This window comes from Nannobrachium achirus (genome assembly GCF_963921795.1).
Source record: "Nannobrachium achirus genome assembly, chromosome: 19".
Lineage (NCBI taxonomy): Eukaryota > Metazoa > Chordata > Actinopteri > Myctophiformes > Myctophidae > Nannobrachium > Nannobrachium achirus.
This window is the reverse complement of record NC_137826.1, coordinates 38,426,792-38,570,970: the sequence shown is the minus strand read 5'-3', so window position 1 is coordinate 38,570,970 and position 144,179 is coordinate 38,426,792. Positions and strand designations below refer to the sequence as shown.

The 144,179-nt window shown below is 42.4% G+C and overlaps 2 protein-coding genes across 2 annotated transcripts; one reads left to right on the top strand and one right to left on the bottom strand.

Moving 5' to 3' along the window:
• Positions 1-63,871: 63,871 nt before the first annotated feature.
• Positions 63,872-127,984, bottom strand: LOC308305142 (beta-1,3-glucosyltransferase-like). Its single transcript, XM_080749842.1, has 16 exons — positions 127,910-127,984; positions 126,885-126,934; positions 124,826-124,859; positions 121,328-121,437; positions 105,247-105,323; positions 103,443-103,554; positions 102,879-103,015; positions 100,611-100,674; positions 100,141-100,260; positions 87,299-87,368; positions 81,701-81,814; positions 71,006-71,105; positions 70,121-70,240; positions 69,368-69,512; positions 68,181-68,321; positions 63,872-63,985 (listed from the first exon to the last, which is right to left on the bottom strand). The coding sequence occupies exons 1-15, from the start codon at positions 127,974-127,976 to the stop codon at positions 68,184-68,186; spliced, it is 1,458 nt and encodes a 485-aa protein (XP_080605968.1). The 5' UTR covers positions 127,977-127,984; the 3' UTR covers positions 63,872-63,985; positions 68,181-68,183.
• A 10,808-nt stretch (positions 127,985-138,792) lies between these two features.
• LOC308304811 (cysteine-rich and transmembrane domain-containing protein 1-like) lies at positions 138,793-140,255 on the top strand (the record flags this gene model as incomplete). Its single annotated transcript, XM_080749440.1, has 3 exons — positions 138,793-138,847; positions 139,821-140,006; positions 140,137-140,255. The coding sequence occupies 3 exons, from the start codon at positions 138,793-138,795 to the stop codon at positions 140,253-140,255; spliced, it is 360 nt and encodes a 119-aa protein (XP_080605566.1).
• Between the last annotated feature and the right edge of the window lie 3,924 nt (positions 140,256-144,179).

Genomic DNA, 144,179 nt, shown 5'->3' with positions numbered 1-144,179 from the left:
CAGCTCCTGTGTGAGCACGCTATGTTGAATTAACAGTTTTTGGAAAAATATCCAGGCACTTCAAAAGAGACTAATAAAATACTGGAGCTTTCGACTGCGTCTGCACATTTTATTAATTTGCAGGGGGTTGACTGACATTTCGCTTCCTCATCGTTTTAACTCTGAGGAAGACGCAAGTAAAAATGTGATCCAGTTTTTTAAGGTAGTCTCTTTTGAAGTGCCCTTTGTTCAGTCTACTCTAAACCCACTGACAGCTCCATCCCAAAGGTGTGGGTGTGGCATAGGTTGAATCTGTTGACAGTGTTGCTACCCAAGAGTGGAACGACCACAGATAAAGGCGTTGAAACTGCTGACATGCAGTGTTGCCAAGGGCGGAACAAACACAGGCAGAGCAAGTTCAAATGCAGTGAATGTATTTAAGTTTAACAAAAGACATGGCTTACAGGGAGTTGAAGCAGGTAAAAGCATAGACGGGCAACCGGTCAAACAAATAAGAATTTGAAGAACAGAATTATGACGAAGAAAACTAACAGCAACAGAAGGTTAGGGAGCCATGACATACTGTACTCAATACTCAAGAAGGAGTGCCCTTTTCAAGTAGGCCTACTGCAACTGTGATGCTGGTTGCAGGGCAGGTTTTTCAACTGCTTTGTTATGATTTGATATGACCTGATTAGTCAGGCAGATGGATTTATTGCCTAGGAGCACACAAGAAATGTCAAAACTCACCAGAAAGAGCACAAGAATCCTCTTTATCAGTATCCATTATTTGTTTTTCTTAAGAAGAACATTGATGTTAATATATTTTTTTAGGCCACTGAATCAGCTGAATTTATTATTAAATGTAATTTGTGAACTGATCAATTCGACCGTACACAATTTTGTCTAAAATTGACATAGTCTACACTTTCCATACAGGATAGACAGAATTATAAACAAAGAAATGCCCCTCATTTTCTCACCCACATATTTCATTGATACTGATAGTTTCTTAGTCTCCTAAGAAAGCTCTTAGTTTTCGAGATATCCCTACCCAAATCAGAAATCTGAAAAAAAAAAAAAAAAAAAAAAATCAGGCCAAGGAGAGAGAGAGGAGAGTAAGAATGCAGTGACCCATTGGCAACAGCTGGAAAATCAAAAAAATTACGATTGACATAAAGCTTGATTTTTATTTTATTTTTGTGCGCCGAAATTCTCAGGAGTCTGCAAGGACCTTTAATGCATCATATTAGGAGGCAAAAAAGGTTGAGAACCACAGTTGACAGGTAAAACATTAGAATCATGGCCTGATGTTAACATTCATTTAAATGATAGACTCTAACAAAATATCATGCACCAAATTTAGCTTTTATCCACAAAGCAATGGTAATTTAACTAAGCCACCTGACTAAACTCGGTTATGGATTTCTCAAAAACGAATGTGTTTATTGAAAAATATCAATAACAATGAAATATGTGGAGGATAAACCCCCCTCCATACAATTTCCCCCCTTTCTGTTTATAATTCTGTCTATGCTGTGTAGAATCCATCTGCCTGACTAACAGACCTATGAATCTGCACTCAGCATCACAGTCACAGTACTAGAGAAAGGCAAGAAGCGTGTAGTTGGCTTGTAGTTTTCTTTTCGTGAGCCAACTCTTCAACATAAGTCAAACGAACACATCAGACAAAATACTCCAGCCGGCACAGCCAATACTCCTGGTTTTGGAATGGGACATTGAATTGAATACCACAAGGTATATTTAAAGATCAGTCACATATAGTGATTTTCTGACAGCTTTGTCAGGTTTTGCCACCAGCTTGCCTCCCAGCCCTGACAAATCTGACATCTGGAATTATCAGACCAAGAAAGTGATCATTTCAGTCCTCTCCTTCTTTACATATACTTGGCTCCTCTATCCTCACTTGAACTGTAAATTCAAGTCCGTTTGCCATCCTGACAGTCATGCAAGGTCTCTGCAGTGGCACCAAGGAGCTAGAGGGGCAAGGATTAGGAGGCATGTCTGTGGAGCTAGAAGCTTCACGAGCGCATATTCACGAGTGCATCCTCCCTAGAATACTTTAAAACAAGCTGAATTAGATGATGTTAATGACTCCGCCCCAGATGGCAACGTTATTGCGACCGAAGGTCGCATTATACCCTGAAAAACCTTGTCGCTTGTCTGTCTGTCTGTCTGTCTGTCTGACTGTCTGTCTGTCTGTCTGTCTGGCTGGCTGGCTGTACAGGAAGTGATGTCAGTGTGATGTCAGTGAGTCACAGTGATGTGGTACAGAATGACTCATATGGGCATAAAAAGGATGTCACGTGACATCACTTCCTGTACTGACAGTCAGACAAGCTACGAGATTCCTCAGGGTATAAAAGTCCATATATGGTCATTCCCAGAAAAAGAAAAAAACCTTTTATGCGTGACATCACTTCCTGTACTGACAGTCAGACAAGCTATGAGATTTCTCAGGGTATAAAAGTCCATATATGGTCATTCCCAGAAAAAGAAAAAAAACTTTTATGCCCATACATGGAGATTTCTGATGTCATAAATCCCAGGCCGAAAATGAGAATGTTAGGGTACCCCATTATGCCCATATATGGAGATCCACAGGCATCAAACCAAGGCCCTAACTCACCAAGGCCCTGCTTGGCATTACTAATTAACGTACGTGTTATGCCCATATATGGAGATTCCTATATTGTCAATATTAAGGACATTATTAAGGATATTATGTTATCAATAAGGACATATATGGGAATGCCCATATTTGGTAATGTCCATATATGGGCATGTTTTGACATAACATAACTATCATGAAGGGGTCTCCATATTATGAATAACTGGTCCCATATACATCACTGGCCAGATGGCCAAGAATTGGCACGACCTCATGTCACCCTGAGGTCGCAAGTCACCCTGAGGTGTCTTACTAGTATTAGATGTGTGTATGTGGGTGTATGTCAATGTGCAACTGTAGCAATTAAACTGTCACTGTGGCATAACTATTCCTTTTGTTTTTGTATGTTTCTATCAAATCTTCTTCAAATCATGTTATCCATAAAATGTTGAACCTTCCTAACCTCAAATCACATCTTTTCCTATTATGCTTGAGTATTAAAATGTATTACTAACAGACGCAAAACCCTTACTTTAAATAGATACTCTATATAGTAATGTCTGTTTTTTGGTTTTAACCTTTACTCAGTACAAACACTCTCATCTATATCTAATCCAGTGCAGAATGTTTTCAAGACAGAGAGACAGACAGACAGACAGACAGACAGACAGACAGACAGACAGACAGACAGACAGACAGACAGACAGACAGTTGACATTATACATTTACCTACAGGATTAACAGGAAAACTTAATTACAGTGGCCCGCAACAGAGACAGTGGATTGACAGTACACACAGCAATGGCTAAATGGTAGCAGTGATGCCATTACTCAAGCATTTACTGAATGTTGAACTGAAATGTCTCTGTGTGCATGGAACTGTGTGCATACATGGCTCTAAACTAAATTCAATGTTCTATGGCTTTAATATTAAAATGCATTCAAGTATGCATGACTCAAGTTATTCTGATTAAATGATTCGCTATGGGCCCGCTCTTGTATACTGTACTTGTGGGGGGTTTAGCATGATAGCATTGCCTGATTTTGCTTTGATTGATTGAAGTATTTATTAGTTTAGTTTGCATAGGGAAAGGTACAGTTTCATGAAAGTACACTTCACTGGTACAGCTAGGGTCAACTAAAAGGAAACTCATGTAAGCTTTGGCTTATTTCCATTGAGATCCTTTTCTTTAACTCATATAGCATTTAACGACAGACAGAAGTTCACAGAACAGTGCTATGCAGTAGATATAAATAAAAAAATAACAGTTTTAAACAAAACAAAAATGCAAAAAAAGTAGCCTATTTTCAAAGAAGAGTCGGGGGGGTCAGGGGAGGGTACGGTTAGGCTGGGTTTAAAGTTACCAGTTTCGAGTGGCAGCAGCCTGTAAGTGGTTTTTCAGAGCAGAAGTTAGGGATTTACACTCCTTTAAGGCCTTCAGTAGGGCATTCCACATTTTAGTGGTATAGCAGTAGAACTGACTGACTGACTGACTGACTAATAGATAAATAATGGGGATAACATACAGTATACGTGTGCTCGCTTTCTGCGAGCCAACAATAATTAAAAAATAAAATGTAGGACAATTAAGGGACACCACAATGGGTCCCGACTCAGTGCTTGAGAACCACTGCACTACAGTAATGACTGGGGGAGGGAGGTCATTTCACAGCATGGGAGCCATTAGGGAGAAGAGAATCTTGGGCATACAATGTGGCAGCAAGTTCAAAGTGTCTGGGCTTGACTGATGCTGAGTGTATGCTTTTAAGATGAACTGATGACCGACACTGTTATTAATGTTGCGTAATATGAAAGCATTGTCTGACACAGACGTTTTATTATGATCCGACTAAAGCTGGAGGTTTACAGGGTAAACACAGCACACTTGACCCATATAAGCCTATTTAGTACACATAGTTTTTTGCCTGTTTAAGCTTTCATAATGTTAGAAATCAAAACACAAATATTCAAAACACATCAAGCCAGAAATCCACGCGTTGATTAAGCAAAGGCTTGTGACATGGACTGATTGTGTTTTATTAATTCTTATCTGATTTAACTTTTCAACAATGTACAGACACTATACTATACTATACTATACTATACTGTAGATATTATCTTTAACATTCCTATACTTATACTAACATACTTATACTATATTATATACTATCTTACACTATTGTATTTACTATTATTGTTATTGCTGCTACAACTTATACTACTTTAATACATTTTAATTTAATTGAATACCCTGGGATGTGTGCACTCAAAGTATTTGCTTTTAACTTTTTAGTTGCATTAAGGAGATATTTGATATTGGTATTAGCTGGTCTATCTTAAGTCTTCTTTTAGATGTAATATTGTTATTTTTACTTATTTTAACTATATATATATATATATATATATATATACATATATATATATATATATATATATATATATACATATACATTACATATATATATATGTGTGTGTGTGTGTGTGTGTGTGTGTGTGTGTGTGTGTGTGTGTGTGTGTGTGTGTGTGTGTGTGTGTGTGTGTGCGCGTGCGTGCGTGCGTGCGTGCGTGCGTGTGTGTGTGTTTTTCCCACCACTGGGAGCAGATTATATAACTAGAAATACTGTTCCTTCGAAACAGTGTGGGCTCGCTTCCACCCAAAAAAATAATAGTAAAAGGTGGCAAGGTCCCAGGCAAATGCTCTTTCATTTTACTGACGTAAAATGGTAATGCAAATACAATGTAGACAAGCAGTGTTATTACATGAACTTAACGGTATGGACAATTAAATCTAAATAAAATTAAAACATAATGTGGACGGGTAAACAAACAGCACAAGTTTGAGACCAGTAGAATGTTGGCAACTGAAGTTATGGCTGTTTAAAGCCTGGCCAATTGGAAGACAGAGGGGGGACCCTTTTTTGTGTGTGCGTGTGCGTGTGTGTGTACACTTTGAGAACCAACAATGGCCCCCCTGGAAACACATCACGGACCCTAAGGAGTCCTCGAACCACACTTTGGGAACCAGCAATAGATCCACTGGAAACCCCTCAAGGACCCCCAGGGTTCCCTGACCCACACTTTGCAAACCAGCAATGGACCTCCTCAAAGTAACAGTACTCAGATGGTCCTAATATTGACAAGCTTTTTAAAAACAGCAGATCTACTCAGATGGCCCCAATATTGACAAGCTTTTTAAAAACAGCAGATCTACAAGCTCACAACATGTCACAACGTTTTGAGGACAACGGATGAAATTTAGCTTTAAGCTAACTCCGGCTGGTTTACACTAAGATATTTGTATGTTGTATTATGCAATATGTCATTATCTCTGTGTCCATGAACTGGTACTGTCCTGTCTAAATAAACAAATAAAGTAAAGTAAGTAAGTTGTAGATCAGCTTCTTACGATAAACCAAAGTAGTAAGAGATTCATCTACCGTATGTTTTGTATTAATAATAAAATCTGCTCTTCTTTGTGGCCACTCCAGACTGAAATGCATGGCTTTTATTGTGTGTGGTGTGGGGTGTGGTTCGGCAGGTGCTGCTGATCGTCTGATTTGGAAATGCATTGGTTGTGGCAACAACAACCACTAATACGGCTGAGTGTTCCAGGATATACTGTAAATCCCATAGGCCTGGTTTCTAAAACCAGAGGAGGGACCCTTTGTGTGTGTGTGTGTGTGTGTGTGTGTGTGTGTGTGTGTGTGTGTGTGTGTGTGTGTGTGTGTGTGTGTGTGTGTGTGCGTGCATGCGTGCGTGCGTGCACATTGTAGCTACATCTTCATAGCAGTGTTAAGTGGTCCATCTATGTTTTTTTATTAATAATAAAATCTGCAAAGTAACAGAATGCTGTATTTATAGTAGAGTATAAGTAACAAAAATGGAAAGTAGAGTAAAAGTACCTCAAAATTGTACTGTAGGTACAAGTACTTGTATATACTTGAGTAAATGTACATGGTTACTTTGCAGCACCACAGAGCAGCCAATGACAGACAGGCCTTTAATCACAGCTGTATTAATCAGTAGAGTGGAGAGGGACATTTATAGATATTTATAGTTTTAACTCAGAATATATACATCACACAGCTTAGATATTTGGCTCAAATCAGAGAGCAGACCTGTGTGAATGCAATGATATAAATAGCATATCTGAAGTGTGAACATTGCAGCCACAGCACCTTAACATAAACATGGGTCCCTTTCCTCTGTCTACACTCTGTCCCCACTCACTAAACCCATTGGAAATGCATTGGGTGCCTAAGTTAAACATTTTTATTTTTTTATAATTATTCTACAAAACATTTCAAAACGAAAAATACAAGCACACGTGTCCTCAGTAAGCTGAACGCATAACCATTTGAATGGTGTTGAAAGGTGTAAGCGTGTACTGTAGGAGATGAATCGCGCCAAAGTTTTGAGGAGATACTGACTAGTATAGTATAGTATAGTATAGTATAGTATAGTATAGTATAGTATATAAATAATGAAGATAACATACGTGTGCTCGCCTTCCAGGCGAGCCCACAATGATTAAAAGTAGCCATAAATTATAACTACCAGGAGAGGGTGCTAATATGCGGAGGTTATGTCTCTCCTGGAGTTATAAGCCAGAGTCATATGGCTCTCGCTGGTTGAGCCCCAACGTCCATACTACGCTCAAAACATGTACATATCAATAAGTTGCTCACCGATCCGTCGAAACAGCTTTATATCTACCGGACGGCACACTCGTTGGCATGTGTTAGTCCATATGTTTCTAATAAATTAATGTTTACTAAAACTTCTCCGAGACTCACGTTTCCTCGTCGCCTTCAGAACGCTTCAGAACTACAGAACGTTGGAATACATCCGCATACAAAAACGTCATGTCCTAGTATGAGCGAATCGCAACGGCGATCAACGTCACGTGATATGTTCGGCCATTTTTACCCAAGCAGTTCAAAAACAAGGAAAGCGATGAGACTCGGTGAAGTTTTAGTAAACATTAATTTATTAGCAACATATGGACTAACACATGCCAACGAGTGTGCCGTCCGGTAGATATAAAGCTGTTTCGACGGATCGGTGAGCAACTTATTGATATGTACATGTTTTGAGCGTAGTATGGACGTTGGGGCTCAACCAGCGAGAGCCATATGACTCTGGTTTATAACTCCAGGAGAGACATAACCTCCGCATATTAGCATCTTCTCCTGGTAGTTATAATTTATGGCTAGATTAAAAGCTAGCTGGGCTATTTGCCAAGGCTGCCAACCACCACATCTCCTTATTGTTATGCCCAGCACCGCACGTTGGCGCCCCCTGGGGTTGTTCCCCTCCTTCCCCAACTTTTCTCCTGTTTGGGCACGGTCAAACAGTCGGCTCTTCGGCTCGTTGAGATCTCGTACTCGCGCCTGGTGTAATTCCATATCCTATCATCCTCGGCTGTTCCTGTGAGCCCCGAGCTGCATTATGGGAGAGTCAACATGGCGCTGGTCAGAGGGACGTGTAGTTCTTTTAAGTAGCGCGATTTGCAGAAGGACAGATCAAGGAATATATTGCCCACCCTACAGTACTCAACATGAGAACAATAATCATGGGCGTTGATGTTTCTCTATTCAATGGGGTGCCTACATTTGCATTTCTATGGGAGTGAGGTGTTGAAAATCGATCGTCCAGGTAGCAGGAATGTGGATGAGTGTGATGACTCAGATGAGCACTTATATCAATGCCCATAAACATGCATGTGCAATAACAATAATAATATGAATTCCACAGTAGGCCTATCCAGCAAATATAAACATTAGTGCACAACCTGAAACTATAGACCTGTTTCCTTTGTAAATGTCTCCTATTTCAATGTATTACTATTATTTATTTTTCCCTTATTTTATTTTTGTGACTGCTTATTTGTCCCCTTTTGTTACTGACAATTCTGTTCTTTTCGTCTCTTTCAATGTTATATGAGTACAAGTACAAGTAGCTCCTGTGTAAATTAGCCTAAAAGCTTACAATGATATCCTTTTAGTTGGCCTTGTACCAGTGATTTGTACTGTCATAAACTGTACTGTTTCTCTTCAATCAATAAATCAACCCAAATATGAACCCCAGCTATGCATATTCTGGGGGAGAATAAGCAAAAATAGCCAATCTACAAGCTCACAATGTGTCGCTCTGCATGCGTCGCGTTGTGAGCTTGTAGATTGTCTATTTTTTTGTAAAGATTTATATAAATAAAGCAGTCAAAGAAATGTGGGTCCGTTTTTACTGAGAATAGAGGGTTTAATAGGCTATATGTGATATGTGTCCTTTGTTTACATTTACAGGGCCCGTAAATGTAAACAAAGGGCCAAAATGATTATTTTATCTTTATTTTTCCGCTTTTTGTGGTCATTTTTTAATTGAAACACATATATGAAGCTTATTTTTTTTATAAAATATTTTCGAAACATTATTTTTATTTTAGCATCCGTTTTTCAAGAAAAAGTTGACTATAGCTCCTTTAATTATTAATGACAGATCCATATGGTTATTTATGACAATAAAATAGATGTTTCGTTTTTATTTGTTTTTTGTAGCCCACGTTTGTGTGTGATTATGTGTAACTGGAGAGTTAATAAAAATATATATTTTGGATAGTAATATCATTCTGCTGTTCTTCCTAATATGCTCACATAAGCTATTCAGTGGGGAGAAAGAGTGGAAATTGGTCTGTAAATTCAACAACAATAAGGATGTTTACATTTATTGAAACACTCATGCATGTGTCTGGCCGTTTGTTTTGAGTTATTTTCCATACATTCCCTCTGTATTTGGATGACTGAAAGAAAACTACAAGGTAAAAACCAGCTCCACAGGACGTTCTGTCCCATTGGATAGTGTGCATCACTGCCGGGTGATAGTAGAGCAGTGCTGAACCATGAACCCCCAGCTCGTGGCCGGGAACACTCGGCCGGAAACGCCTCCGACGCGTCCCCAGCGGCGCGTAATACGTCATGTCCGTATTTTCCCTTAACATGGGAGTGAATGGGGGTTACGAGCCGAAGCGTCGACTGTGTGACCGTACCCTTTTCCTCCTCACCCCCTCTACTCCCGAAGTTGTGATTGACTGAACTCCTTCCGGGCCGCACAGCTGTGTACTGTTGTCCTAATGACTTGAGTGTTTGACTCCTTTGTGTTGCACATTGCTCATTCATTGTCAATGTTTCGTCGCATTACCTGTTGCCTGAACTCTCCTCGTCACCTCTCCTTGGGTTGGCTCTCATCTGTGCCCTGCGTGGCTCTCGGTTTATTTCCTTGGTGGAATGGTGGAAAGTTTCTATTTGTGTTCCCTCCCTGTATGTCTCTGATTCGGTCTAGCCCATTTAGACTTGAGGCTGATTTAAAAAAATCCTAGGTTTTCTGCAAAACTACAGAATTGTCAACAGTCACTTAAATAATAAATGAAATAATCTCAGTCACTGATAGCCTACTGTACAGTACATGAACAAAATCAAAAAATTGAATCAAATCAAATCAAAAAAAGAAAGAAAAAACAAAAATCCTTCATACAGCATATGACGGCTGCCTATAGCATTTTGTCTTTTTAAACTCTGTCAAATTTGTTCCAGACTATGTGTGACAGAGAATAAATTGGTCTTGACTCTCACTGACACGGGCTGTCTTCTGCACAAACAAAATTTGGACACACACATGCACACACGTGCCACACACGGACGTTTTGTCATTGCCCATCTCTGCCATACATAATCACAGATTGACATGAAAGCCTTGCACTTGAAAATAATCCATGGAGTTTCTTACTTCTCAGATTAATGCGCATGGAAAATGATGCGGGTAATAATCATTTATGGCGTGGACATAAATCAGTCAAATCAGGACAACCAGAAAAGTGTTGTGTTGTGTGTGTGTGTGTGTGTGTGTGTGTGTGTGTGTGTGTGTGTGTGTGTGTGTGTGTGTGTGTGTAATCATTTATGGCGTGGACATAAATCAGTCAAATCAGGACAACCAGAAAAGTGTTGTGTTGTGTGTGTGTGTGTGTGTGTGTGTGTGTGTGTGTGTGTGTGTGTGTGTGTGTGTGTGTGTGTGTGTGTGTATAAAGTGCATGCGTGTGTGCGTGCATATGCATATGCATGTGTTTGCCTTTGCGTGCATATGAATGTGCTCGAGCGCTTATCCCTCCAGGATGAATGTGGTGTTCATGTATAAACAATCTGTCTTGCTGATATTTTGTCTTACTGTCCAGGGACATTCTATTTTTACCCAGGGGAAGTCAGCTGAGAACGAGACATTTCACACCCACACAGACACACACACACGCATTAAAACCTGCCTCTTGTAGTGGACTATAAGTATAAAGTACCACAAATTGGGCAAACTCAAAGTAAAAGCTCCTCAGCATTTTACTTAAGCACAGCACTTGAGTAAATGCATACTTTCCACCATTGTGTGTGTGTGTGTGTGTGTGTGTGTGTGTGTGTGTGTGTGTGTGTGTGTGTGTGTGTGTGTGTGTGTGTGTGTGTGTGTGTGTGTGTGCGCGTGCGTGCGTGCGTGTGCGGGGTCAGCAACCCTCCCAGAACTTTGAAATGTGCAATAACAGTACAAACAAACTTGCCCTGCCTTTGACAGACCTACTGGAATCAGGCCCAATAAGTAGTCTTGGGAAATTTTGCCAGATAATTTGTTTTCACTGGAAAGGTTAAGGTTCAAATGATTTTGACGCACTCTCAAAATCCTCAATGCAGTGCTAGAAAAAAAAAGCCGGCGAGGGGGAGACCTTTGTTAATAACTGAGCGGTGGCGGATTTCCAACTTGTGGTTTATAGCACAAGCTGAGCTGCGCGTTAGAACATTGGTTCTCAAAGTCGGGTCCGGGGACCCCAAGGGGTACTTGAGGGGGTTCCAGGGGGTCCCCAGATGAATGATGGATAGTTAGGAACCAAATGTACCCATAATGTGGTTGTAACTCTGAGAGTGTACAAATGGGACCAAATTTGGTCCCATTTGTACACTGTGTTGTTGACCAACACAGGTGTTTCAATGTGTCTGATTGGCATAGAATTAATGTTCTATGCCAATCTGAACAACTGTGTTGGTCCTCAACATGGCCGGTGTAGGACTACAAATGCAACCCATCAGTTATTTTCAAAACAACTTGACATGCTTTGAAAATGTCAGAATAGTTTTGAAAATGTTAACACCACCGTGGCACAAAAACTTTTCAGATGTGGGTACGCGGCCAAATAAACATCAGGTCCTTGACATGAAGTTTGAGAACCACAGCCTTAGAAAACCGTCTGTTGAGTTTCTCTGCTGTGTTGCAGCATTTTCTTTTTAAGATAAAGTATACAATAAGGCAAAGGTTTCAATCCCACACATGGAGTATCGGCAATGCATCCCACACCTCAGGTATTAATCTAGTCCTGAGACAGAATCTGTGCGCAAGTCCCTCTCTGCGCTTATGTGAATTTGTGACACATATTTCATTCGTTATTATTTGGGCAACATACTAAAGGCAGGTGTGAACTTTTTGTTGTGTTTTAATTGGTCAATCAAACTATATATTTTTATTTTCCAAATAGAGTCTTAAAGTGTAATTTATTTGCCTGAAAACATAATTCCATTAAAGTCTCAACGGGGGATATTTATGGCAGAGACATTGTTCTGGCAGTCTATTGTACACAATGGTGGATAAAGTATATTATACTCTACTTTACTTGCTTGTGTCTGTCCTTTACTTGCAAGTAGATCAGCTGTTTGCAAATAGTCAAACTATGAAATAGAGTTTAACTTTAAGTGGTTATGTTTTGTAATCGTTTCCGGATAAGCGGTTGAAAATGGATGGGAACTTAGTAGCTAAAGATCTCAACTCATTACAATGAGTAAAAAGTACAATATTTGCCTCACACTTGTGCGGGAGTAGAAGTATAAAGTATTACAAAAATGGAAATACTCTAGTAAATAAAACTACCTAACGTTGTGTCTTTTATTTTATTTTGTTAATTTATTTTATGAGGACAGCCAAAGTGAAATTGAATTATCAAATAACCTTGTAAGCAGACAGAGGCGCAAACCTGTCAATATAATCGATCATTTTATCAGGTCAAATTTAACTGAAGGGAAGATTAGATTGGAATATTGCCCAACAGAATAAACAGTGCAGGCATTGACAAATCCTGCAACAAAGGTTAATTAAAAGACAATTAGGTTTGGCTCCCTAAAAACAAACCCTTGGGGAACTATTTGATGATGAGTTTTAATAAGCAATTATTTTACATAATCGTCATAATCATGTCCGTGTTGAAAAATGTCAAAACTATTTCAAACTTTTTCCAAAAGTAGCAGACACTACAGAAATCACTTTTCCATTTTCTGCAGGGTGCGTTGTGTAAACATAGCAGACGGTCCATTTCGAAACCCTTCAAGCAAATGAGAGGATCCCTATGGGCTCCCCACACACATTTAAGTTTTGTCATTGTTTGGCATAGACATATAAAGGTAGACGCCTCCTCCGGCTCTGGGGCATTGGTAAAAGAGGACAGGCAAGCTTCCGGAAATTCTGAAGGACGCTTCCTTGTGCATCACAGAATGGGATGCTCAGTAGGCCAATCAGATGCGGGAGTCCCTCTTTCCCATTGCAGGGGGCAGAGTACCTTACACAGTTCCACAGTTACGCACTTCCGCCAGTCCTGTTTTACCAGTCGCGCCAATTAACTGCAGTGGCGGATGAGGGGTTTGATAAGGGATATCCCTTAACTATGTGAACACACAACTAGACCGCACTCTGCGAGAAAGGCTTAGCCAGAGAAACATACTGTGGATGAAGTTAGATCCTGACCGATATATATCCGTCTGTCTGATCTGCCTGCCATTATTTGACTTTCCTGACTAAGTATTGACAATTAAGCCAGACTTCATTTAGCAAAATGCTATTCTTTTTAAATGGGTTGTTTTCAGAGCATGGAACTTGGTTTGGAGAATTATGCCAAATCAGTTGAGAAAAAAAACCCTGGCATTGAATCACTTTTCAAAACTAAACAAGCATCGATAATGAGAATAATAAAGCATGTCTCCACATTGCACATTCACTGCCAAGCTGTCACACAGATGATAAATGAACTGGCAGAAGATCAAAATAAATCAGGTTCTCCACGCAATCACATACAGTGCTTGTGACACACAAGTGTGTATAGATAGAACAGTGGTGTGTGTTATCACTCATCGCTCAAAAATGTCTCTTCTTAAAAATAAATCTAATTCTCCTTGCAAACACAGTCCTTGTGACACCAAAGTGAATAGTCTATATTCTTTGATCTTTTTTTGGGGGGGCATCTGTTGCATTTCCCCTGCTCTGCACAGCCAGCCATTGATAATTGAATTGTGATTGTGTAATTGTATTGTGATTGGATTCGTTTTCAGACAAAAAAGGAAGACCGATATGTTTGTTGCCTCATTGATTATCTATGCTACAGTATGTGACTTAAGATTTGTGACTGATGATTTGTTTGGTGGCGTCTGTTTAAAATGTAAACAGACACACGTCTATCACTGAAAACTATTTTAGTCTACCATGTTAAGCCTTTTCGACAGTTATGATTATTCATACACATACACCCTCATATTCAGTACGTATTTTTATTTCAATCTTTTGTGAAAGGAGCAGTCAAGATTATTTTAAATGTTGGAGCTCCTTGGTTATAATGAGGGATTCTGAAATGCTGAAATCAGACAAGATGATTCAGGTTAACTCGATGATTCCTCTGATGTGTAAGCACTCCTCACAACATGCTCAACAATGTCCCATCAGTGATCACCAGACTAACCTGTGCTTATAAGCGCCAGGGCCAGCCGCCTGGAGGGCCCTGTGTAAATTATATTAAAAATAAAAATAAAAATATTTGTTGTATTTTTTTCCCCAACAATTCACAAATACATTTGTTGCTGGTGTGTACGATATGCTACAAACACTGTCAGATTAACCTGCAGCCTATGTATAAGTTCCTGTGTCTTGCGAAGACTGAGTTTCTCAGCGGTTCATCCCGCAACAGTAACCTGGCATAATATTCTTGACTATAAACACAAGGAGGATAAAGGATCTGGACATTAAATCTACGATGCCTTCTTCCAATCACACAATAACAGACGCATCGTTATTCTATGAAGACGTCTATTGGTGAGTGAGGCAGTTAGATATGCACGCAGCACTGTCTCTGTCATTCTGGTTCATGCTCTCTTTATCTATACATATTCTCTTTCCCTCTCTCTCGCCCCCTCTCTCTCCCTTTCTCTCTCTGACCTTATTCAGCCAAGTAACTTAGTCAAGTTTTCAACTAATTGTAGTGGAGTAAAAAGTAGGCTACAATATTTGCCACACACATGTGTTTGAGTAGAAGTATAAAGTATCAGAAAATTCAAATACTCGAGTAAAGTAAAACTACGTCAAAACTGTACCACCACTACCTGTAAGGCGTTTTCATGCCTTATATTTAGTTTATTTATTTTATGAGGACAGCCAGGGTGAAATGTAATTATCAAATAACCCTGTAAGCAGACAGAGGCACACACCTGTCGATATAATCAATAGTTTTATTAGGTCAAATTTAAATGAAGGGAACATTAGATTGGAATATTGCCCAACAGAACAAATGGTGGCAGGCATTTTGACAAAGCCTGCAACAAAAGTTAATTAAAAGACAATTAACCCCCCGAAAACCAAACCCTGGGGGAACAATATTATGTGGTATGACAACATCATACTAGAAACAGCTATTGTGTGTTTATGGAGGGGTCGGCCGTCGTTGCCCCTCAGATTGGCCTTGTGCCCCTCAAAAAATGGCATGCCCTGAGCTGACAGTTTTTTTACACAAATGAATAATGACCAGTAGATGACGTCAATATGACAATTCTTCTCTCGTCAATTCTTCTCTCGTCTTTAGAGCTTTGAAATGTTCAAAGCCATCACTTAGGAAGAAAACAGAAAGTGAAGAGGGTAAGAAAGTAGACAAAAGTTCAGAGATTGCCATGAAAATAATACACTTGACTTTTAAAGCAATTTTTGAAAATGGGTTATAAATTGCTCCATCTACGCCTTCCCTCTCAGATTTCCTACTTACTGGGATGACCACTCTCCCTCTTTAAAAGCACAGCATGTCTACTTGACTACTATACATTTAGTATTTTATTCATGGTAATATTATTGACCACGCCTTTTGTATGTCTGTGGCAAAAATATATCCTCAGAGTTACTACAGGGGGTCCTCCAAAATATATCCTCAGAGTTACTACAGGGGGTCCTCCAAATCTTTGTGTGATAGAAACCTTTTTCCTCCTTTTTATATTAACCACTAGAACCCTAGCATCCATATTCTGAGAACTTAAGCCAAAAGCAGATCTACAAGCTCATCGGCTATTTCGGGCAAAGAGGTTTGGTGTAGAGGGGGGAAAAAGAGCACACTAAGTACAGAGTGAAAGGTCAAGTTTATTAAGTATTGATGGTTCAAGTGGTTATATCTGAAATTACACATTGACATGAAACCAAAATACACGATGATTGTGCTGTCAAACAATGAAACAATATGGACTCTATGAAAAGGTTGTGGGGGTCCTTGCATCATCTCTCTCTAAACTAAGGGGTCCTTGGCCTGAAAACATTGACACCTGCATTACATAATAAGAGTGAGGAGTAGTTATAGTGGAATACGTCATTTGTTTGCTTTGCTCTTCTAAAATACTAAATATTAAAGTGATGTTGAACTGTGGTAGAACCATGCAGGCAGCAAGTTTCTGTCGCTGGATATGAATCCAATGCAGACATAATCATGATCTCATGGCCAAGATGGTGTCTCCATTTCCCCTCCTGCTGGTTGAAGAAGACATTTCATGCCGTTAAACTCAATAGGTATTTGATCTGACTTTACCCAAAATGTATTACCTTAGTAAATAAAGACTTTATGCTTTTAGTCGTTAGTTTAAAGTCCCTGTTCCCATTAATTATTCCATTGCTTCCTTCTTCTCCCATTTAAACTTCTACTGAATGATTTCCACTGTACTAGCTCTTTTCTTAACTAAGAGTGCAAATCAATCATAGCCAGCCAAGGGCCATGTCCTAAAAAATAATATGCAGTGCAATTTCTTATGTACAGCCATAAAAGTAGCGCAGCATTTCAATACCAGTCCCTGTGCCTCTCACATTCATTGAATATGGATGATGAGAACGGCTTGCAAGTTAATTTCAAGGTTGAAGTTCAAGAGCTGGAGAGACAGATGGAGGTATAGGCCTATGTAAAATACAGAATGTGTGTGTGTGTGTGTGTGTGTGTGTGTGTGTGTGTGTGTGTGTGTGTGTGTGTGTGTGTGTGTGTGTGTGTGTGTGTGTGTGTGTGTCCATGTCCACAGGCTGGTAGTCAGGGGCCTGAGGATTTTGGGGTTGTCCAGGTATAAGGCAAAGCAGCTTGCAACATATTGCTCAATCCCCTCCATTATAGGCAGTGAATCCATTTGGAGGAGAAGGTGCTATTTGTACCCATAATTATTTATCCGGTGTTAATATGACAGACTGCAATGTATGACCAATATTGACTGCGAATAAGCTCATGTGTTGATTCTGTACAGTCTGGACTTGGAGTTTGGATTTGGACACTGATGCACTGATGTGGACTCAAATAAAGAAATTGTAATGTATGTGTGTGTGTGTGTGTGTGTGTGTGTGTGTGTGTGTGTGTGTGTGTGTGTGTGTGTGTGTGTGTGTGTGTGTGTGTGTGTGTGTGTGTGTGTGTTTGAACTTATGTTTGTTTTTTGATAATAAATAAAAAAGGATGAGTTTTGGTTTCCTCCAGACAGCAGTGATTTCTAGCCTATATCTGTGTCTGCAGGCCAGTGTCAGAGTCACACAGATTTCCCACGCCTTGGGAGGTCTGAAGCTGCTGAATCAAACCAGAGAGAGAGCTTTATTAAGCAGCCTCAAACCTCCCAAAGCAATGCATTGTCTAGTGTGTCCGGGGAAAATCTGTATTGTTTTGTGCCGGTGTTTTCTTCCAAGCATATCCTCATACAGAGGGAGAGAGAGATAGCGAGACAGATAGAGTGAGAGAGGGAACTTGGGTCTTTTATGAGCTCTGGGGAGCAGATGCCAGATTCTTCCTCCTGTCTAACGCTACAGTAAAGAGTGGTCCCGACTCTGCAGTTTTACATAAACAAAAAGGAGAACACCACGCTGACTTTTAGACTTTCCAGACAGAGGAAACCACAGGAGATATTTTACACTGGACAGGATGACAAAGAGATAAATAGGAGAGGAGACAGAAGCAGATGGACACAGAGAAAAGAGAGTGGGTGGGTTAGCAGAGAGAGAGAGAGAGAGAGAGAGAGTCCGCAGGAGATATTTCCTACTGGACAGGATGACAAAGAGATACTGCAAATAGGAGAGGAGACAGAAGCAGATAGACAGGTAGAGGGAACACGTTGTCCACATTATACTCTCCCAGGACCATTCACAAATAAGCATATTCATCCTATTGCCTGGCCCAAACAAAAAACTTAAGCTTGTCTCTCTCACTCTCTTTCAGAAAATGTATTATATGAATTTCAAAAGCATCAATGTCCATGCATTCTCCATAAACATTAGCTATAGCATACTAGGCATGGTTGATAAAATGCATGCGACAATGCCTGCCTCAAGGCAACAGTGGGCAGCTTTTTATAAAGCTCGCTACTGCCCCTATAGTGGACACTAGCGACTTTATCACGAGTCACGTGCAACACCAGGGGTGTAAAGTAACTAAGCAGGCTACATTTTGTAAAATGTTGAAAATAGGGTTCTGTTAGCATCCCTTTCTTGGCAGATCTTGAAGGACAGGATCAGTGTTTTGTATTCTGTGCGGGCCGCAACAGGGATACAGTGGAAGGAGCGGAGAAAGGGGAGACATATGAGAATTTTGGCTGGTTGAAGACCAATCGTGCAGTGGCATTTTGGATCAGTTGGAGAGGCTTGTGCACATGCCGGGAGGCCAGTGAGGATGGCTGTGGGCTTGTCTGTGATCACCTTCACCCGTGTTTGCTCCTCCCTGGCTCAGCTGATCCTCGTTCATGATTTGGGCCTTCGGCTATAAAGATGAGCTGGTTCCAAGTACTCATTATCTCCCCAGCCCGAGAACAGTTATTTGCTCCCTTTGTTCTATATTTGTCTTCTTTATTTCAGTTCTGATGTGCTGGCTGTAAGTATTATTTGGCATTGTTTCCTCATGGTTGAGTTTAATTTTGTGTGTTTTTGGTAGATTATGGGAGTCTGGTGAGACAACGGGCACATAGCCCTCATTTATCAACGTGGTGCAGATCAAAATTTGGGCGTACACCGAAATTTAGGGAAGTCTCAACATTTATCATTTATCATTTGACTTTGACGTTGGTGCAGGGTAGGATGAAATCTCACGTCAGGTTCTGAGGTGGTGTTAGATTTATCTTACACCTCTTATTCCATTGTAGACATGCGGGGCAGCAATATGTCTAACTAGTTGACTCATGTATCCACTCCAAAATGTATATTCAACACACTAATAAATAATCCCTGCGAAAGCATAACATTTTATAAAAGCTTATTAATAGCCGGCTCTCACTCTCATAGACATGCACGACGATTTTATTTCCAAGTTACAATGACAAGCAATTAAAATCTAGCGATATGGAAGCAATTTCTACTGTTAAGTGCTTTAACAGTCTAAATCTTAAGATTGCAGATCTGGCTCAGAACAAGCACATATACGAATGCATGCCAGAGCAGTGATCTTATACATTTTCGTGGACCGTGAGCCTCCAATTTATACAGTGACGTGAGTCTTTTTAAATATGGATAAATCCCGTAGGTCCAAACGTGGCTGTGCCCAGCCCACTATTTCTAAATTGCTGTATTCACACTTCTACTTAAACATGTTTTACTTTTTCTACCACTGCAGGTACAAAGTGAAAAGGGTCAGAATCGATGGCTGACCACTAAAGTGTACATCTGTCAAAAGCATGGATGAAAGGTTTGCTGTCTGGAGGAGAGGAGTTTCAGTTAGATGTAGCCTATACCACTACTGGCTACATGGTACTGGTATATGTGAATTACACCTCAACCAAACTTTAATTCAATGGTTGATTCTGGACTTCATTTGTTTCAAGAGAAAGCTTTCTTTACTTGTGTGACCTTCACGCAGAATTTGAGTACTACCACCTGAAAGTATTATTTAGTCAGGAATACTCAAGTCAAAGTAGATGTGTTTATTTTTTATTGCAACAAATGGAGTACTGTTAAACTTGGCGTTAAAGGGCTCTGCATTCGGAGATGTTCCCTGAATTGTGTACACGCATGCTTGCAAAATCAGGGAACTTTAAGCAGGAGGCTTGGGGTGGAGGAGGTAGCAGCAGCAGCAGATCTGAGGCTTTGGATGAAAGACGAGCAACGCTATAGTTAATGCAAAGGGGCCACCCTTACTGACCGCTATGCTTCATATAATAATAATAATAATATGGCAAACGTTTTCTAATATGTATTGGATGTATTACTGATGAATTGAGTACAGTGGATGGAGACCATTACCCTGAAGCTTTTTGTGCTATCCTTTTAGCATAACCTTTGACTGTACTGGTCTACCAGCAGCGAAAATAGCCAATCTACAAGCCCACATTGTGATGCACTGCAGTGAGCTTGTAGACTGGCTATTTTCTGCAAATGTTATTGTTTTGCCCAGAATATAGGGATGCTAGGGTTCAAATTGTGGTTAAAGTTTGAATTGTTGTACCAAGCTGTCACAGAGCAGACACTTATTATTATTATCCTTCACCATTTCATTAGTAGAGACTCACATTTCCTCTCCCTCCATTCTAACAGACCAGACAGATCTCTGCAGCAATGTCAAATGAACATCTCAACTGTTTTCCAATTCTACCTACTAGTTAACCTGTCCATTACAACTGGTCAGTGTTGATGTCAGGGTTGAGTGTTGAAGGAAGTTTTAGTTGATTAAATCTACAGTTGAAACTGTAGATGTGGTATTTTACAACCAAACGCAAAATTACTTTTAGTAATATACTGCATCTCTTCTCCACTAGTCATTCCAGTCTAGTTTTATTTGACAAACACATTTGTCATATTTTAGTCATCATAGCTTAGTTTTTATTTAGTTTTCGTCTGTGAAAAGGTAGTCCACAATTATTATTTTTTTCTTTTTTTTTTGTCATGGTTTTAGTCAATGAAATCAACACTGGGTCAGTCCAGTCCGTTACCGGGGAGCAGACATATAGACAAACATACTGCAATACCTGCCAAATTGACATCACAATTCAGAACGGAACAGTTAGAGACAAATAAGAATTAAATATTTACTGAAGCCTATTTAGGCCAGGTCTCTAACAAGAATGTACCCAGCAAGCTTATTGCTTGCTTTATCAATACAATTCTTTATAACGCAAAAATAAAAGTGAGGTGCTCTAAACCTTAGAAGTAGACGCAGTTCATATTAACCTTTAGAAGTAGACAGATTTCCAGACAATGTCACTCATAAGAACAGTATGTGGGCACAGGAGAGATTAGATGCATTTTTCTTCTATCCTTTGTGTACAACAACAGAATACTCTGACATAATTGTGTGGGTGTTGTGCATCTGTGCACAATAGACACCAAGAGGGGAAAAAGAGAGGGAGATAAAAAAAAAAAGTGTGAAATGGTACTACATCTCTCTTCACCTGTAATTAACCCACATTCATTGTTTGATCATTGGCACACTGCGATCTAAAGGTGGTTGCACACTGCTGCGTTTTTCGGGCCGAATATCGGAGTGATTTTCGGAGAGCGTGAATAAAAAAATCAACCTCACGTTATGTCAGTCATGTTTGCACACTGCCGCCCGTTTCGCGCACCACTCGGTCCCTTGCTCTCTATCTCTCTCTCTCTCCTTGCCCTGAAAAACACATTTCGCAACGAAAAACGCAGCAGTGTGCAACCACCTTTAGCCCATTAAATGAGTTCTTCAGGCATTGAAGCCTGGAAAATGACCCACAGTAAGCGGTTTGCCTGGGGGTAGAACATCTGCAGTAGCCTCTCCACTGATCTCTGGAGCTATTTGGCATTCGGAACACAATAACCACATAACTCCCAGTTATGGTTTATAGGCTCCATCTCATCTCTCAGTAAAACTCCCCCTACGCCTATTTTCTAACCATCAGGGGGGAGTGGTGATTGGCAGTGTGGGGTGGGTAGGTAGTCGGCCAACCTGCAGTGTTGATAGTTAAGCATCTGTCAAAAACTGACTTCTCTCTGCTTTGAGTTGCTGGTCCCTATTCTCAGGCTCATGCATTTAGTTGTACTGTACATTCATGCATCCACGCGTGCGCACTCGCGTTTGTATCAATGAAACACACACACACAGTATGTTTAAAATCATACACCAACGATTACAAACAGTTGCACTGTTAAAGGTGATCAAAAGGAATGGGCTGCTGAAGCTAAAAGCGTATAAGTGCCTATGCTACATATAAATACTGACATGGTTGTTTTTCTAATACTAAACTGAATGAGGAATAAACAAAATTAGGAAGCATTGTGTTCTGGTTTATTGCTGCATTGCCTGTTTCATGTTGTTAGTTTAGTTGTTTGTTTCGGCATTTACTGCTCTTTTCTTGCAAAATGCATTTCTTCCACAGGTTTCTTTCCCTGTTTTGTCTTTCATATTTTTATGGAGAATGGAGCGTATTTCTTTGCAGAAACTCGCAAATAGCAAGAAACCACTCCATTCCCTTTGAAAAGCAGAATCCACCTTCATAGGTAGATTTAAACTTTGAAGTCAGAGATGGTCATAAAAATAGAAAAGATAGCTCATCTACTACAAATCCACAGAAAATCTACTGTCTTGCCAATTGCAGGACGTGTAAAGTTTTGAAATAGTACATCTGTATTATATTATTGAAGGTGATGGAAGACGGTCTAGCCAATACTGAGCTACAGATGGAGATCTGCATCTGTAGCTCAGCATTGGCTAAATCAATTTTGGTGACGAAAAACACACATTTCACGAAATACAGCGCGAGATCACGTGACCGGAGTCTGTCTCCCTCATTCACTTCAGTGCGACGCTGCTGCACAAATGTGCATTTTTCCAGATGATGCCCTGTTAGGGTACCCCCTTATGCCCATTTATGGAGATCCCTGTCACAATGTCATCATTTAAACTATATGTATCTCTTAGCAAAATGGACACATGCGTGTCCCGATGAAGCCGGTCGTTTTGACATATGGCCCAAGTGCGTGCCACCAAAATGTGGGGGAAAAAGTTTAGGAGACAATGGAAGATGAAATAAAGTTAGACAAGTACTATAGTCTGGTTTCCCTGAAGGGGCAACCACATTAATAATGTCAGAGCTCTGCAGTGTGTAGCAATGTCCAAAGGACAGTTACGGTATCACTCACTCAGCTGTCCATTACTCGTCCCAAAGTGGGGTCATTCCAGACAGAGAAAACAAGGGGAATGTAAAGATTGACTGACAGACACACATGCCTGTACTGTAGACAAACATACTATTACCTGTCAAATTGTCCGAAGCACAATTCAGTACAGAACAATGTGAGGAAAAATACAAATTAAATACACTATGAAATCACAAGAACAGGTCCCTAGCAAGAATCTACCTCGAGAGCTTATTGCTATTATGTGGTCAATCTGACCACTCAAACAAAAATGCATGAGTAAACGATAATGCAAATACATAAATTGATCTAAATTGAAGAATAAAATTTATTTAATTAGGTTGAAAACATTAAGACACAAATGTATGGCAGTTGTTGATACACACATGATAGCTTCAACAAAGACTGCTGGATCAATAATTGGCAGGAACGCCTGAATTGTGGACTATAATTGGCTTAGTACAGTATGAACATAACAACGGACAGAATCAGAATCAGCTTTATTGTCACATACTGTATTAGGTTTACAGAAGTCAAAAAGTGGGTGAATAGAAGAAAGGGAAGAAGAAGAGAGGGGGGAGGGGGAAAGTACAGTAGATGAAAACAAAACTGAATATCTACATACGTATTTACACATGGAGAGACAAGATTATAAAGGTGTGTGAGCATAGCGGCAGATGAATACAAGTACAGGCCGCTGGCCATAGGTTTCCTCAATTCACGCACGCACGCACGCCCGCCCACCCACCCACACACACATCCATCAACCAAGGACAGAAGAATAACCAACCGACCTCCACAGCACTGGCATGTTACAACAACACAAATCCAGTGACAGACTTCCATTTATTGCTTCACATAGTGACTTATGTGTACAAGAGGCTTGACGTCAGTGTGTAGGCCTCGCTGCCAGCTAGCCCACCAGCTAAACACTCCAGAACAAACTCCACGGAGAAAGCTTATGGTCTCAAGGAAGTTTACTGATCAGGAATTTATGAAACTGCAACAACAAGCATAAAACAAAATACAAAAAAGCATGTGTGAAAAAGAGCCGATCTACATACACACATGTGAAAAAGAGCCGATCTACAAGCACATAACTGAGTTGCTGCCAATTACAATTATACAAATGCAACATGACAAAACATAAAGTTAACCTGCCATCATGAAATCAAAAACATTTGCTACTTACAGACATTGCTTTTTAGACCGCAAGCAAAGAAAGGAACAGACAAACAGCCGTAGACAGGAGCTGGCATGACTGACTGACCAACTGCAGGCAAGGCAGGTGTTATATATTCTAATCATTGGAGGCAGCACAGGTGTACAGTATGCAGACACATATGGCAATCAAGAAAATACACCCTACATAAGAAACCACAGGGTGGTGCTATTTCACATTAAGAAACTAAACATTGACCTCTACAGGGTAGGGGCAGAACAGTCAGGGTGAACCAAGGCCAAAATAATAAACACAATAACTCTGGCCTAATCCATGCTACAGTAATAAACTGTATGACTCTCGGGGGATAATTCACCAAGGTCTCTCTAAGACGCGATTGGGAAGAGGTGTGTTGTTGTCAGAGTGAGTGTGTGCAATAAATGGACACGTCGCTCTGTGTGCCCGAAGTGAAAAATTCCAATACCTTCATTCTTGCAATTCCTACATTGACGTTGACCCTGACGTTCGTCTGCTGGACATTTGCACTGACAACACGTAACTATGGCAATGAATAACGCTCCCATCAAGTTTCAAACGGAAGCATTACCGATGATGCTACTACATTTTAGCATGTCGTATCGGCCCTGGGAAGTTCGACGGCACTCAGAGTGGAGAGCTTGATTGGTCTCTAAACTATGGTTTAAGTGATGAAAAGTGATGAGTCATCACTTTTCACAGTTTTGTGGGGCCATTTTTTAGCCCAAGGAATGTTTTTCGTTCAAAACACATGCTTGCAATGGATTCAGAATCATGAAAAACCCCTAGTTTTACCCCTCATATTCTACTTAAAGCAGATTATTTTTTATTTTTTTTGCATTTTTGATGTATAGTAAAGTTAATGGAACACAAACTTTAGCAGCTGATAACACCGACTTGTGAGGACCAGGAAAATGCTCCTCACAATATCTGCTTCTCATTGTGTACAATAATACAAGTACACAGTACACACACGCATGCACCTGAAAGTACCATGAACTTTTCACTTCAGTAAATTCATGTTAATTTATTGAGAGATTCCAGGACATTCCTGAAGAGCCCTTTTTCAGTCACAAATGCAGGTGATTCGATTAGATCTGAACCTGAACACAATTTTCATCTGAAAGTAACTTAGTGACCTTGCAAGCCAAATTCAAATATGAAATCATTAACTTGCATAAGACGAGTGGCCAGTGGCCAAGCATTGTAATGGGTTTCAGGAGCTTGCATGTGTCACTCTGTCAGAATTAAGTCCCGTCACATGCGTCCACGGAGACAGGGTTATCATAGACTAACAAAACAACTAAAACTAGAATTGAAAAAAAGGGGGGTGGGGGATCATATATAGTATAGTAGCTATTGTAGCTTATAGTATTTTGGATGAATATCAAATCTTATATTCCAACATTCTATTTCAAAAGAAGCAAAATGTCCTGATATGTAAGCTCACAACGCATTGTGATGTGATAACTTGTGATCTAGAATTGCTATTTATGTTTTCTGAGACATGCGTGCCTTCACGCACGCATGCGCACACGCACGGGCGCACGCCGCACCCACACACACACACAGTCTAAACTAGAATCCGCACACCAAATTGAAGCAAACTAAAAGCTGATAAACATAATACAAAACTAAATGAACTAAAATTACTTTGTGACAGGTCTCTGTAGAGGTTTTTTTTCACAGGAATACTAAAGGCCTAAAGCATTGTGAAGGCTGTGACATGTCAACAGAGACTTGTCAAAGGCCTTCAAAAGGGCCTGTGACAGGTCTGTTTCGTTTCACAGGCACTCTGAAGGCCTGTGACATGTCAACATCAGGGACCACTGTAGAGAGGTTGGCTTGAGTTACGTCACAAAGATATGAGAGACATGATGTAAGCATGTGTAAGGGAAAAGAAGACGCTTACCGTGTGTGCGTGCGCATTGTGTGTGTGTGTGTGTGTGTGTGTGTGTGTGTGTGTGTGTGTGTGACTGTGTGTGTGTGTGTGTGTGTGTGTGTGTGTGTGTGTGTGTGTGTGTGTGTGTGTGTGTGTGTGTGTGTGTGTGTGTGTGTGTGTGTGTAGACTAGGTTGAGAAACTACTGAAAATATATGAAAGCCCTTTCAAAATTGTTTGGAATAAATTCCCTGTCGCACTTAGAACTACAGACTCACTCCCTAGCTTCCGCCGTGGACTGAAGACTCACCTCTTCAAACTCCACCTAAACCCATAGCACTACTGTAACACTCATCGACCATACATGAAGCTAGTTAGCATTTTTTTGGTTTTAGAAATGTTTTTTTTTACTGATTAGGTGCATGGTCTACCCATTATTGTTTTTCTAGATTGATATTCCTATGCATTTGTTATATTGTTGTTGATGTACTGACATAATTATCTTGCTTATTATAGTGATGCGTTACCTGCTTATTGTAAGTCGCTTTGGATTAAAAGCGTCTGCTAAATGCCTAAACTGTAAACTGTTTCAAAAAGTAAATGAATAATAACTAGAGCTGCACTCTGTCAAGGTGCCAACTTATGGCCTACTTGTGCACCGACAGAGCATGCCATGAGGTGAGCATGCCATGAGGTGCGCTCACCACTGGCATCACCAGGAATGCTGGTCCCTCATTGGCTGTTAATGACATTGACAGAAATGCTGGTTTGGGCTACAGGCTTAAACAAAGAAGGACACCGTCCTGAAAGGTATAGTTACAAATAAGGATTCCTGTCCTAAATGGGAATAAATAATCCTGCCTAACAATGATAGGTGGGTGGGTTTGACTGTCTATATGGGCAGGCCCCCCATACTGATCAACATCAGGGATCTCCATATATGGCCATAAAAGGGACAAGGACTGACAGATTTACTCTGACAACAGGTATAATGGGTATTGCAGAACAGGGTGGGCCATGCATTCCCTATTTTCATCGTTCCAAAGTTGCATCATTTCCGATATAGGCTGCTGCCCAACGGACACTGTTTTAGTTGTATTTAGAATAGGCATGTTTTGGCACGAAGGCTCAGTGTGGCCTGACAGCGTGTCGCAGGTTCGAGTCCCAATCCCGACAGCCTTTGCTGCATGTCACTCCCCACATCTCCCCCCATTTCCTGCCTACTGTCTATCTCTAACAATAGGCCCAAAAAAATCTTAAAAGGAAATAATAGGCTTGTTTCACTACAAAAAGAAAACAGCCATGCACATTGAAAAGGGAGATTTTAGAATCCAGGGCAGGCTGAGAGAGAATTCCTTGCATGTTGCATGTGTGTGTGATCCATGTTTTTAAGTTACACCCTGATTGAAAGGGGTAGCTGCAGTGGACCCTTACCCTTTCTGCTTTGAGTTGGCTTGGTAAGCGAACTATAAATAAAACAGTGTTCCTGTCAAAAATCCGGTGTCATGCCTCTTCCTTCTGGGCAGGTGAAGTTACATAAGAACAGATTGTGACAATCTGTTCTGTCCACCCACACAGTTTCATCCCTGGCCATAACCAGCTGTCTGAAACCCAATCACCAGAGAAGAAACCACAAGCAGCCCAGGGCCACGTCATGCAAGCACAATTGAGTACCTGAGATGAAAAACAGTGTAAGTCCATATTTAAACATGTTGAATATAGATATATTTTCTTTTATTTACCAGACTGTAAACCACAAACTAGACGTTTTTAATATGCACTCCCCCCTCATTTTGTTGAATTAGATTGTTTTACGTAACTCATATATATTAGGAATTATAAGACATAATACTTATGGAAAGTGGAAAAACAGTATATCTCCAACTGTTTGTGGAACAACAGTATAAGTGAGAGGGGAGTGCATTAACAATTTAACAGATTAAACATTACTAGTTTGGGGCTTACAGTCTGGTAAATCAAAAAATATCTATATTCAAAAAAATAAATACATATGGACTTAGACTGTTATTCGTCTCAAGTACTCAATTAGATAGTTCTAAGTTAAGTTAACTACTATACATAAACAGCTTTCATCGGCTGACCTTGATGGACAGCTGAGAGAAGATGATGTTGCCATTGGCTGGCCTAGCAGTGAGAGAACCCATTCCAGAACTGTAACCAGGAAGGGAAGATTGAAAATAGGCTTCTACTGTAGTTGCTCAGCTCATCCGGGCCAGGATTGATTATAACTTTCTTACATAACTAAATCTTACTCTCCCCTCCTTTTCTGTTGAAGATGATGTTAAAGACCCCCTTTCAATGCTTTTACCAATCAATTTTGACATGAAACTATGTTAATATAGATCTATACGCCCCAGGGTATCATGCATTATTGTTGTATTTTAAAGTCTACAATTGTATTATTGCATTTGTCATGCATTAAAGGAGTAGTTCACCCCCCAAATTTCTTTTTTTTCATTTTTTTTTTCAATTGCCAATAAAGCCCCCATGATTCCGAAATAAGCCCCCATTGATCCCTTTGGGTCCCCTACCGGAATCAATGGGGTTACATTTATTATAAACAAATTATTGGCTTAGGAATGCGACAAAAAAATCTAACCTAGCATTTAGTGTTTTAGTCTATTAGAAGGTGCAACAACATTATTATACAGTGGTTATTGTAACATTGTATACGATATTATTGTCATCATCTGGGTCTCCGCCCTTGCCCTGTGTGTCCTGCCCTTGTCGTGTAACCCCAGTCCCGTCTGCTATTCTTGTCAATGTACTTGCGTCCTGTCTAGTGTGCCACTGTATTTCCCTGTCGTGACTCTCCCCCTGCTCACCCCCTCCCCTCTCTGGTCGGCCTGATTGTGACACTGCTTCCACCTGGGCTATCCAGCTGAAGAGATCTTTGTTAATGGGTCTTGAAGTTATTGCGACCGTCAGGTCGCAGTTTAGTATCAAAACCTCCACCGGCCGTCCGTCCGTCGGTCGGTCACACGTCACACCTTTGCCCTGCTCATATCTCCGCATCAGTATGACATCACACTGCTGACATCAGTATGACATCACACCGTACACAAATGACCCTTATATAAGACCGGCATTATCTACCGACAGATTAGTAACAAGATGTCAAAATCGTCTAGGAAGGATGGTGTGAGTCATGCTGGCACCCTTCGCGGCAGGAGGAAGCTGGTGCAATCGACCCCTTGGCTTGTCGGGACCCCTGCCTACTAACGGGGTGGCAGGCTATCACCTCAGACTAGAACCCGTACGGGGTGGCCGACACCAGCCCATTGACAAGAGAGAGGCCTTGATGTCCCTTTACTCTTTGATGGGGTGGCCAGTTGAGTTTCCGTTCGGGCCTTCTCGATATTGTACAGATTTCCACGGGAAATCTGGGGGTGGCTGTTACAAAGACCCTCACTCACCTTCACGTCATGTGGCTAGTCGTTAGGTAGCCATAGTTACACGTTGAAGGTTGAATCTCCAGATATGGAGATAACCAACACATCCCTCCATATATGGAGATAACCGACGAATCTCACTAAGTCTGACCTCACAAGCCCCATATTTGGACACGAACAACATATAACTCCATATATAGAGACATAGCTGCTGACATCAGTATGACATCACACTGCTGACATCAGTATGACATCACACCGTACACAAATGACCCTTATATAAGACCGGCATTATCTACCGACAGATTGTGGAGATACGGTCGCTTATCTCGCGATTAGGGAGTCTTACTGGTATTAGGGACTTTGTGTTGCTCGTTTATAGTGCCATGTTGTCTGAGTTACAGTGTATGTTTATGAGACCTTGAGTGCTTGTTGGAGTTAATGTTTATTCCTCTGTGAAGTGGACCCGAAGACTGAGTTAATAATGGCCCTAGATCTAAAGGGATATTTCCAAAAAATGAATGAAAAGATTAATTGAAAAAACACGCCTGCCTCACGTATTAGGAGGGCAGTAAGAGTCACCAGAACCAAGGCTATTGTTTTCGAATAAACTAACATGGTTAGAATGGAGTTTGAAGTTACAATGGGTTTGTATATATAGGAAGGGGGTGTGTCTGATAAAATGAATATCAAATATCTAAATACTGAATCGAGCAACTTCAAAACTGCCAGGGGTGCTCGATCACAAACGTCAGAGTTGACGATAAAATGATGCAATCTTTCTTTTGAAGGTGAAAGTGAATTTCTTTTTTGGCGCCAAATAAATACTTTGAAAGGTAAGATAGCCGTTTTGGCCTGAAATTCTCCTTTAAGTTAAGATGTCCTAGCTGTCAACTGTTAAGGAGATTTAGATAAGTGTTTCCTCCATTCCTCGTTTTAAGTATTTTTAAACCTTCTTGGATAAGCATTCTTTACTGAAGCCATCTGCTCCATCTCTTCTTGTCCTGTGTCTATTGTAATGTCAGTAAAGAGTCAGTGACCCTCCTCTCCCCCTGCACTTCCTTTGTGGATGAGGAAGGGAGAGTGAGTGAGTAAACACCGTCCTCAACTTACCCATGCAGCTCTTCTTCTGCTGTGTGGCGCAATATCTCTCTTTCTTCCCTTAGACTCTCAGACACATCATTGTTTCATTGTCTCCACCAGCCGAAAGGCATGGGGAGAGACAATGTTTTCGCGTCCGTCCGTCCGTCCGTCCGTCCGTCCGTCCGTGTGTGTGTGTGTGTGTGTATGTGTGTCCGACTGTCCGTGCGTCCGTCCATCCAGTTTGTTACCAGCTAATCTCCGGTGCCGTTGGCCCGGTCGCTGCCAAACTGTGCACACACTCCCTGGATACCAATTCATCTGCCCCACATTTTTCACATGGACCTGTTCTAGCACCACCAGGAGGTCAATTTGTGCAAAACTAACTTTTGGCCAGTACTCCTACAGATTTTGTCTAAAAATCACACAAATTGGTCTACAGTATCTCTACAGTCAGGGGATCAACATGGATCTGTCCGATTTTTCATATTCCATCGTGATTGGCTAAAACTGGCTTCCAACGTAGGCAGAGGAATAAATGCCACTTAAAAAGTTTACAACTTTGTATGTGCACTCCCTAGAGGCCAAGGAAAAACCTTTGTCCTGCATTTTTCATTTCTGCCTTTTATAGCGCCACCAGGAGGCCCACTTATGTAAAACACATTTTTTCCAATTTCTCCTTTAGATTTTATCCAAAAATCATGCAAATCAGTACATAGTATCTCTATAATCATGTGATCAAGACGGATCTGTCCGATATTTCATATTCCATCCTAATTGGCAAACATTGGCTTCCAAAGTTTGCAGTATTGGTCCATTTTAAACAAAATGACTTAAATCATGAACGCAGCTTGTGATTACAAAGAAATTCTGCACATACATTCCCACTAGGTCAAGGAACAAATTACACTCTTTTCATATTGGCCTGTAATAGCGCCACCAGCAGGTCGACTTTTGCCAAACTAATTTTTGTACCAAAATGCCTCAAATCATGCATGCAGTGTCACCGTTAAAGGCCAAAGAAGACATGGCACCCTTTTCACCTTTAGTGCCACCGGAAGGCCACAACCTGACCTGGTGGAGACCTGTGCTTGGAAGAGCACTGCTTCTAGTTGTATAATTGTTTTCTTGAGAGGAAACACTCAACCTGTGGCAGCATTTAACCCTCATAATATTATCGTTGCTAGCGGGCAGAAACCTTGCATCTCCATATTACAACTTGTTATGCCCCACCCCCCCTCCCCCCATAAATTAATTCCCTACCTCGTCATACAAGAGTGATCAACAAGCTCACAATGTTTGCTCAAAATGTTGCTCACGTTGTGAGCTTGAAAGTGAAAGTGGTTAAGTGCCAAAGCATGCCAAAATACTGTAACTAAAAAGATGGACCTCGCACAAAACGAATTTCACCCACTTCTTTACACCTGCAAACCTAGTGATACGACAATAAAGTTGATTCTTATTCTGATTCTGACTGACTGAACAAAGGCAGGGTCAGGGGTCAGCACATACAGTACCAAACTATCAGTAACTTAACACATTCCCCGCCATTTAACAATACCTTCGTACTCTACCATGCCTCCAGTCTCCATAGACTTCCATGTAATTCATAGTGCACGGATCATGCACACCCATGCCTAGATAATGCACCACGTGTGTCCACATTGCTCACAGCTTTCAAACAAAAAAATCCGAATGGAAATCCGTTCAGGCATTCATGAGATAGAAGCCATTATGTTTTCCTAAAATGTAAACAAAGATGGCTGCCATGTTTGATAGATGGGGTTGCTATGGGGGTTAAACATGCAATTTCGCGATTTCTATCATGCCTACTACATTTTTTGGGGTCCAAAAAAATTTTTGAAAAAAAATTTTTTTTTGATTTTTTTTTTTTTTTTTTTTTTTCAAAATGGCGGAAATTCTCGGGACTATCGGGCCTGGCAGGGAAAGACATTGAAATAATCTCGGGACTATCGGGCCTGGCATGCAATGAGTTAAGAATAATACACTATGGGGTTGGCGAAAGGGCCTTTCTGTGTGGAGTATGCATGTTCTCCCGTGTCCACTAGGGTAGGTACTAGGTACCCTCACAAAAAAACATGCAGTAATCCTGGTCTCTATAATACCTCCCCCTGGACTGATGGAGGGGAAAATAACTGGTTTGAATAACGTGTTCCATCCACACGCTACGTCCAGCCGGGAAAACTCCCCCCTGTCAGATGAAAAAGAAGCGCCTTGGAAGGAAGGATGAGGTCAATCCGCTCTCCCCAGGTTGGCAGAGGGAGTGTAGCGCCCAGGATTACATTAGACAATTGACACCGGGTGATAAGAAATGGGTTAAAAAAAACTAGAAAAGCATTAGCATTTTAGCTCATGCATTTGTTAGCATAGCATTTGTTAACATTTATTAGCATTAGCATTTTTAACATTAACATTTTAGCTTTAGCATTAGCGGAAGTAGCGGTTAACATTAGCGGTTAGCCGTTGGGACTGTGTGACCACTCACCGAGTTTGAGACCAGTAACATGTTGGGAAGTGGAGTTATGGCTGTTTAGCCCAGCCAATAGGAAGAGAGAGGCCGGGGCTTCAGCAATTACAGCTCATTCCTATTGGCTGTCTAAGTGAACGCCACGAGTTCCGAGACGGTACATGCTGCAAACTGGAGTTATAGCTGTTTAAAGCTCAGCCAATAGGAAGATAGGGACGGGGCTTAAGAGGGGGCGGGGCCTAAGTAATAAGTCCCTATTGACCGTTTAAGTCCAGACAACAAGTTTCAAGACGGTACCATGCTGTGAACTGGAGTTATGGATGATTAAAGCCCAGCCAATAGGAATACAGAGAGGGCGGAGATTAATCAATTACAGCTCGTCCTTATTGGCCGGAAAAAGTCCAAAGTTATTTTTTTTTATCCCCCATTCAAAGTCAATGGGGTTTTTGGGCATCTTTTTTTGCTAATTACGTCGCCATGGTAACGCAGATCGGAAAGAAAAGTAATAGCACCCCATTCCCAGCCGAGCCGCACGTTTTGATGTATATATTGCGGGGGTGGCGTAAATCGTTCGGCAGTTATTACGTGCCGAAATTTGCAAAACATGATGATAAGTAAGTATGGCGGATTACAATAAGTGTTTTGCCATTGCATGGCACTGATGGCAGGCACACTTAAAAAAAGAAGAAGAGTACATCAATGGTTTGATAAGAGATATTCTATGGTATTATCAGTCTAAATTAACCTGCCAGTCAATCAGTTAAAGCAGCTAGCAAGCAAACCAGTACATTTTTCTTCAGTCATAGCAGTAACTTTATATTGATATTTATATATATATATATATCTTCAGTTCCATCAGTAACTTTATATGGATCTTATATCATCAGTCCTAACAGTGACTTCATATTGATGTTCAGATAAATATCCCCCCTGAGAATGCTCTCAGGATTTGGCTGTGTGGATCATACTAATGTACTAGACCAGCAATAGCGCAAGGTATTTCAGTGAGAATGATCAAAGTTGCATCAAAGTTCTTGGAGCTGAACGTTCTTGTGGAGACATCATGGGGGAGTGCAACACTGTGCTTGTTCATTCATTGTGTGTATCGAAGCGTAGCCTACTGCCTGCACAAACCACTAATCCACTTCAAGTTCATGTGAAGGAAAAGGTTTAGTGAAAATGCTAATGTTCCTGAGGAAATGATCAAGAGTGACATGGTTGGTGGTTAATAAAGAGGGAAGTGGGACTACATAAAAAGGCAGGCAGAGAGACAGACAGACAGACAGACAGACAGACAGACAGACAGACAGACAGGCCTCTGAGATAATCAAGAGGATGAGACAGGCTACAGTGAGAGAGTGACAGGAAAGAGCGAGCACACACTCACGTGCAAGTGAGAGATATTATTCCAGGGCTGTAATAGTTTGGTCCAACTTTTACAGGTTATTTGGGTAGAGAGACTGGTTGAGAGCAGAGGGGACAACACAAAAGAGAAAAGACAGAAAACAAAAGAATAGAAGAGAAAAGAAAAGAAGAAAGAGTGAAGAGTATAATTCTATGAAAATTTGGACGGGATTCCAAGAGAGAAAGAATGATGTTTCTACAGTCTCTCCTGTTGATCATGTTGTGCTGCTCGGCACAAGGTAAGAATTCCTCTAATGCTCCTACTACTAGTAATCATCATCATCATCATCATCATCGTCATCATCATCGTCATGATAATACTGATATAATAATGCATCGTATTCTGCGTTAACAATAACATAAAGAGAAACATACTCATTAAACAAACTGAATGATAGAAGTTTGATTTCATTAAAACTTTAAAGTGGCCACTGTAAACAGTTACTTCAAATTTCAAATGATCTCATTTTCAAGTCCAATTGTGATATGAGCTGAGATTCAGCGATACTTTACCTGATCATATTCTGCTCTTTAAGAGCTGGGAATAGGTGTAACAGAATCATTGCTCTGGATTTGCTCAAACGCAAGTCTGATCAAAATAGAACATAACTTTTGACATTCAACATGATCAGTTGGACAGGTGGTTGACTTTGATCAGGATTCTTTGAGGAAAAAAGGTGTCATCTTTCACTTTTAAACAATTGTGGTGTTGAAATCTTTATATTTACAGTGTGGCTTGTCAATTAGATTGTTGTAGATTGGAGAGCAGTATAAGAAAACGTTGATTGGTCATCAGATCAGCTGCAGTCCAACCTGGACATAGCATGTCATAAAGGAGTGTGGATCACTAGCATCCTTTAAAATTGCCCTGAAAAATCACTTACAGGCAGCAGCCGTTCGCAACTGGTAAAAAACTAACCTAGCCCAACCCTACCCTCCCCTGCCCCTTCTTTGTATATACTGTTTGTTTAGACAAACTTACTGTTTTCTTTTTTGTTTTTCTTTACATATCTACTGCATAGTACTGTGTTCTATTTGTCTGTCATTCAATGTTATATGAGATACTTCAATGGTTTCCAGTGGAAATAAGCTTAGTCTTTTCATGGATCTCCTTTTAGTAGACCTTGTACCAGTGAACTGTACCGTCATGAAACTGTACCTTTTCCTATGCAAACTTCTAAGTCTTCAATCAATCAATCAATGTCCATCGGCGAAGCTCCAATGGGAATTTGCCTCGTGAGTCACAAACTATAGCCAATAAAAGCTCAGTGTCTACTGACACTGCTTAAAAGTGAAGCTACAATGTAATTGGCCTGCATCCATACCTGCATCCCGGTTTCTGTGCGTGCGTGCGTGTGTGTGTGTGTGTGTGTGTGTGTGTGTGTGTGTGTGTGTGTGTGTGTGCGCGCAAGCACGCGCATGTGCGTGTGTGTCCTATGTGTGATCAGGGTTCCCCATCCCCAATTAGTTTTCACCATGAGCCAAATTATCTCAAGAAGACCAAGCTGGAGGCCAAAATGTCAGAATGTCAAACATTTACTGCATAGCTGTGGTCACAATGAGGACATACTGTACCTAATAGGTGCCCTAAACTTTTTTATATCAAAAGTCCAAAACATACTTTTTAAACAAACTGAACGATGAGTTCCAATCTTAATTGCTTCCTGCCAAACTCATAGAGACTCTGTTGATTCTGCTAGCCTGTGCATTACAAAATCTGACAAAGCTTAGTGTTATGATCCAAGAACAACACATTGTCTAGGATACCATGCACACACACAGAGCGGCAGTATCCTACACATAAACACAATTAACCAAAAAATATATATATTGGCAAATACAGATACATTTGATAAAACCTACAGGCAGGCGCGTCATTTGGGATATCAGATGATGGCAAAGGCCACCGCCCAGTGTTCACATATATTTAACCTCAAATTCAGTCATTTTATTCCAACTCAGAACTCTTTTTGCAGATTAATCTGATTTCATCGCAATCGATGCCCGTCCATCTACGTGTGACTCGTGTTATAATTTAGATTCACCCTTTATTGTGTGCAACCATTCATTTATTAACCACTTTCAATGTGGCATTCCTATTTCGGGAATGTCATTAGGCCTATAGGCGAACATTTTACATTTTCTCTTTTCGCCCGCAAACAAATACCGAAAATAGTAGATCAACAATTTTTGCTATTTTAGAAACAATTTATTTCTGAAATCACGCCTCTGCCTACAGGAGCAATCTCAAACGCTTATACACACAGAGGAATCTTTCTTGGTCACATAGGCATGCTAGACAGTGTAACTATAATAGTTAAGCAGACAGTTTCAGAATTAGCGTAACCATTGAGCAGTCCTTTTATGTTGAGAGTTGTTGTCATTGAGCAGTCCTTTTATGCTGACAGTTGTTGTTGACAAGGCTCTAATGACAGCAGCGGAGTTGTTGTTGTCAAAAGGCTCTAGTGGTGCGCGGGTGAGGTTTTTTTCATAACCTGCACGACCCACAGCCCGCACGGAACGTAACCCGCCCACGCCCGCCCCGCAGAACAATATACAAATGAACAAATCCGCCCGCCCCGCAACCCGCATTTAAAAAAAAGATGGTATATCATCTCCACAATAGCTCATCTTTATATACGGCTCTTCTAAGTACCCAAAGTCGCTTTACAGAAACGTTTACAGTAGCACAATATTGTCATGGGCTAAATAAACAAACGTGTTGTTCAAATTGGGGTTTAGCCTAAAAGACATTCATTCAAAGACGTTCATTCTCTCTAAATCGCCGGGCATCGTCGGGGTAAGAATGGCGGTTTCATGTCAATCATATTTATACAGCGGCCTCGCACTTTAAACAGACAGCAAAAGACGGACAATATTAAATCCTGTTGGTTATTGATTAATCACCAGATTGGAGAGATGGGACGACTCGAGGTAAGCGTGGTTGGTTCATTCAGTCAAAAAATCTGCCTCACTTGCGAAAGTTGTGTTTCAAATCGTATCCGTTGACTGGCTGGTTATATAACTTAACCGACACAAAGTATTTAGCTATAAACGGACTTGTGTGGATGACAGAGACATAAGTGAAATCCTGATCAGCGACACGCGTTGAATTGTTTGTGCATCTTCTCTGCTCTGCTCACGTTGTGTCAAATGTTGGCAAGATGTGGTTCGCGGCCCCAACAGGAGCGGAATGGTCCTCGCACCAAGGAGCAGAGGAGAAACCTCGCTCCTCTCTGGCGCATTTTAAAACTCGCTCGCTCGTGCTCGTATTCAAACGTTGTATTCTTATTCTTATAGGCCTACTCTTATTAAGAATAAAAGGCAAATAAGAACAGGTGATTATTCTTGATAACCTGCCCGCCCGCCGCCCGCCTGACAAAGGTCTGAAACCTTGACCGGGTCGGCCCGCGCACCACTAGAGTAGAGGCTTCTCTATGTGCGTGTATGTGTGTGTATGTATGTGTGTGTGTGTGTGTGTGTGTGTGTGTGTGTGTGTGTGTGTGTGTGTGTGTGTGTGTGTGTGTGTGGGGGGGGGGGGGGGGTATAATTGTAATAACTAATAACTAATTTTTTATCTCTTGTACCTCACCGTTACTAAATATATCTCTTCTAGCCCTCTTTTTGAGAACAGTGAGAAAGCACTGCTATTTTTTGACATTGACTAATTTTCATGCAGTTGATTGACGTTTTGAGTGATCCTCTGGTGACCCCCGTATGGAATATCACAACGCAATGAACTGTAGGTAATTCCTTCAACGTCTGCAGAAACACACACTGCATAAAAGAGCCCTCGTACACTTGATTGAGTGGATTTGAAATGGATTTGACAGTGGGACAGAATAAAGTTTTGTGAGTCTGAGGTGGGCCAGAAAAACGAATGAAACAGGAAAGGAATTCAAGACAAGAAAGGTATTGACTGCAAAGAAAAATGCTACAAATAAATTGGGGAACTTCAACTCAACAGAACATGAAATATGAAACATAGCCAGAAAGTGCTACAAAGTACAACACAAGTAAAAAGTAAAACCTCACCACAAAAGTGAAGCCAGGAAACAGCAAAAGATAACAACGAAAGTACAACAACATAACAAGAACATAACAGAGAGACTATATTAATACATTTTGATCAACAAGAAAAGCAATTGATCATGTTGGATACAGCAGACAAGTGTACGCAAATTGCCTGAATGGGCCAAGCATTTGCTTTTTTTTCCCAAAGGAATGAAAAATAGCTTTTTTTATGTGCACAAGCGAATACTTGGAAAGATTAATGATATTTTTTCTCCAGAATGAACAATTGGGGAATGATAATTGGTATTAATGAGTTTTTCTTCAATACATTTAGCTGCCACGACGATGAGTCCTGACCAGTCTGGCCAGTCTACTGAAACATGTACCTGCTCCCCGCTTGACCTGCAGCCCCTGCTGTCAGCGATGGACAGCAACCACGGCCAAGCTGTCCAGTGGAGGGAGGAGGTTCTGGCTCTCCTCTCTCAGCTGGTGTCGGTTCAGAAGGAGATTTCAGGAGGCCAGGCCGAGGTGTCCAAGTTGCTCGGAACCCTGGGAGCTCAGGTGGGCCCGGCCGCCACTTACAGTATAGAGCCGTTTTGATTGATTGAAGACTTTATTATAAGTTTGCATAGGAAAAGGTACAATTTCATGACAGTACAGTTCACTGGTATAAGGTCAACTAAAAGGATAAACACCTCAAGAAAGCTTTTGGGCTTGTTTCAATTGGGGTCTTTTTTTAACTCATATAAAAAGTGGTGTTCACGACAAGGACCCCTAACCTGATATGTATTTGGCTGACGGGCCCCCATCTGAAAATGTTTTGTGAGAGGGACCCCAGAAGAGAAGATTTGTGTTTTAAATGAATCTGATTTATTCATAGATAGAAAAATAGCAGATCTACAAGCTCACAACATGTTGCATCGCAACTATTGAGTAGGGCTTAAGTGGTTAAACTGAAGCGTTGATGCTATATTAACACATTTTGCTGGGGACCCCCTGGAACACCATTAAGGACCCCTGGGGGTCCCCAGACCGCACATTGAGAACCACTGGTAGAGAGGTCTGAAAGCGTTACCACCGCAATTTAATCACATCTGATCTAATGCTGTGATATTAAGTGATAAAGTATGATCTTAAATTGAAATAGGAATCTCATTCTTATTTGTTTGAGCCCAGCATAGCTATCATACCAGGGACCCCAATTTAGTTTTGCTATCTCCCGACACACATCGTGTGATACGATCACAAAGGTCGGGATGTTGTATCATACTCCGCTGTAATACCATTTCTGGAAACCTTGCGCAGATTTGTTCTTCTTTTTAATCTAAAGTAATCTCATTTTATTATAAATGAACTAATGCTGGCTGTACTTCCAGGGGGCCCAGCAGATTCTGGACACCCAGAATCTGGCTCGTCACCAAAGCCTTTTGGTAGAAAATCACCAGGCCTTACTGCTGCAGCTCTCTCGCATCACCACCCAGCTACAGGACATGGCTAAGAATGCCGTCAGCCAATGAAATCATCTGATGTTAACCTGCAAGTGAAGGAAATCATCTGATGTTAATGAAATCATCTATTGTTATCCTACTTACTATGGTGAATGAAATCATCTGGTGTTAACCTTCTAGTGCATTAAATCATCTATTGTTGACCTACTAGTTAATGAAATAATCTATTGTTAACCTACTAGTTAATGAAATAATCTACAGTATTGTTACCCTGAAAGTGAATGGAAACATATGACGTTAGCCTGCAAGTAGTCTCTCGAGCCAGACTATTAACTGACCCAATTTTCAAATGCTTCCATCTTACAACAGTGCAACAACGCCCCACCTCCGTTTTGTCTTTGCTTAAAAGAAATTACAATTCTTAAATATGTTTTAAAGCTACGAGAATGGAAATGATAAAACATGACAACTTCCTGAAATCAGCATTTGTATGGAATAGTTGTCTGGCTACGTGAGACTAACATGCAAGTGAATTAAATCATCTGACATTAACCTGAAAGTGAATTAAATCATCTGATATTACCTGAATGTGAATGAGACCATCTGATGTTAACTTGAAAGTGAATTAAATCATATGATGTTAACCTGAAAGTAAATGAAATCAAAACTTTTCACTATTATTATTATTATATTTTGGGAAACATTTCTGAAACTCTTTTGAAAAATGTTTTACATGCATGGTTTTAACACAATATTTCTGGGAGAACAGAAAGAGAGATTTGGATAGAGAGAAACAAGAATAAATGTGTGATACCGGCTTGTAATTTAATGCACGAAACCTTTCAGACACGGTTTTATTTGTAAATCATGACATTTGAGAGATTGGGGATGGTTAGTCATCACTTCAGCTATGAATGAATACATGAACTAGACGCCCTGCTGTGGCCACAGTGGTCTTCATTCCCTCCTCCCCACTGCCCCAGCGGGACTAACAAAAGGTATCCCCTTCTCACCTTTCTCTGGTCAATATGATTTTTACAACAAACTGTCAATAAACAGATGTTGCAACTAGTCGTCACTTTCTCCCTTTTGGCTAAAGGCCATTATCGGTGGTTTGTTAAATAACCAATGATAATGAAATTCCAGGCATAATCTAAATGTCCAAATGCTATCAGAGCCCTGTTAGTTGCTTGGGAAGATGGGATTAATTTGGTGTTTTTGGAAAGCTTCCTATATTTATATAGCATTTATATAGCAGTACAGTCTGTGACACAAAGGAGCATGGAATATTGCTACAAGGACACTTGTTTTCGGAATGTGCTCTATGTGAACGGACAAGCAAATATCGAACTGTCTGTGGGGACTCATTGTACAGGAGGTGTTGAGAGGGGAAGTTTGCCGGCAAGTACAGTGTACAGTGTACAGTGACTGTCAAAAAACAACCGCTGCAACTAGTCGCCACTTTCTCACTTTTCTCCCTATTGGCTATTCCCATAGTCTGAACCAAGCCCCCAGTGTGTGTGTGAGTGTGTGTGTGTGTGTGTGTGTGTGTGTGTGTGTGTGTGTGTGTGTGTGTGTGTGTGTGTGTGTGTGTGTGTGTGTGTGTGTGTGTGTGTGTGTGTGTGTGTGTGTGTGCGCGCGTGTGTGTGCGCGTGCGTGCGTGTCTGCGTGGTTCATTCATAAAGTAGTTTTGTAACTTTGTGTCCCCTGATCCCTGAACTGCTGTGGAGTTAAAAGTCAGTGACTCCAATCAGTGGAGTGAAAGTCATACAAATTAATACGCAAGTCAGATAACCTACAGTACTGACATGCAGGCCGGGAGACAAGGAAACGAACATTGTGTTAATGATACATTATAATGAAAACCTGCACCCAAGGGAAATAAGTATGCACTGCCATTCACAATCAGTAAACACTCTGATGAAGGCTGCTGTTGAAAGGCGTTGGTGTCAGCCACGATTAAATAAAGGGTGTTTTAAGTTAACTTACACCAGAGCTTTTGAGTGCTTTGGAACCTTTAAACCATGGGGGCACCATGTGGCTTCATGTTTCAACGAATGCTTCTTAAAAATATGTAAATATACCATGAGCCAAATGAGCCAGTCTTTTGAACGGCTCTTTTAAGTGAGGCAGATCCATGGCTCTGGCTCACTTCAAAGAGCCATAAATTGCATCTCTATTACAGCGATCGTTCACAGTCCATGATTTATATTATATATAGCAAAGACTAGACTAGGACATTTCTTTTCCAGGTCATTTTTAGATGATAATTATATATTGATAAAGTGATGACCTATATGACAGCTCTCTCCCGGGAGAACTGCCATGCACGATGAATGACCTCAGGACAGTTTATCGCCACAGCTTCATCTTGTTAAAGAGGCGGTGCCACAGTTTTGTACTTTTTCAGTTTTTCATGTGTCTAGGAGGTTGACAGTATTTCATTAGACCCTATGTGGTTGTTATGAGCAATTATGTATTCACTTTGTATTTGGGATTTCTTCCTGGAGGCTGCCACCTTGTGGGTCAAAAGTTCCAGTCCAAAAACACAGATACAATTACATCATAGAATCAACCCCTACCCTTTTACCATTAACCCAACATGACAACCAGGCATACTTAATGAACTGGTAATTTTAACTTTTTCTGTACACTTTTTGGGAAAAATTCTTCCTCCTAGTATATTCATAATAGCTGATAATCATGTTTTAGAGGGGGAGAAATCATGGCATCCCATCTCAAGGACCAGACTCCCATCTGTAATATATTGCTGCTGTCGGGTAGAAACCTTGTATGACCAAAACTGTTAGTTTTCAAGAAAGAAACCTGTGTTCCAATGGATCCAATGTAGTTATTATTTAGTCGCAAGCTATTGTTAATACTTTTCAATGGTTAATTTTTTTCCCCTCAAAAATAGCAAAAAGAAATAGCTGATCTACAAAGTTTTGCTTTGCTTTGTAATGTAATGAACTGCTTTGATCTTCTTTGTTTATCTTCTTTATTTGTCCATCTTTCTATAGTTACTGTATCTGGGAACGTACAGTTTATATCCGTAGTCATATCTACATTTTGAACTTTGTGAGATCTGTGTTGGATGGCGGAGGGACCCCAATTCTCAATGCAGATCTCTAGTACAGAGCATACAGTATATGGTACAAAAGGACCTTTTTGCAACTTGGCAGTCGGCACTGCTAATGGCCTTGTCTGAGAAGATGCATTATGTAGTCCCCCCAGGAATCCGCGATTCCGCGAAAACAGAATTTTTCGCGGAACTCGCGACCACCCGCGGATTTCTCGGCCATTCGCGGACTTTTCTGACGGCCGCGGAATAACAGTCGCGAGTGGCAGCAGAGCGGCGGGAGTAGTATTACTACTATTATAAAACGATTTGTACATGGTTTGATCAGTGGCCACCTCATACAGAGCCTGGGGGAATTGCTTAGCTTCCCTCCTGCTAGTTGCACTGACGCTGTATTGGTCCGGTCCCACATTCGTTCCTGACAGAAACTGTGTCCTGAACTATAGTTCCTCTATGCCTCTATGGTCCTGGCAATAACAATGCTAATGCAGAAGAGAATAAATAAATATTACACCCATACTAGGTAGTAGGTAGGCTATCCTCTACAATGTGGTTACTATGGGCATGGTTTGGATGATAATATAGTCTTTGCAACAGAAAGTAATTATTAAAAACAATAGCAATTAAAAATAATAGATTTAATATTAGATTTTTATTCTCAAAAATGATTATTCGATTATTCTAACCACTAATTACAATTAATTGTAGCTATTTCATGAAGGGTTTTACTTGATTATTAGAACTATATAATTTTTAGCTTGATAACTGGTCATTTTAGGTTGTTTTTTAATGTCCACGGAATCAAGAAATGTTCTCCGCTAAATTCCGCAGAATCAGGATTGTTCTCCGCGGAATAAAGATTTTTTCTCCGCGGATTCCTGGGGGGACTAATTATGCATCTTCTCAGACAAGGCCATTAGCAGGGTGGGATTTGCTGCGGGGTGGATGGGAGAAATCCATATCTCTGCTTTTAATACCCTATCCACCCATTGTTATGGCTGGAGGGATATGTTTTAACCCTGCGCCAGGTCTGAATCAAGCACTGTGCATGCATTTCCTTTTGGAAAATGTGGATGTTTAATCGTATCAAAATGTAACAATGTTAACCACATAATGCTGGTGTCCCCATCTTGGGCACATTTTAAAGGTTTGCTCAAATTTGTTCAAATTGTCATTTTAGAAAATTGTAAATTGGACGTCCTAGAAATTATTCTGGACAAATGATTTATACATCTTTGCAAAAACCCCCCAAAAAAGAAAGCACAATTAATCCTGAATATATAATGTCTATGATCTCTAATTCTAATGGAAAGCATGACAAAGTTTTCGTTGTTTGTCGTTTTACACCACATTATTGGCACCTTGAGTTGGTGGTATGTAAAAAAAACATTTGTTTAAAACTTTTATAAATCTAATTTATGTTGATTAACTTTTGCACGTCTACTGTTTTGGACAAGGCTCCCTCAAAAATGATATTGTGTAGCCTACTTCATATCAATGGAATTGACCTGTATAAATAAAGGTCTTTTTGCATTTCTATTGTTTTGGACAAGGCTCCCTAAAAAAATTAAACAGTATAGCCTACTGCATATATAGGATATTGGGATTTACCTCTATAAACCCATTGCCAGCCAACTTAAAATATGAATGTGCGCTAATAACGCCAAGAAATAGCTATATTTTATCATCATCATAGGGTATAATTTCATTGTTTTCAAAGCCATGATGATGTACCACTGCAGAGGGACCACTGGAGTGCGCCATCGTAACACTAACCGCTTCAGAAGAAGCCATCTTAAAACGATGAATAAAGGATGGGAAAGTGACGTCGCTCCATTGACTCACAATGGGAGCTCCGCGGCCCGCTATCTTTGCTCAATCCTGTTCAATTTGTGCTTGATCGTCTAAAACCACCATCGGTATGGGCACCGGAACGTATAGAGGCCACACAGAAAGTTTCCGAATCAAAATCCGACCTAGTGAAGCTGCCTAAGGGTCGGATGGTTTGCATTGAGCCTAACGGCTAGCAGAAGCTTATGTAAACAGGAAGGCCTGGTTTAGCGATGACGTCATTATCGTATCCTTTTTTTCACAGTCTTGTGTTGTTTACCAGCCGAAGCTAAGCTAACCGCTTCGCTCCGTCTATTAACCCAAATAAAAGCTTAAACAATGCTTTAATATAAAAGTTGATTAAAGTCGCTTGACAGGGAACTGAGGGAAGTCCATAGTGACATAGTCGACCTCAAAGTCGACCGGCGCTGATCTTTTTAAAGGTCTAATAATTAAGGGGCACTGAATATAAATCGATCTGGCAGAGCAGAAACCATTTCACTGTCATGGATGGAAGGTGCAACGTTTCTGTAATGTCCTTCACCACAGGTTCCAGGGCAGTGGCAGCCAACGTAAGACACATAGTGCCGTTATCTCCTCATGTTTGGCACTTTGAGATAGTCTGCCCTGAAAGGTGCCATTTGAAGTACCTGAGGTCTACATGATGCCCTACTGGCTGGGTTTTTTAGAATAAACTGAACAGTAACATACATGTACTGTAGCATAGCCAAACATACATTTACTGTACTTAACCATGCACCATTATAAGGTGATAAGGAGACTGTATACTTTGTTAACGGGGGTCAGTAAGTACACTATTGTATACTGTATTGTAACTATACTGTAAGTCACTCCTATTTTCCCTCTACACCAAATCTTTTTGCCAAAAATAACTAATCATTAATCTCAGGTGTCACATTGATACACGCTGTGAGCTTGTGGGTGAGATCTGTTTTCTGAATGTTCGTCTATTACGACATGCCCAGAATATTGTGTTAGAGACACTAGGGTTTGTGTGGATATTTTGCAGTTATCAAATATGTGTGCAGTTGTCTACTTCAGACTTAAAACGTTGTGAGGCAGTGGATTTCATAAAATGCAAGAGGGCAAAAGTCTTATTGCCCACTGCCACCAATGATCCTCCAAAACCAACTCAGGGCGAACTGAATATCAGGTGACATTCTCATGACATTTTGAATAGGCTATACCTCAGATTTTTTGACAGATATGTACAAAACAATGGTCACGTAAAGGCTATTCACAAAAAAAGGTGATATTCTAGGCCAGATCTGACTAGTCATGCTTTGACTTGATCTGGCCCCAATCGAGACGTCACTGAGAGAGATGGCAGATTTGCACTCGCTCTAAAATAGGCTTCAATTACGGTCTGTAGAAACCAATGGTGTTACGTTGTCCATCCTTATTACAGTCTATGGCTTGAAAAGGTTCGTTACTGCTGGTCTAGGTTACAGCACATACTGATATAGGCCGGTGGGGCACCCTGGCAGTAAGGGAGAGTGCCAAAGTGCGGCCTCCCTCCACCCTGGCCTACCACATAATAGAAAAGGTTAGTTACCGCTGGTCTAGGTTACGGCGCAAGGCCGGTGGGTGCACCCTGGCCTACCTATTGCAGCCTGACAGTGAGTCACACTCACTGTCATCCATTATTATCCAATTATCCAATAAAGGCATAAAAGAATATCTTTAAAAAAGGGAAGAAAAAAAACAGTCCTTCGACAAGCATCTCACAGAGGACCAAGGAACTCAACTCCTGCACGAGGGCAACCATCACTAGCACCGTTGCCACAGTAACAGCACAGTACAGTGTGAGAGAGAGAGGAAAAAAACAAAATAGAAGAGGAGGCTGATCTTCAGTAAGCTCATTTAAATAGAACCGCTGGCAAGGGGTGTAACTACCCCCGGAAAGTAACTGTTATGTAAACGGCACTATTAATTAGTTCTCTTTCGGTCAATGTTTTTATAAGGCAGGCGAGATCGCACTTGGGCTGTTGGTGGCTTCTGAAACCGTCTGGTGTATATATATATATATATATATATATATATATATATATATATATAATATATATATACAAAAGATAACATCATTCCGCGTGCTGCTTAAGAAAAACAATTTAAAAAGTGAAAACAACTTGTTTGTGTTTTCTTATCAATCCCAGTGACAGTGTGGCATCTGCTGAATGTTTACTTTTCTATAAACTGGAGCCGATTAAAAGTTATCTGAGGATCTCATTGGGACAGCGCTTCTCTGGAGTACTATCCGTTAAGAACGTCAACAGACTGAAGCACTGCACACTCTGATTCTGGAGAGAGAGAGAGAGACAGACAGACAGACAGACAGACAGACAGACAGACAGACAGACAGACAGACAGACAGACAGAGATAGAGAGAGAGAAGCTTTCCTATTTTGCCAAAATATTTTGTAAAAATATTGGTTTTGATTTAAATTACATTAATAATTCAGCAACACGCACGCACACATGCATGCGCGCACACACACGCGCACGCACGCATGCACGCACAGATGCTTATTTACAATGAGTGCTCAATCATAACAGAATATTTCCTTGTCTGCCTGCCTGCCTGTCTTTCTACCAGACTAATATATCCACCTGGCTCTATTCATCATCCCAGAAGGAACTCCTGTGTACATTATGTCTCAGAATGTACTGGTAAGGTCTGGTGACAGTTGGCTGAACTCTAATAGTGGTGATCAGAGGTACAGACTAGAGGGCACAACCCAGATGGTGGAGCAGAAATGACTCATTTTTCATTTTTCTCCTTTTTTCCCCAGAGCCTATTTTGGGCTCTATATGCAAAAGTAGAGTTTGGAGAGACAGAACACATGGGGTCGGAGAGAAGAGGCGTGCAGGAGCTGGATTCTAACTTGGGTACTCGTGACTCACAAGCAGGGGCGTCATAAGGGGGGGAAAAGTGGGACTGAGTTACTAGGGCCCAATGGTGGAGGGGCCTTAATCATTTCATACTTTAGCTATTGAAAAATAGCAGATGTACAAGCTCACAGCATGGCACCGAGTGCCGATCTGCGAGCTTGTAGATCTGCTATTTTAGAAAAGTCGTGAAAATGTGTTCAAATATTTTAATATAGGCCTATGTATTGTTTTAAGCGAACATTTGTAACTCAAATTTTGCTTCTGGGGGGTCCCTGGAACAACATAGTTTGAGATGGGGGTCCATGGCCAAATATATGTCATTTTGGGGCTCCTTCGCATGAAAACATTTCAGCACCACTGACTGTTTTTTGTTTTTTTTGTTTTTTTTTTTTTAAATAGCAGATCTGCTATTTTTCAATAGTTAAAGCACAAAATAACGCGTAATAATGGTTCCTAGTCTAAATGGGTTAAACCCCCTCCCCCTATGAAGAACATTCATGGGGGGCACCCCTGCTCACAAGGAGCATAGTGTGCCGTGTTGTACGTCAGTGTATTAACTGGCTGAGCCAAGGCACCTCAGGTAAAGAAACGACATGACTTTTAAAACTAACACCCGGGTCTCTGGCTCATTGTCTCTACAAGCTACATGTACCTGCTTCACCCTATGCCCCCTCCTCCTATCTGTCCGCCCCTCTCTGATCGCTCGCTCACATTATCTCTCACTCATTTCTCCCTGTCGCCGTCGTCTCTCACTCCATCTCTTACTTTCGCAGTGTTGGAAAAAGTATACTCACATTTCTCACTTAACTCACTGAACGCCGTAAACGTACTACGTCTTTGATCTGTAGTGCCATATACGCACTTTACGTCTTTTTAATTAATCAAAAGTTTTATCTTTCATAACATAATTGTAATTTCAAAAAAATCGCTCTTGTAAGAGGGGTAGTGTGGCTTTCGATAGAAGCATAGATTTATAGCATAGATATTATGTAATTTAAGTACAAAATATGATTTTGGCCCCCATAAAAAGGTAAAATTAAACAAAATGGATGGCACCAGTTTTGTAGATTTTTAATAAAGGGTGGCATTCAGTGAGTTTTTAAGTAAAAGTATCAAATTCAATACTGCAATGTAGAAATACTTACAAAAAAGGCAAGAGAGAGAGAGAAAAAAATGTAAAGTACAAAAGTATTGATATCAAAATGTACTTAAAAGTACCAAAAGACACATTGTGAGCTTGTAGATCGGCTATTTTCAAATGGCCGAAATGTACTGTATATAGGGCTGAAGTGGTTAATGTATGTTTTGTAGTAATAATCAAAATGCACGAAGTAACTAGTAACTAAACTAAAGTATTCAAATAATTGTAGTGGAGTAAAAGTACAATATTTGCCTCTGAGATGAAGAAGCAAAAGTATTGGAAATTGGAAATACTCAAGTAAAAAGTACAAATATTGTACTTAATTACAGTACTTGAGTAAATACGCCACTGCTTTCACTCAACAAAATTCTTTCTCAAAGTGGGTGCCATCACTGAAGTCTGGGGGTGACCGCAGAATACTTGGATAATATGTGGAATATATCAATATCACTTCAGTTAACCACAAGACCCTCTATGCCAGGGGTCTTCAACAAGGGGTCCGGGACCCCTAGGGGGGCCGCCACATCTTTGTGATAAGATCATTCTTTTAAATTAACAACTTGAACCCTCGCATCCCTATTCTGGGTAGAACTTTAGCCAAAAATAGCAGATATACAAGCTCTCAACGCCTCGCACTGCGAGGCGTTGAGAGCTTGTAGATCGGCTATTTTCTGCAAATAGGTTTGGTGTTGAGGTAAAAAAAAGAGCAGACCAAGTACAGAGTGAAAGGTCAAGTTAACTAAAAACATGAATCCAACATAGAAAGATGACTGCGCTAAGTCTGAATCTACCGGTATCTGTGAAATCAATGAATATCTGCATCACACATTTATACAATATGTAGAGGGGGTCCCTGCTTCATCTCTCTCTCAGCAAAGAGGTCCTTGGCCTGAAAACGTTCAAGACCCCTGCTCTATACGTAAAATAGACCTGAGTTGCACTGTACTTGGTGTGCTCTTTTTCGATCTACACCAAGGGCCCTAGCTTCCCTTATCCCTTATGCCAAATCTTATTAGTTTAGTTTAGTTTAGTTAATTTAGTTTAGTTGCGACCGTAGTTCTCAAGTTTAGTATGTGAACGGTCACAGCTTGTCCGTTGGTATGTATCTCTGTCTATAACGCCTGACACTGTGGTTCTATGGGTTTGTTGCTCTGACATCATGCTCTGACGTCGCTGTGATGTCAGGGGAACCACTCTAAACAGAATGGATTGCCGCTCTGACATCACACTCTGGCTTCACTGTGATGTCACACAAACAGAATCCCTTTTATGCCCATTTATGGAGTTCCCTGATGTCATCAAGATTAAGCCCATATCTAACAGGACTTCATATGGGAATGCCCATATATGGAGGCCACAACGGCCACATACCACACTAACGGCAGGGATTGTATGTATGATGTCAGATGTCATAGACGTCATAGGACTTTCACATAACGAATAACTGAGTAAGCATGTTTGGGCTTTCACAGCATATCACTGGCCAGATGGCCAAGACATGGCGCGACCTCGCCCTGAGGCGTCCTACTAGTTGCGACCGTCAGGGAGCAGTTTACTACCAGTAAGACTCCCTAATCGGGAGATAAGCGACCGTTGGTCGCTTATCTCCACAAATATCACAACCTCCACCTCTCACGTCATACGGGTAGCCATAGTTACACCTGGAATGTTGAATCTCCATATATGGAGATAACCTACGCATCACACAAAGTCTGACCTCACCAGCCCATACTTGGGCATGGACGACTTATATCTCCATATACGGAGATGGCCATATATGGAGATACGATGACATCACAGAGTCCACAGCTGATGATGTGGCGTGATGTCATACAATACACAAACAAGCCCTATATAAAGGGGCAATTCTCACCAGGGAAGAGAGCATTGCCTGGAATGTTGAATCTCCATATATGGAGATAACCTACGCATCACACAAAGTCTGACCTCACCAGCCCATACTTGGGCATGGACGACTTATATCTCCATATACGGAGATGGCCATATATGGAGATACGATGACATCACAGAGTCCACAGCTGATGATGTGGCGTGATGTCATACAATAAACAAACAAGCCCTATATACTGATGCGATACGATGACATCACAGAGTCCACAGCTGATGATGTGGCGTGATGTCATACAATAAACAAACAAGCCCTATATACTGATGCGATACGATGACATCACAGAGTCCACAGCTGATGATGTGGCGTGATGTCATACAATAAACAAACAAGCCCTATATACTGATGCGGAGATATGAGCAGGGCAAAGGTGTGACGTGTGACGTGTGACCGACCGACCGACCGACCGACCGACCGACCGACCGACCGACCGACGGACGGCCGGTGGAGGTTTTCATTGCGACCGCCAGGGAGCAGTTTACTACCAGTAAGACTCCCTAATCGGGAGATAAGCGACCGTTATCTCCACAAATATCACAACCTCCACCTCTCACGTCATACGGGTAGCCATAGTTACACCTGGAATGTTGATTCTCCATATATGGAGATAACCTACGCATCACACAAAGTCTGACCTCACCAGCCCATACTTGGGCATGGACGACTTATATCTCCATATACGGAGATGGCCATATATGGAGATACGATGACATCACAGAGTCCACAGCTGATGATGTGGCGTGATGTCATACAATACACAAACAAGCCCTATATAAAGGGGCAATTCTCACCAGGGAAGAGAGCATTGCCTGGAATGTTGAATCTCCATATATGGAGATAACCTACGCATCACACAAAGTCTGACCTCACCAGCCCATACTTGGGCATGGACGACTTATATCTCCATATACGGAGATGGCCATATATGGAGATACGATGACATCACAGAGTCCACAGCTGATGATGTGGCGTGATGTCATACAATAAACAAACAAGCCCTATATACTGATGCGATACGATCATTGCGACCGTAAGGTCGCAGTTTAGTATCAAAACCTCCACCGGCCGTCCGTCCGTCCGTCCGTCGGTCGGTCGGTCGGTCGGTCACACGTCACACGTCACACCTTTGCCCTGCTCATATCTGGGCTCGTTTGTGTATTGTATGACATCACGCCACATCATCGGCTGAGGACTGTGTGATGTCATCATATCTCCATATATGGAGACATAAGTTGCTCATGCCCAAATATGGGCTGGTGAGGTCAGACTTAGTGTGATGCATAGGTTATCTCCATATATGGAGATTCAACTTCAATGAGTAACCATGGCAAATCACACCGTACACAAATGACCCTTATATAAGACCGGCATTATCTACCGACAGCTGCTATAAGCCAACCCTGGCGATAAGGTCTGAGTCGAAGAAATGCTTCTTTCCTGGTATAAGACCGGCATTGTCTGTCGTACATTTCGGTCAATTCCAGTGGGGATGCCATTGAAAAGTTAATCTAGTTGTACAAAGTAATCAAATAATGGGTTGACTGGTAGGCTGGTTGACTGCTTTATCTGTGGAGAGTGTATGTCACTGAGAGTCCTTTTATAGCGATTGAAATCATGATGAGGTCACGATGAGTCATCTATGCCCAAATATAGATTTCTAGGTCAGATGGCCCATGGAGTTTGTGATGTCAAACCTAGCAACCCAATATAAACAAACCTGATGTCAGACCTGAAGTATCCTTTTATACCCATATATGGAGATACAGAGATCTCCATATATGGGCATATTAGAAAGCCCATATATGGGCATATACGGATGACATCAGGGATATCCATATATGGGCATAAAAGGGACAAGGGCTTACAGTTAAGAGATCTCCATATATGGGCATATCAGAAAGCCCATATATGTTCATATACTGATGACATCAGGAATATCCATATATGGGCATAAAAGGGACAAGGACTTACAGTTAAGAGATCTCCGGGCATAAAGGGACAAGGACTGTTACAGTAGATATAGAGATGTCCATATATGGGCATAAATGAACAAGGACTGACAAACACTGAGATCTCCATATAACCTATGGGAATATAAGGGACGAGGACAATGCGTAGCATTGTGAGCTTGTAGACCTATTTTCTAAATATTGTTGTACATTAAAAACTTGAAATGGGTCGTTCTGCATAGTACTTGGGATTTGTTGATGTAAATGTTCACATAGAGTGTAATAATTGGTAAAACAAACTTTTGGCCTATTTGTGGAGATAAGCGACCTCTCCCGATTAGGGAGTCTTACTGGTAGTAAACTGCTCCCTGACGGTCGCAATGAAAACCTCCACCGGCCGTCCGTCCGTCCGTCCGTCGGACGGTCGGTCACACGTCACACGTCACACCTTTGCCCTGCTCATATCTCCGCATCAGTATATAGGGCTTGTTTGTTTATTGTATGACATCACGCCACATCATCAGCTGTGGACTCTGTGATGTCATCGTATCGCATCAGTATATAGGGCTTGTTTGTTTATTGTATGACATCACACCACATCATCAGCTGTGGACTCTGTGATGTCATCGTATCTCCATATATGGCCATCTCCGTATATGGAGATATAAGTCGTCCATGCCCAAGTATGGGCTGGTGAGGTCAGACTTTGTGTGATGCGTAGGTTATCTCCATATATGGAGATTCAACATTCCAGGCAATGCTCTCTTCCCTGGTGAGAATTGCCCCTTTATATAGGGCTTGTTTGTGTATTGTATGACATCACGCCACATCATCAGCTGTGGACTCTGTGATGTCATCGTATCTCCATATATGGCCATCTCCGTATATGGAGATATAAGTCGTCCATGCCCAAGTATGGGCTGGTGAGGTCAGACTTTGTGTGATGCGTAGGTTATCTCCATATATGGAGATTCAACATTCCAGGTGTAACTATGGCTACCCGTATGACGTGAGAGGTGGAGGTTGTGATATTTGTGGAGATAAGCGACCAACGGTCGCTTATCTCCCGATTAGGGAGTCTTACTGGTTGGTAAAACAAACTTTTGGCCTATTTGTGGAGATAAGCGACCAATGGTCGCTTATCTCCCGATTAGGGAGTCTTACTGGTAGTAAACTGCTCGCAATGAAAACCTCCACCGGCCGTCCGTCGGTCGGTCGGTCGGTCACACGTCACACGTCACACGTCACACCTTTGCCCTGCTCATATCTCCGCATCAGTATGACATCACACCACATGTGTACACAAACCTTTGTGTACGTTGCTGTGGCAACAGTCTGTTGTTGCTGGTTTGTTAGTGTACGTTAGCAACCACCTTAGCAACCATGGTTTTACCCTAGCAACCAACTGTTTACCCTAGCAACCAACTGTTTACCATAGCAACCATGTTTTTTTACCCTAGCAACCAACTGTTTACCATAGCAACCAGATACGCAGAGCAGGGATCTCCATATATGGGCATAAACAGGTGACATCACACTGATGTCAGATACTCAGAGCAGGGATTTCTCCATAATATATGGGCATAAAAGGGATTCTGTTAGGGATCTCCATATATGGGCATAAAAGGGATTCTGTTAGGGATCTCCATATATGGGCATACAAGGGATTCTGTTAGGGATCTCCATATATGGGCATAAAAGGGATTCTGTTAGGGATCTCCATATATGGGCATAAAAGGGATTCTGTTAGGGATCTCCATATATGGGCATAAAAGGGATTCTGTTAGGGATCTCCATATATGGGCATAAAAGGGATTCTGTTAGGGATCTCCATATATGGGCATAAAGGGATTCTGTTAGGGATCTCCATATATGGGCATAAAAGGGATTCTGTTAGGGATCTCCATATATGGGCATGAAAGGGATTCTGTTAGGGATCTCCATATATGGGCATAAAAGGGATTGTATCCCAGATGATGCCCTGTTAGGAGATCCACACTAACAGAATCCATATATGGTCCTACCGACAGCTGCTATAAGCCAACCCTGGCGGATAAGGTCTGAGTCGAAGAAATGCTTCTTTCCTGGCAAGAATTGCCCCTTTATACTGTAGGGCTCGTTTGTGTATTGTATGACATCACGCCACATCATCGGCTGAGGACTGTGTGATGTCATCATATCTCCATATATGGAGACATAAGTTGCTCATGCCCAAATATGGGCTGGTGAGGTCAGACTTAGTGTGATGCATAGGTTATCTCCATATATGGAGATTCAACTTCAATGAGTAACCATGGCAAACTGTCAACTGCCCGTATGTCTTGAGAATTGGTAAAACAATTTTTTTGGCCTATTTGTGGAGATAAGCGACCAACGGTCTTACTGGTATATATGTGTGTGTGTGTGTGTGTGTGTGTGTGTGTGTGTGTGTGTGTGTGTGTGTGTGTGTGTGCGCGCGCGCGTGTGCGTGTGCGTGTATGAGCTTGTAGATCTACCATGAGCTTGTATAGGTCATCTATTTTTGGTGAATGTTCCCCCCATAATAGGGATGCAGTGGTTAAACGAAAAGTATAACGTTTTCCTCATGACATACAGTATCTTAGCGGGAAAGATTTACATTATTTACACACCGTAATACAGTCTAAATGTCAGGTGCTATAAAGTAACAATGTAATCCATTCAAAAGACTTTGAGAACCAGAAAGCAACTTCTGTGATAAAAACACAAAGAATGAAAGGGCACTGACCCCATTCAGAATCCTTAGACAGACGACGATCGGACAAAGGATTATTTTGTATTCTTTTCAATCTATTTTCCTGTGTAATTCTGAAACAGATATTCATTCAACAGCCAGCAAAGGACACACTTCAGTCGGAGTGGCTGAACACCATTAGTTCTGAAAGGTCAGTCCAATAAACACAGTGGTGGCAGACCCAAGGCAGTTTGGTCCCCCGGCTACAATCAGGCTTAAAGGACAACTCCAGAATAAATAACATCTAGGCTCATTTTCCTACTTATATTGATCCCAAATGACTGTCCATGAGGTCTATTAGGCAGAAATGCTCCTGTCGTCCAGTTTCCACAGCAGAACCCAGCAGCCCTAATAGCATAGAGTGGAGAGCATAAGCCTATCACTTTGTTGCGGTCAGGTTGTTGTTTTGTTTTAATCAATCTCTTATTAGTTGTCATCACACACACACATCCATTCCTTTGTTGTCACACACGAGCCGCTACACTCTGCTAAACAGATGCTATGCTGTTTTGCCAAGTCTGGGGAAAATGGACAACAGGGGCATTTCAGCCTAATAGACCCCATGGACAGCCATTTGGGATCAATATAAGTAGGACAATTAGCCTAGATGTTATTTACTGTGGAGTTGTCCTTTAAAGGCTCCACCCCTCCTGGCCAGAAGAAAACTGGGAACAGTGTTTCAGCACCACGGACAGCAGCTTTAATTTACACAGAGTGCATGTGTATACACCTTTTTTCCAATCATATAAAATGTATACATTATTCATTCAATCAATCAACCACCACCACGGTGGACACTCCAAAGAAATAGGTCTCTTTTGCAAGTATGCGCTGGCCAAGAGGCAGTCATGTTACACAAGTTGCATCCATGAACAAGACAAAACTCTATAAAACAAACTGCTGACTACCAAACACCACTCAACCCCTAAAACTTAGTCCTAAAACAATTAAATACATACCATTACCATCCTTTTAAAGACCTCGAGTGGTAAATGGTAAATGGTGCATTTATATAGCGCCTTTATCCAAGAGGCTTTACATAGATTGTGCATTACATTCTCACACACATCCATACACCGATGGCGGAGGATACCATGCAAGGCACCAACCAGCTCACCGGGAGCAGTGTCATGCTCAAGGACACTTAGACATTAACTCGAACTGGGAACCTTCCGGTTCCCAAGCGGCTGCTCTTCCTCCTAAGCCACCCGTGAAATCAAAGAAGGCCGTTGGAGTTTGGATTGAAGGTCATCCCAACTAAAATAAAATAGGCTTCTTTTACCAGCCTCAGTATGCACAGGGTGCACAATGTAGCGCAGCCGGGAGTTTGACCTGAGATTACCTTAAGTGAGCATTGACGTAGCAATGTAGACGTGATACTCATTGGAATGGATTCTGACGGCTGCATTTAATTTCATTGATTCTCCCGCCCAAGTCTCACAGGGAAACTGCCAGTCAAAGTGACTACTGGCCAACGCCCCGCCTCTCGTTCTCACTGATAGGACAGGTGGGAGAACCAATGAAATCAAATGGCACTCCAATGAATCTTAGCAGTTTTACTGCCAGATGTTATTATTTATTTATTGGGTCTTGTGCCAGCAAAAGCAGCTTACCTTTGCGAGGTTATAGACAAAGATCTATTTTTTTTTTTCATTACATAGTGCACTTTGGTCATACTAGCAGTAGAGGGCAGCCTCATGCAAGAATTAATGTGAAATGGGCCGCTGCAGCTTCCATACATTCAGGGCGCAGAGTCGCATCAGAGCAATAGAACGACAGCTAGCAGCCAACAAGTGAATTTGGACATTATTGATGTTTACGTGAGGTGGAGATTTCAAAGCAGGATTACAGGAGATGCTTATACTGTACACACCCGCGCGACCCCTCATCAGTTTACAGACATCAAAACAAGGTACAAAAGAACGAGCGAAAGAACGTACAATTGGCATCGCGCCGCCGTGAAAAATGGGCCGAACGGGAACGTCCAAAGCTGTAAAAGAGTTAAGTCACATCTGCAAAAGCCCTTTCCAACACACACACACACACACACACACACACACACACACACACACACACACACACACACACACACACACACACACACACACACACACACACACACACACACACACACACACACACACACACACACACACTCTCTGCAATGTAAACTGTGAAGATTAAAAATAAAAAGAGAAGTGGGAGTGTCCCAAGATGCAAATATTTTGGAATGAAGTCATAAAGTGTATGTCAGCAATCTTTAAAATTACCGTTCCACTAAGTGCTAAGCTCTGTATACTTGGAATTCACCCAAGGAACTTAAAAAGCAAACTAAAATCTTTGTCTTTGGACCTCTCCAAGCTAGAAGAGCTGTGGCATTATGCTGGAAAAGTGTTGAAGCCCCAACATTGAGGATGTGGCATAGGGAGCTCATGAACTCTTATCGGGCTGGAGAGGCTAACCTATGTGGTTAGAGGTAGACAGAGTGGAGAGGCTAACCTATGTGGTTAGAGGTAGACAGAGTGGAGAGGCTAACCTATGTGGTTAGAGGTAGACAGAGTGACTTTGACCGGCTTTGGGAGACATATATGAACGCCATGGAAACAAGAACCTAAAGGAAATAATGATGTGTGGCTAAAGAGAAAGAGAGAACAGGAGGAGGAAAGGAAAAGAAAAGAGAAGTGAAGGATGATGGGCTAAGATTTAGATTTGATGGGCATGTGGAGGTGGTGTGTGTGTGTGTGTGTGTGTGTGTGTGTGTGTGTGTGTGTGTGTGTGTGTGTGTGTGTGTGTGTGTGTGTGTGTGTGTGTGTGTGTGTGTGAAGGTGTGTGATTATATATGTATTGTGTTGTGTGTAAAAAAAACATTAAAAAAAACATATATATATATATATATATATATATATATATATATATATATATATATATATAAAAGAGAGACAGATATTCCATGGTGCTTGTAGAGCCCTGGGCCCCAGGACTCCCTGTGCATTCATCTCTGGTAGTCTGGCAGTTAAGTGTGTGTGTGTGACCAGACAAACTTTCGACTGCGATCTTACCTAGACATTGCTGCAGGATATTTATCTCCCATATACAGTAGCATCTGACGTAATCTTCATTTCCCACTTGTTTTGTGTATTATTGATGCATTATTGATTATTATTTTTTTCTTCAGAAGGTTGTCTCTCTCTGCTGCATCTAATTCATCACCAGCTCATTTCCAGAGTCATTGTGCAGTGCTGACAGGCCTCGCTGTTATCTGTTACACACAGATTGTATTCCGCCACCGTTCCCAAAGGCTCATTAGCCGCCACACAAGATGAGCTAGTGACATTAAACGCTGAAGGTCATCATGCATGCTGGACCTGATGTGCTACACACCCTCTGATTCTGGAGAGAGAGAGAGCGAGCGAGAGAGAAAGAGAAAGAGAGAGAGAATCTTTTCTCCTTTTGCCAAAATATTTGTTCGCGATCGGTAATGGTATAAATGTCGGTTTTGATTTAAACAGACATTAATAATTCAGCAACACTCACTCGCACGTACGCATGGGGTGGAGCTCAGTAATAAATCTGGGAGTGGCCGGTATATATATTGGCCAGAGCGATATATCCGTCTGGCTCTGTTCATAATCATCTTCCCGGACCCCGGAGGGATAACTCCTGTGGACATTATGTCTCAGAATGTACTGTAGGCTACTGCAGGTGAGCTCTGGCAGTGATGTTACTAGGTTTTCAATGTAATGGGTCCCGGGACCCACAGGTGGTCATTCAAATGGGTCCCAGAAAAGTTTTATGAGTCCTCAATACAATGTTTTCAAGCGCTGTGAGCTTGTAGATCGGCTATTTTCAAAATTTATTTTACAATTTGGCTAATGTTTGAACTTAGAACTACTAAAACTACTAAAACATGTGCCCCTAATTAATTCGGGCGTGCAAAATGGCGTCGGACGTCGGTGGAATCAAAACATTGACGTTTCTATCGCCTGTTTAAGACTTTCTACGTGGATTTTATTTGTGTTAACGTAGGGTAAAGTAGGATGCTTTCACCCATGAACAATGGTGGTGTCTGTGGAATTTTAAAATGTTTTTCTTTTACCGCGACCCAGTAAATTATTTTAACATGGACTCCAATGGAGGCGCATCCCCGGGACCCCAGGACCATGACATGAATGAGTCCCTGGGCGACTTGAATGAGTTTTTGATGCGGGATGCGCACGTAATGACATCACTGCTCTGGCCACAGATGGCTGAACTCTTGACAGTGAAAATAGCCAATCTACAAGCTTGCAACGCGGCGCGGAGAGACGTGTTGTTTGCTTTTAGATCTGCTATTCTCATTAGTTTGGGTCCCGAGCAAACGTCTAATCTCAGCGTATCTACCGTCTACAACCAGGGATCATCAACATGTCTGTACAAGAGTTGGCAAGAGTTGGTCTTGTCCGTGGCAAATATTAGATCACATTTTTTACACGCCATTATATGTTCTTATTTTTACCATAAGACCCAATTACTGAATGTCAGTCTCCAGGTTTTCTTCAGAATATGTAGTAGGATACTATGCCACTATGGCATATTAGGAGCCCACATAGAAGCCTACTAGTGGTTCTCAAATGTTTTATTTGCAAGGACCCCCTTAACTCTCAGAGTTAAGGGGGTCTAATGGAATTTGGTTCCATTTGTACACACTCAGAGTTACAGACCTTTTATGGTCATTCAGGGCTATCTCTTTGTGTTTCTGTTAATATTATTGTCCGCTCATTTTGTATGTCCGTGGTCCACAAGCCAACATGGCGATCGAAGACCCCTGTCTACAACAGTGTTTTGCCAAGGACAGTCCATTCTTCTGATTGGTTGAAATGAAATAACAGGAACTGGCTGTTTCTACTACTTTGCGCGCAAAGTACATGTTTTGTCTGTGACGGAGGCACAGACAAGGTTCGGCACAGCGACTCGCTTGCCGCTGCCTCTCGTGGCTCAAGCCTGCTTCAGACGACTCGGCACCATCCGAGTTATGAATCCTTACACAACTGCTGGCCAATCACAGCACATCTTTTCCGGGACTTGGCAAAACAAACACTGACGTAGATTGTACAGATGCACAGATGTGGAAACAGTCTTGTTTTCCAAGGTTCTTTTCACTGTTTAGCCTTTCTCATTCTTCTCTTTTGTTACTGAAAACAAAAGGCACTTTTCAACTCTTCTTTTCATTGGAAATAAGAATCTGAACAGCATTTACATAACAACACCCTTACAAATGCCCTCCTTTCTCACTGTCAATGTTCTAACAATGTACTGACAATCCACTGTCTTGCCGATGGCATGACGTGTGATGTTCTCAAGTGGCACATTTGTACATGTATACGCTAGAGGGCATAGCAGAAATGACTGCGCTCCGACTAGCGCCTTTTTTTCTAGCTAAGACTCTATTTTTTTTATCAGTTTTGAATTAAACTGACTTCAATAATTCAGCAGCAATAATGCGCACGCACGCACGCACGCACGCACGCACGCACGCACGCACGCACGCACACACACACGAAAATAAGTAAGTAAGTAGGTCGGAGAGGCTCATTGTCGGTGTCAGTCAGAGCGCGGGAGTCTATCCCTGTTTCACCATGCGCTAGACCAGTAAATACATTACTAAATAAGCAGGATATTACATCATTTGTGGGAGTCCCACCGTGGAGAATCCTTCAAGCCTTGTGACTCATCCTGATTGATGCGGTTTGGCTGAGGTGGGAGATTAAATGTGCCGCATGCTATATTTATGAGCAGGTGGCTGCTGGAAGTGGAGGCAAAGGTAGGCTATATATAAACCAACAACACAACCCTGGGTGAGTCAAGGCTTTTAACAGAACTGCACACGCTTTAGTAAAATGTAAAAGTTAATGTAATCCTTTTTTTCCACGCACATGCAAGCTTTTCCATTTATACCAGCAAAAGGTACATACAAAATCAAAAAATGTGCCTGTAACAGCTAACTGAGTTTACTGAGTAACTGAGGACGAACAGGACGCACAGATACACCGAACATGGTAGTTGCGCACTCTGCTGGTGCAAGAAATAAAAATAAACTGTGAAAAATAGAGATTTGTGGAAGTAGAATAGCAGCAATCGTTTGACATGTCAAGTTTGTCAAGACGTCACGGTTGAGGGTATGCATCATATGCCACTCAGCGCCACTCAAGCGCTCGTTGGGAAACTACTCCTGACTCCTACTGACTCCTCATGACTCCTACTGACTGTTATTTGCCACTCAGTAGGCGTTCCCACACAACTTCCGAGTATGATGATGTCACACGCATACCCTCTATCATAACACACACTGAGGTGCATGAAGGTGCATGCGTATGCTTCCTAGTTCTATTAAGAGACATGTGACAGGGTGCATGCGTTTAGAACACTAGTGGGTTCCAGGGGATCATCAGCAAAGAGTAACAACAAATAAAATGTGGTGTGAGAGTATTCACGCTCGCACACCATATTTTTTTTTTTAAACATTCTGAAAAAGTGTGAAGCATTTTGATGGACACAAATCTTCTCTTATGGGGGTCCCAAGGACAGAATATTTTCAGATGGGGATCTGTGATCAAATACATCACCATGAGAGTCCCTGACATTTAAATGTTAGAGGAAAAACTGGTTTAGAACACACAAGCTTTTGCACCACTGAATGTCATCATTTTATCGTGTTGTTGATTTATTGAGGGCATAAAGGCCATATGCCAGGGCAGCAAGGCCATTAAAGGAAACAATAATTTAAAAGTCCACTTTTCTATATACATGCCAATGTTTATGGTTGACATTGGCACATTTCACTCAGGTTTTTTCATCTCACTCATGTCACTTAGTCTGCTGACCTCACTCAGCAAACTACATAAAAATAAAATAAACTAAAATTAAAATAAAACAATTCACAGGAGGCAAGCAGTGATCAACCCATGATGTGCAATGTAGGTTCAAATGCACTACATTGCAGGTGCTTTTTGAGAGATTGACACATGAAATGTGCCAATGTGAACCAGAAACATCGGTACTGTAGCATAACTACCAGTGAAATAAATGAAAACGTTTATTTCACAAAATAATGTATTCACAATTCATTTACAAAACATTTTTACAAACAATCAACATTTGAACAAACTTAAAAGTCCATACTCAACCCTAGGCTAATGAAGTCAGTGGACTCATTTGAAGGTGGTAATTTAAGTATTCACAATCTCAACAAGACACTGGTGTCTAAAAACTGTAATGACAGGAAAGAAGCAAAGGGGAAATTCAAGGCCACTGTGGCCTCAGGGTATATCTGTTTTAAGGGCATAAGGATAAACTGAGGGGCCACATGCCTTCATGGCCTCCATGAAAGTCCTGCCCTGCTTTGCAAACAGACAGACAGTCTAGGGACAGGCACTCTCCTGCCTCGGGCTATGGAGCCTTGGGGAATTAGTTACAGACTAATACCCTTCATCAGTAAAGGACCCAGCTTTAGAGAAAAGAGAAAGAGAGAGAGAGTGGAGAGAGAAAGAGAGAGCAAGAGATAATATAAAAATGAGAGAGTGGGCAGAGGCCCTGCTAGTGGCATCTGTTTCCTTTTCTAAACTGAAGCTGGTGAAAGGTTACGTGAGGATCTCAATGGGACCGCTGCCATACTCTACTTTCCATCAAGAATGTCGACATGTGCAGGCTAAAAGCCCAGTCAGGTGAAACAATTGAAATTGGAAAAAGAGAGCAGCAGGCATGAAATCACGGTTGTTATACACAGATTATATTCTGACAGTTCTCACAGTAGCTGAGGTATCACTATTAAACCCAATGGGCTCGCATCCCGCTTGTACGTTGAGGCCATATCGGAGGAGGCAGTTTGTATGAATGGCCGCTAGTTTTGCCGTTTTGCCACTGCTGGTGTCATTGAAGTGGATGGGTTTTTGCAGAACTTTACACTTGATTTTATTACCTTATAAACATTGTCATAAATACTTTATGCTTCCAGTCGCAGTCTTCTTTCAATCACCATGATCATTTTGTTATATTATGGTCCCATTTATTTTAAAATTGATGATAAAGTAGGGCAGATTTCTTTGTTGTTTTTTTTTTTTTACCATTCACCCACCACTGTGGGTGTGGCTAACTTCAGCTGGGTCAGCACCCACCATGACAACCAGGCATACTTAATGAACTGATGGGTGTGGACACATAAAAACCAAATTTTAACTCTTTCTGTACACTTTTTTGGAAAGAATCCCCCCCCCCCCCCCCATCCCAACCAATAACCTTTATTTTCTGTTTCCAATTCAGGACAGGATGTAGGAAGATGGCGGATTTGAGATCGCTGCAAAACAGGCTTCATTCACGGTCTAAAGAGTATATGGGCGTAACGCTGCAGTCCATTAATTTTCACACTCTATGGTTAAACCCTGAAAGTGACTCATGCATGCTGGAACTGAGGCACTGCACTCTCTGATTCTGGAGAGGGAGGGAGGGAGAGATAGAGAGAGAGAGAGAGAGAGGGCATGAGAGTCAGGAATAACAGCCTGTGAAAACTTTACTAAAGAACTAGGCAAAATATCGTCGTTGGAAACCTTGTATGTCCAAAACCATTGGATCTGCTATTTTCACTGTATGATGAAGTAGGGCTTTAATTTATGAAAGAGCATACTATTTTGAAACTTGGAGATACAAGGTGTCTGCCCGACAATGACGATATGTTACATCTGGGCAGTTTAGATATTTTGCATTTTTTATTTTTTTTTGTACTTCCGTTCTTGAGCTCCATTGTTATTTTTATTTTTTTTAGCTGAACTTTACTTGTTAATCTATAGTTAACAGCACTATTGACCAAGTGATTGATGATGACACAGCCAATGGATTGTTGAAGACGCAGAGGGCCAAGTAACAGACGATTTGAAATGTGTCTGATTTGCAGAGATAATGAAGATAGATTTCCCCGCTTTTCTGTTCTTTTTCACAGGCAAGATTTCTGAGGCTAATTCAATTTTCCAGCCAATTACCTGCCTGACAAGACCTTTGAGACAGAGACAGAGAATGACATTTAAAGAAATGTGATGACATCCAGTGTTGTGCCTGGACACGTTCAATGAACGGTCGTTCATATGTTGGGGCGAACGTGAACTGAATGTACTGTATTTCCTCTCTATCCGTGAACGGCGCTTGACGGCTCGTTCGCGGTGTGGCCCGTCGTCTCGTCTTTGAATTGCTGTGTGTGTGTATCGCCTCCTCGTTACGTCTCCCAAGTAAAGCCTGATTTATACTTTGTCGTATGATATTATGTGTTGCATGCCGAAAATAGCTGATCTGCAAGCTCACATCCAAGGGACGTTGTGAACTTGAAAATCAGCTATTTTCACCATGCAGAAACACACAGGATGTGCGAAGTTTAGAAACTTCTGCCTTCACAATAAAAGCTTAAAGGATTATGGATTCGTTGGCATTTCACATAGACGGGTTTCTTGTTTACAAACACTGAGACTAAATGCACAGCTGAATGTATCATGTAATCAATTCCCACCAATCCCCAAACCTGTTGTTTTGGGGAGTGCTGGTTTCATTGGCTAATTTTGGTACCGAACCTGCGCACGCATCTACTTCTTATCAGTGTAACGTGGACCAGAAACCCGTCCATAGAAAAGGGGTGCAAGAGGAGTGGGCACGTCAATGTTAAATTCTATGAAATAATTGCTGTGTAGTTCTATATGGGCTGTGTCAATAATTTGTACAATTATGACAAATAATAGCTTGCAGCAATGTATTAAAAAAAAAGAAAAGAAAATAACTGAACTAGTTCATTTTTTGGAACCCTGAACTTTAGTTCAAAATGTTGAATTATGAACTATGATCTAGTAAAGTTCATGTAGAAAGTGAACTTTCCCCAACACTGATGACATCCATGCCAAGGAATCATATGAGAGCTGCAGCCGTTTTGAATGTTTGACTTACGATGCACCTCATACACTCTCGCAAAGAAACAAAACAAAACTGCAAGTTTTAAAAGGTCTACAATGTCAAAAACAGTTTAAATAGCAGGTTCAGGTCAGTGCATACCTATTCCAGCAGTTTAAAAGCACATAGTAATCACCTATTAATTACACAGCTAAGCAAGGGTTAAAAGCATGCCATAAAGGAGCCCCATCGGGAGGACACAGCACCTCCGTCCCAGATTAATCTGGGATGGAAAAAATGTCCTATGGAGGAGAAAAGATCTGAATTTGAGGTTAAATGTGAATGCTACCGTTTTTCCGGGACCCCACATATGGCTACAGACAGAACTGGGGTTGAGGTTTGTTGGAAGGTGATGACGGCTTCCTCCTGGGAAACTAATCTGACAGCCTGACAGCACAAACAACACATTCTGTGACAGTAGAGTGTTCTAATCCAGATCAGACATGTTGTAATGCTGCATTCAGCCCAGCTGTGAGTGATCCAGTGGTTAATTATAGCAGCATGCTCATCCCATCCTAAAACGTTGTCACTTTTAGTGGTGTCAGACATTGCAAATTAGATTAAGATGTTGCTCGCTAATAAATATTGGTGATAGACACGCACGCACGCGCGCACGCGCGCACGCACGCGCGCACGCACACGCGCGCACACACACGAGCACACACACGCGCACACACACACACACACACACACGCACACAGGAACGTGCAGAGAATATTAGAGAGGCAGGGGCTGAAATTTCTAAAGTGGTGAAAAATACTGAAAATAGCAGACCTCCAAGCTCACAACGCGTCGCAGCGGTGCTTGATACCAGACTAAACTAAGCATAATCAAGTCAATTCTGGAGATGCGGTGTAAAGGCTTGGATTTCTACACAGAGATGGCAATTCTTTCAACATAAAATGCTGCATTCAAGTTCATGAGAGTTTAGACAAGGCAATTAATTCTCTTGAATGCTGCTTTCAGGTATGGCATGGAAAGAGGGCATTTGCATTTATTTCACCATAGTGAAAACTGCATTCACAGACCTGCCAACCCTGGGAAATTTTTTTGAGTACTCATGCGCGGGCACGAAGTGCCCGCGCGGCGCCCGCAGCGCCCGCGCAGTGGGCGCGGCGCCGAATTTTTGTTGTTTTCCCGCACAAAACAGCGTATATTTTGGGGGGTTCCATGCACCTTTTTGGGTGGGACCTTTACAGTTATGTTAACAAAATTTCACACCAGAAATGTAGCACATTGCATGTCTTGACTTACACTAATAGGAGGAGGCAAGATGTTAGAACAACCTCTTAAATAAAAATGCCATTTGGTCTGGAGGCTAGTATTACCAGGCAATACAGTAATGTTGCTTTGGCAATATTGTTGACAAATCTTTAATAAAATATACTAACTGCACTTGCTCAGAGTTAGTTAACAATAGACTCGCAAAACAGTCACCAGTGACTTCAGGAATGAACATACATCAATATAATCCTGTTATTCAAATTGCAAAATAGCTTTTCATTGTAGGCTATTTACATAAACCTGTGTCTTTGTTAATTGAGCAGCCTAAATAAAACCATATGTCTGTGCATGATTTGCATGAAGTTGAAGGTATTCAACTCATGTAGGTTTCTATTCCATCCATGATATATAGGCCTACATTGTGTATAGATCACATACAGCCTAGTCTGTATATTCATTCATATAGGCTGCAGGCTACTCATTGTTGATAGACCATTAATGTCTTCATATATTCAAAGGTGATAAATAATTTGTTCACTGTTAATGTGTTTGACAATACACATGGGCCTAATTCATTCATTCATACTCATTTAGAGATAAAGTGGAACAGGCAGCCCAGTATGTTATCCAATCATGGCCAATGTATATCAGTTCATTGTACTAAGCCCTGGGTGACTGGGTCACACGTTTTGACTGGTTGCTCGCTGCAACACCGTCGTATGACGAATTACAACACTTCATACACAACACAACAGCTCCAGGCGGACCGCAGCCGCTTGTTGTTTTGTTTCACCAGCGTCGCAAGATAGGTTTAGGTTAGGCAATAGGCATAGTACGAGATTTCACCAATTCTCACCCTCGTGGCTGCTATGACATGTGAATTCACCTCAGAGGAGGGTTTTAAAAGTTTATTATTAGCCTACCTGTTAAGACTCGTTGGCAGCACACCACGGCCATTCTCCGTAGTATCTTCTTTATAAATTAATCTGATTAATATCGCCGCTATGTGAAATCCGAGCGATAACGCGTCGCTGTGAGATGTGTGCATGCTGAAACTAAACCAAAACCTTCTTCTTATAACTCTATGACCAAAACAAAACAAACTCCGTCCGCGTTAAATTCTTCTTCTACCGACAAAACGAGCATCGCTTCCGTTCTAGTGCTCCGCAGCGCCATGCACCCCATTCACACACCTGGGAGTGGTGCCTGGGAGAACTACACGGCATGGAGCAAAAATGTTGGCCTCACAACACAACGCAGAATGTGTTATGTGTTACCATGGTTCCCCCGAACCAAAAATGCGTAGCCGTTAGAGGAGTTTGCGTACCTGCGTACAGAGCCTTAAAATGCGTGCTTAGTACGCAAAATGCGTACGGGTTGGCAGGTCTGCATTCATGGTTCTGGAGAGGGCACTTTTTACAGACGGATAAAAGGGCAAGGGGCTCAAGCCCCCTTTGATGTCTATGTGTGCACACACCTCCTAGAGTTCATGTGTTGGGTGCTTGGCGTCCAGCAGCCAGTGTTGATAGACAGCCACAGGGTTGACATTCCAGTGCTTGTGGAAGGAGATGACCTCCTGCGGGGGCAGCAAGGATCTGGAGTAGTCATCTGGACGCGCCTGTACGGGACACACAACACCCTGCTGTCAACGGATCTGTGTGTGTGTGTGTGTGTGTGTGTGTGTGTGTGTGTGCGTGCGTGCGTACAACTCTTAAAAAAAAAAAATAGTCAGGGAAGTTGTTAGGGTTAGGATCAGAAGTCAGCCCAGCTCCCAATCGAGACATCAGTCATATCAAAACGTGACTATACTGTAACTCTTTTTTGCAACTCCTCACTGGCCTCCCAGCATGTGCACTTAAGCCACTCCAAATGATCCAGAGTGCTGCCAGCACGCAGCAAATGTCTCTCCTTTTCTCCGCTCCCTCCATTGGCTCCCAATTACTGCCCCGCACAGAGAACAAAACACTACTGTTGTTGGCCTACAAAGCAATCAAAGGTATGTCACCCCCGATAGCTTCAAAGCCTGATCCAACCCTACAACCCCTCCCTCCCGCTCACTCAGATCAGGGAAGCTCAGTCAGAACCTTGTAGAAAACAAAAACGAGCACACTCATTCTGTGCACGGCTCAAGAAGATTCACAGTGAGAAAGTAATTTTATCAGCTGCCAGAACATTCCCTAAAACATCCGGCACAATGCTCCACACGTCCAAGACTCTTCTCCCTTCTGGCTCCCGAACTGTGGAACGAACTGCCCATTGTAACACCCAATCTTCCTCAGTAATCTGAAGACTCACCTTACCCCTTCAGACTCCACCTTAGCCCGCCCCGTTCCCTTGCCTTGATGACCTTGCGGGCTTATGCAAAGGTTAAAATGTAATTTAGTCCAACGACGCACAACTAATTATAACTCAAAAATGTAGGGCTAGGATTAATAATTTAACCCAATCCGGGAAAGTGTCTGTGTCATTTAAGATTTTAGCTAAATAGCAACATAAGCTTTTCAGAACACTGTTAGGATTTAGAATGCATTTTTTAAATGTGTCTTAGGTAAAAAATGGCATTTATAAAATTGCAGATCGTTGCAGATGTGTGTCCTCACACATACTGTGTAATTCAAATGTACACAGGTGCGTGCGCGTGTGTGTGTGTGTGTATGTGACTACCTGGTGAAAAAGGCTGCTGTGAGTTGCTGGGACTCCCAGGGAGGACAGACACTTCCCCATCACCATGTCATCAGGAGCATCATCACTATGGCAACCACAACCACTGGAGACTAGCCTGGAGACGGCCTCTCTACTCAGTACCACCCTACAAACACGCACGCACGCACGCACGCACGCACGCACGCACGCACGCACGCACGCACGCACGCACGCACGCACGCACGCACGCACGCACGCACGCACACACACACACACACACACACACACACACACACACACACACACACACACACACACACACACACACACACACACACACACACACACACACACACACACACACACACACACACACACACACACACACACACACACACACACACACACACACACACACACAAAAGGTGACAAATCAACGATAACAATGATATCAAACACAATACCATTTGGCATAATTAAAGGGGAGATATAATGGACCAAATGTTGGCATATTTTGGGTCGGCACTAACCACACGTTTGGCTGTGGTGCTCACTCCACGAATGCACGATGCTTACAAGCTGTACCTCGTTGTAAAGGTGACAAATCAACAATAACAATATAAAAACAATAAAAATGTGTATTATTACAGGAGAGATACTGTATAATGGACCGAAGTCAAGTTTCCTTTCTTTGTGCTGAGTTTATATATACTGTAGTATATGTATATAGTATATGTATGTACAGTACCGGTAGCATATGTTTCCAGTACATACCCTCCTCCTCCAGTGATGTAGCTGTATCCGCTGTGAGCCAGACTGTAGCCGTACCTCTCTCCCACACTGACCGCCTCCCTGGGGTCATAACAGCTCAGGAGCCTCCTCAGTCTGGAGAGACTGGAGGTATACGCACGCACACGCACACGCACACGCACACGCACACACAGTTAAAAATACACAGTTCCCAACCCAAAGTTCAATCAAAACTTTAAAAGTTTAACAATGTCCTTCGGGCAAATTGGAAGTTATTATGGTGTGGTTCTGCAAGAGGCTAGCTGTATATTACAGGGTGTGTGTGTGTGTGTGTGTGTGTGTGTGTGTGTGTGTGTGTGTGTGTGTGTGTGTGTGTGTGTGTGTGTGTGTGTGTGTGTGTGTGTGTGTGGTGAACTTTGCCTGGGCAGGTGTGTGTGTGTGTGTGTGTGTGTGTGTGTGTGTGTGTGTGTGTGTGTGTGTGTGTGTGTGTGTGTGTGTGTGTGTGTGTGTGTGTGTGTGTGTGTGTGTGTGTGTGTGTGAGAGAGAGTTTGTCTAGCTACACTTATGGGGACTAAACGCATGTTCACACAGTCACCTGCAGGGGACCTCTGACAGTGTGGGGACCAAATAGTAGGTCCCCTCAACGGTTAGGGTTAGGGTTAGGGATAGAGGTTAGGGTTAGGGATAGAGGTTAGGGTAAGGCCACAGGACTTGCATAAAAATGTAAATGAATGGGTTAGGGTTAGGGTTAGGTTTAGAGTCACATGTAGATAAGTCATAGATATGTCATAGACGACAGCCTGGTCACAAGAAGTATGAGATCCATGTATAACGTCCTATTTACAGTATATATTTAGTTAAAATGGAATTATATTTTCAAAAGTAAACTAACTCACCACATTTCTATACCTTATCAGTGTGTCATCATCAGCAATGAGCAGCCAATCAGCATTCGGCACAGCATCAGTCAGGAACCGTCTCAGGATGGCAAAAGTCTTCCCACAATGCCCTGCATGAGAGCAAGCGGAGAATGATAATTTCTATATGTTGTTTGCTTGAGAACACTGCAAGCTTCTCCGCTCAGGGGGCCGATATACTCGCACATTATTGTTTAACTCATTCCACTGCCAAGAATAGTTAACCGAAATAGCCCTCACTGCCAGCTATTTATCGTTTTTCCTTACCTTATCAACTGGTCACAGAATATTTTTCTATTGATCCCTAGATCAATGGACATGGACGCGCTTTCTGCTTCCGTGGATAATAAATGCAACTTGTTTGAGCCAGGCAATGCATAGTTATGGCCGATTGAAAATGCAGTGTTTTGACTAACACGGTGCGAGAACACAGTTCTGTCCGTGATGTAAGCTTTGGTGATGTCGTTCTCTGCATACTTTCTATGATGTTAGTCTCATATGGCGTTAGTCTCGTGCTCATACTGACATAGGGAAGCGGGTGGAGCGCCGTTTTTTCAATGATGTAATTCTTGTTCAGTTTCCGCTGTGATTTCCATTTCTGTACACCAGATGGGGCTGATCGCTAACTTGTGAAGAAAAGCAAAAAAAAACAAAAAAACATAACTTTTGTTTAATTAACACATCTGTTGCCAACCCCGAGTTTCCCGAGTTTGAAAAGGTACCACCCCTGTGCCAACCCTGAGTTTCCCGAGTTTGGGCCGTTTTTGAAGATTTTTTTTCATTTTTTTTTTCAAAAAAATGTTTTGGACCTCCAGAAATGTATTAGGCATGATCGCGATCGCGAAATTGCATGTTTAACCCCCATACCAACCCATTCTTTCAAACATGGCAGCCATGTTTGTTTACATCTGAAGAAAACATAATGGCTGATAAATCATGAATGCCTGAACGGATTTCCAAGCAGATTTAGGCATGGGCGTGCACGATCCATGCACTATAAATTACATGGAAGTCTATGGAGACCATGGCATCGCGGGACATTGAAGAGAAAAAATCACTGCAACTTAAGTGTTAAAAATTTTACACAGTAGGAAATGCATGTATTTAATTCAGTCTGATCAGAAGCAGGGAGATAACTCATATCCCCCACTGGCGATTGAAACTGGTGGGGAGGTGGAATCAAAAGCAGAGGCATGGCTTTTCTCGCCCATCCCTCCCATCAAATCGAATTGTGCATTATAGATAGCGATAGGAGGGATTCAGCTCAGAGGATGCTTTCAAAGCCTGCCCTGTGCCCACTGGTGTGTGTGAATCTCACAGGGATCTTTAAAAGTATTACACTTCAGAGAAAATACTTCTGAATGAGACGGTTTGATAAGGGGCTGTCTTCCACAGATTTCAGCAAAACAACTTTCTGCCATGCATTGATATACATTGAAGATCTTTATTAGTGGGCGACTTTATGCTTTGTTATTATTTCATTTAAACAAAAAGTTTGTCCCCGATACTCCTCCCACAGTTTTGGTGGCACGTGCACGCACGCACACACACACACACACACACACACACACACACACACACACACACACACACACACACACACACACACACACACACACACACACACACACACACACACACACACACACACACACACACACACACACACACACACACACACACGATTCCGCTCTTTTGAACAGCTCTTTTAAATGAACGACTGGATTCGGCAATCGCGGGAGGCCGGGAGCCGTTCCTTGTGTGGGAGTGTCGAGAACAGATCCAGAATCAACGGATCATCCACAGGGGAGGCACAGCCCATCAGACTGCATGATGTCTCGTCCCCACTCGCAGGGCACGTTCCAGGAGACTAGTTGTGGCTTTATAATTTCACAGCGCACAGTAGGCAGATAAACAACGATTAGCCAAACAAGAAAACGCGGGGCTGTTGTAGCTTTTTTACAAAGCTGAATTTTTAATCGAGTCGCAACACTACCTCACATTTAACGATTGAATAACGACCGAATCACGGGAGCGCGCTGCGACTTTATTACGACTGAGGCTGTTGTTGCTTTTTTACAAAGCCGAATTTTTAATATGGTCGGATAGTTGTTGTTGTTGTAGCTTGAGGTAGCATTGGCTGCTACTGAGTGCTCACAAGACGACAAGACACGCAATGGTGGTTGAAACGGTGTTACCGATAACCGCGGTGTTGACACTGACTATATTTTTTTTGTTAAAAATCTCATACCGTTGTAACCCTATTAAAAAGTAAAAAGTAAAAGTATATTACAAATATAAAATATTTAAAATGATAATTATAATGAGTTAGGCTCTGCTACAAGGTCAGTCCATAAATGTATTACTATACACAAATGGAAAAACCGCTCATTTACAGCTTATTATGCCACCAATTAGCTTACCTTTTGATTCATTCTCTGTATCACACATGTAGGCCTATGTCTTGTGTAAGGTGGTCTGTCTTGGAGTTCCAGTAAAAAAAATGAGTTCCAGTAAAACAAAATAACATTTACTCCCTAATAAATCATTGGTTAAAATAGTAAATGGTGCATTTATAAAGAGCCTTTATCCAAGGCGCTTCACACTTATTGTGCATTACAATTACATTCATCCATTCTATTCACACACACATTCATACACCGATGGCGGGGCACCACCAACCTGCTCATCGGGAGCAATTAGGGGTTCAGTGTCTTGTTCAAGGACACTTCGACACTAACTCTGGGGGAGCCTGACCGATTGTTTCTCTTCTTACTGGTGTACAAAGGGAAAATTTGTACTTTTAGCAGGAAGAGGTGACTGACTGTACTGCCTCAACACAAGCCCTGACACACTTCACTTGACCCACTTCATTATCTCTTTGTATGTGTTGTACTTACTTATCTCTTGCTGTTATGCTGCGTTCACACTAGCTAAGCAGCAACACATGCAAATTATAAAAAGACAAGCGTGGTCAGCAGCTACATTGCAGCCGAGCCAGCAAGAATGAGCTGTCCAGTTGGACAGGCATTGGCAGTCTGTTTCTGTCTCTCCAACCATCTGTATCGCTCTCAAGGCTCCCTCATTGTATTACGATATATACCAGTAAGACTAACCCTAATCGTGAGATTAGCGACTGTCAGGTCACATGTATGCACAAATAGGCCTGTAAGTGCCATTAGGACTCTAGACATACTGTGTACCGCTTTGCGTGATTTTAGGGCAAAATCTGTAGGAGCATGTAGGAGCATGCAGTGTCCAAAAATGTGATGGTGGCAAGATGGGGCAGATCCATGTTGATGACATGACTCTAGACATACTGTGTACCGCTTTGCGTGATTTTAGGGCAAAATCTGAGCAGTGTCCAAAAATGTGCTTGAGCAGTGTGCAAAAATGAGTTTTGCGCAAAAATCAGCCTGATGGTGGCGCTAAATGGGACAGATCCATGTTGATGACATGACTCTAGACATACTGTGTACCACTGTGCGTGATTTTAGGGCAAAATGTGTAGGAGCAGTGTCCAAAAATGGGTTTTGCAAGAATCGGCCTCATGGCAGCGCTAGAAGAGGGGCATGTGAGAAATGAGAGGTTGTGGTTTGGCAGACAAGGAGTGTGTGTGCAAAGTTTGGCATGGTTATGGGCAACGGTGGCGAAGATATGAGTAGGGGAAAAGTGTGGCTATGGCTGGTGATATGGGCAGATGATGAGAGGCTCATCTCAAAGCCTCCGGGTTGCTATTTTGGGTAGTCTGGGTTTCCGAGGCTAGACTGAAAGAGACAGAGAAAAAGGCAGGGAGGCAGTGTCAGCCTACGGAGATAAAGACAATTAAGCTAGGAAATGAGGTGGCAAAGAGTGCCGGCGTTCCCCGAAGCAGAATGAAACAGAGCGAGAGAGAAAACTTCAGGGAACCAATGGAAGGTAATGTACATTTCCTCAAATACTGTGCCCAGTGAAGTAAATTACTCAGGTGCTTGTCATTTACTTAATGTGAATAATGCAACTTTTGGATACTTTATTGCGACCGTCAGGTCGCAGTTACTATGAAAACCTCCACCGGCTGTCCGTCAGTCCATCCCTCCGTCTGTCACATCACGGCACGTCACTTCACACTCTTGGTCCTACTCTTATCTCCGGCACTGTTGCCCCTATACATGCCAAACTTTGCACACACACTCCTAGGCTGGCAAACCACAACCTCCAGCCCTGATTTCTCACATGGCCCTCTTCTAGCGCCACCATGAGGCAGATTTCTGCAGAACACATTTTTGGACACTGCTCCTACAGATTTGCCCTAATATCATGCAAAGCGGTACACAGCATCTCTAAAGTCATGTCACCAACATGGATCTGTCCCATTTCCCATATTCCCTCCTGATTGGCTACAATTGCCTTATCTCCCGATTAGGGAGTCTTACTGGTACTTCTACTCCCCTTCATATTAGGGACTAATATTGTACTTTTTACTCCATTATAATTATTTGACAGCTTTGGTTACAAGTTACTTTAAATTTAGATTATTATTACAAAACATACGGTACATCAACCAACTAAGCCCAATTTTATACTTTGTTTATTCGAAAATAGCCGATTTACAAGTACAGTATATTTGCTGTACACAATACTTTTGTCCACAAGTAAAACTTTAACACAGCACTTTCACTTGAAACAGAGTATTTCTGCACTGCTAGCTATGTAAAGAACACTTCTATCAGCACTGAAGAATGAAGGACGAGACGTTCCATGTCAGTGGTGAAGAACAGCAGAGGAAATTAGCAGAGGTTAATGGAGGAGTCATTGATACTGTAATTGGACCCGAGAGCTCTTCAGATGGCAGATCCACAAGCCTGAAATACAGCGCAAAGCGACGCGTTTTGAGCTTGTAGATCTGCTATCCAATTATAGCATGGTGGGATTATTTGACAAAATATATGAGTTTTCCCCAGCGGCCGGGAATCTAGTTATCTCATATTGTGTCAAAATCATTCAAACTTTCTCTCTGAAAGAGGATTTTCTCCCAATTTCCTCTTCTATGAGGTCCTCTTACATTCATGACAGTGGACACAATCATGACAGGAAAATTGCTACTGGGGATATGTGACTATTATGTCATTATGTCTGTTTTGTAAAATAATCCTACTAATATAATTGGAGAATTGTCTGTCCGTCCGTCCGTCCGTCCGTCCGTCCGTCCGTCCGTCCGTCCGTCCGTCCGTCCGTCCGTCCGTCCGTCCGTCCGTCCGTCCGTCCGTCCGTGTGTGTGTGTGTGTGTGTGTGTGTGTGTCCAAAGACAAGGCACTGAAGGCAGAAAGGCAGCCGCCTCTGCTGCCATACTCCGCTACTTGTGCCCATGGAGTGCTGAGTGACATGCGAGTTGTATCATGAAGACATATCCATGAGTTTGTGAAAGTAACCTTCACTGCAACTTAGACATTTGTGTCTGTGTACGCTTTCCTTGTGTGTGGACATAAATACATTGTTAAAAGAACAGCTTGCTCTAAATAAAAACTCCACACAGTTGTGTGATGATGTCTTCTAATGCTGTGATTCTCACAGTGGGGTCCAGGGACCTGGGCTGTGGACACTTCAGAAACCTAACCATCACTGATCAATTATCTTTACTTAGCAAAAAGACAAGGGGTGTCTGCGCCTTTGCGGAAAACTCTTAGGATTTAGATGTTATTTCCACCACTTAAGTCCTATTTCTGCTATTTCCATAATTAAGAAATACAATAAATACAAATCTGTGTTTATTTTATTATATTTATTTTATTTTGTTTTGTTTGGATTCAGGTGAAAAGGTGCTAATTAAACTATAGTACTTAGTCCGACTTTCTTCCATCTTTCAGGCTCTCAAAGTTTTTGAAGTTTTTAACACCTCTGGCATCCACCTCCAACTGTCCTCTGTCAGTCATCTGTCAACTCTGGAAAGAATCTTGGCAAGACAGACGGCCAAAAGCCTTTACAAGACAAACAACAGCAGTGTCCTCTTCCTGATATACGGTTATCGCAGTGAATGGCTGTGTTTACTGTTGGCCAGGGAGCAGACATGTGCCTCGAGAACTGCTGATCTGCTTCCTACAGTAGCTTCCTGATGCATCATCAACACATACACTAAACTTATATTACCCTGCTGTCAGCACAGCCTGTGCTTCTGGTAAGTAGACCGGTGAACGAGAGGACAGAAATACAGAAAGATACAGAGAGAGGAAGAGAATATTGGGAGAGTGCTGACTCTCTGGCTTCCAAGCAGCACCTGTTTACTTGGTTACCATGGTAACCAGGTAACACGTCCCTGGACGTGATAACGTGATAAAGTATCAATCTGTCCGCACCTCCTCTACCATACAGTCAGGGGACACTGGATGTATTCTGACTGGGGACATGTATTCTGTCCTACAAAGCCGTAACTACAAACAAAAGAATGACTGTAGTGTTTTTGTGTGTCTAGTCATGTGTTTTTGTACTGAATGTAATGTTACTGTATGTGTTTAGGACCTCCTCTAAAATGAGATGCTGCATCTCAAGGGGCAATCCTCTCAATAAATTCTGACCAAAATTCTGACCAAATTCTGACTGAAAAATTGATTAAAAGTGTTGTGATCAGCCAAATGAGATATAGGCATATAAGGGATTGCATACCTGTTTTTGAGGTAACTGTTTATCCTCCAATATCACAAAGGCTAATTTGACATTTGGGATACACAAATAAGTTGTTGGTGTGTCCAAAAACGTAGTTACTGCACTTTGGCTTTGTAGGGCAGTAGGCTATCGTTATCACAGGGAAATTTACTAATTTGACGCGTTATTTTGTGGGGCTTTTCTGAGCTTTTATTTGGTAGTAGTAAGCCTATAATGTAAAGAGACTGGAAACACGGAAAGAGAGACAAGGGGAGTGACATTCATGGCTGGCCAGGGAATCGAACTGGGGGAGTGACTCACTGTCGGGCATTATGTACCCTATCCACTCCGCTATCGAGTTGTCCAAGTGTGAAATTGAATTCTGAAGGGAGCCAGGTTCATATGGATTAGAAGAGCGGTTCCCAAACTTTTTAGCTCAAGAACCAAAAGAGAAATTAGATGTTGGCCCGGGACCGAGAAAAGTAGCTGCGTTAGCCTATGTAACGCGTCATTCCCAACACTGATGTTAATGTCATTCTTAACTGTAAAAGAGTTTTGCCAATTATTTGGGGAGACCACTTGCAATCTCCCCACAGTCCACCAGTGGCCCACATGTTGGAAACAGGGACGTGCAGAGAATGTTAGAGAGGCAGGGGCTGATGCAGGGGCTGAAATGTCTAAAAAGGGCCTTTTGGTGAAAATATCGAAAATAGCAGACCTCCAAGCTCACAACGCGTCGCGCTGCGACACGTTGTGAGCTTGGAGGTCGGCTATTTTCGGTACTTCATAACACACTAAACTAAGCATAAAAAAGGCAATACTGGAGATGTGTGGATTTCTGGACAATGAGGACAATTCTGTCAACATAAGATGCTGCATTCAAGTTCAGGAGAGTTTGGAGAAGGCACTGGAATGCTTTCTTCTGGTATGCCATGGAAAGGGGGCGATTGCATTTCTTTCACCATAGTAAAAACTGCATTCATGCTCTAAAGAGGGCACTTTTTTACAGACAGATAAAAGGGCAGGGGCTCAAGCCCCCTCTGATATCTATGTGTGCACGTGCCTGGTTGGGAATGGTTGTTGCAGAATCAGTGCCTCCACAGCTGTTTTTGTTTCTTTTTTATTCTCCTTTTTTACAAGGCGGATTGAATGATCAATTCCATCACTCAGAAGCTCCCAGCAGGGGGCCAACACACTGGACTAAAGTGTGTGTCAGTTTTGTTGTGCTGGCTGGAAGATGTGTATCGACCATCTGCAGCTGCATACTCGGAGTCTGAACACATTCCATTCAATTCAACATTCCTATTCAAATTCAGTGTGTTGACACGACACACACGCATAAAGCGCGCGCACACACGCACGCAGTCAGTGTTACTATATTTGAGAGGATATCAGCATTGTAGGAGCATAAAATAAAATCGGAAATAAAATGCAGCTACAAAAGATACTGTCGCTGCGTCACTATTGAAGTGAGTGAGTGACAAATATATAAAGGAAAATATAAAACCTGGGGTAAAAAATATATAAAACTGTCTGACAGAAATAATTCTGTCCGAAGCCGCCCCGAGACCTGGATCAACTTCTATTAAGCCTCACTAAGATTACAACTAGGGCTGTCTTCTAAAAATCGACGAATCGACAAGTCGTTTTAAGCCCCGGGAATCGACGCCAATTGTTTGAGTCGGCGCGGCGGGTTCCGTTAAGAGGAGGAGAAGCAAGCTGTCAAAATCCCATATTAAATAACCTGCAACACAGCACAAACGCATGTCCAAGAAGTAAACAATCTACTAAAGTCAGATTAACATACACAAGTGTAGGCTACCAGTTACATTTTCTAATTAAGTGCTTCTGAATTGTTCCAGTGTTTTTGTAATCCAAGCCATCCACACTGCTAGCTCTAGCTGGAACGTGCATGGGCTGTGCCTCCCCCTGTGCATGATCCGTTGATTCTGAATCTGTTCTCGACACTGACCCATTACTCAGTCATTGCTCTGTGTCCCGCGACTGCGGACTGGATCCCATCGTTCATTTAAAAGAGCCGTTCAAGAGAGTCGAATTGTTCGCGAATATCTCATTTCTACTGCGCTGCTTGCTGACGGGGCAGAGTTGAACAGCGGAGAAGTTGTATTTGTTTTAACGGTGTTATCGGTGTGCAGTGCACTGCTGTGCAGATAACGTACTCGGTGTTGTGCTCGCGCACCGATAACACCGAAAACGCTGTGTATTCAATTCATCTTAATGTATTATTGTATTATGTTGACGTGGTTTAAAGCAACACTTGATTTCTTTTTTTTTTTTTTTTTTACACAAAGTATAAAACGATTCGTCGACGCGTCGGAATGAACCCCTCGACTCGATTCGACTTAAAAAGTCGAAGACAGCCCTAATTACAACCTGATTTTTTTCTTAACAGTGGCAGCAATCTTTTTTCTTGTTTATTGTATGACAGACCGGTTATTAAGCCCCAACATTTGCATTTATAATGGGAGCCTTTTATATCACTAGCCTGGCACACAGTAAAGGTGTGTGTAGTGCAGCTGACATCCGTAGCCTATATGCAGCGAAGCCAGCAGCAGTCTCATTACAGACAGCCAAGGTGGACAAAAAACTCCTAGTCGGTACAAAACCGTCTGGAGATGACGCGCTCTCTGCGAGAGTAGAAAAGTATTTTTGCTTACTGGGTGCAGATTCAGGTAAGTATCAGGAAGAAAGGGAATATCCGCACGAAACCGGTCCGTCTGACCATCTTCTACACTGGTGAGACTGCTGTTGTGCATTAATGAAATAAAAATACAAAACAAGAAACTACTGCAGCGAGTGCGGATATTCCCTTTCTTCCAGACAGCCAAGGTGAACAGTAAATAATAAACAGTCATCTGTCTTTCTGGAAATGTTTTCCAATGCTGTGTAGTCTCATGGGTGTCTCTTTCTCAACTATGTGTCAGAACAAAGTGTTTTGTTTAAAAGTGAAAATGAAACGTACCTGGAGTTAGTAGAACAGTTTTCAAAGCGATCGTTTCCCCCCTTAACTTGATGATTGATTTGACGTTAAATATACGTTTTGCTGTGACCAGCAGCATTGGATATGATACATATGTTGGATGAAACAAACAGGATAGCGTTAGTATCGCGGAGTAAATGTAGATCAGCTATCACTGGCAGTGCAGTAAATATGCCATGGCACATCGAAGCTGTGCGCACACCACATTACTGTAGATTGAAAGCTTGTAGAAGTAATTAATTAATCATTAATTGCTTTCAAACTTTATCCAATTTTTCCCACACTAGAAGGCATAAAGGGGTCTTTTAAACAACACTGCAGATGGAAATAATGGATGGATATATTTCTATAAATTCTCAAAGGTAGGCCAAAGTGATTGTACTGGCAAAAGCAGAAAAGAAGATTAGCCTAGTTTAGCCTACATATGGCAGTAAAAGAGTCAACTCATTCACAGCCAATCCCGTGTTTTTCCAGAATCAATCACGTGTTGTCATTTCATTTTTTATTTATTTTATTGTTATTTTTTTCTCCATTTTTTCACAAGTTAGCGAACAGCCCCATGTGTTGTAAAAAGAAATTGAAAACTGGGTCAACATGTGAAATGACGTCATTGGAAAAAAACGTATCTCCATCCACTTCCTGTTTATTCTTTTCACAGAATTGTCTGTTTCTCCGCTCCTATTTGTTAGTCAAAACAATGTATTTTCAATTGTCTATAACTATGTATTGCAAGGCTAAAACGTGTCGCTTTTTTTACGGTAGCACAGAAAGCATGTCCGTGTCTGCGATCGAAAACAGTGGGAGGACTACTAGTGTGCCAAACTTGTCTTGTCTTTTTCGCATCTTCCCATTAATGTCAATGGAAGCACACCATTCCCAATGAAGCCGGTCGATTTGACATATGGCTTGAGTGTGGGACTATAGTGTGCCAAACATTGGGTCATATTTTATGCGTCTTCCCACTAAAGTTGCGAAAGCTTTAACATATTCAGGTGGGGATTTACTCAGAAACTCCAAAAGCATGACCCAAGACTGTGACATGAACACACAAACATTGCGTCAACTGACCTCTTTCTGTGTTGGGCATCCCCAGATGAATTGTGGGTATGGAGGGATCGGTGACATCGCTGTAGTATTCTAAAAAAGCAGCGTCTTTGCCCCAGGTGGCTTTCACCACAGGAACTGATGGAGAGAAGAGAAGAGAAGAGAAGAGAAGAGAAGAGAAGAGAAGAGAAGAGAAGAGAAGAGACAATTATTTGAAAACTTTAGTTACTAGTTACTTTTTAGATTTTGATTATACATTAACTACTTCAGTATACATTTCGGTCATTTGAAAATAGCAGATCAACAAGCTCACAATATGTTGTGGTGCGATGCATTGTGAGCTTGTAGATCTGCTATTTTCAAAATATTCTTTTATACTGTACATTTCATACATTTGAAGACTTGAAGACTGAGTACTTTCTACAATTGGTACTTGAAATACATTTTGATACCAATACTTTTGAACCTTTACTCAAATAAATGTTGAATTCTGAAGATTTACTTGTCCTGGCCTATGTCTGTGGCAAAAAAAGGTTTGACAAAAATGTTCCATCACTGGCATGGTGGTGACACAGGGCTAAATGAACGCACCCCATTATGAAACATATTTCAGTGAATTTCAAGTAGGGCTCCCGGCGCTGCTAGGATTGCAAACAGGATCACAGGTGACCCTTATTTTGACAGGTTTACTGTTTATACATATATAAAAAAAAAAAGAGCCCATAATGGCTGCTTCATTTCCACCCTGCTGAAAACAGAATATTTTCATCATTTTTGCGATTTGAGTAGGTTTCAGCTGTCTGGCTAAGTGGCCCTGAAGAGCCATCAGAGTAAGAGTAAGTCAATAACTCACACTCTAATGTTGTTTTGTTTGGTGAAGTGCCTCCACCTCAACACCAATCAACTCACAGACACACAAATCACTCACACACACGCATGCACGCACACATACACGCACACACATGTGTGTGTGTGTGTGTGTGTGTGTGTGTGTGTGTGTGTGTGTGTCTTAACTCATCTAGTGCCATTCCCAAGATGTCTCGTGAAATGTACTCGAGTATCTGTAGTGCCATTCACGAGATATCTCGGGAAAAGTAATCTATTACTGTAACGGCGAGTACATTACCGAGAAGAATCGCCGCAGGTCCGGAGACGAAATCCGTCGCTGATTTCGCATCATCACGGCTCCACGAGCACAAAATAGTCCCATCCATAACATTGAGGTGGACGGGGGATCTCATCTTTAATGTCCATTATCTCTTTCTTTTCAAATCTTTTTATTATATTTTTCACATAGAAATAGCCCAGAGGCAGGTAGACAATCTCAATAAAAAAATACATCATCACATGTAGATATCTCTGAGTACATCATTATAAGAGAGACCAAAACCCGACCCCTATCCCCCCTCCCCCCACCCTCAATCCCCAGGACGGTTGCACACCAGATTCAATAAAACAAGAAATAAAAAATAAAAATTAGTACAGAGAAAAGAGAGAAAGTAAGGAAGCGGAATAGATATTCAGAACTTGCTACGTGTTGGGTTGGTCAGAGCAGGTAAGCGCCACACTACGCCATTTGGGTATTACGGTAGAACATCATAAAAGGGCTCCAAGTCTTATAGAATTTCTTTTCAGAGCCAGCAATTGAGAACCTCAGCATCTCCAGCTCCAGACAGGACATCACAGTGCAAAGCCACTGATTGAGCCCGGGCGGGGCAGCATCTTTCCATTTAAGCAGAATGGCACGTCTAGCAATCAGTAATGTGAAGTCAACCATACGACTCTCTGTCCGTGTTAGGGGAAGACCCTCAGTTCCGACTGTACCGAACAGAGCCAATAGGGGGTCCGGGTCTAGATCACGCTCTAAAATGTTGGACAGTGTATCGAATACGCCATTCCAGAACAACTGTAGCCGTGGGCACGACCAATATTGGTGTATAAGCGTGGCTTCACCGTTACATTTGTCACATCTAGAGCTCACGTCAGGGTACATGCTTGCAAGTTTGGCTTTAGAGATGTGGGCCCTATGAACTATTTTGAACTGTATTAGACAGTGGCGGGCACAGAGGGAGGATTTATGTATAGAGGAAAAAATTGAATCCCACTTTTCTTCCGATAAAGCGAGCCCAAGATCCCGTTCCCAGTCAGCTCTTATCTTGTCCAATGGCGCGGATTTCAGATTGGAGATGGTGTCATATAGGATTGATATAGCGCCTTTTGTCGTCGGATCGAAAGATAAAAAGGTGTCTATGGGATTGGTATTGGGTTCTTCAGGGAAGTCGGGTATTACAGATTCCACATAATGTCTAACTTGGAAGAACCTAAAAAGGTCCGATCTAGGCAGGCCGTATTTCCTTGCCAATTGTTCGAAAGAGGCAAAACCCCTGTCTATGAACAGGTTCTTGAAATTTCTGATGCCTTTCCCGCGCCAATTACGAAAGGTTATGTCATTTAATGACGGAACGAAAAAGTGGTTGGAGGCTACGGGGGTTAACAAAGAGATATTTCCATAGTTATAGGTTCTCCTGAACTGAGTCCATATTCTCAGTGTGTGACGCACAACCGGATTAACTATCAGTTCGGGCAATGGCCGGTCCAACGGTGCACCGAGAAGGGCTGGGAGCGATAATTCCCCACAGGACTCTAGTTCTAGGTTAGTCCACTCTGGACGGTCACGGCAAAAGCAGTAATGGTTCCAAAAGGTTAGACAGCGTATATTGGCAGCCCAATAGTAATGACGGAAGTCAGGAAGTCCCATGCCCCCTTCTCTCTTCGCCCTTTTAAGTAAGGCCCTGCCTACACGTGGTTTCTTGTTCTGCCAAATGTGTGACGAGATAATTGAGTCTAGAGATGTAAAAAATGACTTTGGAATGAACACCGGTACACATTGAAAAAGATACGTAAATTTGGGGAGAATGTTCATTTTGATTGAGTTAATGCGACCCGCCAGAGACATTGTAAGGGGTGACCACTGCTGTAATGATGTCTTAACTTGGCTTACAAGAGAGACGAAATTCTGCTGGAAAAGGTCTTTGAACTTACGTGTAATTATTGCTCCTAGATAAGTGAATTGAGTTCTCTCTACTTTGAGGGGGATAAGAGTGTAATCTAGGTTGGATGCAGCCTCGTTTGATGGAAATAATATACTTTTAGTTAGGTTAATCTTATAGCCTGAGACACGGCCAAATTGATCCAGCAATGTCCATTATCTCAAAACTACACTTTAGAAGCTAGGATGGAGGCAGATGCTCGCTTATGTTACACAGTTATAAAAGCTCCCGGTCGGCCATTACACAACTCCACGTGGACACGGATCGGTTCCGGCGCACGACCCGATGACGTCAGACCGGAAGTGATTGCGCTGTGGACTTCTGGCCTTCAAAATAAGATAACGGCGGTGATGCCAGCCTGAAGGTGGCATCGTGGACTTTATAATCCGTTAATTTCAGGGGCACTAAATGAGTTAACCACTTTGTCAAAAAATAGCAGATTTACAAGCTCACAACCAGATTGGCTATTTTCCCAATTTGACGCAACAACACTCTCTTTATATACTGTAGGCATTGCTAGCGGTTACACGTCGACACTCCCGACACATCGCTTGCTATTCCGACCACCTAAATCTAACCTTAACCCCAGTAAAACTAACGCTGGTGAATGCTAACCGGTGAGTAGCTAACCTGCCGACGCTGGTGAATGCTAACCTGGTAATCGGAATGGGGATGTGTCAGATTGCTAGCTCTTCCTTCGGGTGCGTAGCATTGTTCCGATGTCTCACTACTCCGACACTGCGCTTGTCCGACTCTCCCCATTACTAACCCTGTCTCTCCCCATTACTAACCCTGTCTTTCCCCATTACTAACCCTGTCTTTCCCCATTACTAACCCTGTCTTTCCCCATTACTAACCCTGTCTTTCCCCATTACTAACCCTGTCTTTCCCCATTACTAACCCTGTCTTTCCCCATTACTAACCCTGTCTTTCCCCATTACTAACCCTGTCTTTCCCCATTACTAACCCTGTCTTTCCCCATTACTAACCCTGTCTTTCCCCATTACTAACCCTGTCTTTCCCCATTACTAACCCTGTCTCTCCCCATTACTAACCCTGTCTTTCCCCATAAGTAACCCTGTCTCTTCCCATTACAAACCCTGTCTCTAACGCGTAGCCACTAGGGATGGGACGACATGGTCATTTCATATCACGATTATTGTGACCAAAGAAATCGCGATTTACGATATTATCGCGATAATCAAAATATCCCCAACATCCACTATTCTGGGGCGGAACATTTGCCAAAAAAATTGCAGATCTACAAGCTCACAACGCGTCGCAACGCGTCCACCGTTTGGCAGAGAGTGGAAAAAAGGCTGTATCTAGTACGTTATTTACGGGTCTGTTTTACCAATTATAGAGGGTTCAAGGGCAGCTCTGCAAATAAAAGGTGAATTGATCCCAGTGCATGACGTTCATAATCCTACTTACTTTGTAGATTTTGATTATTAAAAAAACATATAACCACTTCAGCCCTATATACATTTCAGACGTTTGAAAATAGCAGATATACAAGCTCACAATGCATCGCATTGCCGATCTACAAGATCACAATGCGTTGCATCGCATTCGCAACTCATTGTGAGCTTGTAGATATGCTATTTTCAAAAAAAGTGTATACATTTGAAAACTTGGAAGCAATACATTCTGCGTAAGAGTACTTTCAACTTTTGGGACTTTAAGTATATTTTCATACCAATAAGTTTGTACTTTTACTCAAGTGAATTTAGAATTCCAGACTTTTACTTGTAATGGAGTATCTCTACGTTGTGGTATTGATACTTTTACTTTTAATAATTCTAGTAATTTTTCCACCTCTGCCCAAGTCCTTTCACAGAAATGACGTCAAGTGAAACACAATTTCACATTTTTGTTGCTGTCGGGCAGAACACTCTCCATATTTCAACATGTTGATGTTTTTCTTTTCATGCCCTGCTTCGTCGTCCAAGCGTGTCACATATGGGGCCAGATCTCTGCCAAGATCTCTGACAAGTGTCAAAACGCCCTGGCTCCACAGTACCTCTCAGGCCTCCTCCATGATAAACCTACTCTGTCAAGGACTCTGCGGTCTGCAGACTTGGACCTCCTCTCTGTCCCCAGTGCAAAGAAGCGAACCTTAGGCGACAGAGCCTTCAGTGTGGCAGCCCCACCCTGTGGAACTCTCTACCATTGGAGATTTCCATGCTCCAACACTGGACTCTTTTAAGGCTGCATTGAAAAGACACCTATTCACTCAGGCTTATGGCACTTAGTTTTTGTTTAGTTGTATGTATAGAGTTTTTGTAAAGCGCCTTGGGTTTATGAAAGGCGCTATATAAATGCAAGTTATTATTATTATTGTTATGTATTAATATACAATATAAATCAGATCAGACCCAGTTAATGATATTATAAGTGGTTTCAGTTGCGTGTGTGTGCCTGCTGCTCACGCAGAGGCCAGCATAAGCCAAGAACAGTCATTTATTATGCCAATGGTGAGTTATGACAGTAGACAAATCACACAGGCCCTCATTTCCATTTTTCAAAACACTGTTAAAATGGCCTGTCATGAAGATAAACTGACAAATACCTCGATCAGTGTGGAACTTTTGGCAAGTTTTCACAGCAACAAACAGCTTGTCCTTCTCTACTGGTTTTCCCTAGAGAAGAGGAAAAAAAACAATCAAAACAAATTAGATATGAGATGAGAATGTACTGTAGACGCACATCACACCCACTGTAATCTGTGTCTAGTAAACATCGGCCTGGAAATGATCCAGGGAGAGAGGCATGAATTATGAATGAATCAACACTGCGCACACACTTGGAAGTTCTCCCCATTGAGAGGCAGAAAGTGGAATGCGTGCCGTCTTACATCATATCTTGGAAGAATTTTTTACTTTTCTTTTTACCTTTTTTTTACATATTGTCACTGCCGTTGTATTATAGAGGCCCATCAGTGAGGAGCCCCCACCGGGAGGACATAGCACCTCCGTCCTGCCCCTGCTGACAGGCGCCACGGCCCATAGGAGGACGTTCTAAATGAATATCATCCTCCCGAATACCAGAAGAATCTCCAGAAACTCGCCTGGGCTGATGATGGTTTATGCCTTTTGATTGATTGATTGAGGTATTTATTAGAGGTTTTGGATAGGAAAAGGTACAGTTTCATGACAGTACAGTTCACTGATACAATGTCAACTAAAAGGATACTCTGGTAAAGCAAGGCTTATTTGTTATTTTCTATTGAGATCCTTAATATCCTTATATACCTCTGTAAACTATGCCCAAACGGTTAAACCTAACCTTATTCCTAACCTTAACCTCAGTAAAATGGTGCCAAACCCTAACCCTATTCCTAATCTTAACCTCAGAAAGGTATGTGTAATCCTCAAGTTATTTCTAACCTTATTCTCAGTAAAACAAATACAAGAATAACAATCTCTGCAAGTTTCTTTTCCGGCAACTCAACCGATTACCATCCTCCACACCCGTCTTCTCTCCCCTGAACATGGGCCAATTGTGTTCGTAAAAATGCTTGACAAAGCCGCGGTGGATTGGAACCCCTACACTCGGTGGTGGTAGGCAGGTACTTTACCACTGTGACCAGGGGTGTCACACCAAATTCTGGGCCCAGGGTACAAGGATTCGCTCACATTTTGTGCTTTAACTATTGAAAAATAGCAGATATACAAGCACCGAGTGCCGCGCTGCGAGCTTGTAGATCTGCAATTTTTAAATCATGAACATCATCTTTGAATATTTCGAATCCTTCTAAGGTTTTTTGCAAAACCTGTTTCCCATCTCAAAATATTTAGTTCCAGGGACCCCCCAGAAGCATAATTTGAATTACAAATGTTTGTTTAAAAAAAACATATATTCAAAGATTTGCACGCGTTTTCATGACTTTTCAAAAATAGCAGATCTACAAGCTCGCAGCGCGGCACTCGGTGCCGCGCTGTGAGCTTGTATATCTGCTATTTTTCAATAGTTAAAGTATAAAATAATTAAGGCCCCTCCTAAGCCCTAGTAACTCAGTCCCACTACCCCCGAGCGCCACAGTTATTGACTTTGAAGCAAATTGTGAAGCCGTGTGCAAAAGAAGAACCTGTTCCATTTCGATATTGACAAAGCTATGATGACCTTATTCTATCTTTTTCTACTGACGCACCTAGTAATTAGGTCAATCAGACAGGCCTGGCAATAAGTGGGCACGATCCTGCGAAATGTACCCATTTTCTCAGGCTTCCGGGGTTCTGAAAGCTATCTTTGAAGAACAGAAACTGTCTGAATCGAATTTTGTTGAGTGGTCTAGCAGGCTGATTGATACGAGTCATCTCTGGACACGCCAGACAATTATTTAAACTCCCACCGGTTTGCACAGTGAAGTTCCGCCTCGTCCTCCATGGTGTGGAACAAATTGTATTTCGAGGAAATTTTTATTTCACTGGACCTGTATGCCCTCCTCCTCAGTAGCTGCATGAAACACAAGCGCAAACACCATTTTCCTGACTGTGGGTCTTTTGGGACTTTTCCAAAGTCTTCTAGAGTGTGGTGGTGGTGGAGGTAGGCATAAGATCAATGGTACAGATCGATAAAAACCTCTTGGGTGTGTCGAGGCTTAATCCATTGCCTGTAAAATTTGTGTCAAGATGGATGCCTCGTCTACTGCAAACTGAATCCGCTGACAGGTCCAATAAAGTATTTACCTTGGCTTGAACCGTAACCTTGCCCAGGTCCAGTGGTGGAAAGTAACTAAGTCCTTGAGTAATTACTCAAGTGCTGTACTTAAGTACAATTTTGAGTTATATTTTACTTTACTTGAGTATGTCCACTTTTCAGTACATTTACCTCTACTCCACAGTCTCCACTACATCTCAGAGGCAAATATTATACTTTTACTCCATTACAATTATTTGAAAACATGAGTTACTTTGTAGATTTTGATTATTAAAAAAAAAAAAAAAAAAACATAACCACTTCAGCCCTATATACATTTCAGACATTTGAAAATAGCAGATATACAAGCTCACAGTGCGTCGCATTGCCGATCTACAAGCTCACAATGCGTCGCATCGCAACTAGATCTGCTATTTTCAAAAGATTTGTATACATTTGAAAACCTGGAAGCAATGCATTCTGCATAAGAGAACTTTCTACTTTTGGTACTTTAAGTATATTTTGATACCAATACTTTTGTAGGTTTTATTCAAGTAAATTAAGAATTCCAGACTTTTACTTGTAATGGTCTCTATGTTGTGGTATTGATACTTTTACTTAAGAAAATAATTCTAGTACTTTTTCCACCTCTTCCCAAGTCCTTTCACAGAAATAACATCAAGTGAAACACAATTTCACATTTTGTCGCTGTCGGGCAAAACATTATCCATCTTTCAACATGTTGATGTTTTTTCATTTCATGCCCTGCTTCGTCGTCCAAGCGTGAAAGTAGCAAAAACATATGGGGTCAGATCTCTGCCAATATGAATTTGTATTCGTACTTTGCCTTTTTTACTTGTTTACTTCTGATTGTTTGATCATCCTGGTTGTCTGATCACAATTTAATAGAAAATGGGAGCACGGTGGCGCAGTGGTTAGCGCTTCGCCTCACAGCTAGAAGGTAGAGTTCTCAACGGGCCTGAAAATGAAGGCCCTAACTGGGCCCTAACTGGGCAGGCCCGAGGCCCTACCCGGCCCTACTAGTTAGCATACATTTTAGGCCCTACCTGGCCCGAAAACGTCGGGTCGGGTCTATCATATAGTAATAGTAATAAAATAATAGAAAATAATATTTTATTTTTTCATTGAGCCCTAGGCCCTACCCGGCCCGACTAATTAGCATACATTTTAGGCCCTACCCTACCATAAATGTCGGTCGGGTTCGGGTATGGTCGGGTTCGGGCAGAATTTGAGAACTCTACTAGAATGTCCTGGGTTCGATTCCCGCCGGGGGAAGCTGTGGGCGCTGGGGGCGTGTTCCTCCCTCCACGTCATCAGCGCCCACACCCTAGGTGGGGTTGTCGATAGGGCCTTTCTGTGTGGAGTTTGCATGTCCCCATGTCTCCTAGGGTAGATGCCCTCACAAAAACATGCAGTAGTCCTGGTTTCTATACTACCTCCCCCTAGCCAGCCAGGTGCTCCCCAATTCCCCTGGCGCGGCAGGGGGAGAGCGGAAACCAGGACTACACTACAGGTTAGGTAGTTGGCACTGGGTGAGAAAATGGGTTGCAAAAAACGTGGGATAAAAATATATATATAAAAAAAGAGAATGTATGTTAACCGCTGGTGTCCTGGTTGTGGGCTAATTTGTCATCGCAAATATACTATAGAGCAGGGGTCTTCAACAGGGGGTCTGGGACCTCTAAGGCCACCAATAGGTGGAAATGGACATTAGTATTTACCTGGCCGCTTGCACTAGACCTCGCCAGACACAAATATAAATATGTGCAATCTGTCTCAGTGAAATAGCAGATAATAATAATCTATGTAATGTACCGGGTATCACAACTGCTGCAAGGGAGTGAGCCTCTCCCATTAGTCATCTTTATGTGGCTATTGTGTCCCGGTCAAGAAATAACTCACAGCCAAGGAGACATCTTATGTTCCAGTGTTCAGTAGCCTACCAAAAAACAAATTAAGCGTTAATCGCAATTATATGTCATTATCGTGACAGCCGTCAGCTGAAGAACACATTTTGAGAGAAATATTGCGTCAACATTATAAACAACCTGGCGAAAGGCTTTTAGTCTCCTTTTGAGCGCATTGTACGCTCCATAAATGTGATGAACCAGACAAGTAAACCGCCACACAAGCAAGACTACGCTGTTAAGAACCCACAACCGAGGGCACCTCAGGACAATGACACCACTACCTATTCACGACACAACTTGGAGAATACTTTGGGACTTGGTGGAATCATTCATCACTGGGACAGGACTGACTTTCCTTCCCAGTAGTGTCGCCTTGTTGCCGTTTCCATCACATTGTAGCTCCCAACAACACCCAAATGGATGGGCAATGGGCATACACAGATATTCATCATTTTCATGTTCTTTGTGTAGCATTGCATCCATCATCCCACACCACCCAAGTCTCCAGACTGCCATTAATATGGCTCTCTTCTTCAACCTTGTTCTTTCTCTCTTCTCTAACCTATCCCGTATCGTCCATCTCGCTCTCCGTCCCACCCCTTCTCTCTCTCTCTCTCTCTCTCTCTATTAAAAGTTGAGTAAACATTTACTTGTTTTGACCTTGCTCGGCCTTCGGTTGGGTACACAACGTATTTGAGTGGTGCACAAATACTTGAGTCAAAGTACAGATACTCTTGGTCAAATATTGCTCCGCTACAAGAGACTTGATAGGAACTGGAGTAGTTGGGAGTAGTTGCTTGATAAAAAAGTATCAAATAATGTTAACAAATTGAGGTGTTGTTTCCACAATGCATTTACCAGAACCCTGTACAGTAAATCTCTGAAAAACCACCTAATGAATTCACTGACTTGCTTGTACTGTAGAACTGCTATACTACAAAGACATTTTTCATTGCATGAATTTTGAACTCACTTCAAGCCCTAGTGAACCTCAAGGCGAGCCAATGGCCTTCCGTGCCAACGAGCGTGCCGTCTGAGTGGGCAAGCCGCAGTGGACAGAATAGTTAAACTAATCCTGCCTACATGCCTGCCATCACACACAAAGGGCAACTTCTCTGAACTTCTGTGTTCCATTTATTCACATTTAATGACTGTTTTTAAACACTGTTTGTCACATTAATTAGACTATCCTTTATTTTGTTCTAAAAACAATGTGAGGTGCGAACAATGACATGAACGTGGTAGTAAAGGTGGTGACAAATTTAACTTAAGAAACGTCAAACTGACCCCCCAAAGTATTAGGATTTTATTCGATTTTAGTTTTTATGATTGATGTTTCAAATGAAATGTTGGCGTAGTGCAGAGGAAGGGAGAGGGAAAGCAAGGGAGGGAGGGAAGAAGAGATGGAGATGTTTCACCCACAGGGGTGTCGCACCAAATTCTGGGCCCTGGGTACTTTAACTATTGACAAATAGCAGATATACAAGCTCACAGCATGGGGAAATCTCGCTCTTTCGAACGACCGTCATTTCGACAAAGGAGCGTCGGGAGGGTTAGGGTTAGCGACTCACCCCACGGAGGTTAGGGTTAGGGTAAGGGTTAGGTTTGGGTGTCGAAAAGATGACACGTAGAAACAGTGAAACGCTCCCCACAGCGCGGCACTGCAAGTCTTTGAATATTTTCAATTCCTTCTAAAGTGTTTTGAAAAACCTATGTTTCTATGTCAGTGGTGCTCAAAGTAGCTTTTCATGTGAAGGCCACCCAAAATGATATGCATTTGGCCACGAACCCCCATCTCAAAATATTTAGTTTCAGGGACCCCCCCAGAAGCAAAATTTGAGTTACAAATGTTCGCTTGAAAAATACATATATTCAAAGATTTTACATTTTCATGACTTTTCAAAAATAGCAGATCTTCAAGCTCACAGCGCAGCACTCGGTGCCGCGCTGTGAGCTTGTATATCTGCTATTTTTTAATAGCTAAATAATTCCAGGCCCCTCCACCTTGGGTGGAGGGGCTTCTGTTAGGGATCTCCATATATGGGCATGAAAGGGATTCTGTTAGGGATCTCCATATATGGGCATAAAAGGGATTGTATCCCAGATGATGCCCTGTTAGGAGATCCACACTAACAGAATCCATATATGGTCCTACCGACAGCTGCTATAAGCCAACCCTGGCGATAAGGTCTGAGTCGAAGAAATGCTTCTTTCCTGGTATTATGTACTGTACTTTACATATACCATTTCAAAACATACGCTAATGCCGTGTTCCTGCTTTTTCTGGTTTACATGGCAAACAAATTCACTCAACACCTTCATCCCTTTCTACCAATCGCCAACACCATGGGTTACAGGTCAGAATTACCTCAGCATCCCGTTATTAGCAGCATTGTGGGCTTTACAATAGATAATTATTCGGAATCCATTCACCCAAGACCCATAGAAAACTCGTCAGTGTCTAAATGTTTCATTGGAAAGGGGGTCTCTTTTGTCCTTCAGACTCCAAAGCACTACTACCATTATATTCTCAGCACATCCATTATACACAAAGGACCCTGGACCTCCTATGTTAGTTTCATTTTCAATGAAACCAAAGCAGCAGCTTCTCCATTAGGCACAAGTGCTATCAGCGCACAATGCTACTGCTTGCGGGCCGCGTGTACCCTCTCCCCCTCCACCTCTGTGTTGCAGACAGGGGTGTCGCACCAAATTCTGGGCCCTGGGTACAAGGATTCACAGGGCATTTACTATCAAAACCTCCACGGGCTGTCCGTCCGTCTGTCACACGTCACACTTTTGCCCTGCTCATATCTCCACAACCGTTGCCCCCATCCATGCCAAATTTTGCACACACACTCCTTACCTGCCAAACTACAACCTCCAAGGACCCCTGGAGATCCAGGGACCCCCAGGTCCCTGGGGGACCATCAAAACCTCCACGGGCTGTCCGTCCGTCTGTCACACGTCACACGTCACACTTTTGCCCTGCTCATATCTCCACAACCGTTGCCCCCATCCATGCCAAATTTTGCACACACACTCCTTACCTGCCAAACTACAACCTCCAGGACCCCCGGAGATCCAGGGACCCCCAGGTGTAAAAAATGACCAAATGTGCAAAAATGACCAAATGACCACCCCAACGGGGCTGCTCACGGGGAATTCCTGGGGACCACCCACTCCTGGTGCTCCAGAACGGATGCAAAAGTGGTGACGCCCCCAGTGGAGGACCCCCTCCACTGCAGCTCACATAAAATGCCGTAACTCGGGCTAGGAGCGTCCGGGAGAGCCGGGGCCGGTACCTATTCGTCCGCCAAGGCAACGCGGAGACCCCACCCCTCATTTCTCACATGGCCCTCTTCTAGCGCCACCTTCAGGCCGATTTTTAAAACACATTTTTGGCCACTGCTCCTACAGTTTTGGCCCTAAAATCACGCAAATTGCCACACAGTATGTCAACACTCATCCCATCAACATGAATCTGTCCCATATAGTGCCACCTTCAGGCCGATTTTTAAAAACACATTTTTGGACACTGCTCCTACAGATTTTGCCCGAAAATCACGAAAATCACTACACAGTATGTCTACACTCATGTCATCAACATGGATCAGGAAGATTTTGGAAAAACAAATTTTTGCCCTATTTGTGGAGATAAGTGACCTACGGTCGCTTATCTCCCGATTAGGGAGTCTTACTGGTAAATCCATCTATTTTGGCAAACTCGTCTGATAGTGAATAATTATGTTCTAGCCCATTTAGCCCTAGACCATTTGCGGGTCATTACACACAATATCACCCGGCCAATGCTAGGCACCAAAACCTGAACACGCTGAACGTCACGCCACTTTGCGACGTGTTGTCAGTGCAATGACCATGACAACGCCGCATCGCGCAAGCTAAAAATGTATGTATGTATGTATGTATGTATTTTAAGCATTCAATACATAAAACAAGAGAACATTAAAAGATATTAATACACGATAATACAAGATGATTACATTACATGGACAGCAACCATTCTTCTAAATACTGTAGTACAAAAATAAGCCGTCTGTCCGTCCTTCTGACTGTCTGTCTGTCCCTCTCTCTCTCTCTGTCTCTCTCTCTCTCTCTCAGGCCATTACACAGGACACGAGGGAATGGTTTTACATCCATCAGCTTAGCCTTGTTGAAAATAATGACCTTCGGTCTCTGTTGACGAGCTTAGGAAAGATACTTAAGCAATCGTGAAATGCATGTCTCCACTGGATGGATTTGAATGGTGAGGAAATTGTCAGTCTAGACTGAGTGCTTAAAGGAGAATTCCAGACTAGCCGTTTGATCACCTAAATCTGATGTTACACCCCTTTTTTTGTTTGTTTGATTGTTTTTTCATCTCAAGTCCGGCGCAGCCCCGACCGTGAGCAATGGGGCATTACGCTAAATTGCGTATTTGTTTCGCTCTGGGAAATTAAATTAAGTTCTGTGTTGTTCATAATGACTTAATACTCGCCCAGTGTTTGTACTTCCTCAAAAAAGGAAAAAAGAAAGAAAAAGAAGTTCAGCATTTTGCAGCAGTGGATTTTTAGATGCACTAAGAATAATCTTGAGACCAACACACATTACATTTATTTGTCAAATTTACATCATCATTTATTTGGTGAAATTACTTCGTTTTACTTTAGTTTGGCGGGCCTTGGTGGTGATTTGACACTTAGCTGCATGCTGAAAATAGGCTATCTACAAGAGCATAAACCAACCAAACATAAAATGTATTTGTTGTTAATTGTCAATATATTTAGTCTACATTTTCAACTCTAGGCTACACAACACAATGAATCAACGGTTCAACACTAGGCTTCAACAGATTTGAGACAAGCGGTCTCAATGCAAAGCCAGTAGTCGTCTTCTATTGTTATGTAGCCTATACCAATCTGTGGATCAGCATGGATAATGGGTTTCAAAGTGTATAGTGGTGTCATTGTCGTACTGAATTAATAGCTTGCGTATTTGGATGCCTGGCGGGTGCCGACTGGCCCTCAGACAATTCCAACTCTTAGACAACTCCAACTCGGCGAAGCAAGTAAACAGCACAGTCGATTAAAGCATGCAGCCAATACACAACGATGGCAGAGCAAGGTTATAATCGACACTTCTTTTCATTGGAAATAAGAATCTAAACAGCATTTAAATAACAACACCTTTACAAATGCCCTCCTTTCTCACTGTCAATGTTCTTCTTCTTCTTTCGTGTATCATCGTCTTTGATGATTGGTTGGCGACATTTTATTTCACAAGATTTCTTGTTATGGGTTGGCTGTCGTCAACAATGCACTGACAATCCACTGTCTTGCTGATGGCATGACGTGTGAAGTTCTCAAGTGGCATATCGGTATGGGCATTCCAAGATATGGGCTTAATATTGATGACACCATGGATCTCCATATATGGGCATAAAAGGGACAAGGATGGAATGGTTAGCACCACTCGAATAGGGACAAAGACTGACGATACAGAGATATTTACAAGTGTGCCTCGCCTCAAGGCAACCACACTTGCAATTTCCAATTGCATCTTTCTAGTTTCAGTTAGTTACTTGTGCCAGCAGAGTGCACAAGTACTGTGTTTGGCTGCATGTGTAGATAGGTAGGTATGTAGGTAGGTAGGTAGCTGTGTGCACCTCATGGCGCGCCCTGCTGGTGCACAGGTAGGCCATACATGGCCTACTTGTGCACAAGGTTGCCACCTCGACAGAGTTAGTTATAGTTTTTTTTATTTAGTTCATTTAACATAAAAGTGTTTAACATTTTTGTTAGCTATTCTCACCTTGGAGCAGAGGGGAATCGTGGGGTAGGGTTGCCAAACGTCCCTTAAAATAAGGAATCGTTCCTTATTTGGAAACTAAAAAGAAGTGTCCTGATGAGGGACACACTTCCTTCTTTTGGGGAATCAATCAATGACACATCTTACAAGTACAAACTGTTCATATACTGTACGTATTGTACTATAATACAGCTTGTTTACCACTTGAGGCCTCTAGACTTAGTAAACTGGACCTAGTTGTCTGTCTAATTGATCCAGAATGCTGCAGCAAATTTTCACATGTCTCCCCCCTTCTCCGCTCCCTCCACTGGCTCCCAGTTGCTGCCCACACAGAGTACAAAACACTGATGTTGGCCTTCAAAGCAGCCAAAGGAATGGCACCTCCATACCTTCATAACCTGATAGAACCCTACAAACCCACCCGTTCACTCAGATCAGCTAACACAGGCCCATAGACTCTTCGCCCTCCTGGCCCCCAAGCTGTGGAACAGACTCCCCATTGCAATTAGAACAAGTTTATACAACAAGACTCACTCCCTAGCTTCCTCCACCTTAGCCCATAGCACTACCGTAGCACTTGCCCATCCTCATTGACCATACATGTAATTTAGATAACATTTTTGGAGTGGTGAACACTGTCTCCCTCTAAACAGTAGTGTGCAGCGGTTAGCGAAATTAACTCCACACACACACGTTCACTCACATAGGCCACATTTTGTGAGGTTATGCTACTATGCTTTGCGTGTGTGCGTGCGTGCGTGCGTGTCTGAGAGTAACACAAATTCATGGTGTAGTCTACAGAGAGCTCAAGGTGTCTGAGACAACTTTTAATGCCCCCAACATCTAACTTTTAATGCTTCAGAAAAGAGGTTAAGGACGGTTGCAAGGTTTCAGAACTCGCACACACACACAAACACACATGCAAGCTCCAATAACTGAATAACAAACTGAATGGAACTTTGAATGCATTGAATTTCCTTATTTCACCACCTTCCCAGAACTGTCACAAAATGCAATTTCAACTCTCCCAAGCCAAGCTGAATGGAAATTAATTTCCTTAAGTGCCCGAGGTGCTGCATGAATGGGCTGTCTCTCATTCTTGGCAACAGAAAAGAAACAAAGACTGACAAGCGCTTGAGGTGTCTCAAAACCTGGGGCTCTAGTAATAATAATAATAATAATAATAATAATAATAATATCTCAAATTGAAATTTATATAGCGCTTTTCTGAATACCCAAAGACGCTTTACAAGGGGCAAGAAGAAAAAACAAAATAAACAACTTTATTAAAGAATAAAAAACACTGGGACTAAAAACCAAATAAAAACAAATAACATCAACATTAACAGGTAGAATTAGCTGGGGAAGGCAATATGAAAGAGGTGGGTTTTGAGACCGGTTTTGAAGGTTTGGATGGTGGGGCGGGGCGTCTCTGAGGGTTTTGGGGAGTGCATTCCAAAGGGTTGGGGCAGCCAAAGCGAAAGCTCTGTCTCACCAGGTGCGTTTATTGGTGGTGGGGACAACAAGGAGGTTTGCGTCAGCAGACCTGAGGGAGCGGGATGGGGTATAGGGTTCCAGGAGATCACGGAGGTATGGAGGAGCGAGGTGGTTTAGTGCTTTGTAGGTGTTGAGGAGTACTTTGAAGTGGATTCTGTGTTTGACTGGGAGCCAATGAAGGTCACGGAGGACAGGTGTAATGTGGTCTCTTGAGCGGGTACTGGTGAGCAGGCGGGCAGCAGAGTTCTGGACGTATTGAAGTTTATTGAGGACTTTGGAGGTGGTGCCGTGGAGGATACTGTTGCAATAGTCGAGGCGGGATGTAATGAAGGCATGAATGAGTGTTTCAGCTGCAGAGAGTGACAGAGAGGGGCGGAGACGGGCGATGTTCTTGAGGTGGAAGAAGGCAGTTTTGGTGACCTGATTGACATGGGGGAGGAATGAGAGAGTGGGATCTAGAATGACGCCCAGGTTTCGGACACGGGTGGAGGGTGTGACAATGGAACCATCAATGTTTAGTGAGAAGTCCTGTGTAGAGCGGGTGAGGGAGTTGGGGCCGATGATGATGATTTCCGATTTATTGGTGTTTAGTTTGAGAAAATCCATGAGTCCATGGTGGCGGAGAATCTGACCAAGTGGCAGGATGTAAATGATGAAGAGGAGGGGACCGAGGACTGAGCCCTGGGGGACACTGTGGGTAACTGGGGCAGTGGAGGAGTTGCAGTTATTGATGGAAATGAATTGTTGTCTATTGGAGAGGTAAGATGACATCCAGGAAAGTGCAGTACCGGTGAGACCAAGGGAGGACTGGAGACGGGTGATGAGGATGGAGTGGCTGATGGTATCAAAGGTGGCACTGAGGTCAAGGAGGATGAGGATGGAGAGGAGACCTTTGTCAGCAGACTGTCAAACTGTCAACTGCCCGTATGTCTTGATAATTGGTAAAACAAACTTTTGGCCTATTTGTGGAGATAAGCAACCAACGGTCGCTTATCTCCCGATTAGGAAGTCTTACTGGTATTGTTCCTGATGTAATGTGAAAGCCTGTGAGTGGACAGTGAGACCAGTTTGACAGCCACAGTGAGACTAGTGGCTGTTAAAGCCCTGAACAAGGACATTAGCAATAAACAAAAGAGGTTTTATATAGCAGGTCATTTAGACAGATGCTGGGCTCATTGTTTACAGTGTTCTGTAATTTCAGTGTGCAGATCATTGTTTTGATAGTAATTGTTCAGTCTTATGCGAGGTTCTTGCTTTGTAATTTAAGGACCTATTATTTTTTCCTCATGGGACTCTATTTGTATTCCTTAAAACATTGACTGCCAGCCGTGCCAGGTATTAATAATTCATTTGGTAGCCTCTGCCACAGGTTTTACCTTATTTTCGCTGGCAACTGGATAACGCACCATGTGACCAAGATGGCTTTTCTTTCACCCGGAAAAGAAAAGTCGTGATCATACTGTTGTGTTTACAAGTAGCGCTGTTATAGTGTCTGTAGTGTCTGCTAAATGGGTAAATTGTAAATTGAAGTACATACACAGTCAGGAAGGTGGGTAGTGAAGGTAGTGACACAATGACGGTCTGTCTGCTGAGTACAGAACTCTGGTACTGATGTCAGCCTGGAACCACTGCCCTCCTCCCAAATATACATAGCAATCTGAGAGAGGGAGTGAGGAAGAGATAAATTCATATTGAGTTTTTTTATTGACAAAATACGTATACATGAATATTAGGGATGGGACGTGTGATAATCGTATCGTGGAGATTTAATTTATCGTGATATATCTGTCAAAACGGATAAACACACACAGACACAGACAGAGAGACCCAGAGGATAGAGAGAGAAAGAAAGAGAGAGTAACAGAGGGAGACAGATGGAGAGGTAAAAATCCACCCCACTGTTAGAGTGCCAAGAAAACAAGTGTGTTCCTATAGCAGATATATATCAAACCTAGCATACAGTATAATCTAGCCTGAACAGAAGAACAGTAGTTTTGCATGTAGTACCTCGTGTTTCAAGTCGATGGTGAAGTCAGATTTCAGCGGCTCATGCTGAATTCGTCCAGCAAGCCTGAAACATTAAGGAAAAGATGAACAGGGAACAGACTCATATCTTCACAAACTGTACATACAGTATTTCATGCATGCAACTGTACTCTGAAAAGATTCCCTTATAGATATATTGCCATAATTATTGTTTGATATATTATAATTCAAGTTAATTTAACAACTATGTTTCAAAAGTATAAAAAAAACATTGGCAGGAATTAGGGCTGGGACTTGATTAAAATAAAATCTAATTAATTAGAGACTTTGTATTTAATGAATCAAAATTAATTGCATGTTTAATCACATAAATATTTGACCTGAATTGAAATTAAAACGTATTTTGGTATATGAGTGAATCAATGAGTGAGTTTTTTTTAAAGCTAAATTTCCCACTGGGCCAAGCAAAGCGGTCTGATCGGCTCCTTCTCACACTCCTGTTATGTGTGCACTGGGGTTTGTTGTCTGTTGGTTGGTGTACCAGTTTGGTACGCCTAGAACTCGTCTAGTGTAAGGTTCTGTGGTGCAGTCCCAACTCTACCAGGAATATATATTTAAAGATATGTTTATTTGTTTTTGTATTGTTTTTTTGGGTGGGGGGGAGGAGTTAGCAACACACCTTCCCTGTTTGTAGTACACACACAGAGCAGAATAACCCATACCCGAGGGAAGTAGGGGTGCTGGAGGTGCGGCCGCACCCCCTCCCCCAGGTCCCACCGCACCCCCTACCGCCCCTCCCCAAGGGGTTTGGGAGGAAAATAAAAAGTAAATATTCTTATAATAAGAAAATTGCACCAGTGGCATGTAGGGGCTATTGGCTACTTCTATTTCCAGGACAATTTCAAAATAAACATGTTGAATGATCGATTGTATAGATGAAAACGTTAAAATAAAGTCTCTTGTTTTGAAATGCGCTTCTGTGCAGAGAGGAAATAGCTTTCACAGGACGCCCCTTTAACGGTCGGCCACCTCTCTCTCGTCCGTGCGCACCGTGCGTCATCATGGACTCGTAGTGAGATAAACAACACGGGCATATTAAGGAATATAAACACCAAGACAAGACCATCACCATGTAGGCTATGAAGGCATTAAACATCGTCCTCTGCTCCTCTCATCCTCATACCTGGTGAGTCGTGGCTTAGAGTTAGAGTAATGATGGATGCTAATGCTGCTGGCTAATGGCTACACTGTTTGGGCTAGTGGCTATGGTGAAGCAGAACCACTGTTTCCAAACACTGGTGTCGGGACCGATGCGTGGGTCGCGTCGTCACGGACACATTGTATGGGTCCTGAAAATAGCCGATCTAGAAGTTCACAACGCAGCGCGAAGGCGGCGAAGCGACTAGTCGTGAGCTTGTAGATCTGCTATTTTCACTACTCTACTATTGGGTCCCCTAACGTTTAGTTTCTCTTGGTTCACGGGCTAAAACGTTTGGGAACCATCATGCTTGCTGTAGTAGACAGTAATGTAAAGTAACTATGTAGATTAACTGAAAAGCTTTTGGAACTGAATGATTATAATATATGAAACTGGTGTTTCATCTGTTGGTATCAAGAAATCCATCTACTATAGACTGGCTGGTGCATGTGGAGAGGTAAAGGGAAAGTGTAGTGTGCCGTTCCCGATTGTGTTATATTTAGCAAAAAAATAAACTGCAGAAAGCGATAATTTTCGGCGCGCGCTGTGCGCGCGTCACGTGCACGCGCGCTCTGCGCGCGTGCATGAGGAGCGCGTGACAGCACCCCCTACGGTAAAATAGTTCCCGCGGCTATGGAATAACCTGACTGCGCCAGATGGTGGCAGCAGTGCGTATGCCTGCATAACGCTCTGCATTTACCATCTGAGATTGCTCGGGGAGAGTTGATAACACTCGTAAAGTCCCGGACCGGATGAATCAGCGGCAGCTACGGGCGGGCTCTGAGCGGCTCTGAGCCAATAGAGTCTGATTGACGACCACGTGGAAACCCAGGAGGCGGATTCTGGGTGTAACGTCATGCAGACAGGCCAATATGAGTGGTTGGAGTTGGCACTCCCAGACTGTGATAGAGACGGCCCCATCCAATCACCTGCTAAAGAATTTGAAAAAAATGGCCCGCCCCTTACATCGGGTCTGCCCGAGCAATCCCAGATGTAAGGCAGAGCGTTATGCAGGCATACGCACTGCTGCCACCATCTGGCGCAGTCAGGTTAAGGGCAGAAACCTTGCATAGTGGACCTTTAACACATGCCTGTGCAGCAGAGCAGCACTGAGAGCCCAGCCGGCCGCGGCGTCAGGATAACCAAACCATGTGGGGTCCTCTGAGAAGGCATAGTGGTGGATGATGGACGCCTCGTCATCATGTACACGCTTCCCTAAAAACCAGTCCTAACCAGCCAAAAAGAATAAAGACAGTTGCAATTATAACACTGCTAATACAGGAATCAATGTGATTGCATAATGTGATTTGTAGTTCCAGTGAATGCGAGTGTGTTATTTATTGTATGCATTGTCCCCAAATTGTTTTTGCAGATTCATTTTTATTTCATTGCAATCAATGCCTGTCCATCTGTACATGGCAGACATGACATGTTATAATTTAGATAAGCCTTTTATTGTAGGCAACCATTCATTTACTAACCACTTTCAACGTGTCATCCCAATTTTGGGCTAACGTTTTCAAACATTTCCTTTTTTCACCCCTAAACAAATAGCGAAAATAGTTGCCACCCTCTATTTCTTCTGAAATGCCTGTGTGTGTGTGTGTGTGCGTGCGTGCGTGCGTGCGTGGCGTGCGTGCGTGTGTGTGTTTCACCTCCTTTGCATCGTATCTGTTAAAGACGTTCATCAGCCCAGCCAGCCTGACTGTAGTTCCCTCCTCCAAGAAGAGGAACCAGGACGCTGATTGGCTACACAGGGCTGAGAGGCTGGAGAGACAACCAATTCTTTAGTCTGACATATTTTTCGGTCGTTTGGTAATACAATAAGGCCAAATTCAGGTCAACTAAATCAAAAAAAGAGTTTCAATGTTCTGGAATCGCATTTTAAAGCAGCAATTCGTAACAGTTATGCACAGTCAGGAGAGAGAACTCATAAATAAAACAAGTGAAACTCAAACAAAGAAAATAGCAGGCAGAATTGGAACTGGGATGTTATCTTTGTGGGGTTCTTTTGGTATCCCAACCTGAAATTGTATTTTGTATTTATTAACGAGCTAGAGAGACGGAAGAGCCCTAGCCTGTAACTGAACAAACACTCTATAGCAATGATTAATGTCAGAATTTTGAGACTTAAAGGGATATTCCACTTTCAAAAAAACTTTTTGTCATTGTATGGTCTAATCAGGCTTGTATGAACACCCTGAACAGTTTTTAATTTTCTTCATTCAGTATTTAGATATTTGATGTTAATGTTACCAGGCCCTCCAGGCTCAGGGCCTCTCCCACACACACTCATTGTAACTTCAAACTCCATTTTAACCATGATAGATTCATTAAAAACACCCATTATTTTTTTCTGGTGACTCATACTACCCTCCTGATACGTGAGCAGGCCGTGTTTTTTCCATAACGTTTTTCATGTATTTTTTATACATTTTTATTGTATAAACATTTTTCCATTTTCCCAAAGAATTATTAAAAATACATGAAAAACGTTATGGAAAAAACACGGCCTGCTCACGTATTAACACTTGGGGAGCCAAACGCGTTCAGGGACGAGTTATGGCCACTAGATGTCACCCTGCCACAGGAAGTTATATCGTCGAGGGACGAGTCAACAAATAGTTAACTTTTCGAGACCGCAGCTTCCCTTTGCATGCCCTGAATCCATTACGTCACCCAGCCAGGGCAGGAAGCCCCCTGTCTCTCCCCACACGGAAGGATTTTACATGGCTTTAGATTCTACTTTGAAACATAAGAACGGCTTTATCTGAGAATGAGGTAAAAACAGCCCCATGGAGGCAGAGAGCTGATTGTTTTCACGGCGACACTTTACCGCGAATTTACCGCGATTTTTTTACCGCGAGTTTCGCGAGCGTTTGTAAACAAATGGAGTACCTCCTCAATCTTCTCTGGACACGCACGTGCACACGCACGAAGCTTGCGGGGCTCATCAAAACATAACGTAAGTCAATGGTGGCACCAGCAACAGCTATAAATGTTATAAACCTTGGCCGCCCATGTGTTAAGAGGGTAGTATGAGTCACCAGAAAAAATAATGGGTGTTTTGAATGAATCTATCATGGTTAAAATGGAGTTTGAAGTTACAATGAGTGTGTGTGGGGAGAGACCCTGAGCCTGGAGGGCCTGGTAACATTTACATCAAATATCTAAATACTGAATGAAGAAAATTAAAAACTGTTCAGGGTGTTCATACAAGCCTGATTAGACCATACAATGACGAAAAGTTTTTTGAAAGTGGAATATCCCTTTAACTTTTCAACAACAATATCACTCACAGCAACTATTTCTGGACAGAAAACAAGCATTTGGCGACAGCGGCGAGGAAAAACTACTCCTTTAACAGACAGAAACCTTGAGCACAACCAAGCAATCCATTATGATGGATGGCAACTCAAGTTGTGTATTATTTCACCCTGGTGTGCATGTGTGACTCACTGGGGTAGAGCAGGTAAGATGCTCCAATCGCCTTCGTATTCAGACAGCTCATGCAGGAGGAGGACACGTGGAACTCCCTAGATGGATTAGGACAATGTTTACTGTCTGGCATATCATATTGGACCAGCCATAGATAGAAGTATACAGTATACACTAGGGCATTAACGACTTGTGATTTTTGAAAGTCGACTCGACTCAGTAAAAAGTACTTATTATTTTTGGGGGTCCCCAGATGATTAACTTAATGTGCAACGTTGTTTTCTCACTCAACTGTAAACAAACCAACATAAGGTTTAAGTATATAGAGGGTATCTTCACATTTCTAAAGTGACAATTTAGGGACTTTTTAATACCTGAAAATAGCCGATCTACATATCGCGAGGCGTTGTGAGCTTGTAGATCTGCTATTTTCAATATAGAACCATGTTATACCAAATGTAACGCCTCAATTCTTAGTGCTCGTCAGGGTGGGGGTCCCCAGTTAAAATATGATTATTCTGGGGTCGCGGCCTGAAAAGGTTGAGAACCACTGTAATATTGGATCATTCTGTCCTTGACAATAAGCAATCCTACTGTTTGAATCCTGTACAGACACACACACATGGAGCAAAAATAATGATAAAAAAAAATACAAAGGATTTATTTTTTCAACTTCGACTTTCGACTTTGTCTGGTGGGAGTGTAATGAAGTCGACTGAGTCGACTTGTCGACTTTTTCATAAATGCCCTAGTATACACACCTAGAAGCTGCACTGGCGCTGCTGTTCACTTGAGTGATGCATCAACAAGGCTGCCATGTGGGTATAGGGCAAAGCCTTCCCTCATTACGCATGTATGTCTGTTGAAGCAGGTGGTCTATCTGCAATTAAAATAATCCTCAACCGGTTTAAAAGCAGGCTGGTTTGTTAAAAATGTCAGGCAGGTATAGCTTTATGATGTTTTATTTATTTTAACAAGCATTCTGTATTATAGCAACCAGGTTGACACATTAGCGTGAAGGCCACATTAGCGTGTCTGCGCACGCACACACATACACACAGTATAGCAGCTATTTTCAAAATGTCTTGAAAGAAAATGTGAATTATTTGGAATATCTTTGAAACGTTTTAACACAAATCTTGTATGGGGGTCCCAGACATATTTCCAAAATGGTGTCTGCGGACAAATATTGGCGGATCCTTGACATGAAACTGTTTGAGAGCCACTGGTTAAAACACCATTAAGCAAGCCCCAAAAATAAGAAACTGCACTTTAGAAACAAGCCCCCAATTTAAAAAAAAACACCAATATTTAAAGCGACTATTTACAGAAAAAACTAGGCCAAAGTCACTTATAATAAACAAACATGGCAAGTTGGCAACACTGTTACTAAGTTGCGGCTTAACCCTTATAGTGCCAAAAAGCCAAACTAGTTCGGCTTTTTGTCGGATAGCGACGCAATCCGGAGTGCCGATCCCGAACTAGTCCGGCTTTTTTGTCGGCTAGCAACGCCGTGCTTTGGTCCTTACCGTGAGCTGATTATTGACGCTGTGATTACCGCGATCGCTAAGCACATTTTCTGCCGATTTATTCAGTAATCCAATGCAGATGGCCAACTTTGAAGCCCATTTTCTCTGAATCTATGCTTTTCTGGAGGAGGACAGCCTTTATTTGCGGCAGAATAGCTGAAAAATGTGCTTCTAACAATAACATTAGCCTAGAGGTAATGGAAGCCAAGGCCTTCCGGCGCATAGTGATGACACACACAAAAGTCATTGCGCACGTAATGGCTACGCAGGGCTTGCAGCTACAGCGTTCGCCTATGAGAGTTAGGCCGGCCACCCAGCAGGAGATGGCTCCATCTAGTGGTGGCACTAGATAAGTGAGCGTGTCTATGCTGCTTCGCTCCCCTCCCCCTAGTGGCGAAAAAAATAAGAACTTCTGGAGACTCAGATTACTATGCTGCTGAAGGAAAGACCTTCCTGAGGAGTGCATGCAAGCTGAGGAATCACTGTCTTCTTTTCCATCGCTTCTTAAAGGAGTAGTTCACCCCCAAAATGACTTTTTTTCTATTGATTACTCATGCCATGGAGAGTAGAGTTCAATAATATTTTTTGGTTTTTGTCACATTCCTAAGACAAAAATTTGATTCGAGTAAATTTCCCCCATTGATTCCGGATGGTGACCCGTTTCGAAACGGGTCACCATCCGGAATCAATGGGGGAAAATTTATTGTTACCACATTTTTGTCTTAGGAATGTGACAAAAACTAAAAAATATTATTGAACTCTACTCTCCATGGCACGAGTAAGCAATAGAAAAAAAGTCATTTTGGGGGTGAACTACTCCTTTAAGCTCTTTAGGCCTTTGCTTACCTTTGTTGGATTACCTTAATCACTAAAGTGCTATTTTATCCCATTAAGACCTGAAAAATACCTAAAAATGTCTTTCAAGGACTCCTAGAATTATATGTGTTTGACTGCAGACTCCCATCTCTCAATATGTTGTTCCAGGGACCAAGAGAAAGAAAGATTTGTGTTGCAAATGTTCGCTTCAAAAATATATACAGTACATTTAACCCTGCAAGGCCCAGCATTGCTTTTTGGCAACATTTTTTTAATCATTTTTTAAAAAATGTTATAATTCGTTTTCCTGTTCTTTTTTCACATTAACATCACCATTAAATCCTATTGTTTAGTATTACAATTCCATTGGCCACGATATTTGCATATAAATACCCCCCACAGAGACTGACATTCACACCTCCCAGAGAAGTTGAAATTCCAGCGTCTGGACGAACAACATCTCACTTTTTAACTGAAGCTATTCCTCACTAAAAAAGTAAAATGCCTGTAATATTTTTTTTCGTGATCATTAGAATGTCTAGAACATGTACATGTGTTATTGTGAAAAAATATCCCCAAAATGCAAATTAGAGCATGATTTATGATTTATGGCTATAAAACCACGATTTAAAAAAAATAGTAGATCTACAAGCTCGCAGCGCAGCACTCGGTGCCGCGCTGTGAGCTTGTATATCTGCTATTTTTTAACAGATAAAACATAAAATATGTTTAAAGTGGTTAAAAATCAGGAGTGACACTATCGTGTTATACTACGACCATGCATGTCCCGTGGAGAAAATAGCTTAAGCTAATTGACACAGACTGCAATCACTTTCCCAAAATAAGAACGGCATGTTGAAAGTGCTTCATGTTCTCACTTTTATATTTGTGTTGATTGCTGATTTGTAATTAGATGAACCTTGATACTCACACTAATTTCCACTCATCCCCTGCACAGCACTTGGCCATGTGAGCCTGATACTTTAGCACAGTCAACACATTGAATAATTCAAGAATAATGGAAAGTGAACTCATCATTATTCAAATAAAATAACATGCAGATAAGACTTTTAATTGGTGGGGTTTTGACCTGTTATTGTGCTGTACATTGGCTATATTTAGTGATGTTAGGTTTGTGTGTGCGGTAGGGCATTCACGAATAGGGATTTTTAGAATTCGAATTATTCAACCTCAAAGTATTCGAATAGTCGAATATTCGACAGGACTGGCGAAACTGTCAAATATTAAGTAAGCAAGAGGAGAATATTGTGAAAATAGCCGATCTACATGCTCACAACGCATGTAGATCTGCTATTTTCATAATATTTATCTGTGGAACCGAGTCACATTAAATGTAATCTATCTATAAATGCGAGAAGTCTCTGCGTGTCTGCGTGTGTGTCTGTCTGTCTGTAATCCACGTATCTCGAGAACCGTTCGTCCCACCGGCTTCAGATTCGACATGCGCGTTCCCCGCCGCGGCACGGAGTGCAGTGCCGGGTTTTCCCTAACCGGCACGAAACGTTCGGAATCTCCTTATGCTGGGCTGATTGTTGACATCAGGCTGTTCCGGAGGAAATCGGCGCAAGCGCTGACTCATTGTGACATCACATCATAAAAGGCTCTGACATCACGTACGCCACATGAGTCAACAAAAAATCTCTGTGAGTGTGTATGTATGTATGTAATCCGCGTATCTCGAGAACCATTCGTCCCACCGGCACGCGCGTTCTCCATATATGGGAATAAAATGAATGCCCGTATGCGGAGCTGATGTCTGACATCAGAGTTTTCCGCAACCGGTACTGTGTGTGCAGAGATCTTCATATATGGGCAAAAAAGCGACAGAGATCTCATATATGGGCATAAAATGGACGTGCGCCGCAGTGTGCGGCGCGCGCGTGTGTGAGAGAGAGAGTGACAGTTTGTGTGAGAGAGAGAGAGAGAGAGAGAGAGAGAGAGAGAGAGGGTTTGTGAGAGAGAGAGTGGGAGAGAGAGAGAGAGAGAGAGAGAGAGAGAGAGAGAGAGAGAAGAGAGAGAGTGGGTGCACAACTGAGTCTATACAGCCGCTGGGTTCACCAAGTCCGGGAACACTCCTCAATTCTTAATGCCTGAGAAAAGATTAATCACTATATGGTTTCGGGGCAAACGTGCACAAACTCTCCTACTCTGCCACATTGTCCAAGGGACGTCGAGAACACACACTCGTGACAGAGTGCGTTTACAGAATTCAATCAAAGGGCCCGGGGGCAAACTGCACATGCAGCAAGCACCCGGTGCTTACTCCGTCACAGGCCGACTGGGGCTGTCATAAGCTTTAAGAACCGCAGCACATGTTTCTGAACTCAAAGAGCATCCCTATTCCCTAGGAAGCATGAGGTCAGTCCGTTGTCTCCCCAGGCGCTGCAGAGGGAGAGCAGAAACCAGGATTACAGGTTAGGTAATTGGCACTGGGTCGCCAGCCAGCCCCCCACGGCTCCAATCTCTCTCCACTCCAAATAGAGTTGTCTGTTGAAAGGGTGAAAATACTGTAATAGAACAGCTCACTCGCTAGAGCCTAGCTAAACAGTGACGGAGTGGTGACAGGACCAGAGTACAGTACATCTGTGTTTTTTGTTTGTTTTTTTTTCGACTGGTTGCGAACAAAAATCTGATCGAACAATTCAATATCCATCAGTAAAATTGGAAGAGAAAAGTATTAAAAGCACAATATAAATAAACACAATAAACACTTTTACATTGAGCTTTTTGTTTTGTGCTGTGTGTCTTGAATAGGTGTTTCCTAACCTGTCTTTAGTGGGTTTTTTTCTTTCTTTTTGCTAAATTCGATTATTTTATATATTTCCTTTGCTTAAGTTTTAATTAAAGCACACTGAATTGCCTTGTTGAAATGTGCTGTGCAAATAAACTGGTCTTATGGTGCATTGCCATGCATATCAACAGTTTGTGTTGGCTCTAATTATCTCTACAGTCATGTCATCAACATGCATCTGTCCCATCTAGCGCCACCATAAGGCCGATTTTAGCAAAACACATTTTTGGACACTGCTCCTACGGATTTTGCCCTAAAATCAGACAGTATCTCTAAAGTCATGTCATCAACATGGATCTGTCCCATTTCCCATATTCCCTCCTGATTGCCTACCATTGCCTTCTTCATCTGTAAAAAGTGCCCTCTCCAGACCATGAATAAGTACAGAAAACAGCCGACCTCCAAGGTCACAAGGCGTCGCGCTGCAACGCGTTGTGAGCTTGGAGGTCTGCTCTTTTCAATATTTTTTTCACCAAAAGACCCTTTTAGAAATGTCAGTCCCTGCCTCTCTAACATTCTCTGCACGTCTCTGCTTCACTGAGTAGTAGTTTAATAATGTGGACAATATTGACGTTCCCCTCCCTCACTGTGGAACGGCTCTGGCCCACACTGCGACACAGAGCTCCAAATGTGTGTGTGCTTGGCATGGGAGAACAGACTTCTGATCAAACTGCAAAACAAAATAATGAACAGGTACTGCTGCCATGCTGCATGCTGCTCGCTCACCAAGGCAACGTCACAAAATAACGAATACTGGAATTGAAAAGAAGAAAAACATTTTAGTAAACTGGCTTTACAAAAAAAAAAAAAGAAGGAAAAAAAAACATAACTGACTTAATACTTCAAGTAGCCATCCCACCCATGATGAGACAAAATTGCATTATAAAACAAAGAGGGCAGAGGTTACAAAACTAACTGAAATAAACAAATGTGATAAATGTGAACATAGTTTAGTTCAAGGCTCTGTCAGTATATTTCATATACTGTATATGTGAAAGTGTGAAAGTCTATCACATCTGACATCATACATACAATCCCTTTTATGCCCATATATGGATATCCCTAACAGAATCCCTTTAATGAGATCCCTGCTCTGAGTATCTGACATCACTGTGATGTCACCTGTGATGTCACAGTGATGTGTCAGGGGAACGCTGGCCTGTGTCAGGCGTTACCCGTCCGGAAGTCCGGAGACGGACAAGCTGTGGCGGTTCTGATAGTAAACGGCGACCTACGGTCGCAACTAAGCCTTTAGGCAAAATAAAAACTCAACTAAACCAGCAAACCCACATTGGAAACCAATCTGAAATTGAAAACAACACGATAAAGGCAAAACCGCAATAACCTTGCCTGCTCACACAGCCTCGCCTCCCCATTGTCACATCTGTCATTGCATCTGGCTGCTGCTCTGCTCCTCATCGCCCCCCTGGGGTGACAGAAGGATGTGTCTTCATCAGGCAGCTGCAGCACACATGATAATCTGCTACTGGTTGGCAGGGAGCCTCCTCACCTCCAAGCAGTGACAGCGGAGTGCATGCGTGTGTGTTTCTTAAGTTCCACAAAATCAATTTATTCTTAAAACTTTCTAAACCTCTTTCTGAAGCATCAGAAGTTCCCGAACAGGCGAACACCATGAGCCCGGCGGGCTGCCATGAGATTGAGCTACTGTCAGACATGAATGAGCCCATTTCCTCTCTCTCTCTCTCACTCACACGCACGCACGCACGCACACACGCGCGCGCGCACACACACACAAAGTAGGCCGATTCTAAAATGTCTCCTAAATAAAAAAAAAACTATGTTTCTATATCAGTGGTGCTCAAACCTTTTCATGTCAAGGACCCTCAAAATTAGATGTATTTGGCCGCGGACCCCCATCTCAATAGTTTGTTCCAGGTACCCCCAGAAGCAAAGATTTGAGTAAAAGAAATCTCTTTAAAAATATACTGTATGTATATTCAGAGATTTGCACAAAGTTTCAACAGACAGACGGGTGCTTGGAGGGCTGTCCACACTGAGCACTATATGACTACAAAACAATAATAAGTTGTCTTCTTTTTGCAATGGAAGACAAGTGTTCTGGAGTTTGCTCCATTATAATGGCCAGCCATTATAAAAGTTTTGACTACCTTTCTAGTATTTTCTCGTAATAAAATGTTCTTCTCTTTCGATCATTCTTCAATTATGTTATGCCCTTGAGTGTGCCAACTGCTGATTACATTCAATCATTAAGATGAGTAGGATGTGCTCACTGCTCACAGGCCAAGTGCTGGGAATGAAGGGAGATAATCTAATTGCATTCTGATTACATGTCACAGAGGTCTAGAAATATAAAAGTGTGGCATGAAATAAACGCATTAACCGCTTTCACCTAGACATTACTATTTGGGGCATGTCATTATAGGCCAAATGAATAAAAAATGTAAAAGGAAAGAAAGAAAAGAAGATTGTTTATCCGTGTGGTTCTAGGTAAAAAATACCTTGACAGTGATTTATTAGCCTCAACTCATCAGGAAGGTCATTCCACAGTTGAGGAGTCCTGACAGCAAAGACACACTCACACTTTGAGTTCAGCCGCGACTCAGTAAAAGGCAGCAGGTGCCTGTCTGTAGAACTCACGACTGTGTACAGGCAAGTAGTGCTGTGTACAGGCACGTAATGCTGTGTACAATACAGGCACGTAAAAGTGCCCTAATTAGAACTCAACGTTTTAATTAGGGCCAGGGCACGAGAGTAATTTCAAGGATGATTGAGTGGCACAGTGGTCAAGTACCGCTATGGGGGTTTACTTTGAATCCACCTCGGCATGGCCGAGCATCTACTATATATCAAGTGTTCGGGGGAGGGAAGCCGGGCGGGGAGGACAATGTTTGTCACTGCACGTAATCATGTAGGCTGGGGCCTGAGGGCGGGACCTGTCAGCGGGGAATGTGGAGTGAGAGGCAGGGACGTGCAGAGAATGGCAGGGGCTGAAATTTCTAAAAGGGCACTTTTGGTGAAAATACCGAAAATAGCCGACCTCCAAGCAATTTTCTGTGCAATTTTTTCGGTGCTTGATACCACACTGAACTAAGCATGGATTTCTACACCGAGAGGGCAAATCGTATTCTTTCAACATAAGATGCTGCATTCAAGTTCAGGAGAGTTTGGACGAGGCAATTCTCTTGCTGCCTTCAGGTATGGCATGGAAAAGGGGGCATTTGCACTTCCTTCACCATAGTAAAAACTGCATTCATGGTCTGGAGAGGTCACTTTTTTACAGACGGATAAAAGGGCAGGGGCTCAAGCCCCCTTTGATGTCTATGTGCGCACATGCCTGGTGAGAGGAGTAGGACGAAGGCTCTATGTCCTCCCGGAGGAGGCTCCAGCAGTGGGAAGAATCAATTCCTGTGATTACTTAATTCGAGAGCAAAGGGGGTAAACATAATTGGCTGCTCGCATTTATTAAAATGATAATAACACTCAAAAACAGCAGATTTCAATGCAATTTCTTTTGCTGTTTCCGCTGTTACAGTACATGAGACATGGTACGATTCTCCACTCCAGCTACCACTGCTCCCCTTCCCCCTTGCGCTCCTTGTGGGCATCACTGGGTTGAGTTCAGCTGGGTCAAAGCTGATAAAAAAAGCAGCTGGGTTGGGCTGCGATATCTGAATTTCCCCCGCGGGATAGTATAGGTATTCATTATCATTATGTACAAAGTCCGGCCCAGGGGCCAATCGTGGCACGAGTGCAGATTTTATATGGCCCGAGGCTTCTTCCTAAAATGTATTATTTATAGTTTTTTAAATGAACCCGGGCAGTCATAGCCTGAATCCAGGGTCCAGACTGATTCACTCTGATCGCCAGATCTTTTGAGCGGTGCCTGCCACTCCAACATCTGACCAAGTGTGTATGTCCATATGTCTATAATTATGACCATACCAGTGGTGTAAAGTAAGTAAGTACATTTACTTAAGTACGCTTTTGAGGTATTTGTTCTTTACTTGAGTATTTCCAATTTCCAGTACTTTTACTTCTACTCCAATATATCTCGGATCCAAATACTGTACTTTTACTCCACTACAATTATTTGAAAACTTTAGTTACTAGTTACTTTACATCAATTATAATATGATAAAACATACATGAATCACTTGTAGCCTTATTTTATACGTAGGACATTTGAAAATAGCTTATAGATCGGCTATTTTCAAACATTTTAGTACCTTTTCTGAGTTTTTGGAGTACTTTTTCCACCTCTGATTATGACCATACTTTATTATGTCCATATGTCGCGAGCACAGCAACACCAGCTGCCACCCAGAGGTGCTGTTAGAGCAGCCTGTGGTTTTATTTTGTCACTGCTAGGAAATCATGCTATTTCCTAGTGGTGGGAGCAGGGCGGAACGGGCACAAAGGAGCCGCGGCTTCTGATTGGTCTGTGGTGCAGGGCAGGACCAATAGAGCAGTGGTTCTCAACCTGTGGGTCGGGACCCCCAGAGGGGTCCCCAAATTATTTTGGGGGGTCCCCAGATGTTTAGCTAAATGTAAAAAAAAAAATCTCACTCAACAGTAAACAGACCAACATACAGTATAATTGTATACAGGGTATCTAAAGTGACAATTTAAGGACTTTAAAGACCTTTTTAGTACCTCTGGTCAAACATGAGTCAAATTGTCAAATATTAGAGGCAGAAATTGTGAAAATAGCAGATCTACATGCTCACAGAGCATGTAGATCGGCTATTTTCACAATGGTATAGATCGAGTCAAACTAAATGTAATTCCGACTCCTACAATTCCAAGTGCTTGTGCAGGGTGGGGGTCCCCAGTTCAAATATGATTATTTTGGGGGTCACAGCCAGAAAAGGTTGGGAACCACTGCAATAGAGCATCGCAGCGGAAGTGTTTTCCTGGTGCCACTTAATATTCCCCATTCATTTTCGCCATAGACTTTTACAAAAATATTTATAACAATTATGTTAAGCCTCGAACCAAGCCATCCAGGATGGCAGTGAATCATGACCATACAACCTTTGTTTCTATGAAAAGAACATTTTGAAAATCGCTAAACAAAGGGTAGTTATTAACACTTTGCCGTCCGAAATAGAATGGTTGTTGGTAGATTAGCCGTGAAATTTCTATTATTATATTATGATCTGAACCGCATTCATTTTACCAGACATCCAGCGCTATATCACGTGGTCTTCATCCCCCATTACCATTCCGCGATCCCCCGTTGTTTTACTCACCCCAGTTCCCAGTGAAATTCTCAATCTGCATTGGCTTAGAGTGGGAGATTCGGCTGACGCATCATGTCCCCGTGCGTTTCGCGTGCGCGATCCGTTCACGTAAATGTCCCCTCAAATAATCCACGTGTGACTCAAGAGTAGAACTGAAAAGTATCGCTAGCATAGCCACCAGCACGGCTGCAGTAGAAGCACTCGTGTACAGACAGTAACCGAATGGGGGAAGGTGCCTTGGAGAAGGAAAGGGCCATGACATCACTTCTGCTTCATGTCAGACCAGCCATGAGCTATCAATGCACGAGTGGTGACTAGGGAAGGTTAGACGATCGCCGATTTTCGGATGAAAATCATTTATTTCGGTAAATACGGGAAAGTACGGGAAAAGACGATTGGCTGCCCCTCCCCCCCTAGGAAGTCCGATATAGTACGGTTTTAATATTAAGGGGCTCCCCGTGGCTTGGAAAGGGTTAAATGTAGTATATCAAATAATGTAATATTAAAATATGGTTTCACATAGGATCAAAGGTTGTATGGTCATGATTCACTGCCATCCTGGATGGCTTAGTTCGAGGCTTAACATAATTGTTATAAATATTTTTGTAAAAGTCTATGGCGAAAATGAAGGGAGAATATTAACTAGTTGCGTGCCAAGGCCACAAGAGGGCGCCAAAGTGCCAGACCACTGCTGTTACATACGGGGACCCAGGCAGCAGTCAGTTTTCATTACACGTTGACTAGTGGAATGAAAGTGACCCGCATGAAGAGCGCTACAAGATGGCTATAGGCTAACACTCATTTTGGAAGCCCGATTTGGGGCTATTTAGCCGCAAAAAAATTGTAATGGATTGGAAAAGAATGTATTGGATTCGGCGGCGCGATTCGGCGGCGTTACCCTCTCACGGGCCGTGTAAACAGAGCACGGTCTGGCGGCCTGGATGAAAATTTAGACGGAGGCTTCGGCGAGGCCTCCGATTAATTAATTCATTTTATTAAAAAAGCCGAACTAGTTCGGGATCGGCACCCCGGAATACGTAGCGCCGCCGACAGCATAGATGGAGTAAAAATTGGGGGGCTCTAAACTTTGCATCTGGCCATTTTCAATGGAATAAATCGTCGGACCACGTAGAATGGCTCGTTGGAAAGCGTAGGACGAGCCAGGACCACCCACGTCTCTACAAGCAGCTCAGGGTAAGTAAAATAGCAAAAATAATATTGTATTGTATTGAAAAAAAGCCGAACTTGTTCGGGATCGGCACAAGAAGGGTTAAGTGGCACCAGGTAACCACTTCTGTTGCGACACTCTATTGTGAGCTTGTAGATCTGCTATTTTCAAAGGATTTTTTATACATTTGAAAACGTGGGACCTTCTGCATAATGAGCACTTTTACTTTTGGTTCTTTAAGTACCTTTTGACGCCAAAACTTTTGTACTTTTAGTCAAGTACATTTTGAATACCGAACTTGTACTTGTAAAATACCATTTCTACAATAGGGTATACTTTTACTTAAGCAAAAGATGTGAGTACTTCTTCCATCACTGGTCTTTGGTGTTCCTTGAAAAACTTCACAATATTAATATTGTTCATGGTTATAGACTATAGTGCACTGACAAACTTTTTGGCTGTTGTCAGCAGTCCAAAATTTACAATTAATTATCATGGATAATAAATAATTCATGGGCTTGGGTCGCAACGAGCATTGATTAATATTCCTGGGCCATTACTGGAAAAGTTTGGTGATTAGGTGTAGACCTTTACAATTTATAATGTCTAACGCAGCGAGGACATCTAGTGGTAACATTTATGTACTGCAGGAACATTCTGATTCCCATACATTCCTATGGGCAACTGGCATCCCGGGGGCCACATACACCCCCCACCTTCACTCAATACAGCCCGCAGGTTAATACTGGAATACTGATATACCAGTAAGACTCCCTAATCGGGAGATAAGCGACCGTTGGTCGCTTATCTCCATAAATAGAGCAAAAATGTGTTTTTCCAAAATCTTCCTGATCCATGTTGTTGACATGAGTGTAGACATACTGTGTAGTGATTTTCGTGATTTTAGGGCAAAATCTGAATCGGCCTCATGGTGGCGCTAGAGGGCCATGTGAGAAATGAGGGGTGGGGTGTCCGCGCCGCCAAGGCGGACGAATAGGTACCGGCCCCGGCTCTCCCGGTCGCTCCTAGCCCGAGTTACGGCATTTTATGTGAGCTGCAGTGGCAGGGGGTCCTCCACTGGGGGCGCCACCACTTTTGCATCCGTTCTGGAGCACCAGGAGTGGGTGATCCCCGGGAATGCCCCGTGAGCAGCCCCGTTGGGGTGGTCATTTGGTCATTTTTGCACATTTGGTAATTTTTTACACCTGGGGGTCCCCCAGGGACCTGGGGGTCCCCGAAACTCCGGGGGTCCTTGGAGGTTGTAGTTTGGCAGGCAAGGAGTGTGTGTGCAAAATCTGGCATGGATCGGGGCAACGGTTGCAGAGATATGAGCAGGGCAAAAGTGTGACGTGTGACGTGTGACAGAGGGAGTGACGGAGGGAGTGACGGAGGGAGTGACGGAGGGACAGCCGGTGGAGGTTTGGATAGTGTGCAAGTAACTGCGACCTACGGTCGCAATTATTGATTTCATTGCAGCTGTTACAATTCCAACAATGCAAACATGACCCGCTTGAATTACTTCAGTCTATATTAGTAGCTTAATGACTAGTATTAAAATGTTATTGTCTTTTTTTTATGACAAATGTATTTGTATATAAGTTCATAAAGTTAACATAAGTATAGCTAAATGCATTTAAAATAAATAGAATTGTTACATTTCAGGATTTCAATTACAAAATTCCAAAAAAAAAAGATTCAGGATTCAAATAAAAAAAATATCAATAAAGGTTTTGAGCCTTTAGATCTGCTATTTTTGCTGGAGTCATAAAATGAGAGAAATAGGGCATTCAGAAAAAAGTTAAAATACGGATATAAGAGGTTTCTGCCCGACGGTATATGTATTGTGGCCCTCTGGAGTGAGTGGGGAATTATAGTGGCCCTCTCCATCATCAAAGTTGGCCACCCCTGCACTATAGCCTCTCTCAGGGGTGTCGCACCAAATTCTGGGCCCCGGGTACAAGGATTCACTGTGGGGCCCCTGTGCTTTAACTATTGAAAAATAGCAGATATACAAGCTCACAGCGCGCTGCGAGCTTGTAGATCTGCTATTTTTGAAAAATCATGAAAATCTTTGAATATTTCAAATCCTTCTAAGGTTTTTTGAAAAATCTATGTTTCGATGTCAGTGGAGCTCAAACCTTTTTATGTGAAGGACCCCCAAAATGATATGTATTTGGCCACGGACCCGCATCTCAAAATATTTAGTTCCAGGGACCCCCCCAGAAGCAGAATTTGAGTTACAAATGTTCGCTTAAAAAATACATATATTCAACTATTTGCACCCATTTTCACGACTTTTCAAAAATAGCAGATCTACAAGCTCGCAGCGCGGCACTCTGTGCCGCGCTGTGAGCTTGTATATCTGCTATTTTTCAATAGCTAAAGTATAAAATAATTAAGGCCCCTCCACCACCTTGGGCCCTAGTAACTCAGTCCCACTTTCCTACCCCTTGTGATGCCCCTAGCCTCTCTACCCGTTCAGCTGCAGCCGCCTTGACCCTTCTTCTTCCAATGACGTGACTGTCTGCCGAACGTGGCTGGCTGCTGTCTTCAACAATGTCCTTATTCGCTATCACAGGCTGCACACATCTCCCACCATCTGGGAGCAGGCATGTGCACACATAGGCATCAAAGGGGGCTTGAGCCCCTGCCCTTTTACCCGTATGTAAAAAGTGCCCTCTCCAGAACCATGAATAAAGTTTTTACTATGGTGAAAGAAACGCAAATGCCCTCTTTCCATGCCATACCTGAAGGCAGCATTCATGAGAATTGCCTTGTCCAAACTCTCCTGAACTTGAATGCACAGTGAGGGCAATTCTCTTTGTTGAAAAAATTGCCCTGACTGTGTAGAAATCCATGCTGTACACCACATCTCCAGTATTGCATGTTTTATACTTTGTTTAGTGTGGTATAAAGTACCGAAAATAGCCGACCTCCAGGCTCAGCTTGGAGGTCTGCTATTGTCAATATTTTCACTGCTATTTTCTAAATGCCCCTGCCTCTCTAACATTCTCTGTCTGAGCAGTGGACGTGCACAATATGTTTTCTACCACTTATAAATAAGCAGAAATGGCAACAGTGCCGAGGAGCTGGACTGCTTGGGGCACCTGGAGTGCTTTGCTCTTTTGTTCTAACCGATGAGTTGGATGGCAGCCCAGTCTATAGTCAGGGACCAGCCTTTCAGCCAGTTATTCACTATAGCTCCAGCAGAAGCCAGCCATTATGTTCTCGCCCCTCCCGCTATTTATGCAAGAGCTGGTGTGAAGTTCTGGGAACTCACATTAACATTATTTAGCTTGACAAGATTCATGTGTCGTTGTTGGTTTCTTCAGTAAAAGCCGTGCTGTGCTGTGAACATTTGTTCACAGCACAGCACGTTCTCAAGGATTGCACCTATACAGGTACTCTTCTCAAGGATTGTAAACTCTGCATTGAGATCGCTCGGAGAGTCCTGCAGAACGGTAATCCTCACAGTTCTCTGCAACTAAGTATTACTGGGGTTGAAAAAGTCGGAAGTCAGGCTAACTCGCCACACGTCACTTGAACACACGTTGGCCTTCATTTATCAAAGTAGTGCAGACCAAATAATGGGCGTATGGCGACTAGATCACCTCAATTGTCTAGACCAAATGTACGCTAGGATTGACTGTATATAGCAGGGTTCCCCAATTAGTTTTCCCCAAGGGCCGAATTATGTCTAGGGTACCAAGCCCCAGGGGGCGACGGTGGTGTTCCCACTACTCCAGCGACTGCGACAGTTCAGATATCGTCGTTGTCAGGTGAAAATCTTGTATGTCCAAAACCATTCGTTTTGCATTTATCATTTAAAAAAGTATTTAAACTAGTGAAAACAGCCTATCTACAAGCACACAACCGCAAGGCGTTGTGTGCTTGTAGATCGGCTGTTTTCACTACTTTTGTGCGGCAGCCTTGTATGATTTGCGAAAGAACCTACAAATTTGGACATAAAAGGTTTCCACCCGACAACGACAATATACTAGTGTTGTTGCTGCTCTTATACCACCATTATTACTGGGGTTGGTGTGTGCCAGACAGTAGCCCCCCTATAGGCCGCCTAAGGGGGAACCCTGGTATATAGGATCGCTTGATGAATTTCACTTGGACGTTGGTGTACACCCAATCCTGGGCTACGAATTACACTGGTTTGTACGCTCCATTGATAAATGAGGACCATTGTATGGAACAATTCACCAGTTGAAAATACATGAAATAAAGATACAGAAAGGTAATGAACACAAAGTGTCCACACTAGACTCATCAACATGCCTATTCATCCCACTGCCAAGCCCAAACAAAAAAGCTAGTCTCTCTCTTTCAGAAAATGTATTACCAGTATATGAATTTCAAATGCATCAATATTCCATGCATTTTCATAAACATTGCCAATCGCGGGGTAGATATACAATGCACGCATCAATGCCTCAAGACAACAGTGGGCACTGGGCAGCTTATTATATAGCTCTCTACTGCCCCTAGTGGTGCGAGTCACACGCACAACGCAGGAGGCACGGATGGGAGCCGCTGGCTGTACCTGTCCTAGTTGGGCTGCCTGCTGTAGGATGTCCTCCTTCCTCTGTGTGGCCCGCCGAGCGTGGAAGGAGTTCTTCTGGCTTTGGACCACCAGAACTACCTCCTCCAACCCTGTGAGAGAGAGTGAGAGAGAGAGAGAGAGAGAGAGAGAGAGAGAGAGAGAGAGAGAGAGAGAAGCAGAGAAAATACATCATCATTATCTTTCCATTCCAGCTCTTGTTAATTGGGAACATGGGGTCAGGTGTCTGCTGTTGTATGCAACCCAATGTCTCAACTCCTACAATTAAAAGTGCTTGGGTCCAAGTGGGGGGTCCAAAGTTCAAATTATGATTGGGGGGTCGCAACCTGAAAAAGTCCACCGACCTAAAGTATACCAAATGGAACATTCAAATCACTAGGGGATCCTTAATCCTTACCCATCTCCTCACCCTTCCGATCTCTAAACCGGATAAATACCCTTATGCAACCATATATACTGCATGCCTTGATATTATGATGTCATCCCTTTGCCCATCTCTGATTGGCTACAGTATACACGGCCCGTGGACCGTGATTGGCTATAGGGCGTAGACACAGACAGACACGGTCGGACACGATTTATAGATAAAAACTAGACCTTACCCGTTTGAGAGAGAGAGAGAGACTGCAACATTCCTAACTGTGAGATTGGTGTGTGTTAGACTTCAGTCCGCACGTCACCACCCCCTGTTGGTGGGTGGTTTGTAGTGGAAAAGCATTTACTGACTGACTGAGTGACTGACCTACTGACTGACCTCCATAATTATATGATAGATAGATAGATAGATAGATAGATAGATAGATAGATAGATAGATAGATAGATAGATAGATAGATAGATAGATAGATAGATAGATGTCAAAAGGCTTTACCCATCCAGTAAGTAATATGTTACATATCAACAATCAATCACTTTATCAATTGTAACACTACCCAGGTTTATGTATTCTTTGTCATTTAATGCGCCTTTGCTGTTTTTATCCAAACGACACCTGCAGGATCGCAAGGCTGAACACATGCATGCAGGTTGAACTAAACTCATTATTAACCCTTCCAGTGCCAGCCCCTAGAGGGCGCCAAAGAATGCCAGGGTATCTCCCATAGGCGAGCGCATTAGCATCCGGGGACTCACGTTGCAGTGACGCGCGTGCTCACGTTCGTGCACGTCATGAAAAGGTCCCGGATGAAAATGGCTACAAAATAGCTATTAGCTTTTTCTAAATAAACCTCGCGCCGCCTCCCTAAAAACACAATCCAGAGAAAATGACCTTCAAAGATGTGGGTTTGCATTGGATTCGGCGGCGATTCGCGGCGGCGTTACTCGTTTACGGCCGGCCGGGGGGTGGCTGGATCTCGGTCACTGGATGGAAAATTTAGGCCGGGACTTCAGTAGGCCTCGGATCGTTTTATTCATTTCATTAAAAAAGCTGCATTAATTCGGGATCGGCACACTGGACGTCGTACCGCCGGCGGCGCCGAACATTCGGTGAACATTGGGGGGCTCAAAAATGTATTTTAAACCATTTTTAATGGAATATATCGTCGGACCATGTAAAATGGCTCGCTGGAAAGCGTACGACGAGCCAGGACCACCCACGGCTCTACAAGCAGCTCAGGGTAAGTAAAATAATTTAAAAAAAAATGTATTGGATTGAAATAAAGCCGAACTTGTTCGGGATCGGCACAATAAGAGTTAATAGTGAAGCACTTCAGTGAAGCTCAAATCCGTCTCCTTCTCAGCCATTTGTATTGATCATGTTCCTCTCACCGTCAGAAGGGGCGAAGGGGGGTTTATAATTCCACTGGCATCCGGAGGAGTGGGCACATGAGAACTCTGGGCACATTCTTTTTCATCAAATAAATACATAATTCTTTTTTACTTCCAGGATAAATGATGGTCCAAAACATATAGTTTGTATTTTATTTTGTAATGCCTAATATTTCTGGAATTGCAACAAAGCCTGTGGATAGCCAGTCATAGTATGGGCATAAACAAGAGGGTGAAGGGTACATTTTGGTCTAATAATGATGCACCATGCACGTTTAATTCATGTACACTTTAGTGACTTTACATTGTTTTCAACCACTTTCCAAAGCATTTATTTTGGGGAAAATTAGATTATTTATTGGGCCAACAATGTTTATGTGGCCACTGTATCCACTCCACTGATATGATGTGTCATTCACCAACATTTTAGATTTTTGGTGAATTTTTTTTTTTTTTTATTAGCATACTGACCTCTTGTGGTTATCTTTCTACGCCTTTCTTCTAGGCCACCTCTATGCCTGACATTAAAGTTTCTTTTTGGAGCTGTGTGGAACACAAGCTCCCTATACGTGGCCGTGTGTGTGTGTCTCCGTGTATGTAGCCTAAACTTCGGCGCGTAACTAGTGCCGCACCATTTACGCCACTCGCGCAATATATACATCAAAATGTGCGGCTCGGCCGGGAATGCTGTTCTATTACCTTTCGTTCCGATCCGCCTTACCATGCCGACGTAATTGGCAAAAAACAACGCTTAATTGTCCCCATTGACTTATAATGGGACAATGCAAGAAATCACTTTCAAGTATTTTTCTCTCGTAAACCATAGGAGCTACAGTTTCAAACCTCGGAGAGGAGATTCATAATGATTTTAAGAATGAATCGAAAAAAAATTACATCACTCGGCCTCATGGTGGCGCTATAACGGCCCACTTTACGTTTTGCCCCGTAACTCTTGAATCGTAGATCGGAAAATTAAAATTCTTTTTTCCCTGGATTCCTTGGGTCAAGACGCATCTCCCCATATAGGCCACGCCCATTTGCGCCAGGATAGATTTTCCGCCATCTTGAATTTTCTCCAAAACACACTTTTTGCTCCTTTTCCTACATATTTTCTTCAAATGTCACAAAAATCGGTACACATGATCTATGAGGTGGGTAAACCACCGCTCAGTGTCTGTCTGTCTGTATGTAGCCTCTGGTGTAGCCTGAATACCCTGGGTGACCAGAGAGGTGCTGTTGAGTCTAGCCTGCCCTGAGCATCAACTGCAATACACACACACACACACACACACACACACACACACACACACACACACACACACACACACACACACACACACACACACACACACACACACACACACAGCTCCACTTCGAACAGAGGTTCGATTTTTTTTCTGTGTATTGGATTCATTTTGTTTAGCCGAAGCACTATGTTGCAAAAAAAGTACGATGGAAAATGATGTGTCTTAAAATATATTGTGAAAAAAAAAGAAAAGGGCGCACACACACACACACACACACACACACACACACACACACACACACACACACACACACACACACACACACACACACACACACACACACAATGTTGAGGAGGTGGGGATCACTGAGGAAGATATAGAATATAACGTGGAAAATATTAGTGTAAATAAAATAAATCGGTTTATTTTCCATATTATGGGATGCACCATGCAATCCCCCAACTTACCTACAGGACTTTGTGCAGTGAAACTCTCTGTTGCCTGCAGTGACAAAAACATTGATATATCATCATTCAGAAAGCAAAATAATACCAGTAAGACTCCCTAATCGGGAGATAAACGACCGTAGGTCGCTTATCTCCACAAATAGGGCAAAAATTAGTTTTTCCAAAATGTTCCTGATCCATGTTGATGACATGAGTGTAGACATACTGTGTAGTGATTTTCGTGATTTTAGGGCAAAATCTGTAGGAGCAGTGTCCAAAAATGTGTTTTTAAAAATCGGCCTGAAGGTGGCGCTATATGGGACAGATTCATGTTGATGGGATGAGTGTAGACATACTGTGTAGCGATTTGCGTGATTTTAGGGCAAAAACTGTAGGAGCAGTGTCCAAAAATGTGTTTTAAAAATCGGCCTGAAGGTGGCGTTAGAAGAGGGCCATGTGAGAAATGAGGGGTGGGGTCTCCGCGTTGCCTTGGCGGACGAATAGGTACCGGGCCCGGCTCTCCCGGACGCTCCTAGGCCGAGTTACGGCATTTTATGTGAGCTGCAGTGGAGGGGGTCCTCCACTGGGGGCGCCACCACTTTTGCATCCGTTCTGGAGCACCAGGAGTGGGTGGTCCCCAGGAATTCCTCGTGAGCAGCCCCGTTGGGGTGGTCATTTGGTCATTTTTGCACATTGGGTATTTTTTTACACCTGGGGGTCCCCAGGGACCTGGGGGTCCCTGGAGCTCCGGGGGTCCTTGGAGGTTGTAGTTTGGCAGGTAAGGAGTGTGTGTGCAAAAGTTGGCATGGATGGGGGCAACGGTTGTGGAGATATGAGCAGGGCAAAAGTGTGACGTGTGACGTATGACTCACGGACGGAATTTGTTTTACACCTGGGGGTCCCCCAGGGACCTGGGGGTCCCTGGAGCTCCGGGGGTCCTTGGAGGTGGTAGTTTGGCAGGTAAGGAGTGTGTGTGCAAAATTTGGCATGGATGGGGGCAACGGTTGTGGAGATATGAGCAGGGCAAAAGTGTGACGTGTGACGTGTGACTCACTCACTCACTCACTGACTGACGGACGGACAGCCGGTGGAGGTTTTGGTAGTAAATGCGACCTACGGTCGCAACCAGTAAGACTGCCTAATCGGGAGATAAGCGACCGTGCAAAAGTTGGCATGGATGGGGGCAACGGTTGTGGAGATATGAGCAGGGCAAAAGTGTGACGTGTGACGTCTGACTCACGGACGGACATTTTTTTACACCTGGGGGTCCCCCAGGGACCTGGGGGTCCCTGGAGCTCCGGGGGTCCTTGGAGGTTGTAGTTTGGCAGGTAAGGAGTGTGTGTGCAAAATTTGGCATGGATGGGAGCAACGGTTGTGGAGATATGAGCAGGGCAAAAGTGTGACTCACTCACTGACTGACGGACGGACAGCCTGTGGAGGTTTTGGTAGTAAATGCGACCTACGGTCGCAATTATCATCATCATCATCTTTATGGCAGAGGGTCTCAAATTATTTTCATGTCAAGGACCCCATCATTCAAAAATAGCAGAAAATGACAAACTCACAGCGGGTCACAATCTGCTATTTTTGAATAGCCAAAATATAAAATATTGTTAAAGTGGTTAAAATGAATGTGATGCTATGTGGTAAGGTTACTAAGTGCATAAATAAATAACATTTAAATAATTAAACAAGCAAAAAAAACTCAACGTAAAAACAGAGGTAAACAAGCACTAAAAATAGATTAAGAACTCGACGAATACAGTTGCAGGGAAATTAGTCCCAAATCGGGTCATATAAAGTAAAATAACTTACTGTCATCGCCATCCATTAATAACAAATAAAAGCTTATGGGTGATTTTAAAAGGATCCCTGGCTAATACGACAAATATGCCTTAATACATTATAATTGTCCTCTATACTATAACTACAATGTAAAATTAAAAACACCTTAAATATTTTATTTCTTCTAGAAATAGCTAATCTTTCACTCAATAGGGGAAATGCCTGTCGCAAGTTGAGGCTAACACTATTAGGCCTACTGTAATACACAATGGAATCATTTGGAAGCCACACTTACATGATTGTGATGCGTGTCTTCGTCACCAGCCTCACAGCAGTAATAAAGACCTGGATGAAAGATGAACTTCAGTCCATGTGAGTATTTATGGCAAATATTGAAATAACACAATTCACTATATTCTAGACCATGGGTCTTCTGCGTTTTTTTAGACCAAGGACCGCTTAGCTGAGAGAGAGATGACGCAGGGACCCCTGCTACTTACTTGGATTCCTGTGAAATGTGTGTTTTCAGACATTTAACAACTTAAAAACCCTCAATACTTTAAAAGATATGCTATTTTTGGCTTATATTCCCCCCAGAATAGGACCCCCTGTAGTATCTCTGAGGGCCCCCTAGGGGTCTCAGACCCCCAGTTGAAGACCCCTGATATAGACAATTATTGACTATTGCATATTTCCATAAACTATATGCATTAAGACAGCCATGTTGAGCACAAATATATGTTTTTTTTTTCTCATTGATTTAGGCTCAATGTAGCCCAAACCCAGTTGCTCATTACCCAGTCCCAGATATAGCCCCAAATTCTGAACAATATACTAGGTATATAGCCTACATACTACATAGCAGGCCAGACCATCTGATCTAGTAGGCTACAATAGAATTACAGTATATCAGGAGCTCAATAAAGTCATTCCATTTGCCAGAAACACCAGTAATTCTAGTAGCCTAGTCTAGTTATTCTAGCCTGCCTATACTGTATGATCCAAACCTAATTTATACATGATGATACATAGGCCTACTACATAATATTATTGTTTTGGGGTTCCTAGACACAATGGGGTAGCTTATGTTACACAGTGATTTGACTTAAGTTGTCCCATTCATTAATTTCTCAATCTCCACTGTACTCCATAACCAACTAGTTTAGTTGTCTCTTTATAACGCCTATAGGGTGCAGCACGTGGGTGAACCAAACAAACAATGGGTTCGCGTGCCGGCTCTGTAGGTTCCCTGTCAACATTAGCAGCTATTAGCTTGCAGCCTGTGCTGTGTGGTGGTCTGAATAGGAAACGCACTCTTACCAAGCGACAGCAGAAATACAGCGACACGGTTGCACCTGATAATAACCATATAATGATATGGTGTCATGGTTCCTGTAATTGTTGGGTTTATGGAAGCCTAGATGATGACATAATGCATGGCAACGCTATCTAAGCATAGAGATAAAAACACATCTAAGGTAGCCTATTATAATAACAGTCAGTGTTCAGCAAGTAACACGGCTTGTCTCTGTTACGTTGTGTTATGGTGCCCTCCTGTGGCCAAGAATGGTGCAGCAGCCTCATTTAAATTTGACAGTGGTGTAAAAATAACTAAGTAGGCTACATTTACTCAAATAGGCCTACTGTACAATTTTAGGTATTTCAAATTGCTAATACTTTATCTTCTACTCCACTACATCTTGGATACAAATATTTTTGAAAACTTTAGTTAATAGAAACTTAACTTACTTTGTAGATCTCGGTTATATATTATATATATATATTACGTTTTATTTATATATATTTGAAAACTTGAAATAGAACATCATGCAAATCTGCATAATGAGTCCTTTTACTTTTGGTAGGCCTACTATAAGTACATTTTACTTTTGTACTTTTACTCAAGTACATTTTTAATTCCGGACTTTTACTTGTACAGAGTATATTGCAGTATTGTACTGCGAGGCTCATTGAGCCTCAAGCCTCGCAGTACTGTTAGACCAGTGCGTCCGCAATATGCAAACATGCTTGTCGTTCCTAAAAAAATACCCAAGGCCAGAACAGGAGCCAGAGCATTTAAGTATCAGGCACCTCAGTTGTGGAACCTCCTCCCCGTCTCTGTCCGCACGGCAGACACACTTTGTGTTTTTAAGAGTAGATTAAAAACCTTTCTCTATGATAAAGCCTATAATTAGGTTTGTTCGTTCGCTCGTTCGTCCGTTGCCTCGTCCGTCCGTCCGTCCGTCCGTCCGTCCGTCCGTTCGATCGATGGGCTAGATTACTGTCCGGGTGCATGTTGGGCTGTACAGTCACTCCTAATCCCAACCTACAAAGTTACTGGGTTGGGCTGAATAATGGGTCAGAGGGGAGGGGGAACCCTCCTTCCTCTCTTCCCTTTTGGTTGTGTGGGTTTGTGTCACATCGGTGCAATTGTAACTAGCACTGTGCCTGCCACTATAAGGCCTGCCACTAATTCGAACTCCGGGGATCATCCCCGGAGTTTCTTTTCTGTCTCCCAATCCACAGTTCCAGTTCCTGGAAACTCGACAACCTAAAAACCTAAAACTCGACAACTCAGCTGCTGGGATTGCTACTAAAACTCGACTACTCAGCTGCAGACCAAGAGTGTGACTCCGGACCAGGCCTCCATGAAGCACGCCTGTGGACCTGCCTGGATCTCCCTGTGTCTATCTCTTGCTCTCTCTTTGTTCCTTACTGTCCCCCCGACTCGGTCGAGGCAGCACGGCTGTTCACCCCAGAGTCAGGATCTGCCTGACGTTTCCTCCTCCTTAAGAGGGGGTTTTTCGTTACCATTGTCGCAAATTGCTTGCTCAGGGTGGGGGCCTCAGACCTGTGAGGTATCCGCTCGGGTTCTCTCGAGGGGGTACCTCACGGGTACAGGTTCTGCTCGGGTTCTCTCTCTCCTCCCCCCCACCCTTACCTCCCCTTCCCCTCCCCCTACACACGCATGCGCATGCAGCGCCTGTGTGTGTGTGTGTGTGTGTGTGTGTGTGCGTTTGTCCGTTCGTTGCTTCGTTCGTTCTCGTACATACGCATGCAGGACCTGTGTATGTGTGTGCGTGTGCCCCTTGTTTGTCTTTCCCTTGTCTCTCCCTTGTTTCTCCCTCTCTCCTCTCTCTCTCTCATGGCTCTTTAGCCTTTGTAAAGTGTCTTGAGATAACTTGTTATGATTTGAAACTTTAATAAAATTGAATTGAAATTGAATTGAATTGATACTTTTACTTGGCCTAAAGTAAAAAATCGAACCTCTGTTCGAAGTGGAGCTGTGTGTGTGTGTGTGTGTGTGTGTGTGTGTGTGTGTGTGTGTGTGTGTGTGGGTGTCTGGCCTGGCCTGAACAACAGCGCCCTCGTGTGGTCACAAAAGGTCCTGTAGGCTACAGACAGACAGACAGACAGACAGACACACAGACACGGCCACACACACGGCCACGTATAGGGAGCTTGTGTTCCACACAGCTCCAAAAATGTGAGTACCACCATTGGTTTTAATTAAATGAGCTGTAGGCTACATTGGCTAATCGTGGTCATGAGTTCAGAAGTATTGGCTGTCCAAATTAAACGTTTAAGTTGTGTATTATGTTATATTTTTCGTATGGGTTTAAAATGTAACCCTATGCCCATAATAATTCATTGACAATCAATAATAATAATAATAATCAGTCATGTTGATTGACATAATTTATTTCAGCATAGCTGCACGCTGAAATAAATTTCAGCATAATTGGAATGTTTATCTTTTATATTTATCATCCTTTTTTGGTGAAATCTTTCTAAGACTTTAATTGGAAGGAATTAAGGAAGGAAGGAAGGAAGGAAGGAAGGAAGGAATTAATGAATGAATGAATCAGTGGCGTCAGTTCAGAAAAAGCTAAGGTATGGCAACTTGTCTTGCACGCGAAGACACCAGTCATGTTGCCATACCTTAGCCACAGGCATGATACATTTATTTTAAGAAGTACATTGTATTTTTCCCCTGTTTCTACGGTTTGTTCAAGTGCAGCTAAACTTGGCATACAATAGTAAACGTGCCACAATTAGCCCTATTCACGGCCCGCCCACTCAGAAAATTTCTCAGCAACTTCCTGGTGCTGACGTCAGGGGAAACTATAACAGAAATAGCTGGACTTAAAGCCAACAAATCATTATTTTGAACGGTAAAGTAAATTATAATGCTTTGTGCCTTTTACTATCTTGTGTTCTTGATCATGCTAGCCGTATTTTATACTTTACTATTCGGAAATTGCAATAAATTTGCAATTTCTGTGTTAACTCTATGGGCTTTTAGCAGGGTTTTACCCTTCAAAATGTGACTTCAGCACCAGGGGGATGCTGAGTGGGCGGGCCGTGAATATGGCTAATTAACAAAAATGAATTGCACCTGTGCAGCTGACCTGCAGAACCTGGGAATATACCATTTTGTCAAGATGGGAAGAATAAAAGTGTGGAGAATATAATTATAATAACTTGTTAAAGTGACCATTATGTTAAATTTTGCATTTGTAGTTATTTTACTGTAATTAACATAATAACCAGCACAGATAGACAAAGAGACATTCATGGATTTATATTTAAAAGTAACTTTTATTTTCCCCCCTGGACCCAGGGTATGGCAGCTGCATACCCCTGCCATACCTAATTGACGCCCCTGTATTTATCATCCTTTTTTGGTGAAGACTTTAATTGGAAGTAAGGAAGGAAGGAAGGAATGAATGAATGAATGAATGAATGAATGAATGAATGAATGAAGGAAGGAAGGAAGGAAGGAAGGAAGGAATGTAGGGAGGGAGGGAGGCAGGCAGTCAGGGAGGGAGTAAGGACGGACTATTGAGACTCTGCCTCCTCACTGCTGTCATCTATTTCTCCTCTCAGTCCCAGGCAGCTCTAGCAACTGTAAGGTTTTACTAGAAACGTCTGCTTTATCCTACGATATTAAACCTGGACGAATAGAAGGGCATGTTGAACCATTAAACAGCTTTCTGAATTCTACTGATGGTAAGTCTGAAAAATTTCCTTAAAGCTGTTTCCTAATTTGTCCTTTTAAACCATATTTACAGAGCCCAAAGTCCTACTCAACTCAATGATGTGCTGGCCCAGTTTTGGGAGTTTATTTTCGCCTAACGTTTAAACTTTACCAAATGGGCTGTTTGAGATTTAGACAGCAGCAATTTGTCAAACTATACTGGGCCGAATCTGGGGATTAAGCTCAAATTGCTTCAATTAGGCTATTACAAGGACGGGTCTTTTTGTACTGTTGGCTACATGCACCTAAAGGTGAACAAAACAAAGTAATTTACTGGAATGGATGTCAAAGTCAAGCTATCTGTATTTGTCACAGTTATAGCTTCAGTCTGTAAGTAACAGGTGTTAGGCCTAATAGGCCTATATGCAACCTAGAAATGAAATGCAATAGGCTCTGCAAAAACACTTTCTGGGTGCCACTGTGTTTAGATTTCAATATCACCAAAATTGATTCCCATGCATGCTACTGAACTAAAACTATATAGGATATGAAGAGGAGCAGATACCATTTGTGTAAATATGTTTTTCTTCATCATAAAACAAGGCAACGTGTAGAATAAACAGCTAAAGGTTTACAATAGGCCTATATAATACACAGAAATAACTAGGTCCTGTCAACTGGACATATTGAAGTTCATCATTTAAAGTGCACTGTAAAATCCTCCGTTAATTTAACTCAGATTTAAAGTTAATACTATGGTTTGTTTAACTCCCCACACTCAGGGTTCTACTATGCGTTTATCCCTATGTGCAATTAGTTTATTTTGTATTATCATTTAGTTTTAGTGTAATTAGTTAGCCATCTCCCCAGCAAACATGCTGTTTAAGTCAAACTATACAACACAGAGGAATGTACCTCCTCAGCTATCACACACTGCACGCACACGCACGCACACACACACACACACACACACACACACACACCACACACACACACACACACACACACACACACACACACACACACACACACACACACACAGAGTCACAAGGCAGGGGGAGAGTTGTCACTTGTTATGTGACAAGGCTTCCATTCAGCGCGGTCAGACAGCACAGCAGCACAGGACAGGAGCTGTTGTTTTTCTGAATCCGGTGGCTCTTCAGTGTTGTTTGTCTCTGCTTTAGGAGGTTTAACCCCACAATGTCATCCATCCCCTGACTCACCACCACACTCCTGACCCAATAGCTATGGTGTTAGTAATGTCAGGGTCAGGTGACTTTACCTCAACCCAAATGACTGGTTGTTGTTTGACAAGTGCATTACCATTCATTTGCAGGATTATTAGACTCTAACATGTTCTGCTGTGGCTCAGCAAGAGGGGGATTTGCAAGTCAATGGTGGCCTTGAGATGGGGGGGGCACTGCCTATTGTCCTCTCATAATCAAATAATCTAGGACTTAGTTTGGTCATAGTCGACCAAGACTTTGTTAGTGGATCAGTTGTTCCTTATGATGAGCAGATCTCCTGTAAACTCTAGATAATTATCCTTCTATACTAGGCCTATAAATGTCCCTAACCCTAAGCAAGTGTGTGTGTGTGTGTGTGTGTGTGTGTGTGTGTGTGTGTGTGTGTGTGTGTGTGTGTGTGTGTGTGTGTGTGTGTGTGTGTGTGGGGATGTTGCATAACCAAGGAACTGTGTGTTCCCTATGCCCCAAGTCTTATGAATGTGCAAAATCTCTGCATCCGTGCGTGGACACCAAGTCACAGACTGGCCTCCAAGTGCTATGATAATGGGTAGTGCAATAAGTACTCTGTACAATGGGTACGGCATAACTGAAGGGCTATGTGTTCTGACAGGCATCTTACTGATAACCCTTTAATTCTACCAGTCTATTACGCCAATGGCAAGTAGCCATTGTGAAATCAACATTAAAAATGTTCAGTTCTCAACCTCAGCAACCTGAAAAGGCTGCAACGTAGCAAACATTATTTTACAGATTTTTTTGTTTAAATCAACGAATCCATTAGTCAACAAATTCCTATGTACGTTATGAGCATAACTGTAGAGACAGTTTTATCTGTTTCCCGTTCTAGCTAATTTTCCTGTAGCTTTGTTTGATTTTGACAATATACATTTGACATGATAATACCATTGTGTACATGATTTGTGGAATAATTACTGTATAGTTTCTAGCTATTTCTGCAGACCTTTATACCATTACTAATATTAACAGTTTGAGTCGGTATTCATATGTAATTCTGTAACCACATTGTAACAACACTATAACATTTTTACACAGCTTGGTTGAATGCTTGACTCTGTTTGGTCAAACGCTGAATTCAGTGATGTGCTATTTCTGGATAATGAGTAATGACCACTCCGCTCAAACAGACCACTGTCTAATCAAAGGCTCAGAGCACCTGGCTGCACTGCTTGAATTTATCCAACATGACAGCCATGTAAACAAACACACAATGTAATTTACAACTAGACATTGCGCTCAAGAATGTTTTTGAAAACATTTGAAGCAAGAAATAGACGATGCTGTAACTGAAAATGGATTCTATTTGATCAACACTTACTTGTTTTCCATCTGGAATACTTTCATTATGTGTGCAAGGAAATACTTAGCTTTTTTGCTTTATTTATTAAGTATCTGTGTAATACGCTGTATAATTGCCAGGTCGTTGATAAGGCACCTTCGCTACATGTCAGAATCAGAATTATTCTCACATCAAGATGAAGTGGGTGGAATCCGTTTTTGTGCATTGTTCCCATGTGTTGTTGCCTTATCACCCTGATGGGACTTATTTCTCAATAATGACCAGCGACCCGGCACTTATCCCTTGCGTAACAGGGGTGGACTCTGCATCTGGCATACCGGGCATGCCCAGTGGGCCAACTTAACAAGTGGGCCTGTGGGCCAAAAAAAAAAAAGATAAAAATCTTTGACACCATTTTAGAATAATCATCAATTTTTATGCTGGGTGGCCACTATGTGTAGAGGGCCAATCCTTCTGTAGCACAGGCCCACAGAGCAGAGAGACATCGCATGATTGGCCCATTGACTTGTCTATCATCTGAATATCAGCCTAGTAGCCCAATAACAGGCTACTGTGGTCCACCCAAACGGTGTCCCACCCAAACATAACAGCTGATACAAGCCCACAACACGCCGCTGCCTTGACGCGTTGTAGGCTTGTAGATCTATGTTCGGTTCGCGCCGGTTGGGGTGGGCCGCTCTGCGCCAAGATGCCAGGGCCGAATTTGTGTCCCAGTCCAGCCCTGACTGTACCTGTAGACTGTGACAGCACTGATTTGAGTACCTGGAGTGATCAATAATGCATTGATTGCACTGATCTATCAATCTATTGATAGGTTTAACAGCCCATTTTCACTGTATGTTCACCTAGGCACATATTTTGACTTGCCCAGAATTGGGACACAAGTAATTAACAACCCTATCTGATACATGGACACTGTTAAGGTCTCTCATACCAACACTAAATGTATCACAAACATGCATGTTATACATTTTACATTTACATAAAACAGCCCCACAGCATGTGTGCTTAGTTAACATCAGTTAACTAGCATGGCCAGTTTTGATGCAGGGAACTCTGGGTACTTAAAGGTAAACTGTTAGTACAATTCCAACAACTCCCAGCATCACTGATACATGACTAACCAGTGATATTCAATATTATAATTGTATTATTGGTCACATACTATAAACCCAAGGTTCTTACGCTTTGTTCAAAGCTTGCTATAGTGGCCCAGAGCTCAAAGATGGTTGAGGACAACTGGTTTAATGTATCTGCGTATGTTTGGAGTACAGCAATATTACTGACATGGTTGCCAACAGTGGTGGAAGAAATACTCACCTTTTTTACTTAAGTAAAAGTATCAATACCACAATCTAGAAAGTACAAAAGTATTGGCATGAAAATATACTTTAAGTACCAAAACTTATTCAGAATGTCCCAAGTTCAATAATTATGTATAGCCTACAAATCCTTCACAACGTGTCTCAGTATATAAATAAGGCTAAAGTTATTAGTAAAGTAACTAAAGTTTTCAAATAATTGCATTGGAGTAAAAAGTACAATATTAGCCTCTGAGATGTAGTGGAGTAGAAGTAAAATAATTAAAAAAAAAAGATACTAAGTTGCTAAGCATCTCATGTTATGGGCACTGCACATAACTCAATAAAATAATGTCCTCAGTGGCGTCCAACACATTTCAGTCGGCCAGGTCTCGTGTACTGTTGACTGAACAGCATGACCATAACAACAAAAACACAGAGACACTGGTGGAAAAACTACTAACATTTTCTACTTAAGTAAAAGTCCGGAATTACAAATTTACTTGAGTGAAAGAACAAAAGTATTGGCATCAAAATGTACTTAAAAGTACCAAAAGTAGAAAGTACTTGTTATGCAGAATGTCCCATTTCACAGGTTCTCAAATATATAAAATGTATACAGATCTTTTGAAAATAACAGATCTACATGCTCACAATGCGTCACATCGCAACGCATTGTGTGCTTGTAGATTGGCTATTTTCAAATGGCCAAAATGTATAGGGCTGAAGTGGTTTATGGATGTTTTGTAATCATAATCATAAGTAACTAGTAACTAATTACGACCGCCGACTGTAGGACGCAGTCAACTATGACAAACGTCACTTCTTGTCCGTAAACGTATCTTGCCCGTAACGCCTCAATGTCTAATAGCTGTTGTCACATTGTTGACATTGTGACATCACATTGTTGTGACATCACCTCATCAAAGTTCAAACCCTGGATATATGTGACATCATATTGTGACATCACATTCCGTCCTTGTCCCTTGTATGCCTATATGGAGATCCCTGACGTACAGTTGTACAAAACATTTTTCAGTAGAACCGCCAATCCAACAAATATGCCCATAAAAGGGGACAAGGACTGAGAGAGCTACTGACATGCACGGACGCATGTCTGGGGTCTCACAGCACACGTTTGGTTCTACAGACAGGGATCTCCATATATGGGCAAAAAGGGATTGTACAGTATGTATGATGTCAGACATCGTAGACGTCATAGGACTTTCACATAACGAGTAAGCATGTCTGGGGTCTCACAGCACACGGTTGGTTCTACAGACTCCAACTTTTGCACACGGATAGCTCAGAATTTTGCCTATGTTCTTAGCTGCTTCTGTACAGTTACTGTACACAATGTACAGTTGTATGAAACAACGTTTTTTGTAGAACCGCAGATCCAACCAATATGCCCATATCTCCCTATACCTTGCCCTCTGCGCCCTTTTCGCCCTTAGGTGTCTAACTGCTAATTGTATTGAAGTAAAAATACAATATTTGCCTCTGAGATACAGTGGAGTAGAAGTAGAAGTATTGAAAATTGGAAATATCCAGGAAAGTAAAAGTACTTCATTATACAGTACTTGAGTAAATGTACTTTACACTACTGCAGAGATGGTGAGTTTTGTTTTTCGTCCTCCTGACCGCACACAAACCATCTGACCACCAACCAACAGACAGTGACTCACTCACCGTCAGTCCACTTTTAGCAATTTAGCTGACAGCCTAATCCCAGCGGGATGCCGCGGTGACTGCAAGAATAGAATCACCAGAGATTTCAGTGGCAGTCATCATAATAAGAGTCCTGCACACAGTCCAGGACTTCAGGAGAGAGCCCTGGTATACTGCTAGCTGACTGTTCTATTGTGATGGGAATGTCATTGACCTGGAGGAGTGAGGAGGAGGGAGGGGGAGAAGGAGGGAAGGAGGTTGTGTGTGATGTTAGAACAGAGCTCGATCAGCGAGAGAGAGAGAGAGAGAGAGAGATCGGGGTGGGAGGTGGGGGGGGGGGGTGTATTTCTCATTTAACACATCGGATGCCCACGTGGTGTCTACAAGTCAATTTCTTTGATGTCGCTAGAGGCCCACGACGCGTTTGACGCGTTGTACAGTAAACTATACTGTACTGTAGCTACTGCACTTGGCTACCGCGGTGATGAAACAAACTCCATTTCCCAACATGCAGCGCGCAATTACGTCACCCGGACGTGCTGTGTGTCTCGTTGACTTCCTGTTTAGCGGCTGCACAAAAATGCTGTTTTCTCCGGATTCTCTTCCTTTTTTCATTTTTTTCTCAAAACGGCAGCCTCTTCTACATGCCGTAACACAAACACTGTGGCTTAGAAATGATAAAAAACGGTCCTGACTGAAAGAAAAGATTTTCGCGAAATAAACAGGACATACTCGGATTACATTTACTCGGATTACTTTTCTCGCCGGTAGGTAAAATGACGCGTTGCCATGGGCACCAGCAAATTAAGACTTCAAAACCACTTGGGCGTCCGATGTGTTAATAACCTGGCCAATGCTGGGTACCAAAGCCTGAACACGCTGAATGACACGTCGCTTCGGGACATGACGCGATGAGTCGTCAAAACAATAACAAGTTGATGATGCGGCACATCTGCTTGTCATATGATAAAACTGTCAAGATACATTGCAAGATTAGCCTGATTTCAGACTCAGCTCACGCTTCAGTCTGAAACTGTGCCCTATTCTGAACGATTTCTGGGGGAGGGACTTTTGTGTGAGCAGCGAGTGATCGTGACGTATGGCGATCGCGACGCGACGTGACGTGTGTGTTTGTGTCTCTGTCTGTGTCAGTGACTGCTTCCACACAGAACTGCGACCAGAAATATGTAATCAACATTAACAGCTTTGTGAAATCACGCACGTGTGCGTGCGTGTGTGTGTGTGTGCCTGCCTGCGTGCCTGGTGGTGTGTGAATTTCGTTTGAATCGTTTCAACTGCTGCGTGGATTGGATATTCATTAGTCCAACCCCCCGCGTTCATTGGGGGAGCCGCAATTTTTGGTTGGGAGCGGCCGATTCATGTACTCAGCTCCAGACCAGAGAAACAGTCCACTCTGAGAGTGGGCGGGGTCTATGGTCTGGAAGCAGGCTATTGCAAGATAGAAACACAACTCAAAGGTGCTCGCTTCGGTTAAAGATGTTCTCAGTGTTATGTTGGCAACGTCTTGTCTTTAGATTCTATCATTAGTATGAGTTTTTCCGTTTCCTTTCTCATCTAGATTCATCCGGATTCATCCAGCCAGAAAAAATAACAGCATCCTTGTGGTCCTTTCCTCTTTCTGCCTATTCATCCATCTGTCCATTCATCCATCCATCCGTCTCCAGATGAATATTGATAACCCTCCTCCCTACGGCCCATCGGCCCCTGGCTTCCCTCAAGGTACTAAGAAGACCCTCAACATCAAACTGTGTGCTGCACTCCTCACTATATTTCAACCCCCTTTTTTCATTGCAATTTTGGTCAGTTATTTCGCTGAAACCAAGGAGCACTGATAGCTGTAGTGGTAACAACACTTCTCCTGCAAGCTAGTGGTGTTACTTGGTAATAATGGTACCAAGCTGATACTGTAGGCCAGGGATCCCCAATTAGTTTTCCCCAAGGGCCGGATTATGTCTAGGGTACCAAGCCGAGGGCCACAACATTGCAGGGGGCGAAAACGGCGTTCCTGCTACTCCAGCGACAGTTCAGATATCGTCGTTGGCGGGTGAAAATCTTGTATGTCCAAAACCGTTCGTTTTGAATTTATAATTTTTAAAATGATTTAAACTAGTGAAAACAGCCGATCTACAAGCACACAACGCCTTGCGGTGAGAGGCGCTGTGCGCTTGTAGATCTGCTGTTTTCACTTCTTTTGTGCGACGGCCTTGTATGATTTGCGAAAGAACGTACAAATTTGGAGATACGAGATTTCCAGCCGACAACGACGATATACTAGTGTTGTTGCTGCTCTTATACCACCATTATTACTGGGGTTGGTGTGGGCCAGACAGTAGCCCCCTGCAGGCCGCAAATGGCCCGCGGGCCGCCTATTGGGGAACCCTGCTGTAGGCCTACCAGAAAAACAATCTCAAGAATCAACTTCATTGTCACATCACAGGTTATTCAGGTGTAAAGAAGTGGGTGAAATGTGTTTCCCCATGTAGAAATGTAGAACTCAATAGCAATGCATTACCATCCTTGTTTTTACACCTCCTTGTGTTTCTGCTCTCAGCTCTCTGGCTCTGACCTCTCAATTATTTTTCTGCTCCTCAACGTTTTCTGATCTCTTTTAATTTCTTCTGGCATCTAGCAGTCAAGTTCTCTCAATGTTTTCCTGCCTCTAGCAGTCTGACTTCTCCCTGTCTGTCACCAGGCTACCACCCACAGCCAGGTGTTTATCCAGGTTTCCCCACTCAGGGCTACCCTGCCACAGGTTACCCACCACCAGCAGGGGACGCTTTCTACCAGGGCCCCCCCGGACCATATCTTGCTCAGCCAGGAGTTTACCACCAGGGCTACCAGGGTGGCCCAGGTTATGGAGTCCCACCCAAAAATACAGGTACGATAACAGTCAGGTCATCACTGGGCCTCTGAGTACTGTATTATTATTATTATTATATTAAGGTCTATTTGTAACATTGTAATGTCTCTCTCTCATCCATCCTAACCACCCCTGGATTCCCATGCAGTCTACATGATGGACAAGCCACAGGAGCATCACAGTGGCATGGGAGGGGGTATCGGAACAGCGCTCGCTGCCTGCTGTGCGGCTCTCAGCTGCTGCTGTCTGTGGGACATGTGTCATTGACCTAGCCTTGCGTACGCTGACCCCTGACACCTGCCATGCCAGGACCGCTCCAACTCCACATTTTATTGTATAATGTAATGTAATGTAATGTAATGCTAGACTTCTCATGATGCATCAGGACTAAATTCCAGTCAGTCATTAGGGACACTTTGGTCAAGAGGTAGTAGACGACGTGGTTGTTTGTATAACATTTTCATGTCATATTTGATAACTCATGAGGTCAGTGCACGCACATCCGTGTGTTTGATCACCTTGTGCCTTGTTGAGAAAAGTCTGCAATAATGAAAAGACAGGAATACATCACATACAGTACCTCACTCAACTTGTATATCAAGGCCACTGATGAAGGTCCAATTACTTGCACTGTACACCTCCTGGGTTAAGTCCAAGTTTATACAGTAGTAGTCACATGACTGAGGGAAGAATAGATATTTTCGCCAAGCTATTGGAACAGTCTTATAGTATACAAGTATCACCTGCTTACACAGCTGGAAGTATAGGAGGAAGATTCCTTCATTTTTGAGCAGTGCTCCTGGAAGGATCTAGGCTCCAACATCTGGCTTTGTCTGGGCTCTGAAGCATGGCCAACATCTGGCCTACATCTTGTCACAAAGCGCTGAAAGTTTGTTGTATGCCCAATGTCCCTTGGCCAAGCTTTGCGGGACACTTAATGAAATTAACTAAAATAGCACCGCTCACTTAGTTCACACTAGGTGTGATTTTTATAATAGAACAGAATAATGACACCAGTAAGTAGGCATATCTATTCTAAAAGTCCTGTGTTGAGACAAGTTATCCTGTAGCAGTCTTGGTGCTTTGGGCTGTGTGCTCTCAGCCAGGATCAAGTTTGTCTTCTTCACTTTGCTTGCACTGTTTGACCAAGGCATTACTAGCCTCGTAAACCACCCACTTCCAGAAAACACATTGTTATACGGAAGTTGGTGGTTTACAAGGCTAAGCCGTTACATGGATTACCGTAGATGAAAATGAGGCAGAGATAGTTCAAATGGTGTAATCAGACCAATTTTGAGGCAATCGGGTGAGTCCTTGTAGGATTTCATTATGTTAGTGAAATAGAAATAGAATAGAAAGAGACCTAATGGCAGTATACTCTGCTACTACCCGGTCATTTCACTAAAAAGTCCCACACCTGCTCTCTGTTGTGTGCTACTTAATGAAATCATCTGGTGTAATGTTGGTATGGGATGAAAAGATTAAGTCAATGCACTAATACCACTCCAAACCTTGCCCATCAAGCTATGGCCTAACATGACATTCTCAACCAAAACATGGAGGTAAGGCCTACTGTATAATAATTCACAATTTATGTTTTGTATAAGCACTTAAAAGACACCTGTATGCATTGTGCATGTCGAACGTTAATGGCTGTTGTTGATTGTACATTTGTTAAGATTGTTTTGTGCACAGTTCTGATGCCTTTGTCTGTTGCAATGAAACCAATAGCTTTATAAATATTAATAAAACTATTATGTTGAATATCGCTGGTTATTCATGTTTCAGTGAAGCTGGGACTTGTTGGAGTTGGAGGAACAGTGTATCTTGAACTACCCAGAGTTCTCTGGAAACAAAACACTCTGTCTGTAAACAGAGCATTTGCCACGCTAGTTAACTTATATTACTAAGCACACATGCTGTGGGGCTGTTTGATGTAAATGTTAGCGTGTATACTATGAATGTCTGTGATACATTTAGTGTTGGTCTGAGACCACATATTTCAGATTGTGTTGTTAACTGCTTAATCGCTAGTGTACCAATTCTGGGGATGTCATAGTATAGGCGTATAGAGGAGAACATTCAGTGAAAATGGGTGAAAACGGGCTGTAAATAACCAATCTATCAATAGCATTGTCTGTTTTCAGCAGATAGTGTGTAGAGGAGAAAAAGGAGGGGGGATAAGTATGGTAGTCATCTTCCTGCAGAGGAGACATCTCATCACATGCATTAGTTATTTGTTCAGAATGACATTTGACCTTTAACATTGAAAGTGAAATCTGTACCATATTAAATAAATTAACAGAAACATTTTATTTTTTTTCTTAAATTTTTATCCCACGATTTTGCAACCCATTTTCACCCAGTGCCAATTGCCCAAGTAATCCTGGGCTCTGCTCCCCCTCTGCCGTGCCTGGGGAGACAACGGACTGACCTCATGCTTCCTTCTATGCATGAGGAGTCCAAGTTGTTTCTTTTCACCTGACAGGGGGGATTTCCCCGGGATGGACGTAGCGTGTGGAAGGAACACGTTATTCCAACCAGTTCCTTTCCCCTCCGTCAAGCGCCCCGGCTGGCCATGGGGAGGCATTATTGAGACCAGGATTACTGCATGTTTTTGTGAGGGTATCAACCCTAGGAGACACAGGGAGAACATGCAAACTCCACACAGAAAGGCCCTATCACCGACCCCCCCTAGGGTGTGGGCGCTGATGACGCGGAGGGAGGAACACGCCCCCAGCACCCACAGCGCCCCCCGGCGGGAATCGAACCCAGGACCTTCTAGCTGTGAGGCAAAGCACCAACCACTGCGCCACCGTGCCCCCTACAACAGAAACATATTGTAATCAATTAACCTATCACTGTACCCAAAGTATATAGGGTTTAATTGGTTAAAAATACACAATGTCTCTGCCAGGCCGACAAATATCAAAACCACTGTTTTCAAAACATAGACATGGAGTCAGACGCTGGACTGCTGGAGCAGAATGCTCAGGATTGAGACCTGATAATCCATGACCAATGCAATGCTGTTTAAGTTGGTATTGGTGAAGTGAAACAGTGTCATGCTTTGGGAACCGTTTCAGTCAACACCTTCACGCTTCACATAGGCTACTGATAAGCATGTGATACTTGGCTAATCACATTACATGTACTACTGGTATACATGACAAAATGGAGGGCAGGGGGACATGTGTCACTGGAACGAGTCCATCTCTATAGACCCCATAAATGAGCAGTGCAAAGTGTAGTCAAATAATTATTAGCGAAAATTATAGGGATGAAAAAAGCTGTAAACTATACAAGCCACAAGATGTCACTATAACACTTTATATGGACTACATTTGTTATCATAGTCAAAATAGCTTGTGCTGAAATGTGCTATGCAAATAAATACTTGCCTTGCCTTTGTTACAATCACTTGGAACTGTGTTACAATGTAGTTTCAGTTTAATTCTAATGTGCTCTCTTGAATATTTGGTTACATCATTATTTGTGCATGTTTGATGCCATAGGCTTTTTATTTCAAGGATTTGGAGTGCATCAGTGCTGTTTGGCTGTAAAAGGGAGGGTAAAAGGGAGGGTGTGCAATGCCTATTGCCTAAAGGTCTGGGAACCACTGGGTATAGGTTATATCCCTATTAGTATTACTGAAAACTGAGGAAATGAAAAAGCAGTAAACCATATAGGCCACAAGATGTCACTATAACACTTAGAACTACTTTTATGCTCCCATGGGAGAGTATTTTTTGCAGATCTTTAAGTCAGAGTGTATCAAAAAAGCAACTGGGTTAGGCACCATTGGTCCGACTAGTTTAACCAGCGTCGGCAGGTTAACATTTCACCAGGTTACTGTAGCATTCACCAGCGTCGGCAGGTTAGCATTTCACCAGGTTAGCATTCACCAGCGTTAGTTTTACTGAGTTTAGGGCTAAGGTTAGGTTTAGGTGTATCTCCGTCTTCCAGACTTTCGTCACCGCCGCGCCGCCAATCACAAGCTTCGGTCTGCCTTAACCCAGTTGCCTTTTTGATACACTCGGACTGAACAACCTGCAAAAAACACTCTCCCATGCTCCCATCAGCAAAATACATGATGCCATTAATTGCTCCACAAAACAAAAATAGCTTCTTTACTAAAGTACTGTACTGAACAGATCTTACAATGAATTTCAAGACAATCGGTATGGAGTA

Excerpts from the sequence above, each read along its gene's own strand:
- LOC308305142 (XM_080749842.1), bottom strand. The coding sequence starts at position 127,976 with ATGACACCATATCATTATATGGTTATTATCAGGTGCAACCGTGTCGCT. Across the intron at positions 103,016-103,442 it reads ACAGATACGATGCAAAGGAG|GACTGGTTTTTAGGGAAGCG; the intron begins GTGAAACACACA and ends TTGGCTGGTTAG. Across the intron at positions 100,261-100,610 it reads CCATCGACTTGAAACACGAG|ATTGCTATGTATATTTGGGA; the intron begins GTACTACATGCA and ends TCCCTCTCTCAG.